This window comes from Ranitomeya variabilis, chromosome 5, assembly GCF_051348905.1.
Source record: "Ranitomeya variabilis isolate aRanVar5 chromosome 5, aRanVar5.hap1, whole genome shotgun sequence".
NCBI classification, from domain to species: Eukaryota; Metazoa; Chordata; class Amphibia; order Anura; family Dendrobatidae; genus Ranitomeya; species Ranitomeya variabilis.
The window spans coordinates 666,802,391-666,935,050 of NC_135236.1; the positions used below are offsets into that span (position 1 = coordinate 666,802,391).

At 43.2% G+C, this 132,660-nt stretch overlaps 2 protein-coding genes across 2 annotated transcripts; one reads left to right on the forward strand and one right to left on the reverse strand.

The window, feature by feature from the left end:
* Nucleotides 1–8,230: 8,230 nt before the first annotated feature.
* On the forward strand, nt 8,231–30,531 carry LOC143776866 (cystine/glutamate transporter-like). Its single transcript, XM_077266674.1, has 12 exons — nt 8,231–8,721; nt 22,464–22,590; nt 22,735–22,850; nt 25,452–25,577; nt 26,418–26,517; nt 26,705–26,749; nt 26,837–26,960; nt 27,345–27,448; nt 27,645–27,741; nt 29,054–29,203; nt 29,296–29,473; nt 29,834–30,531. Exons 1-12 carry the CDS (start codon nt 8,499–8,501, stop codon nt 29,896–29,898), a joined length of 1,455 nt encoding a protein of 484 aa, XP_077122789.1. The 5' UTR covers nt 8,231–8,498; the 3' UTR covers nt 29,899–30,531.
* Nucleotides 30,532–40,260: 9,729 nt separating this feature from the next.
* Nucleotides 40,261–83,629, reverse strand: KDM7A (lysine demethylase 7A). Its single transcript, XM_077261310.1, has 20 exons — nt 83,458–83,629; nt 66,171–66,256; nt 54,956–55,073; nt 54,552–54,712; nt 52,577–52,718; nt 52,276–52,462; nt 50,659–50,821; nt 50,185–50,272; nt 49,818–49,924; nt 49,641–49,732; nt 48,316–48,405; nt 45,481–45,687; nt 45,183–45,298; nt 43,899–44,059; nt 43,663–43,760; nt 43,112–43,251; nt 42,235–42,431; nt 41,949–42,031; nt 41,567–41,855; nt 40,261–40,875 (listed from the first exon to the last, which is right to left on the reverse strand). Exons 1-20 carry the CDS (start codon nt 83,556–83,558, stop codon nt 40,781–40,783), a joined length of 2,721 nt encoding a protein of 906 aa, XP_077117425.1. The 5' UTR covers nt 83,559–83,629; the 3' UTR covers nt 40,261–40,780.
* Nucleotides 83,630–132,660: the final 49,031 nt, after the last annotated feature.

Here is a 132,660-nt window from a genome sequence, read left to right on the forward strand (position 1 = left end):
TGGAACAAGCTCTGCCTTAGGGCTGTCCCACACGTCCAGATAATTCCGGTACCGGAATAAATCGGTACCGGAGTTATCCGTGTCCGTGTGCCTGGGAACTCACGTAGGCCATACGTGCGGCACACGTGTGCCGCCCGTATGGCGAGTGGGTACCACACGGAGCGTGTGGTACCCACTCTGCATCATGCTGAAGCCGCGATTCATATGTTCCCTGTAGCAGCGTTTGCTGCAGAGAAAATATGAATAATAGTGTTTAAAATAAAGATCTATGTGTCCGCCGCCCCCCCCCCTTCTAGTGTATGCGGTCACGTGGGCCCGATCATTTACAGTCATGAATATGTGGCTCCACCTCCCATAGGGGCGGAGCCGACTATTCATGATTGTAAATGATCGGCCCCACGTGACCGCATACAGTAAGCCGCGGCTAGACCAGGAAGGAGCGACAGCCGACGGGGGACCCGGGTAAGTATTTTCTGACCAGCGGGGGGGCGCACAGGGGGTGGGGGGGCGGCGGACACATAGATCTTTATTTTAAACATTATTATTCATATTTTCTCTGCAGCAAATGCTACTGCAGAGAGGATATGAATCGCGGCTTCAGCACCATGTGGGGGGGACAGCGCTTACTGTAGCGCTGTCTCCTGCACGCACACGGACCCCAGACGGAGAATGTCCGTGTGAGGTCCGTGTTTTACACGGACCCATTGACTCTATTGGGTCCGTGTAATACGTGCGCTTCCACGAACACTGACATGTCTCCGTGTTTGGCAGACGGAGACACGGTCCGCAAAAAATCAATGACATCTGAACAGATGCATTGATTTTTATGGGTCTACGTGTGTCAGTGTCTCCGGTACGTGAGGAAACTGTCACCTCACGTACCGGAGCCACTGACGTGTGAAACCGGCCTTATTCCACCTATGCTCCCCTGTTATCCGGATGAGTCCAGTGATTGCCACCTCTTGTTCACCCAGAGCGAAATGAAACCAAAAGTGAATGAGGCCTAAATTGCACTCTTTACCAAGTCTTCACTCCTGATTAAAGATTGACCTAAATGATTTCCTCCGAAAGTAAGAGTTGGCTCTTTTATGGTTTTTGCAGTGTAAACCAATGTCCTGGTTAGCTGGTGGAAATGCCTTCAATTTAGATATACATTGAGTAGGGGTGAGTAATGTTTGTAGTTGTGGAGGCCACTTGCTGGCATTGGGAGTCATGGGTTAGGCAATGCTTCCTGGGGTAAAAAGATATGGAAATTACCGTAGCTCTCCATCAGGAAAAATACTTCAGTCTCTAGTGTCATCTACTTCCTGCAACATGAGACCCTTTTCCATGGGGGGGGGGGGGAAAGCTACATTTTCTTACCTTTTCACAGAGAGCATTGCCTAGCCTATAAAATGCCTTAGAACAGTGTGCGGTGAAGCAGTACCTATGGTTTGAGATATGGGTCTTTTTATGTTTTGCTAATGTTTTGGTCTTTATAAAGAGGGTGGAGCTTACAGGGTATTAAGGCAGATAAGACCCACCCCCAAAGAACCCAGTGAGCCACATCCCCTTACTATAGAAAACAAATATAAAGGCCTATATCCCTGGCACCATATGGCGGATTTAATATAAAATATATATATCCCCTTCACGACATGCAAGTCCGGTCTCTCCCTTTGATTTGGGCTCCGGCGCGGAACCCACATCTTTCCCAACGCATGTCTGCTGATTTGAAAAGCTGACGTGTGCCCTTAACAGCCGCGGATGGAATCACGATCCACCTGGGGCTGTTAACCTGTTATCGCTGTTATTCTCTTAACAGCGGCATTTAATATGATCGCGCCAGAAGCGGGGGTCACAAACCCCGGCCATCGGCGCTGTGTCACATGACTATGGTTTGGCATGACAACCTGGTGTCTGCAGCAGACCCCTGTGGTTGTCCTTTCCAGATTGCTAGGCGTGCCGTCCATCGGGTCCTGCTCCCTCCTTTTATATACAGTGATCGCATAACTTCTCTGGACGGAGGAAGAATTGATAAATCTCTTCAATCGCACGTAAGTACATTTTTATTTTAAACATCCCTTTAACTAGGCCCCAAACTGATTCTATTAGCTATTCCCACTTATGACCACATGGTGGTGCTGTTTAGCCTCCCCCTCAAAAAATAAGGTAAAAACTAAAGTTTTCTGAAGAATAGAGCTTTATGGTCTTATAGCCAGTGACAAAACACTACAGCATGGCTGCTTTTTGTTTCAGTTCCTACTTGCTGTCAGTGAATGGAAACATTCTTAAAATGACCGAATTTTGTTTATGTAGCTGCTGGTGTTATCACTGTATTGGCCTTGTTAAAGGAATCATATGGCTTTTAATAAACACTCAGATAAGAGGAGAAACTCGATTTTTGCACAGTATCCCCTTACAACTGCTACTTGGATTGTCTGAAGTAATTTTAGATGAGAGCGTTCTATAAAATATAATAGAACAGCGCCACCCTTGTCCACAGGATGTGTGTGGTATTGCAACTCAGACCAATTCACTTCAATAGAGTTAAAGTTAGGTATCGGATGCAACCTGTGGACAGGGGTGGCGCTGTTTTAATCCTGGACATAACTAATGCGATATTATAGCAGTGCTGGCCTTCAGCCTGCTGTCCCCTACATGCCGGGGTTCATAGTTGAGGGGTCCGGCTGCATCACTGGTTACACTCCCCCGTCCAGCTGTGGTAATAGCGGCCTCTGTGTTGCTGCCTTTGTACATGGATTATTCTCTCCTTTATGCACCTGATAAAACATTCCACAGGCCGGAGGATGAGAACCCTCCTCCATCCCCCCCCAGCTGCCCATGGCCGAAAGGTATGGGGGCAGAAGGTGGGCCTCCTGAGGGGTACAGTAAGACTTCAAAAGCAGCAACTGCAGATTTCCTTCCTCTCAATTCCATTGACTTGCCAAAAATTTTAACTCATTCCCATAAGACATTGGTCTCTAACCGTAGCATTCAGCTTTTCGTGGAAGGAGCCACGTTTGTGTCACCATGTAGCTGTATGGGCCCACTTTTTTCACACCATGTATCTGTGCGGGGGCCACATTGTTCTCGCCATGTAGCTGTACGGGGACCACATTTTCAGTCCATATGTACCGCCAAAATAGTTTTTATTTAAAATAAATAAATAAATTGAAATACGTTCAATTTTTACACATCAGAATTACATTTACGTTTTTCTAGCAAAGCCATATATTTTTTTTTAAATATTTTTTTACATTTTCATATATACAGTACAGGTACACTAAATACATGATGAAAATGTATATTTTTCCATACAATTTATTAAGTATGTCAATCCAGCTTGAGGTAAATGTATTATGCGATCGTTTATTCAAATTGTACAATTTTTTTTTTATTTTAGGCATTATATAAAAAATAAAATTTATTTCCATCCCTGGTTTTAGTATCAAGAATGTCATTTTGGCCTGAGGTACGGTTTATGTTGTGGTTGGTTACTAATATCGTTTATGGCGTTTTGTTTTTTTTTTTTTTTTACGCTTTTGCAGATATAATAATGAAAATGCTTTTCATCTTTTCCCCCTACATTTTAATGAGTATGTCATTCCCGGCTTGAGGAGAAGGTTTGTTTTGTGCTTAGTTTTCAAATCCGTCTCCAGTAACAAACATCCCCTTGTTTTGTTGAAGGGGGCAGTTGTACCCCAGGGAGATTATAATTGGCAGAATACAGAACCCGCTATGTGGACGCCGGGCCGCGCGTCGCTCCTTCCAGATGGTTGGAGTAAGATACACAAACATGAAGTGATCGGGAAACAGTGACATGAAGCTGTGGTCACACGGAGCCTCCATGGCCCCCCACTGTTCACAGGAGCGCAATTAATCTGTGCATCCAGAACAGATTTTAGGAATCATCTAATATCCTAAGATCTGACATCGCTCGATGACAACCAATATGGCCGCCACTAGTGTTTTGAGATTGTGTCTCGGCTATCTCAGTCCTGGTCTACAGTAATTAGTAATGGTTGAATGTGACACGCCTAGAAACCAAACTGAATAGAACACTAAAATACTTGTAGATGGTATCTTGATTGCAGGATCTGACTACACAATGTTTGATTGTAGTCTGTTACCATGGAGACACATAGACATATATAGGAGCTATTGATTCAAAATGGTTCAAATTTTTTTTTAGCAAAATCAATGAAATGGTTCCAAATTTCTACACACCTAATTTGCACCTCTCGGTTCTTTTTAGTATATATGTTATATTCGTTCGAGAAAGAAATGGCCAACAATTTTACTGCATGTCATAGCAGTCTAATTAGGAAAAAAATAAATGGGGTTTCCTACACAGGAAATAAGAAAATATTGCTAAGATATGCCAAGACTTACTGATCGGTTAACGTCTTGTAAGGTGTGGCCCCAAAGCTCGAGAAATGGAGTGCTGTAAATGGCTGTGGCCACTGAAGAAGAATCGGAGAGCAGTGCCACTGAAAAAGGAGGAGTTGCTGAAGAACCAAAAGGAACTAATCCCTTGATATGTTGCGCGTAGAGGCGCCATGTTGGGTCCCCTGGAAGTGACAGTGAACCTCTCATTCTTAGAGTTATAGGAGACTATTAGATAATGGAGGCCTAGCGGGTGAGAGGAGGTTCCCTACCTAATACCAGGGAGATAGCTTGCAGAGGTGAGATGGCTCCTAATTGTTATTGACCTACAGAGGTGAGATGTCTCGTAATGATTGATGACTCACAGATGTGAGAGAGCCTGTATAGAGTTAGACTGGAGAGGTGAGTTGGCCCACGTAGTGGAGAGGGCCAACTGTAAGGAGAGATGGCCGACGGGAGAGATGGCCTGCAAGGAGAGGAGGTCCACAGAAGAGTGATGGCCTGTAAGGAGAGATGGCCTGCAGAGGTGAGAGAGCCTGTAGAGAAAGATGACCCACAGAGGTGAGGTGGCTTATAGAGAGATGACCCGCATAGTGTTCATAGCCAACATGGGTGAGATGGCCCTGTAGAGAGTATGGTGCATCTGAGTATGAGGCCGATTTCTGATGTCATGGAGAGCTGTGGTCTGGAGGAGCTAAGAAGATTTACTTCCACCAGGTTTAGGCTGACCGCTATCTCAGCAGAATTCCCCAAACTCAGTAGTGCCCGCTTGGCTGGGCACTCCTATGTTATCTATGAAAAAACCTCTAAGGCTGCGTTCACATTAGCGTTCTGCGCCGCAGCGTCGCCGCATGCATCATGCGCCCCTATATTTAACATGGGGGCGCATGGACATGCGTTGTTGCGTTGTGTGACACATGCGTCTTTTTGGGCGCACACGTCAGGGCGCAGAGGACGCAGCAAGTTGCATTTTTTTTGCGTCCAAAATCATGCAAAAACAAAGGACGCATGTGTCACAAAACAATGCGTTTTGCGTTGCGTCGCCGACGCAACACACAACAACGCAAATGTGAACGTAGCCTTACTGACTCGTTGGTCAGCAGCTTCACTCAGGGAAAACAATGCTATCGGCAGTCCAAAATTGGACATGCGTGATTGACATCACTCCTGACCATTATTTGGCCGGCACATTCGACTGAATAAATTTAATGTGTATGACCAACTTTAGATGCTCCCTGGTCACACATGGCGTAATCCCTGGGGTATTGGACCCTGGAGGCAGAGATGCAAGTGAGACCCCAAACCTGAGACACCAGAGGTCTACATGGGACAGTTGTCCACCTGACATCATTTCCTCACCATCCCATAGTTTCTTTACAGTTTGACTGCCTGTTCCCACCACATCCACAGAAAGGAGATGTTGTTGCGCTTGTTGCGCCTACGTACAGGAGCTAATGAGATATTTGTCTCTTCATTCTCCATGTTTCTCCACGACATGGTTCCCAGTGGTCACCCCTCAATGATAATGTTATTACATATCCCAATGTTAGGTCATAGCATTAAATTATAGAAGTCACATGGCTGCATCACCCTATGGTCCTAATGTTTCACAGGTATAGTGCTATAGCCACAACGGGACCACTAGGCCCCTTGGAAAAGCGGGTGGTGGCCTTTTTAATGATCACCATTTTATATGAATTTTTTTTTAATGTTTCTTTAGAGAGAAGTATCTATGCGGCTGGCTGCTGGGGTCTGTATGTCTGTATTGAGAGGGGTCTGGTCTGGGGTTTCTATTTATTTGAGGAGTGTAGTTTAGGGTCTTTATTAAAGGGGTATTCCCATCTCCAAGATCCTATCCCAATATGTAGTAGGTGTAATAATATTAGCAAATACCTCAAATTAGAAATGTAGTACCGGTATATATAGTTCTTCTTATTAGCGATGTCGCTTACCCCATGTGCAGGGCATTACAGTAGCCTAGCATAGGTTCTTGGACAAGGGAATACCATGATACCATATTTAGAGCGTTTTTGTTAGTTAAAGGGGTCTGGTTTGAGGAATGTATATATTTAGAGGTCTAATTTAGTTAAAAAGGTCTGGTATGAGGTCTGTAGAGGGTCTCTGATATTTGAGGGAATCTGGTCTGGGGGCTGTATATCTAAGAGGTCTCTGTTAGTTGAATAGGTCTGTCTATATTTAGGGGGACTATGTTAGTTGAGGGGTCTGGTTTAGGATCTATATGTATTTAGGGGGCTTCTGTTACTTAAAGGGGTCTGGTTTGGTGTTTGTAAGAATTTAGGGGGTCACTGATATTTGAGAGAGTGATCTAGGTACTGTAAGGCCGGTTTCACACGTCAGTGGCTCCGGTACGTGAGGTGACAGTTTCCTCACGTACCGGAGACACTGACACACGTAGACCCATAAAAATCAATGCATCTGTTCAGATGTCATTGATTTTTTGCGGACCGTGTCTCCGTGTGCCAAACACGGAGACATGTCAGTGTTCGTGGGAGCGCACGTATTACACGGACCCAATAGAGTCAATGGGTCCGTGTAAAACACGGACCTCACACGGACATTCTGCGCCTGGGGTCCGTGTGCGTGCAGGAGACAGCGCTACAGTAAGCGCTGTCCCCCCCACATGGTGCTGAAGCTGCGATTCATATGTTCCCTGCAGCAGCGTTTGCTGCAGAGAAAATATGAATAATAGTGTTTAAAATAAAGATCTATGTGTCCGCCGCCCTCCCACCCCCTGTGCGCCCCCCCGCTGGTCAGAAAATACTTACCCGGGTCCCCCGTCGGCTGTCGCTCCTTCCTGGTCTGGCCGCGGCTTAATGTATGCGGTCACGTGGGGCCGATCATTTACAATCATGAAGTCGGCTCCGCCCCTATGGGAGGTGGAGCCACATATTCATGACTGTAAATGATCGGGCCCACGTGACCGCATACACTAGAAGCCGCGGCCAGAGCAGGAAGGAGCGACAGCCGACGGGGGACCCGGGTAAGTATTTTCTGACCAGCGGGGGGGCGCACAGGGGGTGGGAGGGCGGCGGACACATAGATCATTATTTTAAACACTATTATTCATATTTTCTCTGCAGCAAACGCTGCTGCAGGGAACATATGAATCGCGGCTTCAGCATGATGCAGAGTGGGTACCACACGCTCCGTGTGGTACCCACTCGCCATACGGGCGGCACACGTGTGCCGCACGTATGGCCTCCGTGAGTTCCCAGGCACACGGACACGGATAACTCCGGTACCGATTTATTCCGGTACCGGAATTATCTGGACGTGTGGGACAGCCCTAAGTTAAATGGGTTTGGTCTTCCTATATTTAGGAGATATCTGCTAGTTGAAGAGGTCGGTCTATATTTGGGGGTCTATGTTAGTTGAGGGGTCTGGTTTAGAGTCTGTATTTAGAGGGCTTCTGTTAGTTAAAGGGGACTGGTCTCCGGTATGGAAGTATTTAGGGGTCTCTGTTAGCTGAGGGGTCTGGTTTAGGGTCTGTATATACTTAGATGGCTTCTGTTAGTTAAAGGGGACTGGTCTGGGGTCTGGAAGTATTTAGGGGGTCTCTGATAGTTGCGGGAATCTAGTCTGGGGCTGTAAGGGTTTAGTCTGGAGGCTGTATATATTTAGGAGGTTTCTGTTAGTTGTGGGGTCTCGTCTGGGTTCTGTATTTGCTTGGTAGGCCTTGTCTGTATAAGATTGGGGACCTAATATGGGGTCTTACAAAATTTGGGGGTGTAATTCAAAAGGTCACTTGCATTTTTTTGTGATGGGGGCAAAGAGTATATTTTTTTAAAGGTAAGAGGAACATTTTTGTGCAGCGTGCACCACTTTTTATGACACTTTTCAGATTCTCCTTCATCTCCTTTCCTAAAAGTTGGGATCAGACTGAGCTGTGGGACTTGCTCTCCACCCCATGTGAGTGCAGATGTAAGGGGGAATGGCGATGTGCTCATGAATGACCAGACCCAGCACTGAGACTTCCTGCAGTACGGGGGCTGTGACCAGGGGTCCAGGATACAGAGACGCAGCCTTGTTTTTAATCCAAGATTATTACACTGAGCCTTCACATCCTAAAACCTGAGGAGCTGAACAGAGACCTCTGACCGTACACAGGGATGGGGGTATCTCAGGAGACTTCTGGTGATGGGGACGAGAAGACCGGGGATGGGGCCGTGTACCTGAGGAAGAAGATTACCCTGCTTCGTGCTATCTCCTTGACTATTGGGACGATCATTGGAAGTGGCATCTTTATATCTCCTAAGGGGGTCCTAAAAAACTCTGGCAATATAGGATTGTCCCTCCTGATCTGGGTGGCCTGTGGTATTCTCTCCATGTGTGGTAAGTATGTACAACGCCGCTTAGTCCCCCATGTTATGTGTTTCAGAAAACAGGGACCCTCCTTACGAGACACAGATACAGCTTGGGCCTCCTGGCCTCAGGGAAAATCTGCATGAAGAGTCTTCTTCCCTCATACTTTGTGGTGCATTGACCTTTAAGACACCTCAGGTACCTGGGGCCTAAGTGAAATTCCCAAATTCTGCCCCACAGTTACACCTTGAACCTTTTTCTGCTATGGTTACATAGCTCAATGTGCTCCATGCTGAATTGTGTACTCTGAGCACTATATGAATCTGCATTTAGTTACTTTACTTTGTAAATGTATTACTTTACTGATCCTGCATTACATCCTGTATTATACTCCAGAGCTGCACTCACTATTCTGCTGGTGCAGTCACTGTGTACATACATTACTGATCCGGAGTTACATCCTGTATTATACTCCAGAGCTGCGCTTACTATTCTGCTGGTGCAGTCACTGTGTACATACATTACATTACTGATCCTGAGTTACATCCTGTATTATACCCCAGAGCTGCACTCACTATTCTGCTGGTGCAGTCACTGTGTACATTCATTACATTACTGATCCTGAGTTACCTCCTGTATTATACTCCAGAGATGCACTCACTATTCTGCTGGTGCAGTCACTGTGTACATACATTACATTACTGATCCTGAGTTACATCCTGTATTATACTCCAGAGCTGCACTCACTATTCTGCTGGTGCAGTCACTGTGTACATACATTACATTACTGATCCTGAGTTACATCCTGTATTATACCCCAGAGATGCACTCACTATTCTGCTGGTGCAGTCACTGTGTACATACATTACATTACTGATCCGGAGTTACATCCTGTATTACACCCCAGAGCTGCACTCACTATTCTGCTGGTGCAGTCACTGTGTACATACATTACATTACTGATCCGGAGTTACCTCCAGTATTATACTCCAGAGCTACACTCACTATTCTGCTGGTGCAGTCACTGTGTACATAAATTACATTACTGATCCTGAGTTACATCCTGTAATATACCCCAGAGCTGCACTTACTATTCTGCTGGTGCAGTCACTGTGTACATACATTACATTACTGATCCTGAGTTACATCCTGTATTATACTCCAGAGCAGCACTCACTATTCTGCTGGTGCAGTCACTGTGTACATACATTACATTACTGATCATGTACTGATCCTGAGTTACCTCCTATATTATACCCCAGAGCTGCACTCACTATTCTGCCGGTGCAGTCACTGTGTACATACATTACATTACTGATCCTGAGTTACATCCTGTATTATACTCCAGAGCTGCACTCACTATTCTGCTGGTGCAGTCACTGTGTACATACATTACTGATTCTGAGTTACATCCTGTATTATACTCCAGAGCTGCACTCACTATTCTGCTGGTGCAGTCACTGTGTACATACATTACATTACTGATCCAGAGTTACATCCTGTATTATACTCCAGAGCTGCACTTACTATTCTGCTGGTGCAGTCACTGTGTAAATACATTACATTTCTGATCCTGAGTTACATTCTGTAATATACTCGAGACCTGCACTCACTATTCTGCTGGTGCAGTCACTGTGTACATTCATTACATTACTGATCCGGAGTTATATCCTGTATTATACTCCAGAGCTGCACTTACTATTCTGCTGGTGCAGTCACTGTGTACATACATTACATTACTGATCCTGAGTTACATCCTGTATTATACTCCAGAGCAGCACTCACTATTCTGCTGGTGCAGTCACTGTGTACATACATTACATTACTGATCATGTACTGATCCTGAGTTGCCTCCTATATTATACCCCAGAGCTGCACTCGCTATTCTGCCGGTGCAGTCACTGTGTACATACATTACATTACTGATCCTGAGTTACATCCTGTATTATACTCCAGAGCTGCACTCACTATTCTGCTGGTGCAGTCATTGTGTACATACATTACATTACTGATCCTGAGTTACCTCCTGTATTATACTCCAGAGCTGCACTCACTATTCTGCTGGTGCAGTCACTGTGTACATACATTACATTACTGATCCTGAGTTACATCCTATATTACCGTATACTCCAGAGCTGCACTCACTGTTCTGCTGGTGCAGTCACTGTGTACATGCATTCCCCTTCATTAAAGTGAACCTGTCACCAGGTTTGGCTGATAAGAGACACGGCCATCGCCTTTCAGGCCTGATATACAGCATTCTATAATGCTGTTTATAAGCCCCAAACCCGACCTGTAAGAGAAGAAAAATGACATTTACTCGTATTATACTCACCTGCGGGACAGTCTGGTCTGAGAGGTGTCGCTTTTCTTGGTCCGGTGCCTCCCTTCTTGCGATGCCGCCCTCCTGCTTGCTTCGTGTGGATGACGCGTCTCCTCGGCACAGCGCTCCTGCGCAGGCGCACTTCTCTGTCCTGTTGAGGGCAGAGCAAAGTACTGCAGTGCGCATGCGCCGAGAAAGGTCAAAGAGCCCCAGCACCTGCGCACTGCAGTACTTTGCTCTGCCCTCAACAGGACAGAGAAGTGCGCAGGAGCGCTGTGCCGAGGAGACTGTGTGGATGACGAAGGGCCGCGTCATGCACCTGAAGCAAGCAGGAGGACGGAGATCGTAAGAAGATGGGAGGCGCCAGACCAAGACCAGCGATGCCCATCGGACCGGACTGCCCCGCAAGTGAGTATAATAAAAGTTATATTTCTTCTCTTGCAGGTCGGGTTGGGGGCAAATATACAGCATTATAGAATGGTGTATATCAGGCCTGAAAGGTGATGATCGTATCTCTTATCGGCCAAACATGGTGACAGGTTCCCTTTAAGGCTGGATTCTGCAACGCCAGTCTTAATAAATCAGCACCAAGGAGTCTAGATTTCAGATGGATTTTATGCTGAAAGAGTTTGTTAGTGAAATATTTTTGGCAGGAGAGGAAGTGCAGCTGTCTGACCCACAAGTGAAAAACAAGATTTCAGCAGAGAGCTCCAGGAGGCAGAGAAAACACGACCATTTATCAACATCGCCAGTAAAAATTCTCTGTATATAAAATACTGCGAAAAACTTTTAGGCAGGTGCAAAAGTAATGCAGCAACGTAAGAAACTTCCAGAACTAGAAGTATTAACATTTTATTTTTTTATCAAGAATCAACATGCAAAGTGACCCCCCCCCCCTTTGCTTTCATCACTCCTTCCGTACCTCCGAATGTTTGAAGAAGGCAAAGAGAGACAAAGGTTGCGGTGCGAGCAGAACACGGCGGCAATTTTTAGACCACGCCCCTGACCACACCCATTTCACAACTAGTCACACCCATATCCACACCCCAACCACACCCATTTAGCACTGCTGATCATACTGTTTCAAAAACAATAATTATAAACAGAAAAAAATATGGCCACACAATGCTGCATACAGTATAATGACCCCACATGATGCTCCATACTGTATAATGGCCACACAGTGCTCCATACTGTATAATGGCCACACATGATGATGCATACAGTATAATGGCCACACATAGTGCTCCATACTGTAAAATGGCCACACAGTGCTCCATACTGTATAATGGCCACACATGATGCATACAGTATAATGGCCACACAGTGCTCCATACTGTATAATGGCCCCATATGGTGCTCCATACTGTATAATGACCACACATTGCTGCAGAAAGTATAATGGTCACACATGATGCTCCATACTGTATAATGGGCGCACATGATGCTGCATACTGTATAATGGCCTCACATGATGCTCCATACTGTATAATAGCCCCACATGATGCTGCGTACAGTATAATGGCCCCACATGATGCTGTGTATAGTATAATGGCTACACATCATGCTCCATACTGTATAATGGCCACAAATAATGCTCCATACTGTATAATGGCCACACACTGCTCCATACTGTATAATGGCCACACAGTTCTCTATACTGTATAATGGCCACACAGTGCTCTATATTGTATAATGGCCCTGCATGATGATGCATACCGTATAATGACCTCGCATGATGCTTTGTACAGTATAATGGGCCCTCATGATGCAGCATACTGTATAATGGCCTCACATGATGATCCATACTGTGTAATGGCCCCACATGATGCGTACAATATAATGGCCACACATCATACTCCATACTCTATAATGGCCACACATGATTCTCCATACTGTCTAATGGCCACACAGTGCTCCAAACTGTGTAATGGCTACACAGTGCTCCAAACTATAATGGCCACACAGTGCTCTATATTGTATAATGGGCCTGCATGATGATGCATACTGTATAATGGCCTCGCATGATGCTTTGTACAGTATAATGGCCCCACATGATGCTGCATACAATATAATGGCCCCACAGGATGCTGCATACAGTATAATGGCCACACATGATGCTCCATACTGTATGATGGCCACACAGTGCTTCGTACTATATAATAGTCACACAGAGCTCCATACTGTATAATGGCCACACAGTGCTCCATACTGTATAATGGCCCTGCATGATGATGCATACTGTATAATGCCTCACATGATGCTCCATACTGTAAAATGGCCCCGCATGATGCTACATACAGTATAATGGCCCCACATGGTGCGTACAGTATAATGGCCACACTTCAAGCTCCATACTGTATAATGGCTACACAGTGCTCCATACTGTATAATGGCCCCACTTGATGCTGCGTACAGTATAATGGCCCACATGATGCTCCATACTGTATAATGGCCCCACATGATGCTGTGTATAGTATAATGGCCCCACATGATGCTGCGTACAGTATAATGGCCCCACATAATACTACGCACAGTATAATGGCCCCACATGATGCTCCATACTGTATAATGGCCACACAATGCTCAATACTGTATAATGGCACACAGTGCTCCATACTGTATAATGGCCCTGCATGATGATGCATACTGTATAATGCCTCACATGATGCTCCATACTGTAAAATGGCCCCACATGATGCTACATACAGTATAATGGCCCCACATGGTGCGTACAGTATAATGGCCACACATGATGCTCCATATTGTATAATGGCCACACAGTGCTCTATACAGTATAATAGCCACACAGTGCTCCATACTGTATAATGGCCCCACATGATGCTGTGTATAGTATAATGGCCCCACATGATGCTGCGTACAGTATAATGGCCCCACATAATACTACGCACAGTATAATGGCCACACATGATGCTCTATACTGTATAATGGCTGCACATGCTGCATACTGTATAATGGCCTCACTTGATGCTCCGTACCATATAATGGCCCCACATGATGCTCCATACTGTATAATGGCCACACAATGCTCAATACTGTATAATGGCCACACAGTGCTCCATACTGTATAATGGCCCCATATGATGCTGCGTCCAGTATAATGGCCCCACATGATGCTCCATACTGTATAATGTCCCCACATGATGCTCCATACAGTATAATGGCCACACAGTGCTCCATACTGTATAATGGCCCCACATGATGCTGCGTACTGTATAGTGGCCCCATGTGATGCTGCGTAAAGTATGGCCACACATGATGCTATGTACTGTATAATGGCCCAACATGATGCTCCATACAGCATAATGGCCCCACATGATGCTGCCTACTGTATAATGGCCTCACATGATGTTCCGCAGAGTATAATGGCCCCACATGATGCTGCGTACACTATAATGGTCCCACATGATGCTCCATACTGTATAATGCCCCCACATGACGCTGCATACTGTATAATGGCCACACAGTGCTCCATACTGTATAATGGCCACACATGATGCTGTATACTGTATAATGGCCACACATGATGCTACATACAGTATAATGGCCCCACATGATGTTCCATACTGTATAATGGCCCCACATGATGCGGCATACAGTATAATGGCCCCACATGATGCTGCCTACTGTATAATGGCCTCATGATGTTCCGCAGAGTATAATGGCCCCACATGATGCTGTGTACTGTATAATGGCCCAACATGATGCTCCATACAGCATAATGGCCCCACATGATGCTGCCTACTGTATAATGGCCTCACATGATGTTCCGCAGAGTATAATGGCCCCACATGATGCTGCGTACACTATAATGGTCCCACATGATGCTCCATACTGTATAATGCCCCCACATGACGCTGCATACTGTATAATGGCCACACAGTGCTCCATACTGTATAATGGCCACACCTAATGCTGCATTCAGTATAATGGCCACACAGTGCTCCATACTGTATAATGGCCACACATGATGCTGTATACTGTATAATGGCAACACAGTGCTCCATACTGTATAATGGCCTCACATGATCCTGCGTACACTATAATGGCCCCACTTGATGCTCCATACTGTATAATGCCCCCACATGATGCTGCACACTGTATAATGGCCACACATAATGCTACATACAGTATAATGGCCACACAGTGCTCCATACTGTATAATGGCCACACATGATGCTGTATACTGTATAATGGCCACACATGATGCTACATACAGTATAATGGCCACACATGATGCTGCATACAGTATAATGGCCGCACGTGATGCTCCACACTGTATAATGGCCCCCCATGATGATGCATACTGTATAATGGCCTCACATGATGCTGCTTACAGTATAATGGCCCCACATGATGTTCCATACTGTATAATGGCCCCACATGATACTGCATACAGTATAATGGCCCCACATAATTCTGTGTACAGTATAATGGCCCCACATGATGCTGCATACAGTATAATGGCCACACATGATGCTCCATACTGTATAATGGCCCCACATGATGCTGCATACTGTATAATGGCCTCACATTATGCTCCTTACTGTATAATGGCCCCCCATAATGATGCATACAGTATAATGGCCACACATGATGCTCCATATTGTATAATGGCCACACAGTGCTCTATACAGTATAATATCCACAGTGCTCCATACTGTATAATGAGGACACAGTGCTCCATACTGTATAATGTCCCCACATGATGCTCCATACAGTATAATGGACACAGTGCTCCATACTGTATAATGGCCCCACATGATGCTGCGTACTGTATAGTGGCCCCATGTGATGCTGCGTAAAGTATAATGGCCCCACATGATGCTGCGTACAGTATGATGGCCCCACATAATACTACGCACAGTATAATGGCCCCACATGATGCTGCATACAGTATAATGACCACACATAATGCTCTATACTGTTTAATGGCTACACATGCTGCATACTGTATAATGGCCTCACTTGATGCTCCGTACCGTATAATGGCCCCACATGATGCTCCATACTGTATAATAGCCACACAGTGCTCAATACTGTATAATGGCCACACTGTGCTCCATACTGTATAATGGCCCCATATGATGCTGCGTACAGTATAATGGCCCCACATGATGCTCGTTACTGTATAATGTCCCCACATGATGCTCCATACAGTATAATGTCTACACAGTGCTCCATACTGTATAATGGCCCCACATGATGCTGCGTACTGTATAGTGGCCCCATGTGATGCTGCGTAAAGTATAATGGCCACACATGATGCTACGTACTGTATAATGGCCGCACATGATGCTCCACACTGTATAATGACCCCGCATGATGATGCATACTGTATAATGGCCTCACATGATGCTGCGTACAGTATAATGGCCCCACATGATGTTTCATACTGTATAATCGCCCCACATGATGCTGCATACAGTATAATGGCCCCACATAATTCTGTGTACAGTATAATGGCCCCACATGATGCTGCATACAGTATAATGGCCACACATGATTCTCCATACTGTATAATGGCCCCACATGATGCTGCATACTGTATAATGGCCTCACATTATGCTCCATACTGTATAATGGCCCCCCATAATTATGCGTACAGTATAATGGCCACACATGATGCTCCATATTGTATAATGGCCACACAGTGCTCTATACAGTATAATAGCCACACAGTGCTCGATACTGTATAATGAGGACACAGTGCTCCATACTGTATAATGGCCCCACATGATGATCCATACTGTACAATGACCACACAATGCTACATACATTATAACCGCCCCACATGATGCTGCGTACTGTATAATAGCCCCAGATGATGCTGCATACAGTATAATGGCCCCACATGATGCTGTATACAGTATAATGGCCCCACATGATGCTGCGTACAGTATAATGGCCCCACATGATGCTGAATAAAGTATAATGGCCCCACATGATGCTTCATACTGTATAATGGTCCCACTTGATGCTGCATACTGTATAATGGCAAATAGTTGAAAAAGGAGTACCAGGCGATAATTTTACTAAAAAACAGTATAAATCTTTATTAAATATCAAAAAGAATAAATAAACCATATTAAATAAAGTAACCCATACTCCACGGAGGTACAGACAGGAAGAGAGGTAGCCACATCAGCAGTGCAAGGTATCAGGCATTATAGTCATGATGCAAAAACAAGACCACGGAAAAAGTATGCCCCCATATTAATTAAATAAACACACATCATACAGGATAATACCTAAAAAGTGCAAGGGGACAAGCTTACTCAGGTCTGTGAGATATAGAGGTGGTCACCCCAAGGACGGATGTCGTTTCGCTGGCACAAACGCAGGTTTCTCAAGGGGATGGGTATACTGTATAATGGCCACACAGGGCTCCATACTGTATAATGGCCCCACATAATGCTGCGTACAGTATAGTGGCCCCACATAATGCTGCGTACAGTATAGTGGCCCCACGTGATGCTCCATACTGTATTATGGCCCCACATGATGCTGCGTACAGTATAATGGCCTCACATGATCCTCCGTAGAGTATAATGGCCCCACATGATGCTGTGTACAATATAATGACCCCACATGATGCTCCATACTGTATAATGGCCCCACTTGATGCTGCATACTGTATAATGGCCACACAGTGCTCCATACTGTATAATGGCCACACATGATGCTCCATACTGTATAATGACCACACAGTGCTCCATACTGTATAATGGCCCCACATGATGTTCCATACTGTATAATGGCCCCACATGATGCTGCATACAGTATAATCGCCCCACATGATGCTGCGTACAGTATAATTACCCCACATGATGCTGCGTACAGTACAATGGCACCATATGATGCTGCGTACAGTATAATGGCCCCACATGATGCTGCGTACAATTTAATGACACCACATGATGCTACGTACAGTATAATGACCCCACATGATGCTGCGTACAGTACAATGGCCCCATATGATGCTGCGTACAGTATAATGGCCCCACTTGATGCTGTGTACAGTATAATGGCCCCACATGATGCTGCATAATGTATAATGGCCCCCGATGATGCTGCGTACAGTATAATGGCCCCACATGATGCTGCGTGCAATATAATTACCCCACATGATGCTGGGTACAGTATAATGGCCCCACATGATGCTGCATACAGTATAATGGCACCACATGATGCTGTGTACAGTATAATGGCCCCACATGATGCTGCGTACAGTATAATGGCCCCACATGATGCTGCATACTGTATAATGGCCACACATAGTTACCCCACCCTCATCATTGCCCTCACACCCCCATAATTGACACACACCTCATTCCAGGAGACCACCAGAATGTCCTCTCTCCCTCTCTGAACCACCGGAAGATACAGAAAGGGCATGGCCTAATATAAGGGGGCGTGCCAGCTGCTTCTCCTGCTGTGCAGGAGAAGTAGAGTCCCATGCAGGACTGCGGGGCACAGCCTCAAAATCGGGACAGTCCTGCAGTATGAGGGACGGTTGGGAGCTATATTTCTTGTCACTTGTGCACAGTTTTTGAAGGAACTTGGCAGGACGTTGTTCCAACCATCTTGGAGAGCTGACCCCAGATCTTCTCTGGATGTCATTTGTGTGAATCCTTTTGCCTCTTAATGTGATCCCAGACAGACTGGATGACGCTGATATCAGGTCTCTTCGGGGGCCGGATTATCACTTCCAGGACTCCTTGTTCTTAATGACATTGGTTGGATGTTTGGGGGTAATTGTTCTGCTGCAGAATAAATTCGAAGCTGATCAGACGCCTCACTGATGGTGTTGCATATTGGATAAGTGTCTGCCTGTATTTCTCAGCATTGAGGACCCCAATAATCCTGACCAAATCCCCACTCCATTTGCTAATATGCAGCCTCAAACTTGCAGGACCCATCCAGCCCTTCGGAGAACAAACTGCCTTTTGTTGCAGCCGAATATTTCACATTGTGACTCCTCAGTGCAGAGCACCTGCTGCCATTTTTCTGCAACCCAGTTCCTATGTTTGTTTGTTTTTTTCTAGATTTAAGTTGCTTGGTCTAATTTATATGTAGAAGGTATAATGTTTAGCCACAATTCTTCCATGAAGATTACTTCTGTCCCGATTTCTCCACAGTAGATGAGTTAACTACATCCACTGGTTGCTGCCAGTTCTGAGTTGATGGCACTGCTGGACATCTTCTGATTGATTTTCAAGAGAAATAAATATGACGTGTCTTTCGAGTCTCCTTGGCGGACCACTGCATCTATGGTTCTCGATGTTGCTCATTTCTTCTACAAAGAGCCTGAACAGCACATCAAGAAACAATAGTCCACTGTGACATTTTTGCATGGGAGACATCTTGTTGATGCAGTGTAACTACCTTGTGTCTTGTTGCTGTGCTCAGTCTTGACACAGTGTATGACCTCTGACATGAAACTGTCTGTCACAACCTCACCCTTGTAGCAGAGTTTGGCTGTTCTTAATTAACAGATTTAAAGACTGTTTTAACCTATGTATGATAATGATGATCATTATCACCTGGTTTGTAGATGCTTACTTTGCAGCTTTTTTTTCATAGCTGCCCAAAACTTTTTGAAGATTTAGCCCTAGTGCATTAAAGTTCAGGTTACTGAGTATTAGTCTCTTCCGATTGACTTCTGTGCATACAGTGAGCGAAATAAGTATTGAACACGTCACAATTTTCTAAGTAAATCATTTCTAAAGGTGCTATAGACATGAAATACTGGCCGGATGTCGGTAACAGCCCATCCAATCTACAAGAAATCAAACTATGGATGTCCATAAATGATGTATAATAATGAGAAATGACACAGGGAAGAAGTATTGAACATGCTTACTGAAATGTATTACTTCGTACAAAAGCCTTTGCCTTTGATGAAACTTCAAGTCACTTCCTGTATGGAGAAACTAGTTGCAGGCATTGATCAAGTGTGATATTGGCCCATTCTTCCACACAAACACTCTTCACATCCTGAAGATCCCATGGGCACTTTCTATGAACTCTGAGCTTTAGTTCCTTCCATAAATTTTCTTTCTTTGGATGCAGATCCGGTGATCAGAAATCAATTGAGAGTTTCCTTGACTGTGTGTTTTGACTCATTGTCTTGGTATCATCCTGGTAGATGGCAGCAGATTTTTATCAAGAATGTCTCAGTACATTTGTCCATTTCTTCCTTCAAACATATGAAGTTTGCCAGCCCCACACCAAGATGTTCCCACCTCCAGACTTCAATGTAGGTATGGTGTTTTATGGTGATATGCAGTGCCTTTTGACCTCCAAACATTGTGTGTATTACGGCATCCAAAGAGTTCAATTTTGGTCTCATCTGACCAGTCTATATTCTCCCAGTATTTCACAGGCTTGTCTAAATGTTGTTGAGAAAACTTTAAACTCTCTCGAGCATGCTTTTTGCTCAGCAATAGTCTCGCGTGGTGAGCGTGCATACAGGCCATTGAGGGTGAGTGTATTACTGATTGTTTTCTTTGAAACAATTGCACCTGCTGGTTCCAGGTTTTTCTGTAGCTCTCCAGAGGTGGTCGGTGGCTCTTGGACAACTTTTCTGATAATTCTTTTCACTGCTATGTCTGAAATCTTGTGGAGAGCACATGGTCATGTCCGGATTATGGTGAAATGATGGTCTTTCCACTTCTGGATTATGGCCCTAGCAATGCTCACTGGAACCTTCAGTAGTCTAGAAATTCTTCTGCAACCAATGCCATCAGTATGTTTTGCAACAATAATGTTACAAAGGTCTTGAGACAGCTCACTAGTTTACCGATCATGAGATGTCTCTTGTCTGACACCTGGGTAATGAGATGCTTTTTTTTAGCAGGGAATCAGTTAAACCAGTAGATTTTTTTTTTTTTACTTAGTATCAGGATTGCTTTCTAATTACTGATATATTTCAGCTGGTGTCAGAACTTTCCATGGCTTTTTGCATCTCTCTTTCTTGTATACCTGTGTTATTTCTCATTAATACACATGATGTATAGACATCTATAGATGATTTATTTTCCTGTGTGGATTAGATGGTTTGTTACCGACATCTGGTGAGAATTTTATGTCAATAGCATGTATAGAAATATTATTACTTAGAAAATAGAATAGTGAGAGCAGCTCTGGGGTATAATACGGGATGTAACTCATGATCCGTACAGGGTCAGTAATGTATTGTATGTACACAGCAACTGCATCAGCAGAATAGTGAGTGCAGCTCTGGAGTATAACACAGGATGTAACTCAGGATCAGTAATGTAATGTATGTACACAGTAACTGCACCAGCAGAATAGTGAGTGCAGCTCTGGGGTATAATACAGGATGTAACTCAGGATCAGTAATGTAATGTATGTACACAGTGACTGCACCAGCAGAATGGTGAGTGCAGCTCTGGGGTATAATACAGGATGTAACACAGGATCAGTAATGTGTTATGATCCGGTGACCTTGGAGCCGCATGAGAGACTTTCTCAGGAGTAGGTGGAAATCTGTACTGACCGCAACCCTAAACTGACACCGCAACTAGAAGTAGCCGTGGGGTGTACCTAACACGTCCTAGACACCTCGACACAGCCAGAGGACTAAATACCCCTATAGGTGGAAATGGGAATTCTATCTTGCCTCAGAGCAGAACCCCAAAGGATAGGCAGCTCCCCACAAATATTGACTGTGAGTATAAGAGGAAAGACACACGCAGGCAGAAAAACAGAATTTAGCAAAAGAGGCACTTCTAGCTAAATAGAAAAGGATAGGACAGAATTCTAAGCGGTCAGTATTAAAATCCTAAAAATATCCACAGCAGAAAATACAAATATACTACATCTAACTAAAGACATAGCAAGTATATCTGCAACTCATGAGAATCCAGCATGACTGAAAAATCCAAACAAAGTCTAAGCTGGACAAAAACACAATGAATTGCACTGAATTGCAAAGCACACTGCATGTGTGCTGCAGAGACAAAAAAAACCTGACACTTATCTTAGCTGAATTGGCAGCAGAGCATGAGGAACCAGAGAGAGAGATATGCAATCCCTCCAAGAACAATGGACAACTGGCCAGGAGTAATGGATCCTGCACACCTAAATACCTAGTAAAGCTGCAATCAGCAGAAACACCTGCCCAGGATTACAACCCCAAGACAACTGCACTACCACTAACAACCACCGGAGGGAGCCCAAGAGCAGAATTCACAACAGTAATGTAATGTATGTACACAGTGACTGCACCAGCAGAATAGTGAGTGCAGCTCTGGAGTATAATACAGGATGTAACTCAGGGTCAGTGCAGGCTAAATAAAGTAAATGTAATGAAATGGGAGTTCTAAGGAGGAGCTCCCCTTTAAGGACCATATAAAATAACTTTTCTGCCTTCTCATTGATCTCTCCACTTCTGTTTTAGGGGCATTGTCCTATGCAGACCTGGGAACATCAATCAAAAAATCTGGAGGCCACTACACCTATTTACTGGAGACTCTCGGCCCTGTTCCAGCCTTCCTGAGACTTTGGGCTGAATTTGTGATGATCCGGTGATGTTCTCTTTGTTTTGCAAGTTATTTTTATATTATTGTGTCACTTTATCACCATTCCAAGATCTCTGCTTTCATTTAATGAATTGAAATATTCTTGTACAAACAGCAGAATCAATGAATCACCTGTGCGCTTACTTTCAGGCCTGCAAATATCGCTGTGGTGTGTTTAGCATTCGGTCGATACCTAATAGAACCTCTGTATGTACCGTGCAATGCCCCAACCATCACTGTCAAACTAGTCAGTGCCATTGGTATTGGTAAGTCGTGTGTGCATTCTCCCTCCCAGCCATATTATAGTAGTTATATTCTTGTACATAGGGGCAGTATTATAGTAGTTATATTCTTGTACATAGGGGCAGTATTATAGTAGTTATATTCTTGTACATAGGGGCAGTATTATAGTAGTTATATTCTTGTACATAGGAGGCAGTATTATAGTAGTTATATTCTTGTACATAGGGGCAGTATTATAGTAGTTATATTCTTGTACATAGGGGCAGTACTATAGTAGTTATATTCTTGTAAATAGGGGCATTATTATAGTAGTTATATTCTTGTACATAGGGGCAGTATTATAGTAGTTATATTCTTGTACATAGGGGCAGTATTATAGTAGTTATATTCTTGTACATAGGGGCAGTATTATAGTAGTTATATTCTTGTACATAGGAGGCAGTATTATAGTAGTTATATTCTTGTACATAGGGGCAGTATTATAGTAGTTATATTCTTGTACATAGGGGCAGTACTATAGTAGTTATATTCTTGTAAATAGGGGCATTATTATACTAGTTATATTCTTGTACATAGGGGCAGTGTTATATTAGTTATATTCTTGTACATAGGAGCAGTATTATAGAAGTTATACTCTTGTACATAGGAGCAGTATTATAGTAGTTATATTATTGTACATAGGGGTAGTATTATAATAGTTATATTCTTGTACATAGGGGCAGTATTATAGTAGTTATATTCTTGTACATAGGGGGCAGTATTATAGTAGTTATATTCTTGTACATAGTGGCAGTATTATAGTAGTTATATTCTTGTACATACGGGCAGTATTATAGTATATTCTTGTACATAGGGGGCAGTATTATAGTAGTTATATTCTTGTACATAGGAGCAGTATTATAGTAGTTATATTCATGTATATAGGAGCAGTATTATAGTATTTATATTCGTATACATAGGAGGCAGTATTATAGTAGTTATATTCTTGTACATAGGGGTAGTATTATAGTAGTTATATTCTTGTACATAGGGGCAGTATTATAGTAGTTATATTCTTGTACATAGGAGCAGTATTATAGTGGTTATATTCTTGTACATAGGGGCAGTATTATAGCGGTTATATTCTTGTACATAGGGGCAGTATTATAGCGGTTATATTCTTGTACATAGGGGCAGTATTATAGTAGTTATATTCTTGTACATAGGGGCAGTATTATAGTAGTTATATTCTTGTACATAGGGGCAGTATTATAGTAGTTATATTCTTGTACATAGGGGCAGTATAATAGTAGTTATATTCCTGTACATAGAGGCAGTATTATAGTAGTTATATTCATGTACATAGGAGCAGTATTACAGTAGCTATATTCTTGTAAATAGGGGCATTATTATACTAGTTATATTCCTGTACATAGGGGCAGTGTTATATTAGTTATATTCTTGTACATAGGAGCAGTATTATAGAAGTTATACTCTTGTACATAGGAGCAGTATTATAGTAGTTATATTATTGTACATAGGGGTAGTATTATAATAGTTATATTCTTGTACATAGGAGCAGTATTATACTAGTTATATTCTTGTACATAGGGGCAGTATAATAGTAGTTATATTCCTGTACATAGGGGCAGTGTTATATTAGTTATATTCTTGTACGTAGGAGCAGTATTATAGCAGTTATATTCTTGTACGTAGGGGCAGTATTATAGTAGTTATATTCTTGTACGTAGGGGCAGTATTATAGTAGTTATATTCTTGTACGTAGGGGCAGTATTATAGTAGTTATATTCTTGTACGTAGGAGCAGTATTATAGTAGTAATATTCTTGTACATAGGGGCAGTATTATAGTAGTTATATTCTTGTAAATAGGGGCATTATTATACTAGTTATATTCTTGTACATAGGGGCAGTATAATAGTAGTTATATTCCTGTACATAGGGGCAGTGTTATATTAGTTATATTCTTGTACATAGGAGCAGTATTATAGAAGTTATACTCTTGTACATAGGAGCAGTATTATAGTAGTTATATTATTGTACATAGGGGTAGTATTATAATAGTTATATTCTTGTACATAGGGGCAGTATTATAGTAGTTATATTCTTGTACATAGGAGCAGTATTATAGTAGTTATATTCTTGTACATACGGGCAGTATTATAGTATATTCTTGTACATAGGGGGCAGTATTATAGTAGTTATATTCTTGTACATAGGGGCAGTACTATAGTAGTTATATTCTTGTACATACGGGCAGTATTATAGTATATTCTTGTACATAGGGGGCAGTATTATAGTAGTTATATTCTTGTACATAGGAGCAGTATTATAGTAGTTATATTCATGTATATAGGAGCAGTATTATAGTAGTTATATTCGTATACATAGGAGGCAGTATTATAGTAGTTATATTCTTGTACATAGGAGCAGTATTATAGTAGTTATATTCTTGTACATAGGGGGCAGTATTATAGTAGTTATATTCTTGTATATAGGGGCAGTATTATAGTAGTTATATTCTTGTACATAGGGGCAGTATTATAGCAGTTGTATTGTTGTACATATTATGCAGTATTGTATTAGTTTATATTCTTGTATGCACATGACTTTTCCTTCCTTGCAGCATTCCTTGTTGCTTTAAATTGTTGGAGTGTTAGTTGGTCGGCAAACCTCCAGACCGCCTTTACAGTTCTGAAGTTATTGGCTATTGCACTGATTATCATACCTGGGATGGTGGCTTTAGCAGGAGGTAAGACATGTCTGAGTACATTATATATACCGTATATAAAATCAAACTTTGCCTGAACTTTTACATAATCCTAATTGAAATCTCCTTTGACATTTTAAATTACTCTTATTTTTCCGCCCTGGATTATTGGAAGTATATGTGCATTGTCATTGTGCTACGGGCGAGGGGTAAATATAGATATACGAGCAGTATATTGTGGTATTATTTCAGCACTGTATATTGTATTACATGAGCGCTGCCTGATGGTATTATTTAGGCAGTGTATGTTGATATTATATGCGCATTGTGTGGTGGCATTTACGTTTTTTCCCCCAATACTATACAGTATGTCTGTATTATATGAGCATGGTGAGGTGGTAGTACTGTATATTGGTAATATATGAGCACTGTGTTGTGATATTTGAGCACTGTATACTGATTTTAACATTGTATGTTAGTATTATATGAGCACAGACAGGAGATATTATTGTATTTGGGTATTACGTAAGCACTGTGTGGTGGTATTATTTAACCACTATGGTTTTTATTACAAGTATTGTATGTTTGTATTATACGAGCATGGTATGGTGGTATTAATTTAGCACTTTGTTAGCAGTTATATGAGCAGTTTATGGTGGTATTTTTTCATTACTTTACTGTATATTGGTAATATATGAGCAGTATGTTATGGTATTGAGTATTGTACGGTTGTATTATTTCAGTATTGTATGTTGGTATTTGAGCAGTTTGGTCGGAGTATAATTTTGGTGGAATTTTATAGAATTGTTATTTGACTACTTCAGTATGTATGTACTATGCTACAGTTATAGTTTTCAAGACTGATGGAACCTTACGTTTCAGGAAAGACCGAAAACTTCCATGATGCATTTGATACAAGTTCATTGGCTCTGGATAAAATTCCCCTAGCGTTTTATTCGGGAATGTTCGCCTTTGGAGGCTGGTAAGTGATTCTGTTCCGATGGATTAGATATAAATTGTAGCCATTGGTGGCCGCCTTGTTTATGACTCCTCTTAGACCCGGTTTCCTTTGTATTTTTTTTTTACATGCTCTAAGGGGGTGAATACTTTTGCAAGGCGTTCTTTCTATATATTTTTGGTTTTTACATATTTTATTCCATTATTTCCAGGTTTTATATTACCTTTGTTACTGAAGAAGTTATTAATCCAGAAAGGTAAAAACGTAAAAAAAAAAAAATCCTGAGATTGTTTTTTTGTTATATATAAAAATCTAATTTGTCAGTTTTTTATTTTCCCCCCAGGAACATCCCGATCACTGTGATCGTCTCACTTATTGTTGTCACAATCTGCTACCTCCTCACCAATGTCTCCTATTACACCATCCTGACCACCAGCGAAGTTCTGACCTCGGAGGCTGTGGCCATGGTTAGCGACTTCTCTTTCAATCGGGTTTGTAACGTTAGAGTCGGCCATACTGGGAGGGTAGCCGATCCATTTTATAATAATTTATAATTATGCTCAGTTTTTCTGATGCAGGGCTTCAAATCCCCTCCCGATTTTGACAGAATGAATATTCTGGCTGTTTGCAGCCACCACTAGAGGGAGCTCATTGCATATAGAGTTTAATAGTAAATCTGTATACAGTGAGCTCCCCCTAGTGGTGGCTGCAAGCAACTAGAGTTTTTATAATTTCGTTTGGTTGCTCTTTGAAGCAAATCATGGAATTTGTATCTCTAATAATAGTGTGGACATCCAAAAAGCATCATCCCGTGTCAGTAGTATATAACACTCATTTTCTTCTCCTTTAAGAGTTTCGCTGAACATACTCTGCATCAAATCTCTCCCGTCATCTCCTTACTGGTGGCCATGTCGTGCTTTGGGGCCTTGAATGGTGGAATTTTTGCCTCCTCTAGGTACATAATCTAAAGTCTATGGTCTTCAATTTTTTAAGCCATTCTGAGCCATTCGTGACCCCCCTAATCAATCATGACACATGTTCCCCCATTGAGAATGGACCATGAGCTCAGCTCCATTCACTTCTATGGGTGTCACCTCCTCCACCATGACGAGCGGTAGAAATGTTATTGAACGCTGGTTTCTCATAATTAGGATGCTTTTCGCGGCTTCCAGAGAAGGGCATTGGCCTAATTTGTTTTCGATGATCCACATCAGAAGACACACACCTCTTCCGGCCTTGTTACTAATGGTAAGATTTTCACATTGTCATCCATCTGGCCATAACCAGGAGGTAGCAATTCCACATGGTCCTTGTCCTAAGTGACATAGCTACAAGCTAAGGTAGCAGTCACATCTGAGTCTTGGTTGCTAAGGGCCGTTGCTATGAGGGTGCAGAGGTAACAGTCGCACCAAGACATTGAATCATAAATGTTGTAGCTTTAAAGGATTCAAAGGTAGCATACGGCCTTTGAGCCTAAGGGTCTTTATTATAGGTGTGTAGAGGCAGCTTTCACTCAGTCTTGGTTCCTGGGAGGCATAGTTAAATGGTGTACAAAGGTAGCCGACCCACTCGGGCCTTAGATCCTTAGTGGTGAAGATTTAAAGGGTGGCGAGGTAGACCGTGGCCTTGGTTCCTGAGGGGCGTTGCTACAGGGACACAAAGGTAGCAGCCACACCCAGGTCTTGGTTCCTGAGGGCCGTTGCTATAGTGACACAAAGGTAGCAGCCACACCAAGGCCTTGGTTCCTGAGGGGCGTTGCTACAGGGACACAAAGGTAGCAGCCACACCAAGGCCTTGGTTCCTCAGGGGCGTTGCTACAGGGACACAAAGGTAGCAGCCACACCCAGGTCTTGGTTCCTGAGGGCCGTTGCTATAGTGACACAAAGGTAGCAGCCACACCAAGGCCTTGGTTCCTGAGGGGCGTTGCTACAGGGACACAAAGGTAGCAGCCACACCAAGGCCTTGGTTCCTCAGGGGCGTTGCTACAGGGACACAAAGGTAGCAGCCACACCCAGGTCTTGGTTCCTGAGGGCCGTTGCTATAGTGAAGCACCAGTAGCAGCCACACCCAGGCCTTGGTTTCCGAGGAGCGCTGCTATAGTGATGTAGCAGCCACACCTAAGGCTTGGTTCCTGAGGGGCGTTGCTGCAGGGACCAATAGGTAGCAGCCACACCCAGGCCTTGGTTCCTGAGGGGTGTTGCTACAGGGACCAATAGGTAGCAGCCACACCCAGGCCTTGGTTCCTGAGGGGTGTTGCTACAGGGACCAATAGGTAGCAGCCACACCCAGGCCTTGGTTCCTGAGGGGCGTGGCTACAGTTACGCAGCAGTGGCAGCAACACCCAAGACTTGGTTCCTGATGGTCGTTGATAGAGGGACGCATAGGTAGCAACCAAACCCAAACCTTGGTTCCTGAGGGGCATTGTTACAGCGTTCGTTGCAGTCATACCCAAGAGTTGGTGCTGAAAAGGTCCATATCCACATGTGTATTTGGGCGCAGTCTTCTAGTTCTACGTCCTGACCATAGACATCTTCTGGCATTACATCGCTCTTTTCTGCAGATGCCGCTGGTTTTCTTAATGATCGGTATTGGGGATCTCTACGGACTCCTGAACTTCTACAGTTTTTCTCGCTGGCTTTTTATGGGATTAGTCACCACCGGTCTAATTATTCATCGCCAGCGACATCCTCATCTCCCCCGACCCTTTAAGGTTTGTTGCTTTCCACCACTTTACAGCCTTATTTCCACTTTTAACGAATAGGCCTTCACCATTTCTGTCTTTTTTTTTTTTTTTTTTTCAAGGTCCCGCTGATTATTCCCATAGTGTTCAGCGCCATGTGTCTCTTCATTGTGGGCTTGTCGCTCTACTCCGACCCAGTGAACACCGGCATTGGCTGCCTCATCACATTAAGCGGTTTGCCAGTGTATTACTTAACCATCCACAAGCAGCAATTGCCGCCGAGGTTGCGGGAAACCATCAGTAAGTTGAATATGGTTACCATCTTGGATAAATAGATCCATATTGTCCACTTTTTGGGAAAGAAAATGGGTGGGACCAGGACTGATATCAGGTTAATGCAGATAACTTGGGAAAACTATTCATTAGTGTTCATATACTACTGCCATATGGTGCACAGAATATTGCAACCCTGATACCCGAATAGTAGCATTAAATGGCACAAAAAAAAAAAGTAACAAAATACCCCGGGCTTCCCATCATTAAATATTACATTGATAAGATGGTTAATGGTTTTTCTTAGGAAACAGCAGAATTTTGAATGAAGCTCGAGTTGTCCATGTCTCTAAATTAATTTTAAATATTTTAATTAATCCTTTTCAGATCTCCTGACGTTGAAACTGCAAGTATTAATGGAAGTTATTCCTCAAGAAGTAAAAACTTACTAAGATATGAAGATCTGCTACCATCACACGTCGATCCTCCACCTTCAACTATGTACATAATGAAGTGACAGAGTATAAGCTAGTTTCATTTGTAAGGCCATTAAGGCTACTGCACCAACATAGGTCCTTGGTTGTAGCCAGAAGGTACCAAGGAGGCAATCACACCAACAATGGTTCTTGAGGGGGTGAAGAAGGGCCCTTGTAGTACATGGCATCGGACATAAAGACAAGCACTAAACCTATAGTAAAAGCCAGCAGAATGCATTCAAGCTTGCCATAAACTTTACATAACGATCAATCTAGTGATGGGAATTCCCTTCGACTTTACCATATTCACTTACGTTCCTCTCAGTCGAGCATGCATGTGATCTGAATCCGGAGCAAGTTGATAGCGAAAGGATCGGCCACGTTAAAATCCAACATGGCAACTATTCCTTTCCCTGAGTAAAGCCAGAAGCAGTGTACGTGTAATTACCATTTCATTCACAAGTAACCTAAGGCTACTTGGGTGCAACTTGTACAAAATAATAACTATTTTGATGACATTCAACCAAGAACAGGAGATACATTGTCAAGATTATTAGATCAGGGGTCGATTTAGGTAAACTCTGTTACATAAAGAAAAAGGTTGATCGCTTATGTGTTGTTTTTTTTTTGTACACTGCTCCTGTTATAAGTAACTTAAGGCCACATGGGTGAAACTTACATAAAGAGGTCTTTATCATTCTCAAACAAAATCCAACCATGAATAGACAAAATGGCCAAGATTATTAGCGCCGATGTCACTGCTCTGAGAATACAGAGCGGTGGCTGTAACCGCACTCCCGTCTGACAGACACTGGCTCTGCTTTAGGGACGGTTGTCAGTTAGGGCTGGGGGGATGCGGTTACAGCCGCCGCTCTGCAATCTCAGAGCGGTGACTGACCAAGTGTCAGCGTCACCCCTGTGACAAACCTGAATGCTGCCATGGTGAATAAAGTTAATTTTCTCCCTGCAGCGTTCGCCGAAGTGCGGGCCGGGCAGGATAAGCCGGATTACTCACCGGTAATGCTCTTTTAATGAGTCCACGACAGCACCCCACATGAGAGAGAGGGATCCGCCCCATAGGAACAGGAAACCTACAGAATAAAAGGAGGCGGTCCCCTCTCCTCCTCAGTTTAGTTTACAGAGTACAAAAAGGGAACCGCAAAAGCTTTAGTATTAATTCTTATTCAGCAACATAAATATCTTAAACTCTATACAACCATTATTTGTGAATTTAAAAGGAAGAGCTGTGCATAACTTAGGGAGGGTAGTAAATGGGTGCTGTCGTGGACTCATTAAAAGAGCATTACCGGTGAGTAATCCGGCTTTTTACCCTTCGCCACGACAGCACCCCACATGAGAGATTTTCAGAGATTCATTACTTGGGTGGGATTACTGTATTTAAGAACAGCTCTACCAAAGGTCAGATCAGAAGATGTAGATAGATCAAGTCTATAATGGTTGTAAAAGGTAGAAGGTGTAGACCAAGTTGCGGCCTTACATATTAAATGGATCGGTACATCTGCTTGTTCCGCCCAGGAGGAAGCCATGGCTCGTGTTGAGTGCGCTTTAATACCCACTGGAGGAATCTCGCCTTTTGATGTATAGGCCAAGCAGATAGCACCTCTGATCCATCGAGATATGGTAGCTCTCGTGACCCCATGTCCTTTCTTGTGGCCCTGAAAGGAGATAAACAGAGCCCTACTCTCCCTCCATGTCGGACACCTTTCTATATAAGTCAGGATGGCTCTTCTGACATCTAAGGTGTGGAATTTATGCTGTTCTGGAGTTACAGGTGAATCAAAAAAGGAAGGGAGAAATATCTCTTGGGACCTGTGGTAGGTGGATGCTACCTTAGGGAGGTATGAGGGGTCTGGTTTTAGGACTATCCGATCATGGAATATCAGTAAGAAGGGTGGGTCTGATAGGGCCTGGATGTCGCTAACCCGTCTAGCTGAGGTTAGGGCTACCAAGAGGGCTACTTTATATGTCAGGACTTTTAAAGGTATTGAATCTAGTGGCTCAAATGGGGAGCTGGTTAAAGCCTCTAGCACTAGATTTAAATCCCACGGAGGTAGACGGGGAATATGGACCGGTTTACTACGTTCACAAGATTTTATGAATCTGGAGATCCACCTATTAGCTGCTATATTGCATCCATATAGGGCTCCTAATGCCGATACCTGAACTCTTAAGGTATTTACAGATAACCCCAACTCTCGGCCTTTTTGCAAGAACTCTAGAATAGGTGTGACTGGAACTTGCTTAGTGAACGGTACCGTGTAAAAGTCTAAGAATTTATTCCATACCCTACTATATATCAGGGTGGTAGATCTTTTCCTGCTCAATAAGAGGGTGTTTACTAGTTCTGGTGAGAACCCTCTTGATCTTAGTAGTTGCCTCTCAAATTCCATGCCGTCAAGTGAAGACCTTTCACTTGCGGGTGGAAAAAGGGGCCTTGGGACAGCAGCTTCTTGTCTGATGGGAGAATCCATGGATCGCATAGGCACATGGTCTGGAGACAAGAGAACCATGGTCTTTTCGGCCAGAATGGTGCAATGAGGATCACTCTTGCTTGTTCCCTCCTGATTTTTCTGATCACTAGAGGAATCAGAGACATCGGAGGAAAGGCGTATGCCAGCTGGAACCTCCAAGGATGGTGGAGAGAGTCCAACATATCTGGGTGATCCATGGCGTTCAGGGAAGCGAACCTTCTTACTTGCCGGTTGTCTCTTGTGGCAAATAGGTCGATTTGTGGTATCCCCCATGATTCTGTTATCATACTGAATATGGATCTGTTTAAGGTCCATTCCCCTTGACGTAACTCGTTTCGGCTGAGGTAGTCTGCCCTGATGTTCTCTACACCTCTGATGTGCAGGGCTGTTAGGGATGTTAGATGAGTCTCTGCCAGCTGGAAGATGTCTGCAGCTATGGTCATTAGACTTCCTGACCTTGTACCACCCTGACGGTTCACATATGCCACTGTGGTGGAATTGTCCGAGTAAATTCTTACATTTGCTCCTTGAATCTGCGGAAGAAAGTGATTTAAGGCATATTCTACCGCTTTTAACTCCTTCCAATTGGAGGAACATGACAATTCTGCCTGGTCCCAAGTATCTTGGGCCAGACTGTCTTTCATATGTGCTCCCCACCCAATAGGGCTGGCGTCGGTGGTAATTATTTTAGACGGGTCTATTATCCATGGCACACCCTCTGAGAGGTGGTCCATGTCTAGCCACCAGGATAGTGATTCTAAGACATCTTTGGAAAGAGTTATTCTGCTTTCTAGATGTCCGTTTTTTCCCTGAGCCGACAATACCTCATACTGTAATTGACGAGTATGAAATTGTGCCCATGGTACAGCAGGGATACATGATGATAATGACCCCAGTAAGGACATACCCTTCCTTAGTGTCATGTAGGGGTTGCGTATTGCGTCTGATACCCTTGATTGTATAGTCAGTTTCTTTGCCTGGGGGAGGAAGCATCTCTGACTTACGGAGTCTAGCTGGATTCCTAGAAATGTCTGGACGGTTTCTGGATTCAGCCGGGATTTTTCGAAGTTGATGATCCAACCTAACTCCTGTAGGGACGAGATCGTATTAGATAGACGAGTTTTACACTGAAGCATAGAGTTTCCCACCACTAGAAAGTCATCTAGGTAGGGTATTATCAAGGTATCTCGTTGACGTAGATGAGCCATCACTTCTAATATCACCTTAGTGAAGATGCGGGGAGCCATAGAAAGCCCAAATGGCATTGCAACATACTGAAAGTGACGAACCTGTCCTTCCAGGGTGACTGCTACCCTTAGATACTTTTGATGTTCGGCATGTATGGGAAGATGATAATAGGCATCCTTTAAGTCTATTCCGGCCATGACACACCTAGGAAACAAGAGTTTTATGGTTGAACTAATGGATTCCATTTTGAAGGTATGATTACACAGGAAAGCGTTTAATCTCTTGAGAGATATGATGGTTCTAAATGAACCATCAGGCTTATTGATCAAGAATAAAGGGGAATAGAACCCCTTCCCTTCTTGATCCTGGGGAACTTCTATCAGGACTTTTTTAGACAGTAGAGATAGGATCTCTGATTCCAGAGCCCTTTGTTGGTCTTGACCTTTTGGAGATGTTACTATAAAGGAATCCCAAGGGATTCGATCAAATTCCAATTTTAGACCGTATTGTACAATGTCCAGAATCCACTGGCTGGATGTTATTTGTTCCCATCTGGGGAGGAAGAATTTTAATCGGCCGCCCACTTCCTGGTTAGCGGTATTTGCGTTTCGGGTTATGGGACCCGCTAAAAAAGGCACCTTTTTGCTTCGGGTCCTTCGACTCCCATCGCTCCCTTTGTTCGAACGGCTTGTTCCTGGTTAAGGGACGTCTTCTGAAGGCTCTCCTGTAGGATGGAAGATACTGGTTAGGGAAGCCTTTTTTCCTTTCTCCTGCTTTACTCAGGAGTTCATCCAGCGCTTTTCCGAAAAGGAACTCATCCTGGCAGGGGATCGCACAAAGTTTTGCTTTGGCCTGTGCGTCCCCTTTCCAGTTCTTTAGCCAGAGTGCTGGCCGGGCTGTGTTCACTAGGCCGGCTGACCTGGCTGCTAGGCGTAGCGAATCCACAGAGGCATCAGCCAGGAATGCTACTGCTTCTTTGATTAGAGGGAATTTCGGCAGGATTGACTCTCTCGAAGTTCTACCTCTAATCTGTTCCTCCATCCACACTAGTAGTGACCTCGCAGTGCAGGTACTAGATATGGCGGGCCTGAACGCGCCCGTGTTGGCTTCCCACGACCTTTTTAGTAAAGCTTCTGCTTTACGGTCCAGGGGGTCTGTCAGGACCCCTGAATCCTCCACCGGTAAGACCGACTGTTTGGTTGTGGAGGCTACAGCGGCATCAACCTTCGGCACCTTTGACCAGGAATTCAGCTCCTCGTTGCTGAAGGGATAGCGTCTTTTAGAGGATGATGGTAGAAAACCTCTATTTTGCTTATCCCACTCTTTCTTTACTATTTCTTTAATAGTTTTTATGACGGGGAAGGACCTACGTTTCCTCTGTCCTAACCCCGCGAACATGATGTCCTGAGCCGATTTACTTTCTTTCTCATCTGAGCACCCCATCGTGTTTCTGACAGATTTTATTGAATTGTCCACACTGCTGTTGGGAAGACAAAGTCCCCCTTCAGTCTCGGATGAGCTCGGCTGAGATTCCGCTTCGCCTGAGGATATACGTACATCCTCTGACTGTGAACTGACTGGAGATTTGGACCTACTAGGCTGACGGGTACTGGTGCTACCTGTCTGCGCCAACCCCTGCATTTCTTCCCGGATTATAGCTCTCACATCTGATGGAGTCATTATGTTTTCCTGCCGTAAGGTTTGCATGATACACTCCGAACACAGTTTTTTAACGTAATCATCTGGGAGGGGCTGCGTACATAAAGCACATTCCTTGTGCTTGGACTTGTGTGTCCTTTTCTTAGTCTAGAGGAAGGATACAGGAGGAACATATATCAGCATATAGGAAGAGACTCTTTCAAAAACTCACCCAGTGAAGCTGACAGGTACCGGTTCTGGAGGCAGATTTCGCTTGGTGGTAGAACCTTTCTCTGGAGGTCGACCACCACTCTTTGTGCTGCTCCTAGCGCTCCTCTCCTTGCTGGGAGAACGCTGTTGCACTGCGGGCAAGTGCGCATCGTCGGCCGGTGAAGCCATCTTACACACACCGGCCCGACGCTAGCGCTGCATTTTTAAATCTGCCGCCCATTCTCCTGCCTCCCCGGACCCAACCCGGAAGTGCTCCAGCGACTTCCGGGTTAGACGCGCCGCTCTCAGTAACCATGCGGCGGCCAGGGATATTGAGCCGGCCGCAGCAGCGCGCGCGCGTCCTCACGGTGCCGGGCGGACCCACGGTGACTGGACCCGGACCGTGGATGCTTGGCCAGACGAGGGGGGAGGCTGCAAGCAGGGGCTCCCCCGCCGCTGCTTCTGGAACCGCAGCCCCTGCCGTTCCCTCAGATACCGACGCAGGCGGGTGCATGGCCCAGGGATCCTCTTCATCTGTAGGTAAGCTGGGTCCCTGTAGGAACAGGAAACCTAAACTGAGGAGGAGAGGGGACCGCCTCCTTTTATTCTGTAGGTTTCCTGTTCCTATGGGGCGGATCCCTCTCTCTCATGTGGGGTGCTGTCGTGGCGAAGGGTAAAAGTAACGCTGTTAACAAGCAGGTTAAGGGTTCATTTCTGGTGACAGGTTCCCTTTAAGGCCACATAAGTGATATTTAACCAAAAGACAATTCATTCATGGTTGGATATTCCTCAAGAAGGTTAGAGAAAAATAGCCAAGACTAGTAGAGCAGAAATTCACTTAGGTAAACTCTGTTACGTAAAGACAAAAGTTGATAGCTTGTGCATTTTTTCGTACACTGCTTCTGTCACAAGTAACTTAAGGCCACAAGGGTGAAACTTTGCCAAAGACTAACCTTCTTGATGAATAGCCAACCAAGTATAGAGACAAATGGTGAAGATTATTAGTAAAGGGGTCCATAAAATACGTAAAGACAAAAGAATGATTGCTTTTTTTGTGGAATCAATTAAGTCAGCCACTTTTTTGTCAAAGCATAGTTTGTAGAGGAAATAACGACGACACACAAAGGGGATGATTCAGAATTTTTTTTTCTCCCCTCAAACAAGCCCTTATTATTTACAAATCTGATATTTACACATTCAAAGATAAAAGGAGCACACAAATCTGGTGAAAGTAGGAAAAAAAAAACAAACAAGAAGAAAAACAACTATTACCTACATATAAATTAATTTAAAAAAAACACGATAATTCATCGAAATTCATAAAATACAGAAAATGCATAATCAACAAGGATATAATGTGAGCAACAAAAAATATATATCTAAACAAAGAAAAACACACCTATAACCTGTGTGCTTCTCGAGCCACCGTAAAAAAAACAAACCAAAACATACAAAAGGAGATCTCTATAAATTCTATATTATATACACTAATTCCTGCCTGCAGGTGAACAGGATAGGTATAAAACACACAACTTTAAATACTTGTCTTTAAAGCTAGATTCATAAAGACCCTTCTCTATGTCTACAGCACAAAGATCATCAGGTTCAACGTACACTGCGGGAAAATACTGAAGTGCGCTCCCGGGGAAATACTGAAGTGCGCTCCCAAAAAAAAAAAAGGTGGGGGGACAAAATATATTACATTTCTAAAATGTATAATTTTTTTCCGTTAAGAACGGTGGTTGGTTACTTAATTTTGCAACTTTTTTCATTATAAAAAAAGATAGAAATATTTCTTATTTATTTTACTCACATATTAATGGGTTGAGTTTTGAATAGATTTTCTTAAATTTAAAATTAAGACAGAAAACATGTAGGAAAAAAAAAGTGAAAAATTGAAAAAATTTATACGACTGTTGGGGTTCTTTGTATATATCCTGTTCACCTACATTTCACAAAGCATTGCAAGTAGCAAAAACACAGTCAGCTGGTCAAGAAACCCAACCCCATCTACTTATCAAAAGGTGACAGTTTAATGGTTAGTCGTTAGCGAGTCCCTTTGTTTTGTGTTTTTCATTTTTATTTTTTTTTTTTAATTTTTCCAAAAATGTGAAAAATTGAAAAAAAAAATTTTAAATTCTCTCCTGCTTACAAATACAGAAACTCAGGACATGGTATGCTGATTTGTGGCTCATAAATAGCAATGTATACGTAGGCATTTGTAGACACTTTTACAATGCTGCATAGGTAAGTAACTGAGGTGCTTTGTCGTAGCCGTGAAGCTCAATAGAAAGTCACATGAAGGGCAAAAAGGAGTATAAATCACGTTCTCGGATAAAAAGGTTCATCTCGGTCGCCGCTAGAATCCGTTTTTGTAGGCAGAAATCACATTTGGTATATTCTGTATAAAATTCAGAATCCCATCATTGATCATTGTAAAAAACAAAACAAAACATAAGAAAACCGAAAATACACTACAAGTTCCATAAAGTCCTCCAACTGTTAGTTACTGTGTGATCAGATGCATTCAGTGCAAATAACTCCTGCAAACAAGAGCACAAATCCTGGCGGTTTAGCAGTTTCCCAAAATAAACAAAAAACAACAAAAAAAAAAATAATATTTAAAAAAAAAAAAAAAAAAAAAAAAAATTTCTTTTAAGTTTAACAAAAAAAAAAGAAAAGTAAAACTTTATATTTAAAACAAAAATCAAGTATAAACGTTAAAAAATGTTTATTATTTAGCAGTTTTATTAAAAAATTTAAAATATGTAAAATTGTTTATTTTGATACTATTTTAATTTACTATTTAAGTGCTTTCGGTTTACACTTTTTTGTTTTAACCTGCAATCATTTTTAATTTATGGGAAAAAAAAACCAAAAAACTCAATTCATATGAAGTCTTGCTTGCCCACACCCTTTGACACTACGGTATATATCTCTGAGAATAGATTTCTTTGGTTTAGATTTTTTTGTGTTTTTTTTTTATTATTATTATTATGGTGGGGGATCCAAGAAAGTTCATAAAAGAAAATGTTTAGTAAAAAATTGCCAATTAAAATCTATGCAGGTTATGTTCATTTTTGAAGAAAAATCAATTTATTTTTTTAGATTTTTTTTATTTTTTTAGGCTTTTATAAAAGATGGGAAAATTGTTCTGAAGATTTTTTTTTCGAGCGTTCACTATTGTAATATGGAGAAAGTTCATATGAAAAAAAAAAAAAAAATTTATATAAAAAAATAAAATAAATTAAAAATAAAATTACTAATATGGGGGGGGGGCAGTAGAAATGTTTAAAATGGGGATTCGGTGAGAAAAGTGTAAACACGAGCCACGAAAGCTCTCAATGGCTTTTTAACTTGCTGGTAATCATTAATGAAGTGAATGGCGGCATTAAAAATTTTAGTTTTTGTTTTTTTTTCTTAAATCACAAATTACTATCCATTGTCAAAACACAGTGAAACAAATACATAACACAAACATAAAATAAAAGAAAAAATAAACTAAAAAAAAAGGAAAAAAAAATAAAAGGAAAAAAAAAAAAACCCCGTTAAATATTTAATTTTATATTACAAGAAAAATACAAAAGTTTACGCCTTTATATACAAGTGAATCTAAACTGGCATTTGCGGAGACTGGCACAGAAAAAAATAAAAAAATAAAAAAGGGGGGGGGGCACAAGTTGATGCAAACATATACAGAAACAAAGGAAACACAATAGAGAAACAAAACATATACAACGTGTGAAACCGGCTCAGTGAGTAAAAGTCTTTTTTTTTTCTTCTTCCTTATGAGCCAATGGTGGAACATTTAATGCCAAGTAAGGGTGGGGGAGGGGTTGTGGAAGATTGGTGAAGGGGGGGGGGGGGGGGGCTGACAACCTGAAATCAGGTACCTGGCACCTTTCTGCCAAAACTTCCAAAATTCATTTACCCTGAGATCCACGCAGTTTTTTATTGAAAGGCTGCTTGTCTGATGCAACGTCTAGATCGATAAAGCTTTTATATTAAAAAAAAACAAACAAACAAAAAAAAACCCTAAACAAAAAAAAAAAAACAACCAAAAAACCTAAACAAAAACAAGACTCCAAATAATGCAGTTTTTAGTTTAGCAGTTAGTGTAAAGCATTTCCTTAAAGCTGCAATATAAAAGGAGGCATTTTTGCAAGGGTGCACCCAAAAAAAATAAAAAAAAAAAAAAAATATATATATATATATATATATATATATATATATATATATATATATATATATATATATATATATATATATATTCCTGCAAATAATAATTAAAATTGTAGAACAGAAACAAAGAAATCTCTTTTTAGCACCAAACTGAACACCCTACAAATACGAGGGAAAAACTTGGCTAAAATGACTTGTACAGAAAAAAAACAACAAAAAAAACAGCAAAATTAGCTTAGCCCTTATATCTCCCAGGAAGATCATAGAGGTAAATAAAAAATAAAAAAAAACTCCCACCTATTAATAAAATACAGTGTTGACTTTTCGCTTGGCCATGACACTGCCAATAGCTTACAAGTTACAACAAAAAAGTAAAAAAAAAATAAAAAATAATAATATATATATAAAAAAAAGCAAAAAAATAAAATAAAATGATTAAAAACAGCAAATAAAATAACAATTCACGTTAATATACAAAGAGGGAAAAAAAAACTGCATCAAATCCCTGTTTAAGACTACATCCTGAATATCAAGTAAAAAGAAAGCAAAAATTGTGGCCCTACCTTTCACCACACCAAAAAAAACCCACAAAATTATATTTAAAAAAAAAATAAAAATTTTCACATTTAAAAACCTAAAAGTAAATTAATACGACCCTCAGAATTGATCTGAAATAAATAATTAAAATGATCAAAAGAAAAAAAAAAAAAAAAAGTATTCTCTGGAAGAAAAAAAAAAAGTAAAAAAATAAAATCAAAAAGTTTCAATAAATTATTGAAGAACACCGAGCACCCGCCCCGTTCCGTTCCCAGCTGCACAAAGTAGAAATACAGAGAAAGAAAAATCAGAAGAAAATTCGATTCGGATTCCAAAAGTTGGAAAAAGGATCCGTCCCGACGACCACGGAAGGATCCTTGGGTTGCGACAATTCTTCTCCTCCGGTTATTGCTGAGTGGCTGTGGCACAGTGTAAGCAAAAAAAAATAAAATATATAAAATAAAAAAAAGGAAACAAACTATTTTTGTTCGTCAGGCAGTGTTTGGTGTGGGACTTGTAGTTCCACCCTTGGTAGAGGACGGGCAGAAGGCTCCAGGCCTACGCTCTCCTCAATACTGTTGTATGGATGAAAAATAGCCAGAAAGCGGTCGTCAAACGAAGAAGCGCGCGTGACCGTGTCGATTGAGCTTCAGGATTTTGCCCAGGCGTTGCTTAGCGGTTGCCATGCCCTTCTTTGGCCGTTTACCTGCAAAAAAAACAAAAAACATAAAACATGAAAAAAGGTCAAATATCACCATCCATTGCCTTTAGCTCACTACACACAAACAATTGAAGCAAATCTGCAGCTGTGAGCAAGTGGAATTGATGAGGGGGCAGCAGTTTCCTGAAGTTAGGATAACCCAAAAAGCAATTTTAAAGGGGTATTCCCATCTTATTAAAAGGAGTAATTATGTCTTTCTAAACTTGACAAGGGGACGTCGGCCTTAAGGAGAATAAAAAAAAAAAAAAGCCATGACAGTCACGCCTGGAATCTGTTCTAGCGTTGCAGCTCCAACAGGCTCTGCTGAATAGGAAGTGACTCTAAGTCACCTGACCATGCAGCCAATCAGTGGCTTCAGTGGTCACGTGACTGGACTGGCGGCCATGACATCATCCTTTGCAGGCTGGCGGAGAAAAGGGAGGCGACTCCTTAAAGTAGGTGTTCTTAAATTTTTTTTTTTTTGCCTCCCTCTTACTCCAGGCTCCATCCTCCCCATCAGGAATAAAAAACACACAGGAGAACCCCTTTAAGGGATGGAATATTTTTGGGATGTGATAGTGGGGGTCGGACCTCTATAACCACCATCGATCCACTTGCTCATCCTTTCATTCTCAGGATCGTTGGGGGTTCCAATGACCAATGAGAATACCCCTGTAAGGACCCCCGATCCCCGTACCTTTAGTGGCCTGGTTGCTAATAGGGGGTGGGTTTGAGGCAGGTCTCTTGGTCGGGTGCAGGGGCACAGTTGGCGAGGTGTCTCCGTAGATCCGGTCTGGACTCAGGCTTCCTTCGCTGAAGTCGCAGTCCCCGGGGCTCAGGCTGCCCTCCTGCTCATATTTCTCATCATGGTGGTATCTTGGCGAGTCCCAGCCTTCACTTTCAGAATAGTGTTTGATCTTGTGAGCATGTCCGCCGGAGTCCGAAGAATGTTCGCGCCTCTGAGATTTTACCGCTTTGCAGAAGTCCTGCATCAAAGACGAAGGAGAGAGACGTAAAAAAAGATGTGCCGCCAAACCGTGACCAAGTCACCGCGACTCTCACGCCGTCGTGTTACTTACCGGAGGGTCCGACCTGCACGACGAATCCATCTGACTCATCCAATCCGTAGTGGTCAGCCCTGCGTCCACACTGTCACGGTGACCTAAGACGAAAAAGTCACTCATCAAACCTCACTCAGATCCATGTAGTATGGAAAGGATCTGCCCTCTCCTGGTCCAAAAACTGCCGTCCCCACCCTTTAATTTTTGTTTACCCCCAATATTTCCAAAGGGTAGGGGGGAATTTAGGTTCCTAAAAAGAAACCCATCACTTTGGCTACGTGGCCACCGTCTTGACATTTCTTACCGTTGTTCAGTAATTTCAGCTCTTTACAGTCCGCCTTCTCCTGAGAGAACTTGATGTGCAACTGAGGGTAGACAATCCCCATTTTGCAGCTCGCACTCCTCGCCTCTGCCGGAGACCGAGAGGGGTAGTGCAAAGAAGCCATTGTTAGCATGCCCTCCACTGCGTCCTCCACAGTGCTGGCCGAGCTCAGAAATTCACTGAAAAAAAATAAATTAAATAAATTAAAAAAAACAACAAAACAACAACCACCAACCCAGCCAATCAACCCAACAACAAAACCCCACTGCCCAACAACAATCCCACCCTCCCTCCAACAACAAAACCCAATCCCACCCTCCCACCAACAAAACCCACCCCTAAGAACAAAACCCACCCCCACAAAAAAACTCAACCCCCTCGCCAACAACACCCAACCCCCTCGCCAACAACACCCAACCCTCGCCAATACCCAACTCCCTCGCCAATACCCAACCCCCTCGCCAATACCCAACTCCCTCGCCAACAAAACCCAACTCCCTCGCCAACAAAACCCAACTCCCTCGCCAACAAAACCCAACCCCCCCTCGCCAACAAAACCTACCACCTAACCAAACGAAAAACCATTAAGCATTTAGACTATGTAGCTGATCACGGTAAGATGATGGAGTTGTCTAATTTAAAGTCGATCAGTGAGGGTCCAGCTTCACTACAGCTGCGAGCGCCAGGAGGGCCAAAACCAGACATGCACGTCCCCTGCCAGCCAAACACTGGTCTACGGACCACCCCGCCCAAATGGACTTGTTCAGCAGTGGGACTAGTGTTCTTGGGAATCACATGACTGGCCACGAAATTTGCCTGGGGGATCACCAACAGAGAAACGCCCCTTTAAGACTCTTACCGTTCTTTCCGTGGTATTTCAATAGCAGACCAGCACTGATCTTCATCTCCGGTGGTCTCGGGGTCCTCCTCCTTAAAATCTGCAGTGTCCTCCTGCGTCTCCTCGTCACCTGAGCTGTCCGAGTCCTCCGAGACGCTTTTCTGCGAAAAAAAAGCGACATGGCCGAACATTAATTGTGATGATGGTAGCAGGACGCATCCACCAGGTGGCGCTGCGAGGGCGGCAGATAAAGCGCGATGCAGACTACAGCCCTGGAGCTGAGAGATTCCCAGAACGGCCGAGAACATTTCCCGTAATGGCAGCAACAAGGGACATCGGCGCAGAAAGGAAATGGAGATCATGAAGCCTAATGACCTTCATCACTTAAGAAAAAAAAATATTGATCGGCTGAGGATCCTTTTTCTACACATAAGCCGATAGAGAGCGCGCACGTGGCGCTGAATTATGCATCACCGGCGCAATCCACTGCGGTGGCGGAAATGGGGCGGAGGGAGGGGGTGATGGTCCTTCTCTAAAAGTATCACAGGGAAGAAAACCTCAGAATCACCCACCTGATTAGTGCAATCGGCTTCAGATCCCTCGGAATCAGAAATATCGGAGTATTCGGGGGCCCCGTACCGGAGCTCCGACTTCACACTTTCAAAAAACACTGAAACAAAAAAAAAAAAAAAAAAAAAAAAAAAAAGGGAAAGAGTTCAGTGACTGCTGTATGTGTGATCCCCAGTGCGGGGGGAGGGGAAATAACGCCTCATCCCGGCCCATAGATCATCTGTACACGCACACGTACTGTTCAGTGGTTTCTGATGATCGGCTTTATCGTCTGCCTCTGAGCTGGAGCACGGCTTCTCCGGTTTTATGTCTTTCGTCTTTTTCGATCGCGCTCGATCGTCTTCGTCCTCGCTATCCGCAGTGTAAAGACTCCGGTCAGTGAACGGCTGCCGCTCATCTCTGCGCAGGAAACGTACAAGGATGAAGCCATTATGTATACAAGTCAGATAAACACGGAAGTCCTGTATTATACCCCAGAGCTGCACTCACTATGTATACACAAAACATTACAGATCCTGAGTTACATCCTGTATTATACCCCAGAGCTGCACTCACTATTCTGCTGGTGCAGTCACTGTGTACATACATTACATTACTGATCCTGAGTTACATCCTGTATTATACCCCAGAGCTGCACTCACTATTCTGCTGGTGCAGTCACTGTGTACATACATTACTGATCCTGAGTTACATCCTGTATTATACCCCAGAGCTGCACTCACTATTCTGCTGGTGCAGTCACTGTGTACATACATTACTGATCCTGAGTTACATCCTGTATTATACCCCAGAGCTGCACTCACTATTCTGCTGGTGCAGTCACTGTGTACATACATTACATTACTGATCCTGAGTTACATCCTGTATTATACTCCAGAGCCGCACTCACTATTCTGCTGGTGCAGTCACTGTGTACATACATTACATTACTGATCCTGAGTTACATCCTGTATTATACCCCAGAGCTGCACTCACTATTCTGCTGGTGCAGTCACTGTGTACATACATTACATTACTGATCCTGAGTTACATCCTGTATCATACCCCAGAGCAGCACTCACTATTCTGCTGGTGCAGTCACTGTGTACATACATTACATTACTGATCCTGAGTTACATCCTGTATTATACCCCAGAGCTGCACTCACTATTCTGCTGGTGCAGTCACTGTGTACATACATTACATTACTGATCCTGAGTTACATCCTGTATTATACCCCAGAGCTGCACTCACTATTCTGCTGGTGCAGTCACTGTGTGCATACATTACATTACTGATCCTGAGTTACCTCCTGTATTATACCCCAGAGCTGCACTCACTATTCTGCTGGTGCAGTCACTGTGTACATACATTACATTACTGATCCTGAGTTACATCCTGTATTATACCTCAGAGCTGCACTCACTATTCTGCTGGTGCAGTCGCTGTGTACATACATTACATTACTGATCCTGAGTTACCTCCTGTATTATACCCCAGAGCTGCACTCACTATTCTGCTGGTGCAGTCACTGAGTACACACCTTACTATCCTTCCATTGGACAGCAGCAGGCAGACATCATGGTCTTCCATTTTCTTGTCCGGCACGGTTGATGTAGGCTGTAGGGACTTCATATTCAATTTATAAGTGCCCATATCCTAAGAATAAACCATATGTTAATTAAAAGTCTTTACAGAATTAGAATAATTGACTTGTTTCCTCCCAAACAATAGCGCCACTTGTATCCACAGGTTGTGTGTGGTACTGCAGCCTTGTCTCACTCACCACAATGGAGCCAAGCTGCAATGTCAGACACGACCTCTGGACCACGGACACTCACCTCTTGCCATGGAGTCACCTCCAGCCTTTTCAGCACCTCCTTGGTGTGGTGCTCCAGGATATCGAGGTTGGAGGGGGCTTTGCTCGCGTGGTCCCGCAGCCGCCTGGCTTTCCGCTTGGAATGATGAGAGGCGTTCTCGTGCGAGGATCGGGAGAGTGGACACAGCCCATGGATTCCCTGAGATTTGACTGGCTTGCTCCCCTCCTCCTGCAATCAAGTGCATGAATTTTACGTACTTTTATCAATTTTCCAGAGCTGCGCTCACAATTCTGCAAACTTCGGACCTGAAATCACTAAATTTCTCTTGTGATTTGCATTCTGAAAAGTGTTGTATACCTTGACTGATCCAAAAACCAGTGCAGGAAAAAAACTGATCACTGCCCTGCACTATATAGTAGCTGCATTGGTTTCCCTTCCTTTTACATAGTACTCTAGAGCTGCATTCACAATACTGCCGACTTCAGAGCTGGAATCTCCCAGCATTCTTTGCATATTCAGCGTCTCTTGTGGTTTCTTTTGAGAACAATCATTCGATGTAGCATAAACTGCCCACCTTCCTCCATCATCAGCTCTCAGGAACGTGGCCCACTACAAGCTGACTGTTTCCAATAATGTATCCTTTGTGTTCAATGAGACATTCCCTTTAAATAGCCTTAAACGGAGAGCAATACAAGATTCCAAAAAGATGTACGTTTAGTGTGACGGTAATATGTGACCCCCTTCCCCACCCGACACCGAGGATCGGGGGCAGATGGGAATCTGTTTACAGACCATTATGGCCTTTATCCAAACTATTTCCCAATAATAAATGTTTGTCAGGCACAAAAATAAAAAGTCACCGCGCTCCACAGAGCGGCTCGGTGAGGTAATGAGAGCGATTTCACAATAGGAGCCCGCAGGGAGTCGGCGATCCCCGCATGATCTCTGGATGAGGCAATAACGGCTAATTGAATTTACAGGTCCCAAGATAGAAATCCAACATAGGAAACAGTCAGCATAGTGCTGCCGAGGTACAACATACAAAAATAAGGAAACGATGGAAATAGGAATTCATAAAAAAAAAAAGAATTAACAGATACTCCATCAGTGAACTCGTTCTAAACCTTATTTCTCTGAATTCCTCTGTAACGTGAACTTTGATGAGGTCATAAATCAGCACAGAGGAGCTTGAAAAACAAAAAGGTTGATGTTTGTAATCATTTTACTCCTCTGATGAGGTCATAAATCAGCTTAAAAAGGTTAGTTACAAACCTCGCTTTATTTTTGTTTGTTTTTTTAAAGCCCCTCCGTGCTAATTTATAACCTCATCAAAGTTCATGTCAGCTTTGATGTGGTCACAAATGAGCACAGAGGGGCTCAGAATCAAGAGATAATCCATCAGTGAACTCGTTCTTATCCATATTTCTCTGAATCTCTCATTTATGTTGCATCAATTCTAACATGGAACTTTGATGAGGTCATAAATCAGCACAGAGGAGCTTGAAAAATAAAAAACGGTTGATGTTTGTAACCATCTTGCTCCTTTGATGAGGTCATAAATCAGCTTTAAAAGGTTAGTTACAAAGCTCAACTGTATCTCTTTTTTTTAAGCCCCTTCTTGCTAATTTATGACCTCAAAGTTTATGTCAGCTCTGATGTGGTTATAAATGAGCACAGAAGGGTTCAGAAAAAGCTGAATAAGACCGAGTTAACTGAGGGATTAGTTTTCTTATTCTGAAACTTTCGGTGCTCATTTATAACCATATCAAAGCTCACATGAACCTTGATGAGGTCATAAATCAGCATGGAGGAGCTGGAAAAACAAAAAAAAAAGTTGATGTTTGTAACCATCTTGCTCCTCTGATGAGGTCATAAATCAGCTTAAAAAAGTTTGTTACAAACCTCAACTGTATTTATATTCTTAAGCCCCTCCTTGCTAATGTATGACATCATCAAAGTTCACGCCAGTGGGATGTGGTTATAAGTGAACAGAGGGGTTCAGAAAAAGATGAATACGAACGAGATCACTGAGGGATTAGTTTTCTTATTCTAAACCCGTCGGTGCTCATTTATAACCACTTCAAAAATGACATGAACTTTGATGAGGTCATAAATCAGCACGGAGGAGTTTGAAAAACAAAAAAAGGTTGATGTTTGTAGCCATCTTGCTCCTCTGATGAGGTCATAAATCAGCTTAAAAAGGCTAGTTACAAACGTCAACTGTATCTTTTAAAAAAAAATTTTTTAAGCCCCTCCGTGCTAATTTATGACCTCATCAAAGTTCTTATCAGTATGATGTGGTTATAAATGAGCACAGAGGGGTTCAGAAAAAGACAACTAAGAATGAGTTCACTGAGGGATTCGTTTTGTTATTCTGAAGCCTTCGGAGCTCATTTATAACCTCATCCAAGCTGACATGAACTTTGATGAGGTCATAAATCAGCACTGAGGAGCTTAAAAAAACATATATATAAAAATTTGTATCTGTTTTAGCTTATTTTTTTTAAGCTCCTCTTTCCTGATTTATGACCTCAAAGTTCATGTCAACATTTCAAGTGATTATAAATGAGCACAGAGGGGTTCATAAAAAGGTGAATACGAATGAATGGAGAAAAATAAATAAATAAAAAGACAGAAACATTTGCAATTTCCCATCAAAATGAGCTCACTAACAGAAGCTCAGTTAACTCAGCGAGGAAAAAGTAAGTAACAAAAATAAAAAAAAAATCTTCAATAAATGTATTTTTTTAATCCTTTCTGGATTATGGGATATTTCAGATGGGGGCTTCACCAAGGTGTAGTGCTCTACCCCCACCTTCCAGGCTATTCTCCCTAGTCGCAGCGTCGCACACTCACCTCCACAGAGCGAATCACTTTCGACAGCTCTTTAACGAGATTCCCGGGTCTGATGTTTTCTGGGATTTCAAAAGCATGTTCTGCTACAGACTGGAGAGAAGGCAAGTGTCAGGAGAGGGTCCCGTTACTGTACGCCCACCCGGCAAGACCCCCACTAGACATCCTACAAGATAATAGTGTAGGGACATCTTTTAGGTCCCTGCCTATCGCAGCTCTTTAATATCATTGATCTTGTATGGATCCCCCACCCAATTTCCAGGGACCGGGTGCAACCACGGCAGCTGGACCCCCCAACAGTGTAGAGTCTCCCACACCAGTCCTGCATTACACAGCCAAACCTATTCAGTTTAAAAGGGCACACTGCAATACGCAAGTTTCTATAGTAGAGTCATCTGGTCACAAGTTGTACAGGAGGAGGAGGTGAGCTGTGACATCCCCTATTGTGAATGATGGATCCTGTGTTATCTACTGTATATAGAGGTGTTATCAGTCATTATACAGGAGGAGGAGGTGAGCTGTGACATCACCTATTGTGAATGGTGGATCCTGTGTTATCTACTGTATATAGAGGAGTTATCAGTCATTGTACAGGAGGGGGAGGAGGTGAGCTGTGACATCCCCTATTGTGAATGATGGATCCTGTGTTATCTACTGTATATAGAGGTGTTATCAGTCATTGTACAGGAGGAGGAGGTGAGCTGTGATATCACCTATTGTGAATGGTGGATCCTGTGTTATCTACTGTATATAGAGGTTTTATCAGTCATTATACAGGAGGAGGTGAGCTGTGACATCACCTATTGTGAATGTTGGATCCTGTGTTATCTACTGTATATAGAGGTGTTATCAGTCATTGTACAGGAGGAGGAGGTGAGCTGTGACATCACCTATTGTGAATGTTGGATCCTGTGTTATCTACTGTATATAGAGGTGTTATCAGTCATTGTACAGGAGGAGGAGGTGAGCTGTGATATCACCTATTGTGAATGGTGGATCATGTGTCATCTACTGTATATAGAGGTTTTATCAGTCATTGTACAGAGGAGGAGGTGAGCTGTGACATCACTTATTGTGTATGGTGGATCATGTGTCATCTACAGTATATAGAGTCAGTCATTGTAATCCTGTCTGTGATGATAGTGAGACAACCAAAAAGCTTTCTTTACAGGACAGGACTTGTGAGTCTAGCATTAAGCCTTTTTTTTTTTTTTTTTTTTTTAAATATAGAGAAATGGGAAAAACCCTGATTTAGACAATAGGTAATTTATTGATGACACACGCCCTTTAATAACCCTAATAGACATGTGTCCATGTTAGTGACTCACTTCTTTCTTCATCCAGCTCTTCAGTGCGGTAATTAACGCTTTCACACCTTGCTTTAAATAGTTTGGAGGATGGAAGCCATCTTCTCTGAGCTCTGCGAGAGGCAACGCGAGAGAGTGGTTAGACAATCATCTGAGAAGATTTGTAGCCTTCGGGCATCGCTTAACGGCGACTTTTACCTTTCAAAGTTTCAAGTAGGTTTTTGGCCACAAACCAACAAATTGCCTCAAAAAAAGGGAACTTGAAGAGATCTGGGGTCTTCAATCTTTTTTCCATCTCGTAACACCTAATAAAAAAGAAAAATATTTTCATTCTTGGTCACACATTTCATTTTTTGTAAGTGGATTAAAAAGACAAAACAAACCCAAAAAACATCTGGACTGCAATCACCACTAGGGGGAGCTCACTGCATACAGCCTATACACAAATCAATCAGAAAATAGTTTGCAGTGAGCTCCCTCTAGTGGTGGCTACAGGAAGCCAGAATTTTATCACTTATCTCTTAAAGAAAAATGTAAAAAATATATATATATTTTTTTTTTTTACCTGAGCTGCATGCCAATGTTTAGGTTGTGCAGAAAGTTCCCACCAAAGGCCATGCAATCCTGAGACGTGAGGACAGCGTGAATCCAGCCTGTAAGCAAATAATATAGTCAAAAATCATGAAAATAGTTGTTTTTTGGGGGTGGCACAAAACAACCATTAAGAGGTTTGGAAAAAAAAAACATGGTGGCTTTCTTGACAAAACAGCGCCACACCTGACCACAGGTTGTGAGTGGCACTGCGGCTGAGCTCCATTGAAGTGAACGGGACTGAGCTGCAATACCAGTGTCTACCTGTAGATGAAGGAGGGACCTTTTTTTTTTTTTTTTTTTTTTAAATTAAAAAAAAAAACAAAACCAAACAAACAAAAAAACAAACATGTTATTCTAATCCGAGCCACCCCCTTTTAATAATACACAACTTCTATTTTGAGGCTGTTCTGCCCAATTTTGGGTTGGTTGGGTTCTTCCCACTTACCGGTTGGGAGAAAGAGCGTGTGCCCCTGTTTCAGCACGCACTTGTAACAGTTATCCACCTTGTCCCCAAAAAACTCCTCGCTTTGGGTAACTGAAGAGCTCCATGATTCGTACAGGGCCAGGTTCTCATCCGTGGGCTTTATCAAGTAGAAAATCTTCTCCCCCTGGAAGTGAAAAAGGGCGATTATATTTGAGATCAGCCCCAAATTCTAGGACCTAACGAAATCATAAGAACGGGGTGTTGAAGAGATCAGTGCTTGCGCATTACCGCTCCATTCATTGTCTATTGGACTGCCATAGTAGTAAAGATGCACTGCACTACTATTGGGAGCACAGGAGATATCGGGGCACTGCACTACTATTGGGAGCACAGGAGATATCAGGGCACTGTACTACTATTGGAGCACCGGAGATATCGGGCACTGTACTACTATTGGAGCACCGGAGATATCGGGGCACTGTACTACTATTGGAGCATCGGAGATATCGGGGCACTGTATTACTATTGGGAGTACTGGAAATATCGGGCACTGTACTACTATTGGAGCACACCGGAGATATCGGGGCACTGCACTACTATTGGGAGCACCGGAGATATCGGGGCACTGTACTACTATTGGGAGCACCGGAGATATCGGGGCACTGTACTACTATTGGGAGCACCGGAGATATCGGGGCACTGTACTACTATTGGGAGCACCGGAGATATCGGGGCACTGTACTACTATTGGGAGTACCGGAGATATCGGGGCACTGTACTACTATTGGGAGCCCCGGAGATATCGGGGCACTGTACTACTATTGGGAGCCCCGGAGATATCGGGGCACTGTACTACTATTGGAGTACCGGAGATATCGGGGCACTGTACTACTATTGGGAGTACCGGAGATATCGGGGCACTGTACTACTATTGGAGTACCGGAGATATCGGGGCACTGTACTACTATTGGGAGTACCGGAGATATCGGGGCACTGTACTACTATTGGGAGCACCGGAGATATCGGGGCACTGTACTACTATTGGGAGTACCGGAGATATCGGGGCACTGTACTACTATTGGGAGCCCCGGAGATATCGGGGCACTGTACTACTATTGGAGCACCGGAGATATCGGGCACTGTACTACTATTGGAGTACCGGAGATATCGGGGCACTGTACTACTATTGGGAGTACCGGAGATATCGGGGCACTGTACTACTATTGGGAGCCCCGGAGATATCGGGGCACTGCACTACTATTGGAGCACCGGAGATATCGGGCACTGTACTACTATTGGAGCACCGGAGATATCGGGCACTGTACTACTATTGGAGCACCGGCGATATCGGGGCACTGCACTACTATTGGAGCACCGGAGATAGTGGAGCATTGTATTAAGCCATCTCCATCAGTCCCATAGACAAAAAAAAAGCGAGCAGGGAATTCCAGCTCCCTCTTTTCAGGGTTGGTGACGTGATGGCCGCGCATGCGCGACATGTATCCATTCATTGTCTATTGGACTATCAGAGATATTGAAGTATTTATCTCCAGTCAGTCCCATAGACTACAAACGAGGCCATGTTGCGCATGCACTGCCATCGCTCCATTCACACAGGGCACTACGTACAGCGCTTACCCATAAGACGTGATACCAGACGGAAGTGCCACCAAAGTCTATGTGGAAATCGGTGTAGCTGTCCTCCACTCCCATCAGGCAATACTTTTGAACAAAGGGCTTTGTGAAGACGGAGTCGTCCGGCCAGTAATTCTCTACCCAAGACAATTTTTTACCGATATCTGGTACTTTAACCAACTCGGACATCCTAAAATGGCAAATAAAAAAAAAATAGCCTCAGACATGTATTACAGCATCGAGGAGGACGAGGGTCAGAGGGGGGAGTGATGTACATAGGTCTACGGTTCCATCAAGAACTTACTTGGTGTCGGAGAATTCCAGGCTGATGACGTTTAATACTTTGGGTCGGTCGGCGTTCATGAAGTATTTTACAAAATTTCGGAGCTTCATCTTGCTGTCGGCTTGCCTCGCCACATCGATGACATCTATGATTTTGTCCCCACCTGCCAAAAAGGATTGCAGCAAATTAAAGGGGCGGCATATAGTATTTCAGTAAGTTGGTGTTAAGACAGGCTGGCTACATATTAGGTTTTGGTGGCAGCGGCTAACGAATGTTTATGGTGACCACCTGATGGCATTTATTAGTATAACATAGGATTGGGCATGTTGGGTTTTAATATGCCTGATCTTTTTAGAAAAAGATATACTGCTATATGAACGGTCTACTATATACAAGATCGATCTGAATTGGTGGTGGTGGCTTATGACTATGGTGGTCTTCCCCCAACAATTCCCTGATGGCGGCTGGAAGTAGCATTGGACATACTGTATTTCAACATGCCTGATCTTTTGCTCCCAGAGGAAATGGGTGACATTTAAGGTTTTTTTAGGACATGAATGGCAGAAAGTGTCTCTGTGATCCAATTCCTTCAGCTCCAGACGCATTTGCAAAGACGTGACCGAAAACAGATTTATTCCACTCGTCAAAGTGAATCCAGCAGCGAATCGTCGTGACCAAAGAGACCCCTTTTTAATTTCGCCAGGTCTCCAGGGATGGGAAAGCCTTACTCTACCTATGTCTGTCGAATCCGTGCACATCTCCGACAGAGCACATTAACATGCGCGTTTGCTTCACCCATGGGCATTGTGCCATCTGCTGTCCTAGTGGCACGGAGTGCCAGGAAGCGTTCCGGAGTATCGGATAATTGCGCCCGTAAAGTACAAACAAACAAGTAAGAGGCAGAATCCCTGTTCCAGACGTAAGAAGCGAGCCAAAAATGGAAATGGGAAAGCGGCCAAAGATAGATTAAAAAGCCTGGCATCCTGGACCTTGCCGAAAACGGGGGAACGAAGGAAGAACATATTGCGGGTTAATCCTATAGAAATCCCACAACGGCGCTGAACGAGCGCAGAGAGACGATCTTCACATAATGTATGGCTCAGACGCCGTCATCTAATTAGATCACATCCGCGGCTCACATCTGTGCAGCGGCACCGCCATGGGCACGGCGCATAGCCAGGGGCAATTACTGACATTATTATTTTTATGGGTGTGCGGTCATGAAATAAAAAAACAAAAAAGGAACAAGACATTTTGACAGGAACCTGTACACAATGGCCTAAATCTGAGACTGAAGGCAAAGTAATTACCCCAATATTTCTATCATTTCCTCAAGATAAGCGGCGGCAGAGACACCAGAGCAACTGCTCGTCATATTAAGGTTTTTGCCCCACTATAAGGGAAGGGGGTCACGACAATATTGTGGGTGACTGGCTCAATCCAGCCACTTATTACATGGCGTAATATTCACCTGAATGAGCGCTCTGTAATACCATTTTTGCCCTTAAGAGGCCACTGTAGGGAATGTGATCAAGGATCGATTCAGATTACTGATTATTTCGAATAAGCTGAGCATGGTGGAAGTCAAAATGACACTTCATTGAGGCTGCCAAGACCTTGGCACCACTTCTCCCTGAGGCTGCCAAGACCTTGGCGCCACCTTTCCCTGAGGCTGCCAAGACCTTGGTGCCACCTTTCCCTTAGGCTGCCAAGACCTTGGCGCCACTATTCCCTGAGGCTGCTAAGGCCTTAGCGCTACTTTTCCGTGAGGCTGTCAAGAATTGGTGCCACTTTTCAGTAAGGCTGCCAAGACCTTGGCACCACTTTTTCATGAAGCTTCCAAGACATTGGTGCCACTCGATACCCCTGACTAATGGTGCTCCCGGTGACTAGCCAAAATACTGGACTACATCGAGTATAACCAGGGCTTAACTTCATGTCCGCTAAGCATAGCAACCATCTTCATGGGGATCATAGAAGGTACCTGGATCCTTACCAACATATCGCTCTACGTCCATAACCGAAAAGGTGGGAGGTGGAAGCCTGAGGCCCAGGCCCTCTATCTGTGGCACGATGATTGGACTGTTGAATCCATGCTTCTCCAAGTACCGCTGTGTCAGGTGGCTGCCGTTCATCCGTAAAATGATATCATCGGCGCTGCAAAATGAGTAAGTGATGTCAATGTGTATATTTGCTATTCAAGGGGTCGCCCTATTTTTAGGGGTCATGGACGCCAACGTAAGGAACCCACTAAGGATTGCTCTCTAATTACGGGGGTCATTGTTCTTTTTGGCGATAACAGCTGATTTCAATGGTTCCTTGAACCAAAGCTTCACCCGTGTGTTTTTCGAGGGTGTGGTGTTCTTCATGTGTACCACCACTTGACGTCACCTCACATACCTTGGGAAGGACCGGGCTCGAAGTTGCTGAACAAAGGTCCTCGTTCCTGCTTGCACTGGCTTGCTGCCATCGTCCGCCTCGGTGTAGTCATGTCTATGCCAGTTCCTCCTCTTCTTCACTAGAGGAAGACAAGGATAACAATTAGTGGACACAATGGTAAAACATGGAAGGGGGCCGAGACATTTTACTACAACGGATAAGTCTTCAAGAGATTCAATGGACAGTGAAACATCAGGATAAATAGTCATTCTCATCCTTGACACTCATCCACGATAGTTCCCCCCGAACTCCCGATCCCTTTAAGGGAACCAGATACGTTGAACATGGTGTACGATCTGCAGGCGGCAGGTTATAGAGCAGAAGATGATGAGTAGATTGATATATAGAGATTTAATAATACTAATTGAAATCCCTACTCTTTCTACGCTTTAGAGTCAAGTAGGTGGGCTTAGTCACCAATTCCTAAAAATGACCACCCACTTGACTCCAAAGGATACAAACTCCAATTAAAAAAATACAAGCTCTACTGAATCCTTTCCTACTTTTTTTTTTTTTCAATCTGCTCATCTTCTCCTGTTCTATAAAATACTGATCAAGAATTCCATTACATACACAAGCTGCCAGATTCCCTTTAATGAAGACTTGTTAATTGCCATAAATCCATTTTATTTTTTTTAACGTGGTGTAAATGCCTCTGTTCTCCTGAATCAGACGTGGTTTTTCTTTTGTTCTTGCGCCTCTCCGTTCCTGAGATACAACCCTTTCTTCCTGTCAATCTAGTCTTTTTAGCCAACTGGTCGTGTACATCAACTCTTGTGGGCGTGGTCATGTATAGAACACCCACTTGGCTAACAAGAATAGTTTTTTTATACAGAGAAGAGTAGGCCATATCTCAGGAACGGCGAGGCGTAGGAAGACAAGAAAGACAACGCCGGATACAGGAGAACGGCGTCATTTACACCGGGTAAAAACCAAAATAAGCTAAAAAATACAGAAAAACTGCTTATGAGAAGAGGAGATGATTCACTTTTTTACAATGGGTGCGTGTCGTGCTTCAGTCCAAGGATGACCACGTAAATTCAATAGGGTTAAAACCCAGACTCCTAAGAGCTTCAGAATGAAGACAAAACATGGTCGCTTTTTTTCCCCTCGCCTAAAAACAAAGACACCCGTTCATGGGTTTCCCTCTTTCATTGCAGCTCGTTTACAAAGGACGAGTCAAGGCTCTTCAAAAGGGTTTTGAACCAAGTGGATAAACAAAGATGGCGAGTGTTGGTCGGTATACCAGCGTTATAGAATCATTCAACAGGATGTGTCAAGTGATTACGATCATTATGGAAATTACGCAGATGCTCATGTAACAGCTACCACTTGGCCAACCCCCAAAAGTGATAATTACTGTGGAGTCGTCAGAGCAAGAAGAAGAACAATATGCTTTCAAAACGGTGCCAAAAAGTAAAATAAAAAAGTTGAGCCTAAAACATTAAAAAAAAAATTAAGTCCCAAGGACATTCGCGATTTCAAAATTAGACACCAGAGGTTCTCCATCGACAAGGTTTCAGAGAAGTCAGGTGGCACCATGGGTGGGTGGCATCTTCACATGGCTCATATACAGGTAGGCACCAGGTGTGTATGGCGACACACCTCCGGCCACGGAAACTCCAGGTAGAAATCTGCTTTGGGTAACTGACCCATCAAGTCAAGAGTCTTCTCACACCAAACCTCAACAGGACTTGGACACAACCTAAATTTATCACCTTCAAACTCTGGTACTAGGGAACATTTTTGGGATCGTTAAAAGGTTTGCGACCAAAACATAGGTCACGTTGGACTCTCATATGAGTTAATCCCACAGAGAAGGTCAAAGAGGACCATCCATGGAGAACCTGGTCTTTACTCAAAGACTAGGAAGATATCACAGAGTAGGTCAAAGAGGCCCATCTAAGAAGAGTGGTCTTTCCTCAAAGACCAGATCATATATTTTTGAATATTTGGGATCCCCCGACCTCTCACATCGACCGGTGACACACACAAGCCGTTGGTGATCATTTCGATGGCTCTGAAGACTAATATTTCCACAACAAAAAAAAGTCCTCAGATTACTAGATAAGAAAAAACTTGGAGGACTTCATATTATTGGTTGACTCATTGAGGTTCTCCAAGACTTTTCCCAAAGATAAATTGCCCCCTTGCTACTCAAGAAAAGGATTCCAACATAGGTCTCGGGAAAAAAATAAACTGCCAAATTCCAGGCAGGCAGAAATTTTTGGATTCATAGCTACTTTTTGAAAGGTTCAATTTATTTCTTAAATCTGCCATAAAAAATGTCCAGATCTCATAAATTGTATTTTTATAGTCCACCCATGGGGTGTGGCTTACAGGGTAATTATGCATAGCAATCTAAAGACACGCCCCTGAGGATCCTGCGAGCAAGCCCTCACCTCGGTAAAGACCACATAATTAGCACTACATTAAAAAGTCATTTCTTAGGGACTGTAGTGAATTAAAAAAAAAATACAATACTCAGGGGAGAAAGGAAAAAAATAAAAAGAACAAAAAAATGGCCACTTGACGTGGAGAGGCTGTCAAAGAAGCATCTAAAGTTATATATATAAAAAAAAAGATAATGTATACTACCCTCCTGGACCGATGCCACTGCTCTGCTTCTAGCTGTGTCTCCCGCCAGACTCCAACAATTTCACCTGACCGCTGCAGCCAATCCTTGACCACTGAATGGCTGCAGCCTTCACAAGTACAGAAGTAAACAGAAGAAAAAGTGTTTCTTGCACTTGGAAAGAGAAAAGTTGTATACTAATTATACATTGGACTCAATAGTATATGAGTATACAGTAAACTCATAAGCTCCCCCTGGTGGTGGCAGCAGGCAGACAGAATTTAGTCATTCTGCTATATAGGATTTGGTCCTGTGTGAAAGAACAGACTATCCAACCGCTAAGAAAACTCACATGTCCTTCTATGGACCGACCACATGTCTCCTGACCCGAACTGGGAGAGAATGAGAGTGTTGAGTTATGGTTAAGAGACCCGTGACCGGTCCGTACCTTCACATGTGCATACAGCCTTATTTCAGGTATGACTGCAGCCTTGGAGAGGCATAAATATTAGGGATGGGTGAAACTGGACTGAGTGCGCCGCAGAGACAGAAAGCGCGCCGTCGCAGATTTTTTTTCTTTTTTTTTTTTTATCAGTTTGGGAATCCATTATTTTCAATGGGGCTCAGGTTCCGGTGAAGTTAACTGAACTTTTAATAAAGTTTTGGTCAGGTACCAGAACCCATCCCTAGTAAATCTATATATACCACTCTATAGTACAAAAAAAAAAAAAAAGGCAAAAAAACAGTAGTTCTATCAAAGTCCCCTGCCATGTAATTTGCCAATTAAAAGAAAAAAAAAAACAACACACAAAGAAAATCCAACCTTCATGTTCCCTTCTGCTAGCAGTTTGTTGGCACCGAGCCTACAGCGAGCGTTTAAACACGCTGGCGCCGAGGAGTTAAATGAAGGTAATTTAATCCCGTGTCACTCTGCACCGCAGCTCCCAGAACAAGAGATTTTTAAGTTAAAACAGTTCATTCGAAGAAGCAAATTCAGGTCAAGGTACATTAGAGGTCAAGTGCCCGGGGGCCTGGCTGCCTTCTTTCTAAACTCTCAAAGAGTCCAGATAAGGTGGGCAAGTTTCAAGATCATCATTATCACACCCTTCGGGTACAAAAAAAAATAAATTATTAAATAACAAAAAAGTAATACAATAAAATAAAAATATATACCGTATACACAGAGTGAAATAAGTATTGAACAAGTCACAAATGTTCCAAGTAAATATATTCCTAAAGGTGCTATTGACCTGAAAGTCTCACTAGATGTCGGGAACAACCCATCCAATCCACACAAGCAAAGAAATCATCCACTCATGTCCATAAAATGGTGTGTACTAATAAGAAATGACAAAGGGGAAAAAGGTTTTGAGCACATGAATAAAGAGAGGTGCAAAAACCCATGGAAAGTCCAGACACCAGAAAGCCAATCCTGACTCTTAGTGATAAATAATATCAGCTGGTGGCCTATAAAAAGGAGTCTCATTACCAAGGTGACATACAAAAAAAAAATCTCTCATGATAGGGGAAAACCAGTGAGATGTCTCAAGACCTTCACAACCTTATTGTTGAAAAAAACATAATGATGGCATTGGTTACAGAAGAATTTCTAAACTACTGGACGTTGCAGTGAGCATTGTTGGGACCATAATCCGTTGGGGGAAATAACATGTCACCAGAAACAGACCACAACCAGGTGATCTCCCAAGATTTGAGACAGAGGAGTGAAAACAATTATCAGAAGAGTTGTCCAAAAGCCAAGGACCACCTGTGGCGAGCTACATAAAAACCTTGAATCAGCAGCAAGTACAATTGTTTCAAAGAAAACAATCAGTAATGCACTCGCCCTCCACAGCCTGTATGCACGCTCACCATGCAAGACTCCATTGCCGAACAAAAAGCATGCTAAAGAGTGTTTACAGTTTGCTCAACAACATTTAGATAAGCCTGTGAAATACTGGAAGAATATAGGTCTGGTCAGGAGAGACAAAATTGAACTCTTTGGATGCCATAATACTCACCATGTTTGGAGGCCAAAAGGCACTGTATATCATCATAAAAACACCATACCTACAGTGAAGTCTGGAGGTGGGAACATCTAGGTGTGGGGCGGATTTTCAGCATATGACACTAGCAAACTTCATGTGATTGAAGGAAGAATGTACTAAGTCATTTTTGATAAAAATTTGCTGCCATCTACCAGGATGATGAAGACAAAACGAGGAGGACATTTAAGCAAGACAATGATCCCAAACACACAGACAAGGAAATGATCAACTGGTTTCTGAGAAAGAAAATAAAGCTGCGACAACAGGCCAACTGTGGCCCGCAGGGTGAGTATATTTGACCCACTCCCTCCATGTGTCATGTCTCCGTGCAGCGGGCACAATTATGTCATTACAATGCGCCCACTATGCCAAGCAGTGCAGAGAATCAGAACATGACTGGAGAAACTGGAGCAGCGGGGGAACGAGGAAAGGGGAGTATTTATTTTTTTTAAATAACTCATACTGTCACACTGTATGGGGCACTGTGTGGGGTCCATTATACAGTATGGGGCGCTGTGTGGGGTCCATTATACTGTATGGGGCGCTGTGTGGGGTCCATTATACTGTATGGTGCACTGTCGGGTCCATTATACTGCATGGGGCGCTGTGTCGAGTCTATTATACTGTATGGGGCACTGTCAGGTCCATTATACTGTATGGGGCACTGTCGGGTCCATTATACTGTATGGGGCACTGTGTCGAGTCTATTATACTGTATGGGGCACTGTGTCAGGTCCATTATACTGTATGGGGCACTGTGTCGGGTCCATTATACTGTATGGGGCACTGTGTCAGGTCCATTATACTGTATGGGGCACTGTGTCGGGTCCATTATACTGTATGGGGCACTGTGTCGGGTCCATTATACTGAATGGCACACTGTTGGGTCAATTATACTGTATGGCGCACTATGTGGGGACATTATACTGTGGTATGAAGCACTATGTGGGGACATTGTACTGTATGGAGCACTATGCAGAGGCCATTATACTGTATGGAGCATTATATGGGTCTCATACTGTATGGTGCAGTACGTGGGGCCATTACACTGTATGGAGCATTATATGGGGCTCATTACACTGTATGGAGCACTATGTTGCGCCATTATACAGGATGGAGCACTATGTGGGATTACAGTTGAGGAATCATACTGTGGTCGGCATACTTTGTCAGGGTGATTGAGGGGGGGTGGTACAGTATCCATGTGGAGGGTTATTCGTGGGACAACCCCTTTAAGTTTGTTTCCATATGAAAAGGTTCATCGTTAAATTTAATTATAAAAGGAAAAACTCCAATTCTAGACATTTCTATATAAATATCAAGATTAACCCGTGACTGTCTAAGCCTTTAATTTTGGCACTGTGTGCATTTGAGTTTGACATTCCTGCTATCAATGAAAGAACCCCCCACACTATAAAAAAAAAAAAAAAAGTACAAACAAAAACCTCAAAAGTAAATCTATAGAAATAAAGTCGGCAAGTCTAAAAAATTGTACTTTGAAAGAAAAAAATATGGCTGGCATTGTGTGCTAAAAAGCCCAGGGTCTGACTGCCGGGTGTTTGGAGGTCACGGCATTTAATGAAATTCACGCTCTCCGCAATAACAATCCACTTACTGCAAGGACAGAGAAGGGGACAATGTACAAGGTGAAACGCTCCCATCAACATTCAGAGCAGGTGAAAGTCGAAAGGTGAATGATTTATGGAAAAAAAAATATATATATATAATATTATTATTATTATTATTATTATTATATTTTTTTTTTTTTTCAGCCTCAATTCACAGCACAGAAGAGGAAAAAGAAATACAAAACACAAAAACACATAAAAACACTCCTTTTCCTAGAACCGAGCCTCGCTCTACAGATAATCCAAGGCTACGCGAATACCTCCGGAGCGCAGATATGTGACCTGTTTACATAGGACTGCAGCGATATAGCGGAAGCAGCTGTCTACACATCTCAGACGCCCCGGCACGGACCGGTTGGAGCACAGATGTGACAAAAAGGGAAAGAAAAAAAAACAGAAAAACAAAACACATTTTAGATCAATGTTTATATAGAGTTGTGGAATTATGTATCTACACTGATCACATACTGAGACTCGGCCTGTACAGCATCCCAGAGCAGCAATCAGAATTCTGCCGGTTGTTAGAAGCTCGTTCAAGCACACTGGAGGATCTGGCAGGTTCCACTTCTGCAGAATTTTTTTTTTTTTTTTCACAGCTATTTTTTTCTGTCCAAGCAACAAACACCTTTGTGGGACTTGTTAAAAGTCAATAAGGTCAAACAGGTGACGCAGGCGACCATAGTGTACTGGGGCTGATAAATCACACAGATGGACAAAGCGTAGACTGCAAGACGCAGAGACTGCAGTCCAGCAAATGAATACCACTACTTTTTTAGATTTGCAGAATCGCGAATGCTGCTCTGGACTAAGATATAGATTAAGTAATGTAATTTATGTACATAGTGACTGCACCAGCAGAATAGTGAGTGCAGCTCTGGAGTATAATACAGGATGTAACTCAGGATCAGTAATGTATGTATGTACACAGTGACTGCACCAGCAGAATAGTGAGTGCAGCTCTGGGGTATAATACAGGATGTAACTCAGGATCAGTAATGTAATGTATGTACACAGTGACTGCACCAGCAGAATAGTGAGTGCAGCTCTGGGGTATAATACAGAATGTAACTCAGGATCAATGCAGGATAAGTTATATAAATGCATCTGCAAATGCGCTTATCAAATAGAAAATTAGACCTCATGAGGCAGTTGTACTTACTTAGAAAATCTATGGAACAATGGCTGCATAATCCTGACGTTATGATGACAATTTTATGAACCTGGCTATTGATTGAAATCACTCCAGAGCTGTATTCCGTCCCTGCCCACCCAGACTGAGCAGTGTGAGATTTCAGTAGCAGGGGAGGAGGGACACTCAGGAGCTGTCCATCAGGCTAGGTTGGCAGAAATCGAGCACACATTTTCATAAAGGATTACACAACCATTCTAACGTGGATTTTTCATAGTAAGTACACCAGTCACATTAGGTCTAAGATTCATCAAATGAATGCAGTTTATTATATACACACACACACACACACACACACTGTGAACTTTCATTGTGATCCTGCCTCTGCTGATCATGTGCCTGCTGAAAACTACCTGAAAGGACAGGAAGTTGGAGTCTAAAAATCCATGTGGCTAATATGAAAATTGCAAGATCACCAATTTTTTGTACTTTTTGGTTTTGTTTTTTTTTTTTTAGAGGGATCGTGAAGAAAAAAAAAATGGCAACATTTGTTTTTTTCAAAGGTAATTTTCTTTAAATGAAGAAAAATGCCTGCTGTTACCTGACAATCTTGTATCTGGGACAGTCAACACTGCAGGCAAATTACAGGAATGTTCCTGTACGACAGGCAGAGACAGGCACCTACACCGCATCTCTGCCTAGTGCTGACTCAGAGGATTTTTGTACATTTTTTCAGCATTTTTTTAATTATTTTAAAGGGGTATTCCAGGCTCCAGAAAAAAAAAAAAAAAAAAAAAAAGTATCCCCTTATCCACTGACTAGGCGATCATTATTAGTTCGGCGATGGCTGACCATGAGCATGGCCACTTCATTGCTCATGGGACTGCTGGACATAGCAAAATGGCTGTACTCGGCCACCTCTGGACATCCCAAAAGCACGAGACCACCTCCCCAATCCCGCCTACTCCTGGGGTCCAAGAGAGGGACGATCGCCCACCCTGGGGCCCAAGAGAAGGTTGAGCGCCGACCCCCTGGGCCCAAAAGAAGGTTGAGGGCTGACCACCCCCTGGGCCCAAAAGAAGGTTGAGCGACGGCCCACTGGGCCCAAGAGAAGGTTGAGCGACGGCCCCCTGGGCCCAAGAGAAGGTTGAGCGACGGCCCCCTGGGCCCAAGAGAAGGTTCAGCGCCGGCCCCCTGGGCCCAAGAGAAGGTTCAGCGCCGGCCCCCTGGGCCCAAGAGAAGGTTCAGCGCCGGCCCCCTGGGCCCAAGAGAAGGTTCAGCGCCGGCCCCCTGGGCCCAAGAGAAGGTTCAGCGACGGCCCCCTGGGCCCAAGAGAAGCTCGAGCGACGGCCCCCTGGGCCCAAGAGAAGCTCGAGCGATGGCCCCCTGGGCCCAAGAGAAGGTCGAGCGCCGGCCCCCTGGGCCCAAGAGAGGGACGAGCGCCCGCTAAGTTACGAGCTTCCATTCAACTCCGCCTCGTCACTATTTTGCCACCAAGGGAGCAGGAGGACAGAAGTTCCCGAATGGTCGGGAGTTTTTGAGCAAAGCCAAATTCTCTGAATCGTAATGCGGCAGATCACTTATTTCCCCTCAGTCCATCTTGGAAACGTCTTTTTCTCACGGACCGATTTCCTAACATGATAATTCCAGACAGGACGCGAGGCTCGCTGCACTCAGGGCACATTACTGGAGGTCATTAAGAAGAGCCGCAGCCGACATGTCACCGAATCAATGATCCAGTTATCTCTCCATTACAGCGAATCCCGGGCTCGGAGCAGAGAGCTTAACCTCCCGCGATAATCAATTTTACTTTAAAAAAAAAAAATTCTGATGATGGAAAGCAGACTGTCTGGCTCTGCCGCCGATACACACATTAGATGACCCGGGCCATTACCATCTTGGATTACGGTGTGATTTCAATAGAATTTTTTTTTTTCCCGGAGGATATTTTTTTATCAGTGAGCACCAGTCTTAGAATCCATTTACCACGGAAGACGGCTTATAGCAGGGATCGCGCCCACGACAGAGCACGCGGGTGAGACGGTAAATACCAGAGATGCCTGCGAGCCGAGCGCCCGCATTGTCCTCACTTGCCTTTATCTGCCACAAGGCAAACACACAACGACGACTCCGCCGACAGCTCAAAATAATTACTGTCATCACGCAAGGAGAAAACAAGCAGCCGACACATCGTAAGAAAAGAAGCCGAATATACACACTACCCGCATGGTAATAATAGATTATAATAAGCTGCCGGCCATTGTATGACATTAGGATTGCATATTAATAATAAAAATAATAAAAAAATAGCAAAAATATAAAAAATATATTAAAGTGCAAACGAGCTGTCCAGAAGGGAAAATATGTTGTCAACCGAATTGTAAGAAGAAAAAACAGCTACTCAATGCCAGGTGGAAGCAGCAACAGCCCAGTATTTCCATATTCCTGAAGGACAAAACCACTCTATTTTCTATCAATATGACCCCCCTAACTATTCTGCTACATATGCGGACAGATCTGCAAGAAGTTGAAACAATCCAGTAGGTTCAGATGCTTAAAGAACAAGTCTGACCAGTTACGGTACTTAGTGAAATGCCGACCTAAGTCGTACTGTTAGGCATGTAGACAGATCTGCTACTCAATACCAGGAGGAAGCTGCAACAGCTCAACCTTTCCAGGCCTCCTCTGAACCTCTTCATATAGAAATGCCCCCTCAGCTACATAGGAGGACCGATCCGCTACTCAATACCAAGTGGAAGCTAGAAGAGCACAGCTTTTTCCGACCCCCTTAGCCGTTTTCCATACAAACATACCCCCTAATCATACAGCTGCAAATGTTAGACAGATCTGCTACTCAATACCAAGTGGGAGCTGCAACAGCCCAGTATCTCCATACTCCTAAATGACAAATCCTCCCATTTTTCTACTATTGGCCTCCTAATCTAACTGCTGCTGGTGTAGACAGATCTGCTACTCAATGTCAGGTGGAAGCTGCATCAGCTCACCTTTTACTCAGTCCTTTAAAGGCCACGTTGACCAGTTTTCTATAGGAATGTCACCCGAATCATACAGATACATATGTAGACAGATCTGCTACGTCGTACCAGGTGGAAGCTATGACAGCCCATCTTTTATCGAGCCTTTACCAGTTTTCTATAGAAACATACCCCTAATCATACAGACCTGCTGCTCAGTACCAGGTAGATGCTGCAACAGTCCAACTTCTTCCAGGTCCTGATGGGCAAATCTGTTGTGTTTTGTACTAAAATATCTGTTACATGTATAGACTGATCTGCTACTCAGTACCAGGTGGAAGCTGCAAAAGCCCAACTTTTTCCAGCACCAGAAGAACAAATCTGCCAAATTTTGTACTAAGATATCTGTCTAACTATACTGCTACATATGTAGATTGATCTGCTACTCAGTACCAGGTGGAAGCTGCAAAAGCCCAACTTTTTCTAAGGAAGGAGAAAACTAAGTCAAATAATCATGCAGGCAGGCCCAGAGCAATAAGGAGATTATCTAGACTTCCGCAACCACAAATCAAGGACTTTTGTTCATCCCTATTGAAAAAAAAAAAAAAAAAATTATCAGCTAAGGGTTTATAGGAGGCCGACCTGCACCTACAAGACTGAGCGAAGGAGGCTGACTCAGACACGCGTGGTCTACAGCCTGAAATCATGGACGCGCCTGCGGCAGCCTGCTCCTGTACTCTCCAGGAAATGTCTCATAGAAAGCTACATGTGTCATTGCAGACCGGGGGCCCCCGAGAGGCCAAATAGCTGCGTCTACTTACACTGGGAGGGCCCGTGAAGCACTTCACAGTTCGGACAGTGATAGAGGTCGATATCTGCCGCCTGATGCTCTTCAACTTTTACACAGCTGTAGGAGAGAAAGAAGAAAATAAGGAAAGTTTTAGTAAAGCATAAATTGTAAATAACACATTGACGAAGCATCATCGCTAGGTTTACCCTTATATTGACATGCTATTTGCCTCCACTAGGGCGTGATCTGTATACGGCTGTCTATAGATAAGCCCCCCCTAGTGGTGGCATTGGGTAGACAAAATTTCTAGAAGTGTAGTTTACAGTTTTCATCAAGATATACAATAGAAATTTTAAAGGGGATAGGTGAGCAATTGTTGCTTGTTGGAGCTCCCGCACCAAATCGGGAGAAGGGGGCACTTTTATTCCTGCGCAAGGTTCGACTGACGCCCCATTTATTCTTTATGAGGCAGTCAAGTGAAGCACTCAGCATTTTTTTTTCCCAGCAGCCTCATATAGAACAAATAGGTATAAAAGTGTCCCGTTGGGAAATAAAAACTTCTCTTTCTGCCGATCAGCAACAGGTGATTGTTTTCACCAGACAACGCCTTTAACAACATTGGATCAAACCCTTATGAAAGTCCACGTCCCCCTTTTTTCAAAATGGATGTGTTACCCTCCAGCACAATTACCAAGGATAACCAAATGTAAACTTCCCCTTTAACAATAGGCAACATGGAAACACGGCTGCATGCAGTCCAAACTAAATGGCAAGTTTCCTGTAGCATTTCTAGATCTGAAATATGTTGGGAGTTTCACTGTAGAGAATCCCTTTAAGAGATTTCCCTTTAAAAAAAGACCTGAAACCAGGTCAAAAGTGTTTCAGATTTTGGCAATGTTCAATTCCTGCTGCTCGGCTGAATATTTTGCTTTTTTCATTTTTAAAATCCGCCATACGGTTCCAGAGATATTGGCCTTTTTTATTTTAGTTCTGAATCCAGAAGATACGCCCCCGAGGAATCGCGTGAGCTACGCCTTCTTGGCAAAGAGCATAAAAATTGGCCCTAAATAAAAAGGCTTATATCTCTTGAACCGTATGGCGGATTTGAAAAAAGAAAAAAGTGGAATACTCAGGGGAGCAGCGGGAATAAAATAAGACCAAAATAATAGCTATATTTTGACATGGGCAGGTCCTCTTTAAAGGGAATTCCACTTTCAGGCAACTTTCTAATACAGGAATGTGGAAGGCGCTGTGGGAAACCAAGAGAAGAAGCTTCGGTCTACAGAATAGTGATCTGCAGGGGCAGTGCCTACAAATTGATGGTGATATAGATCACTTTTGGAATAATCTAGTCATGACATTCATTTGTATAAGTAAAAACATAGAAAAAACATAGCTAGGTGGACGGCCCTCTCGCTCCTTCTTGCAGCACATAACGTGCAGCAGCAGCTGTTACCAGAGTGCTGCATAAAATTGTTTGGCGACAGACCTGCCAACACTCGGATGAAAAAGTCACAACTAATCTGGAGTGAGAAGCAGATGCCAGGAGTCAGAAGACTCAAAAGGGAAAAAAAAGGGATCTTTTTCTTGAACTCCTGCCCGCGGTGGTTCTTTAACATCTCATGTCACAGTCTAAAACTTTTTACACCAATTCAGAGTTGCAATCCTCCTCTAGTCACACCCGAAGCTGCATAAAACATTTCCACAGCTTGCCCTATGAGTACTATGGACTGTAAATGTCCCTTCAGGTGCATATCCTGCCCAATAACCTCCATGTGTCAGCCTTCACTGTTCTTCTGGCATTCTATTCATGAAACAGAATTCTCAGGATGAACAGTCCTATAAATTGCTATCATATGGGGTAAAGGGGTGTGGGCAAGTAGCAAAGATACGTTTTGACCATAACGAATTAAGTCAGCAATAAATTGCTATTTTACCCTCAAACAGCAGAATTTGAATAAAAAATATAATAATAATAATAATAATAATAATAATAATTCTACTTCTCCAAAAGTAGAATTTGAAGACTAAAAAAATAATTAAAAAATATAATAAATTATTATTATTATTATTATTATTATTATACATTTTTATAGTGAAATTTATAATAATAAAAATACAAATAAAAACAATAATAATAACAATAATAATAACAAATCGTAATGCAGCATAAAATGACTTTATAAGGCATTTATTCCCCTATTAAAAAGAAAGCTACAAAATTGTGAAGATGCAGCCAAAGGGAATCTGCTGCCTCAGTGATCTCCTACCATAGAGGGATGTAAAGGAGAGAAACGCGGCTTTGATCTTAATTACAGGAAACAGGCTGCACAACGTAATTAGGGCAATTCCCTTCAAAATGCACAAAAAAAAAAAAACAACCCACAAACAACTGCAGACAGAAAATTGTATCAGTGACGGCTCCCGGCTGTGCAGACTGCAGGAGGCAGAGCAATTAGTAGATCACTGCAGTAAAATGCATGTTCAGAGCAATACCAGAACATGATCTGATGATGATCGCTCAGGATTGAGCCTTTTGCAACATGCTGGAAAGCAAGAAACACCCCTTTAAAAATTCTGGCTGCAATCAGTGTTCTCCTGTGAGGGATAAAAAGGTCCTTGGGATGTTGGCAAAATCGTACATAAATACAAAATACAGAGGGTTGATATTCCATGTTTGTAGGTCTGTGTATTCCTAATGTGATCACGGACTTATTAAACACCATTTAAAGGAGATTTATTCGATTTATTTTTTCAAATTTAAACTGAATCCCTCCCGATAGCTGCCTCTCCACTGATTCCGGAACAGTTTTTCTTTTTCTTCTATGCCCTTCTGCTCCAAAGTTATGCCCCTGAGCATTAATTGTGAAAATTTTCACTTTCAACTACATGGGCGTGTACCAGAGGACTTCTCTGTGGGCGTTTGCCATTTTTCCTCTGATGCTGGCCAATCAAAAAACGGCCACTCCTACACTGAAGTTCTACGGTGTACGCCCAGTTGGCGGAACGGAAAATTTGCACTATTATTTCAGAGGGGCATAACTTTTTAACGGAAGGTCGCAGAAGAAAAAGAAAAACGGTTCCGGAATCAGTAGAGCGGCGGAAATTGGAGGAGGTACATAAGGAAATGGACCCAACGCTGAGGGCTTTTTATTTTTTAACGTATCTGCCAAAAATGAAAAAAAATAAATAAACAGGCGGAGCTTACTTTTGCTGCCAACTTTGTTGAAAAACCCCACGTGGCCAAATTAGTTTGTCATAACCAACAGCATAATTGGAATGGAGGGGAAACAAAAGACAAAAAACAGTTCCGGAATCAGTGGAAAAAGAGGCAATCGGAGGGGGAACTTCGTTTAAATTAACAAAAAAAAAAAAAGTACAGTATATATACAGACAAAGGTCTTATTAGACATGGACAGTAGATAACCCCCACTCAAAGAAAAAAAAAGTAAAAAGAAAAAGTAAAGCGTTATCTCTGGCACTTTCCCATATGGTCAAAAAGACTTTGATGCTTATCTTCTTAGAAGGTGCCATTGCGGTCCACACCCTATTTGTGTAGTGTTTGGAGAGGTGAAAATAAACGCAAGATAAAAGACAAAAAAAAAAAAATTATATAATATAAATTAAAAAAAAAAAAGAATTATATATATATATATATATATATATATATATATATATATATATATATATATATATATATATATATATATATATATATATATATATATATATATATATATATATAAACCCTACGGCATCTTAAGGGTTTATTTGGATAAGCTATTGTTCCCTGTTATCAGACTAATCATAAGTAGAAAACAGAATTGTCCTGCTGAGGAATTGATCTAGTCTGGACTATATGGCAGCCTTTAAGTTATGTAATGATTACGGTATATAAGGCCAGGTGCTGGCGTACGTCACGGACTGTATACGGCCCACAATGTGTGATCGGACCGGGGGTCCTCATACATGTCCGACTCAGGAGACTTGCAGAAAGCACGGCCATTGCCTGTTTGTGGATAAGCCTCATGAGAATAGTGGAGACCCCCCTTGGGTGCGGTCACCATCATGGCTGACCGATTATGAAAACGCCTTGACCACAATCGCCATCATCACATTTGACAATTTCTTTGGTCAGGCAGGCCGCATTATACTGAGCAATGGCCGGTGGTCTCCTGTAGTCGCACTATGATCTACGTATAAACTGTAAAAAATAAAATAAATGGCTCTGTTTATATATGAATGTCAGGGCTCCTAGCAACCAATCGCAGAGCAGCTTTCATTTTCCCAGAGCAGTTGAAGAAATGGAATCTGAGCTCTGGTTGGTTGCCATAGGCAACACGGCCTAGTTAGTATAATGGTTGTTAGCACAGGCCGAATTTTCACAATAGGCCCCAGAATAGTGCCGTGAGGTGATCCGAACAGGCCATTATTCACCCCCGAAGTGGTTACTGATGTAACCGACACATCCTGCACTCGTCAGCCATATTTAATCACCTTTATGATCTTTTAAAGTCTCCCAGGTCAACTCTATGTGAAAACGCGATGTGTCAGTCCCCAACAAAGTACCCATCCATACCACCGGGCAGTCGTGGTAAAAAGTGCAAGGTTGACCAGCTTCAATAGGAGCTGCTCATTGGCTTAATGGAAACTATTGTTCCCTGTTATCAGCCAGAGCGACGCTGACCCAATTTAATACGGCCTATTCATCGGCCTAATGCAAAGTATTATTCTCTGTTATCAGCCAGGGCGAAGCTGACCCGTTTTAATAAGGCCAGTTCATCGGCTTAATGCAAACTATTGCTCACTGTTATCAGCCAGATCATATGATAGCTACACGCGTCCTCATCTGGTGCCATATTCTCAAAATTGGCGTGATTAGACCAACTGTGAGGCAATCCGGATAAGAAAGCAATAAACCGCCAAAGGATTAGGTGCATTGAAGGATAGATCACCGCCATATTGGGGGGGGGGGGGGGAACAAAACCTGCGAAACGCTATCACTTTGTCAGGGGATAATATGGTGAAGAATCGTAATTTATTATTTTTTTTTGAAGAATATGTTGATAAAACGCCGTATTTTGAGGCATGAAAGACGAGCCCCAGTGTGTCTCGCGCTTCAGTTACATCCTTAACAAATTGAGAAAGCGCGTCACCTATAGGAGGACAGGTCTCCCTAATTTATGAGCGGCTAACGATATACAGGCATGAGGCGCGCATTAAAGTTTCACGGGGTTGCGTTACACGGTTATGATACATGGCGGCGGCTCTTGAAAAGCAAATGGCACCGACCTCTGCTAATAATTTATGAGCGGCCATATGGCAGCGTATCGCGTGAACCTTGTGGTTGCGCAGTACAGTAAACGACGCCCACAGGGAATGGGAAAAATGTGGGTGTCTTAAAGGTGAAGGCAAAAAAAAAAAAAGTGGCGGGGGATGGGCACACGACACGTTGACTTAAATTGCTCTTTAAAGCTTCGCCTTTGATCACTTTCCACTTTAAGTGACTGTCTCAAGAGCAGCACCAGTCGATCACAACCCAAGCCGGGCCTACATTGCGCCAGGTGTAATCAAGTGGCAGAAAAGCACATCCTAACGAGAAGTCGCATGGTAGAGGCCCCTTTAAACCCTCCTAACGAGTTCCAAAAATAAAGTCTTTTTGACAAATGAAGACTTCTTGAATGCTCACAAGATCGATAACAAATCGTTTACCAGCGGTAGTCAAACATTTAAGTTAAGGGTGGTCGGTCTCCTAGGCAACAAGTTATAAACAAAAGGAAAAAAAAAAAAGTGTTGATATCTCGAAAACGAATGAGAATTTTAACAAGCATTAAATTGAAAAAGTGCTTGTTTTTACAAGCTCTATCTGGGAAAATGAAAGTAACCCTTTAAAAAGGGATTGGAAGTAGTAATCTAATCATATATGATTACATAAGAAAAAAAACAAAAACAAAAAAAAAAAAAACTAGGACCATGAAGTTGACACTCAAATTATTTTTTTCTTGTTTTGTGTGTTAAAGGGCAGCAATGATAAATATTTCACAACAAACCCGGCCAGCTCCAGCGTTGTGCTTGTAGAATGGTGAAGCAGAGACAATGGCGTCCGCGGCGGCCCCCTCGGGCGTCCTCTGTATATCACTTTAATGTCACATTCTCTATGAGGAACCTTCAGGGGCCGCAGCAAAACAAGACTCCGATACCAAGACTACAAGTCTCCCGTTGCCACGCCATATGCATCTTTTCCTGGAAGCCCTTTTATTGCTGCGCTCCTGTTATTCCTCCTGGAAATATACCAAATTTACAAGAAGAGTAAAAGGGGAAATTTAAAAGAAGCGGATATTGGACAGGTCTTTCAATGAAAGTCTAAAATATGGAGAAATAATTAGCGAGGGGTTAAAAATCTCTCCTATAAATCAGCCGAAGGAAAAAAAACAAAAAACCTGCTGATGTCAATGTTCTCAGCAAAGGCTGATCTACGATCCTTGGTTCAGCTGTGGTCCAAGCAGATGGGAAGGAAGGTGCAATTTTCCCAGAGATCGATGACCGCGCGCTGACAGTCGGATTTATCAGGCCATTCATAAGCACTTTACCGACAATTAATGCACTGCCGGTAATATGGATATATCAATCCACGGGGGCTCAATGGGCCGAACTCAAAGCATCAATGACCCCTGAAGTCATTTAGTAATTTGCAGCCTCTTTCCATAAAGAAAAATAAAAAAAAAATGATATAGATAAATATATATAGCTATGGAGTGCTAAACAAAAACTATCACACGCGAGCCAAGTTCACATAAGGACACAAGGGGAAAAAAAAAATAAAAATTTGAGGAGGGCCTACAACACTCCACGCTACCGCGTACTGCATGCCAGGTGTAGGGTTTTATACAATCCCTATATATTCAGGGGGTGAAAAAAAATAAAAAAATATTGGAGCCAGGACCTGGCCTCAGCCGAATGTGCCGTGTTCTCCCTGAGGTGCTACGCAGGAACAAAGAATGGAGGATTATATTACAATGGAGCCGAACAGGCTGCTAGGGCGCGCGTCGGTGCAGAGGTGTTAAAAGCCGCAAAGTCTCCCGTCGTTAGAGTCAAAGTGAAATCAAACGAGAAAGTAAGGCAGGTTTCAAGTAAGATTCGATATAGAAAAATCGACCTACACAGCAAGCTAAAAGTAAAAAAAATTAAAGTAAAGAAGGAGATAAAAATAGAAAATTTTGGCAAATTTGAAACCATTTTAGAACTGTAATAAACATTTAATTTTTTTACGGGATTTTCAACATGGGGTGACTAGATTGAATTCTAGAACAAAAGTTAATTGCTCGGAGGTGAGATACTCGAGAGGCCAAAACATGGCAATCAGGAGGGGATACAGTCCTCGAACCTGGGACCGGTGCCAATACAACATACCTTGACGAAAAAAAACAAACCCTGGCAATCAGACCCTAAAGCCTCGATTCGCCAAGTACGTAGTGTTCTGTCCCCGTCAGGCTCACTTCCACTTCTAGACAATGGTTTCCACAAGGGACCGTGAAGTGGAACAATCTAATCTGTTCAGAGCTCTGAAGCCAAACAGCTCGTCAGGACGGCTGGAAACAGTCAGAGACCGTTTCTAGAGCACAATTTCCATGTGCACCTGCTACCTATATACAGAAGCCGCCATTCTGAGAACTGTCAGGACTAGGAGGCTACTCATTCTATGAGGAACCTTTGCGAAAACATTACCTAAGAGCTCCGGGTCATCATCGACTCATTCCGCTCATACCTCTTCCATCACCAACCAAGGTCAAGAGACAAGCTTTTCAGGGTCAGACATCAAATGACTGACTCCTGTAGAAGGGTGCCGGTCTTAAGATGCAGTCCACGCCATCGAAAAAGCCAGAAAAATTTGGACTGGCACACAAGAAAAGCAGAGAATCTTCCAGTGGGCCTGACAGAAGACTGGCCAGATGCCTAAGATTAGAGTTCTGTAGTTCTTTAGCTGTTGATAAACTACAGCTCCCAGCATACCAAGTTTGAGTCCACTGGCTTAGCTAGATGTAGGCCAAAGGCAAATTTTTCCAACCACGTCCTATACATAAACTTGACCACCAAGCAGTGTTTTGACGGAAGGGCTGTGGAGTTGGAGACCATTTTGATGGAGTGGGTGTCATGGAAATTGAGGCGTTGGAGGTTTGGCTTACCGGCTCCACAGCCCATTTTGGTGGAGTCAGTGTCATGGAAATTGAGGAGTCGGAGTTTTGGATTACTGACTCCACAGCCCTGGTTGACGGGAAATAAGATTGACCGATATCAATGCTTCCTAATTATCGCCCCATCTGAACAACCTGACAATCTCTCGACGCACAAGTAAAATGTTCCTTCATGGACCTAAATGATTTTCAATCTTAGCTAAAAAAAAAAATAATAAAAAAAAATCGTTCTCGGCAGCACGTGTGTTGCCAAGAACAACAATAGTCGTGTTGACAATCGCTCAGTGTGTATGGAATCAAGTTTGGCCAGTCAAAAAAGGCTACTGAGAAACTGATAATCGCCTTCCTTGTAAACAATCGACGATGGTTTAACGGCCACATGATAACCTAGTCCAAGTCCCAGGTGAGAATAAAGGATCAGACACGCCGAGATCCAACATGTCCACTTACTCTCCTGACATCTGCCATAAGAACAGTAAAGGAGGCCAAACATCTTATAGAGTTGTCATCTGAATACTCAATCGCACGACAACGCTTTCTCCCAACCCAATGGTCCCGATTCATTGGGGAGGGGGTACAAAGGCTTTGCCAGACACGTTGGAAAGGGGCTCATCTCCCAGGAGGACAAAAAAAGGGAACAGATTTTTAATTTCGCTCTCCTCTACCTGAAATCATGAGTCGTAGAAGCGTCAGGAGGCCTCAAAACACACTTGTTGGTTGACCGGTCTTGACCAAAATTGTCAGATTCAGGTTAGATGACTGGACAGTTTGACACTCTGTCCGATTCAGGGAAAAAAGATTGGGCATGTCAGATTTCAACATGCTTCATCTTTTATTTTTTTCCCTCTCACAAGAGATAACTTGTTTGGCATTGGCTTGTTTCTCTCTCCCCGATGAACAGATGTCAGGATGGACAGTTTGCTTTCAACTGGATGCCCATTTGGCTAAGGAGTATGGGCAACTATACGCACATCCGTCACGGTATACGAGATCTCGGCTTATGGTCCAAGCCTTCAATTCCAAGCCAATTTGTTTTTGAAAAATTAAATTTTTCTCCAACATATATTACTCATTGCTCCTGAAGTGGCCACAACTGGTCAGTAATTGACTGCACGTCGCTGGAAGCCGGGAACTCTTCTAGACGCCAGATGGGCTCGGGAATCATTACGGCTCCTCATTACTCGCCCCGTGTATCGAAACGTTCCAAATGATTCTGCACTTCATTCCCGACACCAATCAACAGAAATTAGACACTCGCTTAGGCAAATGACGATTAAGGAAAAAAAAAAAAATTAAAGAAATCAACTAACGAGAAAAGCTCATCACGAATCTGCAGAAGAGAAAAAAAACAAAAACATAAAAATACGAGGCAGCAGGTGAGACATTATGTAAGAGCACAACCGCGGCGAGATGCCGTTTTCCGAGAGCGCTAAATATTTACACAGCAATTGATTCCAAGTGTCGCTTACACCGACAATCAATGCAGGTGCACACATGGGAACCGCCGCACATGAGCCCCGCTGATTAGCACCGCGACCGGCGGGATCTATCCTACGGCACTAATCCGCATACAGGTAAATATCAAGTTCTCCCTCATTAGGGGGCGACGGAAGAAAAATCCCTGTTCAATTTGTAAAAAACACTTCCCAAGAATCTGAATGGAATAAATCAATCGGAACATCCCAGAGCTGCATTCACAACTTTGTGTGTCGCCATTGGAAATAGTAAACACACCAGCAGAATAGTGAGTGCAGCTCTGGGGTATAATACAGGATGTAACTCAGGATCAGTAATGTATGTACACAGTGACTGCACCAGCAGAATAGTGAGTGCAGCTCTGGGGTATAATACAGGATGTAACTCAGGATCAGTAATGTAATGTATGTACACAGTGACTGCACCAGCAGAATAGTGAGTGCAGCTCTGGGGTATAATACAGGATGTAACTCAGGATCAGTAATGTAATGTATGTACACAGTGACTGCACCAGCAGAATAGTGAGTGCAGCTCTGGGGTATAATACAGGGTGTAACTCAGGATCAGTAATGTAATGTACACAGTGACTGCACCAGCAGAATAGTGAGTGCAGCTCTGGGGTATAATACAGGATGTAACTCAGGATCAGTAATGTAATGTATGTACACAGTGACTGCACCAGCAGAATAGTGAGTGCAGCTCTGGGGTATAATACAGGGTGTAACTCAGGATCAGTAATGTAATGTACACAGTGACTGCACCAGCAGAATAGTGAGTGCAGCTCTGGGATATAATACAGGATGTAACTCAGGATCAGTAATGTAATGTATGTACACAGTGACTGCACCAGCAGAATAGTGAGTGCAGCTCTGGGGTATAATACAGGATGTAACTCAGGATCAGTAATGTGTGTACACAGTGACTACACCAGCAGAATAGTGAGTGCAGCTCTGGGGTATAATACAGGATGTAACTCAGGATCAGTAATGTAATGTATGTACACAGTGACTGCACCAGCAGAATAGTGAGTGCAGCTCTGGGGTATAATACAGGATGTAACTCAGGATCAGTAATGTAACGTATGTACACAGTGATTGTACCAGCAGAATAGTGAGTGCAGCTCTGGAGTATAATACAGGAGGTAACTCAGGATCAGTAATGTAATGTATGTACACAGTGACTGCACCAGCAGAATAGTGAATGCAGCTCTGGGGTATAATACAGGATGTAACTCAGGATCAGTAATGTAATGTATGTACACAGTGACTGCACCAGCAGAATAGTGAGTGCAGCTCTGGGATATAATACAGGATGTAACTCAGGATCAGTAATGTAATGTATGTACACAGTGACTGCACCAGCAGAATAGTGAGTGCAGCTCTGGGGTATAATACAGGATGTAACTCAGGATCAGTAATGTGTGTACACAGTGACTGCACCAGCAGAATAGTGAGTGCAGCTCTGGAGTATAATACAGGATGTATCTCAGGATCAGTAATGTAATGTATGTACACAGTGACTGCACCAGCAGAATAGTGAGTGCAGCTCTGGAGTATAATACAGGAGGTAACTCAGGATCAGTAATGTAATGTATGTACACAGTGACTGCACCAGCAGAATAGTGAGTGCAGCTCTGGGGTATAATACAGGATGTATCTCAGGATCAGTAATGTAATGTATGTACACAGTGACTGCACCAGCAGAATAGTGAGTGCAGCTCTGGGGTATAATACAGGAGGTAACTCAGGATCAGTAATGTAATGTATGTACACAGTGACTGCACCAGCAGAAAAGTGAGTGCAGCTCTAGAGTATAATGCAAAATGTATTGGTCGTTACCGAAGAGGGGGCTGACTTAAGTATTGAAAACACGGGAAATTCACTCCCACGTCGCGTTACAGAACCCGGGACCCACACGGATATATGAAGACGAGGGCCAATTTGTACATAAAACTGTACAGTTCAGTGTAATATGAGGAACAAGTGATTTTTTAAGCAGAGGACCTTTTTTAATGTAATCTTTAAAAGAGACTTTTTGTGCATCTTAATTGCAACGTTTTAAATGGCTGAAACTTATCGCAGCCAAAAGGACGATCCGCACCGACAGCAGCGGCTCGGCGGACAATAGAAAGCTTCTGTAATTCTACGGATGCATTGATGATGGATTATCCCCTTCTGCAACATCAAAGGAAATCCTTTATCTTTTCAACACACAAAACGACGATTACAATACCTCCACGGATACCCGGGGCTACCAGTCGGGCTCAAAAACAGGCGCACATGGAGGGAGGAGGGTGGCGGTATCACGATAAAGTAGATGCTTCTCTTCTGTCTGTTTCCCATATCTTGGCTACAACAATATATAATATCTTTCGTATTCTGGAAAAAGGGGAGAGGCTCCTGCTGCAGCCAGCTGTCTTATAGACACTAAACAGTTAGGGAGAGGAGAGTCGTGGCTTGTCTCCACATGCCCCGTGCCAGTCTCCTCGCGCCGCTCCACACGTCCCATACCAGTGTCCTCGCGCCGCTCCACACGTCCCGTATGAGTCTCCTCGCGCCGCTCCATACGTCCCGTGCCAGTCTCCTCGCGCCACTCCACACGTCCCATGCCAGTCTCCTCGCGCCACTCCACACGTCCCATGCCAGTCTCCTTGCGCCACTGCTCTTCACATTATCTTCTGGCAGGGAGCGTCACAATATCTCTGGAGCCAATCAAGAAGCCACCAACCGGCTACAGGAGTAATGTTCTGTCTGAGCCGGTAGAGGATACTAGGAGACAGTTTTTTCCAGCTCAGACAGCGCGGCGCTGGAGCAGCCGGTGGCCACTGATTGGTTGACTTTTCATGTGAAGCCCCTCAGAAGAGGAAGTGAGGAGACTGGCAGGGCACTTGGGCAGTTTCCTGTAGACTCCCAGCTGATCGCAGGGGGATTAAGCTGCCGGATCTGTAGTGATCAACTGATCATTAGTGGGTCCTTATTTCAGGACAGCTGGGACAACAGTCTTTAATGTACCAGATAATTAGTTCTGCAATGAGGAAAAAAAAAAATAAAATACGGAGAATGAAGCACATTGCAAAACACTGAATTGTAGATATTACGGGCCTGGGGAAATCCAATCTAGAGCAGACATCCATCATCAGTGTCCCTGGCACTGCCCGCACGCACCATAAAGCATTATCATCAAAATCCACTTTTCAGTCCTAAATCAGAGGCGCGGCCTCAGCCGGTGCCAGCGAGCGGAGTCAAGATCACATCTGAAAGGCTGAGAAACTTCCTGTCACACCAGAGCAGTTCTGCTGTCAAAGCCCCGGAGCGCTCGCCGTTCAGTGCGCCGGCGGCCTCAATCATAGGCGAATACATTAAAACGTCTACAGAACGGGAAGCAGAGGCGAAGGATGACAGCTGGAGTAGCGGAGAAGACCGATGACGTAGCCATGACTGATACTACAAGCAGCACAAAAGCGGGACACGCCACTAACTTGAGGCCGCCCTTCCCTGGGAAGAGGACATAGCCCCCTGACCAAGGCCGTCCCCCAAGCAACTGGCCATTGTCTGGGCCCCTGGGCGCAGACAGCCCGCCGCCAAGAGGTGCACCGGCCCCAGGGCACAGACAACCCGCCGCCAAGAGGCATGTCAGCCCCTGGGTGCAAACAGCCCGCCGCCAAGAGGCGTGCCAGCCCCAAGGCACAAACAGCCCACCGCCAAGAGGCACGCCAGTCCCCGGGGCGCAGACAGCCCACCGCCAAGAGGCGTGCCGGCCCCAAGGCGCAAACATCCCGCCGCCAAGAGGGGCACCGGCCCCAGGGCGCAGACAGCCCGCCAAGAAGCACGCCGGCCCTAGGGTGCAAACAGTGCACCGCCAAGAGGCACGCCGGCCCGAGTGCGCAAACAGCCCGCTGCCAAGAGGCATGCCGGCCCCAAGGCACAGACAGCCCACTGCCAAGAGGCGCGCCGGCCCCCGGGCGCAAACAGCCCGCCGCCAAGAGGCACACCGGCCCCAGGGCGCAGACAGCCCGCTGCCAAGTGGCGCGCCGGACCCAGCCTGCCGCGTGACAAGAGTCTACTTAGGATAGGCACCCGACCAGTCGACGAAAGACGCACTGGCTCCTTCATAAGACTCCCATCCACACTCCACAGATCACATGCCGGCCCCTGTCAAAACATATACAACATGTCACAAAAACAAAATATGTCACCTATCCAGAGAAGTAAAATTAAAAAAAAAAAAAAAAAAGTACCACCAATCACAAGAACGGGGGTTTGCAATTCCCTGTGTAAGTGGAGTTGTAGTGAGCATGTGCGACCACTGCTCTGGTCACTGGTGGTGGTCGCACATGCTCACTACCACTCTATTCACACAGGCGATCAGTCATCATCTATTCAAGTTGATAGAAGACAAAATATTGTTAACAGGACAACCATTTCACCTGATTGTGCCACTACAAAGTCCCACCAACATGGTGGTTTCCTCATCGATCAGTTTATTTATTCCCCTGAGGTAGCTATAAAAATGCAAAAAGGAGAATAAATCCGGTCCCTTTATTGAAAAACGTCACGTTCTTCTCACGGTCAGAAAGCAAAACGGCACAATAGGACACAGACTGCAACCAAACATCACGAAAGCATCATTGTCACACCGGGCTGCGATTCATCAATGCGGCCACTGGGGGCAGAGTGCACTCTTGTTTTGTTTAAATGGGAGGATTTAAATGTCCTCACAGCCATGCTGTCAATCAGCGGCGGCTCCCCTTACAATCACAACCTCCCTCCTCCCCCGGCGGCGTCTGAGCAAATACCCCCGGCCTGGTGCCTGAAAACAAAGCTGAAACCAGAGCAGAGCAAAACAAGCCACACAATAAAGAAAAAATAAAGAAAGAAACAACTGGCTGCTGCAATAACCTGGGTAAAAACCTGTATGGCGGACTGTATGGGGACACCGGGGATGAGCAGGGACTACTTTCCTTTGTTCAAATGACCACAAAACCTTCTATATTTATAAATACAGTGTAGATCGCACATGGGACCCGACCACATGGCTGATCCGCACTCCCAACGATCACGGATCCAGATCCGTAAAGTTCCCAGCTGTCATTTCCGCGCCCGCATGATTCCACCACCACCGGTTATTACGTGACAGCCAAACAAAAGACACCGGCAGATAATAAGAGCACTTGTAATGTGGGCGATTATGAGCCATTGTCTGTGGGAGGGTGATGATCAAGACGCCCGATATCACACTGCATCATCACAACACGCCACAGAAAAAGGTCACAAAGCACATGTTATAGCGGCAGCAGTCACACTGGAACCCACGCCGGCTCTCTGCACTTCACACACAACTTCTAGTCGGGTCGTTAACGACAGACTCAGAAGTACAAACCCTACACCCCCCTCTATAGACAATACAGAATGCCTAGGTTATAGCAGCTGGGCTATAAAGTCACCACTTTGGGAGGGGGGGGCACTTATTTTCTAGGTACACAAACGTTCCATAACTAATTTATATATCATGAAGGGGCGGGTATAATCTATGCAACAACTACAACTGGACAGGACACTATGGAGACTAGACTGCTATAACATAGGCATGGAGGGGCTAGTATAATCAATGTATAACAGCTACAACTGGACAGGACACTATGGAGACTAGACTGCTATAACATAGGCATGGAGGGGCTGGTATAATCTATGTATAACAACTACAACTGGACATGACACTATGGAGACTAGACTGCTATAACATAAGCATGGAGGCGCTGGTATAATCTATGTATAACTACAACTGGACAGGACACCAAGGAGACTGTTACAACATAAGCATAGAGGCGCTGGTATAATCTGAGAAATGTATTTTGGAGAGCTGATATAACATAGGCATGTCTCCTATCCTGGAGGGGCTGCTAAAGCCCATGCGTAACCGATAAACTAGGCTGCTAGAACTTAAGCATGATTCTACTTTATATTACAACTTGGTGGGAGGATGATAAGCAAAAGTTGTTATTTGGAGGATAGGGGCAGCTGCTATAACATAGGCACGTCACCAGGCTTAGTGACTGGTATGACCTATGCACGATCAATAGCCTAGAGAAGTTGTTACTTTCAGGGGAGAAAAGGGGGCGGCTGCTATAACACAGGCATAGCCATACTTTACAGAGTAACTTGTAGTGTCCATAACTCGGTGGCTGGTATAACTTATGTATGAAGCTGCTATAACATGGGCATAACCACATTTTATAAAGTAACTTATGATTTTTATTTTAATCCTGTGGTGGGGGCACTGCTATAGTGTAGGCATGACGCCGCTAGCCAATGGAAGCTGCTATAACGTAGGCATGGCGCTAGCCAATGGAAGCTGCTATAACGTAGGCATGGCGCTAGCCAATGGAAGCTGCTATAACGTAGGCATGGCGCTAGCCAATGGAAGCTGCTATAACGTAGGCATGGCGCTAGCCAATGGAAGCTGCTATAACGTAGGCATGGCGCTAGCCAATGGAAGCAGCTATAACGTAGGCATGGCGCTAGCCAATGGAAGCAGCTATAACGTAGGCATGGCGCTAGCCAATGGAAGCTGCTATAACGTAGGCATGGCACTAGCCAATGGAAGCAGCTATAACGTAGGCATGGCGCTAGCCAATGGAAGCTGCTATAACGTAGGCATAGCGCTAGCCAATGGAAGCTGCTATAACGTAGACATGGCGCTAGCCAGTGGAAGCTGCTATAACGTAGACATGGCGCTAGCCAGTGGAAGCTGCTATAACGTAGGCATGGCGCTAGCCAATGGAAGCAGCTATAACGTAGGCATGGCGCTAGCCAGTGGAAGCAGCTATAACGTAAGCATGTGCCTAGTCTTTGGAAGCTGCTATAACACAAGTAAGCCACTAGTCTTCGGAAGTTGATATAACACAGGTGTGCAACTGCTCTTTAGAAGCTGCTATAACATAGGTATGCCACTGGTCTTTAGATGATGTATATCAAAGGCATGCCACAGCTCTTTAAAAGCTGTACAACATAGGTAAGCCACTGGTCTTTAGAAGTTGGATAACATAGGCATGCCACTGCTCTTTAAAAGCTGCTATAACATAGGTAAGCCACTAGTCTTTGGAAGCTGCTATAACCCATGCAAGACTAACAACAACCTGGCAATGTCCTTACTTTTTTTTTTCTTGGGGGGGCTATAACATAGGCATAGCTACATTTTGAAACTGGGGGTGACTCACCTGCATGTTAGCTTTTTTTAGGGGTCTGCTATAACCTAGGCATAGTCATGATTAAGGAAGCGAACTGTGAGAACTTGTGAGGGGGGTGACCTGCGCTCGTCTCTACTTTTTTGGGCGCCCATATACCAGGTACGTCACTACTTTTGGGGGGCACCATTGTGACCGGAGACATGACGACACTTTTGGGGGCTCGCACTGTTTTGGGGGGCACTTTGGGCATTAGGTTGGTACTTTGGGGGGTGACATGGCCTTTAGGGTCAGGGTGCCCCCAGATCTAGGACTCCCGGGTGAAGTTGGTGCCCACGTTTGGTGGGGTGCAGCCTGGGCCCTGACTTCATCACCTCGGAGACCACCTTATTGTTACTATCCTGCCTGTCCCAGCCGTCCCCCCACAGCCCCGGCAGCCCCCCAGTGCCGCCCCAGCGCCCACTCACCTGCTGTGGAACCAGTCCTTGCAGATGTCGCACTCGATCATGAACCGGCTCACATCGTACGGCTGCCGGCAGACACAGTAGACGGGAGCCGCTCCGGCCATCTTTAAAATCCACTCTCCAGCCCAGACATCACACACACAGCACGGAGCGGGGGAGGACGCCACTGCGCATGTGCCACCTGCCTCCCCCTCCCCTCTCCGCACATACACACACTCTGCCCTAGTTCCTGCATTCTCATTGGACGAGGAAGTCGTACACTGGGGGGCGTGGTCACTCGCCAGCCTCAAAGCAATGACCGAGAAGGAATCATTGACGAACGGTGACGAAACATTCCGGAAATTGCCGAGTGTAATGACATCTTCATTTAAAGGGATACAACAGAAATTATGAATGAACATGGAGTGAAGTGACCCTGTCCTCTCTGATTAGGGGGAAAAGGGGCAAAAAAATGAATAACAATAATAATGCTCGGTAGGGGGCCATAGTAAAGCCTAAATGCTCCCATAATAATGAAAAATATAACACTCCCTATAACAGAGAAAACTAAAGAGCCCCCATAATAAGGAAAACTATAGTGCCCCCTATAACAGAGAAAACTATAGAGCCCCCATAATAAGGAAAACGATAGAGCCTTAATAATAAGGAAAACTATAGAGCTCCCATAATAAGGAAAACTATAGAGCCCCCATAATAAGGAAAACTATAGAGCCCCCATAATAAGGAATACTATAGAGCCCCCATAATAAGGAATACTATAGAGCCCCCATAATAAGGAAAACTATAGAGCCCCCATAATAAGGAATACTATAGAGCCCCCATAATAAGGAATACTATAGAGCCCCCATAATAAGGAAAACTATAGACCCCCAATAATAAGGAAAACTATAGTGCCCCCATAATAAGGAATACTATAGAGCCCCCATAATAAGGAGAACTATAGTGCCCCCATAATAAGGAAAACTATAGAGCCCCCATAATAAGGAATACTATAGAGCCCCCATAATAAGGAAAACTATAGAGCCCCCATAATAAGGAAAACTATAGTGCCCCCATAATAAGGAGAACTATAGAGCTCCCATAATAAGGAAAACGATAGAGCCTTAATAATAAGGAAAACTATAGAGCCCCCATAATAAGGAAAACTATAGAGCCCCCATAATAAGGAAAACTATAGAGCTCCCATAATAAGGAAAACTATAGAGCCGCCTTAATAGGGAATACTATAGAGCCCCCATAATAAGGAATACTATAGAGCCCCCATAATAAGGAAAACTATAGACCCCCAATAATAAGGAAAACTATAGTGCCCCCATAATAAGGAGAACTATAGAGCCCCCATAATAAGGAAAACTATAGAGCCCCCATAATAGGGAAAACTATAGAGCCCCCATAATAAGGAAAACTATAGAGCTCCCATAATAAGGAAAACTATAGCTCCCATAATAAGGAAAACTATAGAGCCCCCATAATAAGGAATACTATAGAGCCGCCTTAATAGGGAAAACTATAGAGCCCCCATAATAAGGAAAACTATAGAGCCCCCATAATAAGGAAAACTATAGACCCCCAATAATAAGGAAAACTATAGTGCCCCCATAATAAGGAGAACTATAGAGCCCCCATAATAAGGAAAACTATAGAGCCCCCATAATAGGGAAAACTATAGAGCCCCCATAATAAGGAAAACTATAGAGCCCCCATAATAAGGAAAAATATAGAGCCCCTATAATAGGGAAAACTATAGAGCCCCCATAATAAGGAAAACTATGGTGCCTCCTGTAGTGCTGCGGTAGCACGCTTATGCAGTGAGGAGGCAGTGACCCAACAAAGTTTCAACACAAAGTCTCTTTAATGCGTTTACTTCAGAGCATTACTGTCCAGTTCACATACGTATGTATCATTAAAGTCCAATTTATAGCACTACATAGAATCCGGTATCCTCCGGATCACTGCCAGGAACCATATCCTCTGGATTACAGTCACTAAACACGCCAGTCCACCTCTGACCTGTTGCAGTGGGCAACTGCAGCACCGTGTTAATGTCTCTTTTCTCACAGCTTTCCACAGTACATGATATCCTTCAGTTTACAGTCACTAAACACGCCAATCCTCCTCAGACCAGTTACTGTGCACGGTGTGGGTGCCAGGCGTCTCAGCTCCCCTGACTGCTTGGCTCCACTTGCCTGTATTGACTCACACAGGAGCTCTGAAGAGCCGACTGCTCTGCCCTCTAGCATACACCAGACTGATACTGACTCTATCCCTGACACACCCAAACCCTTTACTGCAGGGATTTTAACTGGGATCTGTGGTCTTCAGCCACATAGAAAACCCGGGCCTGGAATGAAACGCACTGTACCACTACCATCCTGCAGTCTGCTTCAAAATACAAAAACTCCAGAGCAGGTTTTCCCAACTCTGCCCTGGACACTAACATGCCAAATACTAACACATATTTTTAGTCTGCATTGCAATCACAGCTACGCCTGTGACTGCAATGCACTCTCATGGCTTCTATACACCTCCTTGCACATCTTGGGGAGAACATACAGTGACCCCTACCTGTGACACCGGTCACTGCCTCACATATCCCCCTCCTCTGTTTAAACTTGTGGGGTTGAACACTTGTCACCCCACATGGGCGTGTGATACGGCATCCGCATGGCCCTGTGACATCCCCACCTTGGCATAGGTGGTCTTCCTTTATTGGATATTCTCCTTTATTGGATGCTGCCCTTCCCGTGGTTGTTCCTTCCCGGAGAAAGGCCTGGCTATTCATTGCTTGCGTTGAGAAACACGTGATGGTGTCTCTGCAGCTTACTTTACATGCGTTTGCATATTTCCCATAAGGGATGGGGGCAGTGTTCTGGATCACTGCGTTGAGAAACACGTGATGGTGTCTCCGCAGTGTTGGATGTTTTGGTCTCCCTGAGGTCATTCATCTGTTCCTTCATAGCCTTTCACCAGGCACTGCTCCTAATAGCCAGTTTCCTACTCCACACTGATGAGGGGCAAAAACCCAGAAACAGCTGTTTGTGGATGGATACTATGCTTGGCATAGGTGGTCTTCCTTTATTGGATATTCTCCTTTATTGGATGCTGCCCTTCCCGTGGTTGTTCCTTCCCGGAGAAAGGCCTGGCTATTCATTGCTTGCATTGAGAAACACGTGATGGTGTCTCCGCAGCTTACTTTACATGCGTTTGCATATTTCCCATAAGGGATGGGGGCAGTGTTCTGGATCACTGTGTTGAGAAACACGTGATGGTGTCTCCGCAGTGTTGGATGTTTTGGTCTCCCCGAGGTCATTCATCTGTTCCTTCATAGCCTTTCACCAGGCACTGCTCCTAATAGCCAGTTTCCTACTCCACACTGATGAGGGGCAAAAACCCAGAAACAGCTGTTTGTGGATGGATACCATGCTTGGCATAGGTGGTCTTCCTTTATTGGATATTCTCCTTTATTGGATGCTGCCCTTCCCGTGGTTGTTCCTTCCCGGAGAAAGGCCTGGCTATTCATTGCTTGCGTTGAGAAACACGTGATGGTGTCTCCGCAGCTTACTTTACATGCGTTTGCATATTTCCCATAAGGGATGGGGGCAGTGTTCTGGATCACTGCGTTGAGAAACACGTGATGGTGTCTCCGCAGTGTTGGATGTTTTGGTCTCCCCGAGGTCATTCATCTGTTCCTTCATAGCCTTTCACCAGGCACTGCTCCTAATAGCCAGTTTCCTACTCTACACTGATGAGGGGCAAAAACCCCGAAACAGCTGTTTGTGGATGGATACCATGCTTGGCATAGGTGGTCTTCCTTTATTGGATATTCTCCTTTATTGGATGCTGCCCTTCCCATGGTTGTTCCTTCCCGGAGAAAGGCCTGGCTATTCATTGCTTGCGTTGAGAAACACGTGATGGTGTCTCCGCAGCTTACTTTACATGCATTTGCATATTTCCCATAAGGGATGGGGGCAGTGTTCTGGATCACTGCGTTGAGAAACACGTGATGGTGTCTTCGCAGTGTTGGATGTTTTGGTCTCCCCGAGGTCATTCATCTGTTCCTTCACATCCCCACCTGACACTGCTCTGAGCAACCAAAGTCCAACCATTGGTTGATGCAAGCATCCCTCCCCTTTGTGTTTCTTCTCCATACTTTGTTACGGGATCACCCACCACCCCAATCTCCGTTGCAGACGACACACCCACTATCCTGATTAACCGTAGATTTGGGCCAGTTTTGGGTGGTCTCAACCTTGTTTATATTGGGTTCACTAACCCTGCAGCTCATCCTATAACCTAAGTACCTGCCTTCGGGCCCTTGGTACCGTTTCCTTCATACACTTACCAATGCCTCGGTGACTATGTCACGCGGAAACACCGCGGTCCGCCTGGCAACTCTGGGCATACATCCATACAACGTCGCACCCAAACCCGAGCCTCCCATCGCTGCTGTCTAGCAAGAGCTCTATTTATTTTACCCTGACCCCAGGCCACATCCTTGGCCATTGCCAGAGGGTTCCTTGTGCGCACATCCTTAGTTGCCTCTGCGACCACAGACTCCCGGTTCCTCCCGGATTTCTTTCTATTTGTGCGTCTCTTATAACTGCATCTCTAAGTGGGAGTCTGGAACTGAGCTGTCCCGAACTTACCAGGGGACATTTCCAGCTCGGGGTTCAGTGGGGTCTCAACGACCTCTCCTGCCACAACATCTAGGGGAACCTATTGGGATTACACTCTGTCCCTAGGTTGGGGACCCCTAAGGCAGGTATCTCTGACTCGGGATGTTCGGGTTCTTCGCCTGGAACAACATTTACCCTGTGAGGGTTGTCTCTGGTCTCCCACAGGGACCAGAACAGGGGCAAGTCTCTTTCCAGTACAGCCCGATATGGAAGGGTCTTCACCACATGTTTATTGTCCCCACACGTTGTGGAAAAATTAACCTCCGCAGTCGGGTACTCCCGGATTTCCTCATGGATACCCATCATCTCCACTTTCCGTCCTTTGGGGTTGTCCCTGGCAAAAAGGGACCCAGGGACCAAAGTCACTACGTTCCCGAGTCCAGGAGAGCCTCCGATTGGCACCCATTCACGAGTACTTGGTACAGCTGGGCATCACTGTCGGCTGTGCTCGTAGTGGCGTTACAGACTGGCTGGGCATACATAGACACCAGGCAAGCATACCTGCAGTATTTCAGGGGGCAGTTGACAGCCACATGTCCGGGCCCTTGACACCGCCAACACTTAATAACTGCAGCATGACTAGACTTAGGGCCGCTTTAGGGGCCAACACAAAGTACTGATTGGCTGTATACCGCTCAATCCATTTTACCAGGAAAACTATAGAGCCCCCATAATAAGGAAAACTATAGAGCCCTCATAATAAGGAAGACTATAGAGCCCCCATAATAAGGAAAACTATAGAGCCCCCATAATAGGGAAAACTTTAGAGCCCCCATAATAGGGAAAACTTTAGAGCCCCCATAATAAGGAAAACTATAGAGCCCCCATAATAAGGAAAACTATAGAGCCCCCATAATAGGGAAAACTTTAGAGCCCCCATAATAAGGAAAACTATAGAGCCCCCATAATAAGGAAAACTATAGAGCCCCCATAATAAGGAAAACTATAGAGCTCCTTATAACAGTGAAAGTAGTAGTGCCCTCTTAACAGTACAACTCACACCTCCCCATAACAGTGATTGCCACCGTGCTTCCTTTTTACATAAGGATATGAATTGTTTGTGAATGCAGCCATTCTGTAGGAGACACACGGAGCCTTAAAGACGCAGACACTTTGCATTCCCTGGAAATAAGAATTAGCAGAATCCATGACTGATTCTTGTCCTTTACGCCTTCTTTCTAGGAATAGGCAGAGTATGTGTTTCCAGCCATCCGTTTAGTCGGGGCTCTCGTTTCTCAGGATCGGTGGTAGTGGTGGGGGGGTTTCAGCAGTGGGACCCTCCAGTGATAGGGAATAGAATAACTTCAAAAGTCCTAAAAAGTGGCCCCATTAAAGGGTCAGCCTGGAAGTTCCCTCTAGAAGTGATTGCCCAATGTGCAGTGCCAGACAGAGCGTGCAGGTGTCGGGGTAATAGATGTCAGAGGGACCCAAGAAAGTATAAGTCAGGGCCCCATAAAACTGTGTACACCAGAGAGTCCCACCAGAAGAGTGTGCCCCAAAAAATTCAATCAGAGTCCCCCATAAGCAGTGCCAGGCAGAGTCCCCCATAAGCAGTGCCAGGCAGCCAGGCAGAGTCCCCCATAAGCAGTGCCAGACAGAGTCCCCCATAAGCAGTGCCAGACAGAGTCCCCCATAAGCAGTGCCAGGCAGAGTCCCCCATAAGCAGTGCCAGGCAGAGTCCCCCATAAGCAGTGCCAGACAGAGTCCCCCATAAGCAGTGCCAGAGTCCCCCATAAGCAGTGCCAGACAGAGTCCCCCATAAGCAGTGCCAGACAGAGTCCCCCATAAGCAGTGCCAGGCAGAGTCCCCCATAAGCAGTGCCAGACAGAATCCCCCGTAAGCAGTGCCAGGCAGAGTCCCCCATAAGCAGTGCCAGACAGAGTCCCCCATAAGCAGTGCCAGACAGAGTCCCCCATAAGCAGTGCCAGACAGAGTCCCCCATAAGCATTGCCAGACAGAGTCCCCCATAAGCAGTGCCAGACAGAGTCCCCCATAAGCAGTGCCAGACAGAATCCCCCGTAAGCAGTGCCAGGCAGAGTCCCCCATAAGCAGTGCCAGGCAGAGTCCCCCATAAGCAGTGCCAGGCAGAGTCCCCCATAAGCAGTGCCAGAGTCCCCCATAAGCAGTGCCAGAGTCCCCCATAAGCAGTGCCAGAGTCACCCATAAGCAGTGCCAGACAGAGTCCCCCATAAGCAGTGCTGAAAAAGAGACCCCCATAAGAAGTGCCAGAAAGACAGTGCCCCCCACTAAGCAGTGATAGACAGAATATGCGCCCATAAGCAGTGCCATAAATAAAAAGTTAAAAAAACAGTGTGCCCCCATTAAAGGGACAGCCCAAAAATTCCCCTAGAAAGTCAGTACAAGATTGCACCCATGAAAGCGTCAGCCACTGTCCCCCCATAAAACTTTATTACCTAGAGAGTGCCCCCATATACAGTGTAGGGCAGAGAGTGTGCCAATAAATGCAACCGGTGAACTGGTGGAACAGCTAATAAGCGACTATCATAATCTAGTCAGGTGACCTCCCTTGACCAATCAGTAAAGATCATAAGATGCTTAAAGGGGCTATGCGGTAAAAACAAGATGGCGGGAATCCGATGGCCAAGAACGGCACTGATAGTCAGGATGGGGCACTTTGATCCCAGTTAGTATGGATGCTCGACTGCTGCTCCATTCATTCTCTATGGGGCTGCCGAGCGCTGCACTCAGATCCACACACAATGAATGGAGCAGCGGTCGGAGTCCAAAGTACCCCTTTAATGTATAACACCTAATTCTCAGGGGTCCGGTCACATGATCGGTACGTTACCAGTGTGGCTACACGTGGTCAGAAAACTCACAGCTCAGGAAGGTCCCTGATGGCGGCTGCACGTTCTCACCCACTGTCCTCACTAGATTCCCATTAACCTAATTGTACTGTAAGCAGCTTGGGGCAGAGATAATTCTCCTCCTGTGCGTCCGCTGCCGCTCCATGCCGTGTTACACCGCCGCCACCACTATTATATAAGGGCATTGTATCAGCACTTACCTAATATCTCCACTCATCTAATCACTAGTAGTCGAACTGATTCAGTGCCCAAAAGCATTATAGTAGTTATATTCTTGTACATAGGAGCAGTATTATAGTAGTTATATTCTTGTACATAGGAGCAGTATTATAGTAGTTATATTCTTGTACATAGGAGCAGTATTATAGTAGTTATATTCTTGTACATAGGGGCAGTATTATAGTAGTTATATTCTTGTACATAGGGGCAGTATTATAGTAGTTATATTCTTGTATATAGGGGACAGTATTATAGTAGTTATATTCTTGTACATAGGAGCAGTATTATAGTAGTTATATTATTGTATATAGGAGCAGTATTATAGTAGTTATATTCCTGTACATAGGAGCAGTATTATAGTAGTTATATTCTTGTACATAGGGGGCAGTATTATAGTAGTTATATTCCTGTACATGGGAGTAGTATTATAGCAGTTATATTCTTGTACATAGGGGCAGTATTATAGTAGTTATATTCTTGTACATAGGGGACAGTATTATAGTAGTTATATTCCTGTACATAGGAGCAGTATTATAGTAGTTATATACTTGTACATAGGGGGCAGTATTATAGTAGTTATATTCTTGTACATAGGGGGCAGTATTATATTAGTTATATTCTTGTACATAGGGGCAGTATTATAGTAGTTATATTCTTGTACATAGGGGCAGTATTATAGTAGTTATATTCTTGTACATAGGAGCAGTATTATAGTAGTTATATTCTTGTACATAGGGGCAGTATTATAGTAGTTATATTCTTGTACATAGGGGCAGTATTATAGTAGTTATATACTTGTACATAGGGGCAGTATTATAGTAGTTATATTCTTGTACATAGGAGGCAGTATTATAGTAGTTATATACTTGTACATAGGGGCAGTATTATAGTAGTTATATTCTTGTACATAGGGGGCAGTATTATAGTAGTTATATTCTTGTACATAGGAGCAGTATTATAGTAGTTATATTCTTGTATATAGGGGCAGAATGATAATAGTTATATTCTTGTACCTAAGGGCAGTATTATAGTAGTTATATTCTTGTACATAGTGGCAGTATAGTAGTAGTTATATTATTATACATAGGGGCAGTATTATAGTAGTTATATTCTTGTACATAGGGGGCAGTATTATAGTAGTTATATTCTTGTACATAGGGGGCAGTATTATATTAGTTATATTCTTGTACATAGGAGCAGTATTATAGTAGTTATATTCTTGTACATAGTGGCAGTATAGTAGTTATATTATTGTACATAGGGGCAGTATTATAGTAGTTATATACTTGTACATAGGGGCAGTATTATAGTAGTTATATTCTTGTACATAGGGGCAGTATTATAGTAGTTATATACTTGTACATAGGGGCAGTATTATAGTAGTTATATTCTTGTACATAGGAGGCAGTATTATAGTAGTTATATACTTGTACATAGGGGCAGTATTATAGTAGTTATATTCTTGTACATAGGGGCAGTATTATAGTAGTTATATTCTTGTACATAGGGGCAGTATTATAGTAGTTATATACTTGTACATAGGGGCAGTATTATAGTAGTTATATTCTTGTACATAGGAGGCAGTATTATAGTAGTTATATACTTGTACATAGGGGCAGTATTATAGTAGTTATATTCTTGTACATAGGAGCAGTATTATAGTAGTTATATTCTTGTACATAGGAGCAGTATTATAGTAGTTATATTCTTGTACATAGGAGCAGTATTATAGTAGTTATATTCTTGTACATAGGAGCAGTATTATAGTAGTTATATTCTTGTACATAGGAGCAGTATTATAGTAGTTATATTCTTGTACATAGGGGGCAGTATTATAGTAGTTATATTCCTGTACATGGGAGTAGTATTATAGCAGTTATATTCTTGTACATAGGGGCAGTATTATAGTAGTTATATTCTTGTACATAGGGGACAGTATTATAGTAGTTATATTCCTGTACATAGGAGCAGTATTATAGTAGTTATATACTTGTACATAGGGGGCAGTATTATAGTAGTTATATTCTTGTACATAGGGGGCAGTATTATATTAGTTATATTCTTGTACATAGGGGCAGTATTATAGTAGTTATATTCTTGTACATAGGGGCAGTATTATAGTAGTTATATTCTTGTACATAGGAGCAGTATTATAGTAGTTATATTCTTGTACATAGGGGCAGTATTATAGTAGTTATATTCTTGTACATAGGGGCAGTATTATAGTAGTTATATACTTGTACATAGGGGCAGTATTATAGTAGTTATATTCTTGTACATAGGAGGCAGTATTATAGTAGTTATATACTTGTACATAGGGGCAGTATTATAGTAGTTATATTCTTGTACATAGGGGGCAGTATTATAGTAGTTATATTCTTGTACATAGGAGCAGTATTATAGTAGTTATATTCTTGTATATAGGGGCAGAATGATAATAGTTATATTCTTGTACCTAAGGGCAGTATTATAGTAGTTATATTCTTGTACATAGTGGCAGTATAGTAGTAGTTATATTATTGTACATAGGGGCAGTATTATAGTAGTTATATTCTTGTACATAGGGGGCAGTATTATAGTAGTTATATTCTTGTACATAGGGGGCAGTATTATATTAGTTATATTCTTGTACATAGGAGCAGTATTATAGTAGTTATATTCTTGTACATAGTGGCAGTATAGTAGTTATATTATTGTACATAGGGGCAGTATTATAGTAGTTATATACTTGTACATAGGGGCAGTATTATAGTAGTTATATTCTTGTACATAGGGGCAGTATTATAGTAGTTATATACTTGTACATAGGGGCAGTATTATAGTAGTTATATTCTTGTACATAGGAGGCAGTATTATAGTAGTTATATACTTGTACATAGGGGCAGTATTATAGTAGTTATATACTTGTACATAGGGGCAGTATTATAGTAGTTATATTCTTGTACATAGGAGGCAGTATTATAGTAGTTATATACTTGTACATAGGGGCAGTATTATAGTAGTTATATTCTTGTACATAGGGGGCAGTATTATAGTAGTTATATTCTTGTACATAGGAGCAGTATTATAGTAGTTATATTCTTGTATATAGGGGCAGAATGATAATAGTTATATTCTTGTACCTAAGGGCAGTATTATAGTAGTTATATTCTTGTACATAGTGGCAGTATAGTAGTAGTTATATACTTGTACATAGGGGCAGTATTATAGTAGTTATATACTTGTACATAGGGGGCAGTATTATAGTAGTTATATTCTTGTACATAGGGGGCAGTATTATATTAGTTATATTCTTGTACATAGGGGCAGTATTATAGTAGTTATATTCTTGTACATAGGGGCAGTATTATAGTAGTTATATTCTTGTACATAGGAGCAGTATTATAGTAGTTATATTCTTGTACATAGGGGCAGTATTATAGTAGTTATATTCTTGTACATAGGGGCAGTATTATAGTAGTTATATACTTGTACATAGGGGCAGTATTATAGTAGTTATATTCTTGTACATAGGAGGCAGTATTATAGTAGTTATATACTTGTACATAGGGGCAGTATTATAGTAGTTATATTCTTGTACATAGGGGGCAGTATTATAGTAGTTATATTCTTGTACATAGGAGCAGTATTATAGTAGTTATATTCTTGTATATAGGGGCAGAATGATAATAGTTATATTCTTGTACCTAAGGGCAGTATTATAGTAGTTATATTCTTGTACATAGTGGCAGTATAGTAGTAGTTATATTATTGTACATAGGGGCAGTATTATAGTAGTTATATTCTTGTACATAGGGGGCAGTATTATAGTAGTTATATTCTTGTACATAGGGGGCAGTATTATATTAGTTATATTCTTGTACATAGGAGCAGTATTATAGTAGTTATATTCTTGTACATAGTGGCAGTATAGTAGTAGTTATATTATTGTACATAGGGGCAGTATTATAGTAGTTATATTCTTGTACATAGGGGACAGTATTATAGTAGTTATATTCCTGTACATAGGAGCAGTATTATAGTAGTTATATACTTGTACATAGGGGGCAGTATTATGGTAGTTATATTCTTGTACATAGGGGGCAGTATTATATTAGTTATATTCTTGTACATAGGGGCAGTATTATAGTAGTTATATTCTTGTACATAGGGGCAGTATTATAGTAGTTATATTCTTGTACATAGGAGGCAGTATTATAGTAGTTATATACTTGTACATAGGGGCAGTATTATAGTAGTTATATTCTTGTACATAGTGGCAGTATAGTAGTAGTTATATTATTGTACATAGGGGCAGTATTATAGTAGTTATATTCTTGTACATAGGGGGCAGTATTATAGTAGTTATATTCTTGTACATAGGGGGCAGTATTATATTAGTTATATTCTTGTACATAGGAGCAGTATTATAGTAGTTATATTCTTGTACATAGTGGCAGTATAGTAGTAGTTATACTATTGTACATAGGGGCAGTATTATAGTAGTTATATTCTTGTACATAGGGGCAGTATTATATTAGTTATATTCCTGTATATAGGGGGCAGTATTATAGTAGTTATATTCTTGTACATAGGAGCAGTATTATAGTAGTTATATTCCTGTAAATAGTGGCAGTATTATAGTACTTATATTCTTGTACATAGGAGCAGTATTATAGTAGTTATATTCTTGTACATAGGGAGCAGTATTATAGTAGTTATATTCCTGTACATGGGAGTAGTATTATAGCAGTTATATTCTTGTACATAGGGGCAGTATTATAGTAGTTATATTCTTGTACATAGGGGGCAGTATTATAGTAGTTATATTCCTGTACATAGGAGCAGTATTATAGTAGTTATATACTTGTACATAGGGGGCAGTATTATAGTAGTTATATTCTTGTACATAGGGGGCAGTATTATATTAGTTATATTCTTGTACATAGGGGCAGTATTATAGTAGTTATATTCTTGTACATAGGGGCAGTATTATAGTAGTTATATTCTTGTACATAGGAGGCAGTATTATAGTAGTTATATACTTGTACATAGGGGCAGTATTATAGTAGTTATATTCTTGTACATAGGGGGCAGTATTATAGTAGTTATATTCTTGTACATAGGAGCAGTATTATAGTAGTTATATTCTTGTATATAGGGGCAGAATGATAATAGTTATATTCTTGTACCTAAGGGCAGTATTATAGTAGTTATATTCTTGTACATAGTGGCAGTATAGTAGTAGTTATATTATTGTACATAGGGGCAGTATTATAGTAGTTATATTCTTGTACATAGGGGGCAGTATTATAGTAGTTATATTCTTGTACATAGGGGGCAGTATTATATTAGTTATATTCTTGTACATAGGAGCAGTATTATAGTAGTTATATTCTTGTACATAGTGGCAGTATAGTAGTAGTTATATTATTGTACATAGGGGCAGTATTATAGTAGTTATATTCTTGTACATAGGGGCAGTATTATAGTAGTTATATTCCTGTATATAGGGGGCAGTATTATAGTAGTTATATTCTTGTACATAGGAGCAGTATTATAGTAGTTATATTCCTGTACATAGTGGCAGTATTATAGTACTTATATTCTTGTACATAGGAGCAGTATTATAGTAGTTATATTCTTGTACATAAGGGCAGTATTATAGTAGTTATATTCTTGTACATAGGGGCAGTATTATAGTAGTTATATTCTTGTACATAGGGGCAGTATGATAATAGTTATATTTTTGTACATAGGAGCCGTATTATAGTAGTTATATTCTTGTACATAGGAGCAGTATTATAGTAGTTATATTCTTGTACATAGGGGCAGTATTATAGTAGTTATATTCTTGTACATAGGAGCAGTATTATAGTAGTTATATTCTTGTATATAGGAGCAGTATTATAGTAGTTATATTCTTGTACATAGGGGCAGTATTATAGTAGTTATATACATGTACATAGGGGCAGTATTATAGTAGTTATATACTTGTACATAAGGGCAGTATTATAGTAGTTATATACTTGTACATAGGGGCAGTATTATAGTAGTTCTATTCTTGTACATAGGGGGCAGTATTATAGTAGTTATATTCTTGTACATAGGAAGCAGTATTATAGTAGTTATATACTTGTACATAGGAGGCAGTATTATAGTAGTTATATACTTGTACATAGGGGCAGTATTATAGTAGTTATATTCTTGTATATAGAGGCAGTATTATAGTAGTTATATTCTTGTATATAGGAGCAGTATTATAGTAGTTATAGTCTTGTACATAGGAGCAGTATTATAGTAGTTATATTCTTGTACATAGGAGCAGTATTATAGTAGTTATATTCCTGTACATAGGGGCAGTATTATAGTAACTATATTCTTGTACATAGGGGGCAGTATTATAGTAGTTATATTTTTGTACATAGGGGCAGTATTATAATAGTTATATTCTTGTACATGGGGCAGTATTATAGTAGTTATATACTTGTACATAGGGGCAGTATTATAGTAGTTATATTCTTGTACATAGGAAGCAGTATTATAGTAGTTCTGTTCTTGTGCATAGGGGCAGTATTATAGTAGTTATATACTTGTACATAGGAGCAGTATTATAGTAGATATATTCTTGTACATAGGGGGCAGTATTATAGTAGTTATATTCTTGTACATAGGGGCAGTATTATAGTAGTTATATTCTTGTACATAGGGAGCAGTATTATAGTAGTTATATTCTTGTACATAGGGGCAGTATTATAGTAGTTATATTCTTGTACATAGGGGCAGTATTATAGTAGTTATATTCTTGTACATAGGGAGCAGTATTATAGTAGTTATATTCTTGTACATAGGAGCAGTATTATAGTAGTTATATTCTTGTATATAGGGGCAGAATGATAATAGTTATATTCTTGTACCTAAGGGCAGTATTATAGTAGTTATATTCTTGTACATAGTGGCAGTATAGTAGTAGTTATATTATTGTACATAGGGGCAGTATTATAGTAGTTATATTCTTGTACATAGGGGGCAGTATTATAGTAGTTATATTCTTGTACATAGGGGGCAGTATTATATTAGTTATATTCTTGTACATAGGAGCAGTATTATAGTAGTTATATTCTTGTACATAGTGGCAGTATAGTAGTAGTTATATTATTGTACATAGGGGCAGTATTATAGTAGTTATATTCTTGTACATAGGGGCAGTATTATAGTAGTTATATTCCTGTATATAGGGGGCAGTATTATAGTAGTTATATTCTTGTACATAGGAGCAGTATTATAGTAGTTATATTCCTGTACATAGTGGCAGTATTATAGTACTTATATTCTTGTACATAGGAGCAGTATTATAGTAGTTATATTCTTGTACATAAGGGCAGTATTATAGTAGTTATATTCTTGTACATAGGGGCAGTATTATAGTAGTTATATTCTTGTACATAGGGGCAGTATGATAATAGTTATATTTTTGTACATAGGAGCCGTATTATAGTAGTTATATTCTTGTACATAGGAGCAGTATTATAGTAGTTATATTCTTGTACATAGGGGCAGTATTATAGTAGTTATATTCTTGTACATAGGAGCAGTATTATAGTAGTTATATTCTTGTATATAGGAGCAGTATTATAGTAGTTATATTCTTGTACATAGGGGCAGTATTATAGTAGTTATATACATGTACATAGGGGCAGTATTATAGTAGTTATATACTTGTACATAGGGGCAGTATTATAGTAGTTATACACTTGTACATAGGGGCAGTATTATAGTAGTTCTATTCTTGTACATAGGGGGCAGTATTATAGTAGTTATATTCTTGTACATAGGAAGCAGTATTATAGTAGTTATATACTTGTACATAGGAGGCAGTATTATAGTAGTTATATACTTGTACATAGGGGCAGTATTATAGTAGTTATATTCTTGTATATAGAGGCAGTATTATAGTAGTTATATTCTTGTATATAGGAGCAGTATTATAGTAGTTATAGTCTTGTACATAGGAGCAGTATTATAGTAGTTATATTCTTGTACATAGGAGCAGTATTATAGTAGTTATATTCCTGTACATAGGGGCAGTATTATAGTAACTATATTCTTGTACATAGGGGGCAGTATTATAGTAGTTATATTTTTGTACATAGGGGCAGTATTATAATAGTTATATTCTTGTACATGGGGCAGTATTATAGTAGTTATATACTTGTACATAGGGGCAGTATTATAGTAGTTATATTCTTGTACATAGGAAGCAGTATTATAGTAGTTCTGTTCTTGTGCATAGGGGCAGTATTATAGTAGTTATATACTTGTACATAGGAGCAGTATTATAGTAGATATATTCTTGTACATAGGGGGCAGTATTATAGTAACTATATTCTTGTACATAGGGGGCAGTATTATAGTAGTTATATTTTTGTACATAGGGGCAGTATTATAATAGTTATATTCTTGTACATGGGGCAGTATTATAGTAGTTATATACTTGTACATAGGGGCAGTATTATAGTAGTTATATTCTTGTACATAGGAAGCAGTATTATAGTAGTTCTGTTCTTGTGCATAGGGGCAGTATTATAGTAGTTATATACTTGTACATAGGAGCAGTATTATAGTAGATATATTCTTGTACATAGGGGGCAGTATTATAGTAGTTATATTCTTGTACATAGGGGCAGTATTATAGTAGTTATATTCTTGTACATAGGGAGCAGTATTATAGTAGTTATATTCTTGTACATAGGGGCAGTATTATAGTAGTTATATTCTTGTACATAGGGGCAGTATTATAGTAGTTATATTCTTGTACATAGGGAGCAGTATTATAGTAGTTATATTCTTGTACATAGGAGCAGTATTATAGTAGTTATATTCTTGTATATAGGGGCAGAATGATAATAGTTATATTCTTGTACCTAAGGGCAGTATTATAGTAGTTATATTCTTGTACATAGTGGCAGTATAGTAGTAGTTATATTATTGTACATAGGGGCAGTATTATAGTAGTTATATTCTTGTACATAGGGGGCAGTATTATAGTAGTTATATTCTTGTACATAGGGGGCAGTATTATATTAGTTATATTCTTGTACATAGGAGCAGTATTATAGTAGTTATATTCTTGTACATAGTGGCAGTATAGTAGTAGTTATATTATTGTACATAGGGGCAGTATTATAGTAGTTATATTCTTGTACATAGGGGCAGTATTATAGTAGTTATATTCCTGTATATAGGGGGCAGTATTATAGTAGTTATATTCTTGTACATAGGAGCAGTATTATAGTAGTTATATTCCTGTACATAGTGGCAGTATTATAGTACTTATATTCTTGTACATAGGAGCAGTATTATAGTAGTTATATTCTTGTACATAAGGGCAGTATTATAGTAGTTATATTCTTGTACATAGGGGCAGTATTATAGTAGTTATATTCTTGTACATAGGGGCAGTATGATAATAGTTATATTTTTGTACATAGGAGCCGTATTATAGTAGTTATATTCTTGTACATAGGAGCAGTATTATAGTAGTTATATTCTTGTACATAGGGGCAGTATTATAGTAGTTATATTCTTGTACATAGGAGCAGTATTATAGTAGTTATATTCTTGTATATAGGAGCAGTATTATAGTAGTTATATTCTTGTACATAGGGGCAGTATTATAGTAGTTATATACATGTACATAGGGGCAGTATTATAGTAGTTATATACTTGTACATAGGGGCAGTATTATAGTAGTTATACACTTGTACATAGGGGCAGTATTATAGTAGTTCTATTCTTGTACATAGGGGGCAGTATTATAGTAGTTATATTCTTGTACATAGGAAGCAGTATTATAGTAGTTATATACTTGTACATAGGAGGCAGTATTATAGTAGTTATATACTTGTACATAGGGGCAGTATTATAGTAGTTATATTCTTGTATATAGAGGCAGTATTATAGTAGTTATATTCTTGTATATAGGAGCAGTATTATAGTAGTTATAGTCTTGTACATAGGAGCAGTATTATAGTAGTTATATTCTTGTACATAGGAGCAGTATTATAGTAGTTATATTCCTGTACATAGGGGCAGTATTATAGTAACTATATTCTTGTACATAGGGGGCAGTATTATAGTAGTTATATTTTTGTACATAGGGGCAGTATTATAATAGTTATATTCTTGTACATGGGGCAGTATTATAGTAGTTATATACTTGTACATAGGGGCAGTATTATAGTAGTTATATTCTTGTACATAGGAAGCAGTATTATAGTAGTTCTGTTCTTGTGCATAGGGGCAGTATTATAGTAGTTATATACTTGTACATAGGAGCAGTATTATAGTAGATATATTCTTGTACATAGGGGGCAGTATTATAGTAGTTATATTCTTGTACATAGGGGCAGTATTATAGTAGTTATATTCTTGTACATAGGGAGCAGTATTATAGTAGTTATATTCTTGTACATAGGGGCAGTATTATAGTAGTTATATTCTTGTACATAGGGGCAGTATTATAGTAGTTATATTCTTGTACATAGGGAGCAGTATTATAGTAGTTATATTCTTGTACATAGGGGCAGTATTATAGTAGTTATATACTTGTACATAGGGGCAGTATTATAGTAGTTATATTCTTGTATATAGGGAGCAGTATTATAGTAGTTATATTCCTGTACATAGGGGCAGTATTATAGTAACTATATTCTTGTACATAGGGGGCAGTATTATAGTAGTTATATTCTTGTATATAGGGGCAGTATTATAGTAGTTATATTCTTGTACATAGGGAGCAGTATTATAGTAGATATATTCTTGTACATAGGAGCAGTATTATAGTAGTTATATTCTTGCACATAGGAGCAGTATTATAGTAGTTATATTCTTGTACATAGGAGCAGTATTATAGTAGTTATATTCTTGTACATAGGGGGCAGTATTATAGTAGTTATATTCTTGTACATAGGGGCAGTATTATAGTAGTTATATTCTTGTACATAGGAGCAGTATTATAGCAGTTATATTCTTGTACATAGGGGGAAGTATTATAGTAGTTATATTCTTGTACATAGGGGCAGTATTATAGTAGTTATAGTCTTGTACATGGGGGCCGTATTATAGTAGTTATATTCATGTACATAGGGAGCAGTATTATAGTAATTATATTCTTGTACATCGGAGCGCTACTATAGTAGTTATATTCTTGTACATAGGGGCAGTATTATAGTAGTTATATTCTTGTACATAGGAGCAGTATTATAGTAGTTATATTCTTGTACATAGGGGGCAGTATTATAGTAGTTATATTCTTGTACATAGGGGCAGTATTATAGTAGTTATATTCTTGTACATAGGGGCAGTATTATAGCAGTTATATTCTTGTACATAGGGGCAGTATTATAGTAGTTATATTCTTGTACATAGGGGCAGTATTATAGTAGTTATATTCTTGTACATAGGAGCAGTATTATAGTAGTTATATTCTTGTACATAGGAGCAGTATTATACAACTAATACAGCTCAGAAATTACATAACTAGACACAATTACAGCTTTCGACTGTGGGAGAAGCTGGATGACCGCATATGACTCATAATTTTTGTATTTATGAAGGAAATGTTCTTACATGGGTAGCGTTCGGGTTGATGCAGAGGCGCTGAGTGATCGTCTGCTTCATCTGTGTCATAAGCGGCTCTTCTTCCAGCTGGTTCACTGCCAGATTGACAACACATTGAGTTCTGTAAGTGTGAAGTTTATGATAACATCTTATTTTAATTATATTTTTTTTCAGTTTAATCATTACCATCGTTTGATTCCTGACAGGGTCACAGACCAGCCCTATAAGCAACATCTACCCAAAGATGTAAGAAATCTTATTTTATACTACCCGATCCTTGTGCCAAAATTAAAACCACTGACCTCTTGGGAGAAGAGTTTTCTTCTGCCCCTAAGATAACACTTCCTGGTCTTGATCCCTGGCAGCATTATTGATAAAGGGGGTTTACAACGACCAATCAAAATTGAGAGTAATTTCTTTTAATTCAGGTAAGAAAATGCACTGCATACAATCGCTACCAAATTCAGAGAAGGACACAGGCCAGGAAGTGTTGTCATGGGGAGGGGGTCTGCTACTAAGAACCACATTTTACACGACCATTGATTTTATTTTTTGTGGCAGTTGTGTAATACCTCATTTTCCCTCCGGGAGTGCTGCAGAGAAATCAAACACTTGCTGCCAGGATTCATTGATGGGATTGATACCATTTTCTATTCTTCTCGATGTTAACCTGATCCTGAATGAATCCTTTGAGAAGAGTCATGCCTGCCTGTAAAGGCTGCAAGCTGTCGCCTCCTAGGCATTGAATAGAAATGACTGAGTCACTTTACCGCCCACACAAGACTTTCAAAAAATAAGAGAAAAAAAAAAAGGAACAATTTTGTGATTCAGGATTCCCCGTCCCCCAGAACACAGACGTCTTTCGGCAGTCATCAGCCTGTTCTTCTGCCTCCTACACAAACCCCCTGTGCTCTGTTACACAATGTGTCAGAAGGGAACAGACTGTGAATGAAGTCATCCAGACGAGTTCCTGAGCAGATCGCACTTTGCTTCCTCTCTTCTTCCATTTCAGCAGTTTATTCCCGGAGGAATCACTCAGGCCTGGTGTATCTAGATCTCAGCACGCTGTGCCCAAAACATCATTGTCATTCATAATCAACATCACCCACGGCAGGAAACGCAGCAGCACCTACTAGGTGTGTCCGAAAGAAAATGCCGCCTAAGTCCCTGTAATGGGAGGAATGTTTGTAGATGGGTGATGTCACTCCTGTAGATGGGTGATGTCACTCCTGTAGATGGGTGATGTCACTGCTGTAGATGGATGATGTCACTCCTGTACATGGGTGATGTCACTCCTATAGATGGGTGATGTCACTCCTGTAGATGGGTGATGTCACTCCTGTACATGGGTGATGTCACTCCTGTACATGGGTGATGTCACTCCTATAGATGGGTGATGTCACTCCTGTAGATGGGTGATGTCACTCCTGTAGATGGGTGATGTCACTCCTGTAGATGGGTGATGTCACTCCTGTAGATGGGTGATGTCCTTCCTGTAGATGGGTGATGTCACTCCTGTAGATGGGTGATGTCACTCCTGTAGATGGATGATGTCACTCCTGTAGATGGGTGATGTCACTCCTGTAGATGGGTGATGTCACTCCTGTAGATGGGTGATGTCACTCCTCTAGAGTTGTGATGTCACTCCTGTAGATGGGTGATGTCACTCCTGTAGATGGATGATGTCACTCCTGTAGATGGGTGATGTCACTGCTGTAGATGGGTGATGTCCTTCCTGTAGATGGGTGATGTCCTTCCTGTAGATGGGTGATGTCACTCCTGTAGATGGGTGATGTCACTCCTGTAGATGGGTGATGTCCTTCCTGTAGAGTGGTGATGACCTTCCTGTAGGTGGGTGATGTCACTCCTGTAGATGGGTGATGTCACTCCTGTAGATGGGTGATGTCACTCCTGTAGATGGGTGATGTCATTGCTGTAGATGGGTGATGTCATTGCTGTAGATGGGTGATGTCCTTCCTGTAGATGGGTGATGTCCTTCCTGTAGATGGGTGATGTCACTCCTGTAGATGGGTGATGTCACTCCTGTAGATGGGTGATGTCCTTCCTGTAGAGTGGTGATGACCTTCCTGTAGATGGGTGATGTCACTCCTGTAGATGGGTGATGTCATTGCTGTAGATGGGTGATGTCACTGCTGTAGATGGGTGATGTCCTTCCTGTAGAGTTGTGATGTCACTCCTGTAGATGGGTGATGTCCTTCCTGTAGATGGGTGATGTCCTTCCTGTAGATGGGTGATGTCACTCCTGTAGATGGGTGATGTCACTCCTGTAGATGGGTGATGTCCTTCCTGTAGAGTGGTGATGACCTTCCTGTAGATGGGTGATGTCACTCCTGTAGATGGGTGATGTCACTCCTGTAGATGGGTGATGTCCTTCCTGTAGAGTGGTGATGACCTTCCTGTAGATGGGTGATGTCACTCCTGTAGATGGGTGATGTCACTCCTGTAGATGGGTGATGTCACTGCTGTAGATGGGTGATGTCCTTCCTGTAGAGTGGTGATGTCCTTCCTGTAGATGGGTGATGTCCTTCCTGTAGATGGGTGATGTCACTCCTGTAGATGGGTGATGTCACTCCTGTAGATGGGTGATGTCACTCCTGTAGATGGGTGATGTCCTTCCTGTAGAGTGGTGATGTCCTTCCTGTAGATGGGTGATGTCACTCCTATAGATGGGTGATGTCCTTTCTGTAGATGGGTGATGTCACTGCTGTAGATGGGTGATGTCCTTCCTGTAGAGTTGTGATGTCACTCCTGTAGATGGGTGATGTCCTTCCTGTAGATGGGTGATGTCCTTCCTGTAGAGTGGTGATGTCCTTCCTGTAGATGGGTGATGTCACTCCTGTAGCGTGGTGATGTCCTTCCTGTAGATGGGTGATGTCACTCCTGTAGATGGGTGATGTCACTCCTGTAGAGTGGTGATGTCCTTCTTGTAGATGGGTGATGTCACTCCTGTAGATGGGTGATGTCACTCCTGTAGATTGGTGATGTCCTTCCTGTAGATGGGTGATGTCCTTCCTGTAGATGGGTGATGTCACTCCTGTAGATGGGTGATGTCACTCCTGTACATGGGTGATGTCCTTCCTGTAGATGGATGATGTCACTGCTGTAGATGGGTGATGTCACTCCTGTAGATGGGTGATGTCCTTCCTGTAGAGTGGTGATGTCATTCCTGTAGATGGGTGATGTCACTCCTGTAGATGGGTGATGTCCTTCCTGTAGATGGGTGATGTCCTTCCTGTAGATGGGTGATGTCACTCCTGTAGATGGGTGATGTCACTCCTGTAGATGGGTGATGTCACTCCTGTAGATGGGTGATGTCCTTCCTGTAGAGTGGTGATGTCCTTCCTGTAGATGGGTGATGTCACTCCTGTAGATGGGTGATGTCACTCCTGTAGATGGGTGATGTCCTTCCTGTAGATGGGTGATGTCACTGCTGTAGATGGGTGATGTCACTCCTGTAGATGGGTGATGTCACTGCTGTAGATGGGTGATGTCACTCCTGTAGATGGGTGATGTCACTCCTGTAGATGGGTGATGTCACTCCTGTAGATGGGTGATGTCACTCCTATAGATGGGTGATGTCCTTCCTGTAGATGGGTGATGTCACTCCTGTAGATGGGTGATGTCCTTCCTGTAGATGGGTGATGTCACTCCTGTAGATGGGTGATGTCACTCCTGTAGATGGGTGATGTCACTCCTGTAGATGGGTGATGTCCTTCCTGTAGAGTGGTGATGTCCTTCCTGTAGATGGGTGATGTCACTCCTATAGATGGGTGATGTCCTTCCTGTAGATGGGTGATGTCACTGCTGTAGATGGGTGATGTCCTTCCTGTAGAGTTGTGATGTCACTCCTGTAGATGGGTGATGTCCTTCCTGTAGATGGGTGATGTCCTTCCTGTAGAGTGGTGATGTCCTTCCTGTAGATGGGTGATGTCACTCCTGTAGCGTGGTGATGTCCTTCCTGTAGATGGGTGATGTCACTCCTGTAGATGGGTGATGTCACTCCTGTAGCGTGGTGATGTCCTTCCTGTAGATGGGTGATGCCACTCCTGTAGATGGGTGATGTCACTCCTGTAGATTGGTGATGTCCTTCCTGTAGATGGGTGACGTCACTCCTGTAGATGGGTGATGTCCTTCCTGTAGATGGGTGATGTCCTTCCTGTAGATGGGTGACGTCACTCCTGTAGATGGGTGATGTCACTCCTGTACATGGGTGATGTCCTTCCTGTAGATGGATGATGTCACTGCTGTAGATGGGTGATGTCACTCCTGTAGATGGGTGATGTCCTTCCTGTAGAGTGGTGATGTCATTCCTGTAGATGGGTGATGTCCTTCCTGTAGATGGGTGATGTCCTTCCTGTAGATGGGTGATGTCCTTCCTGTAGATGGGTGATGTCACTCCTGTAGATGGGTGATGTCACTCCTGTAGATGGGTGATGTCACTCCTGTAGATGGGTGATGTCCTTCCTGTAGATGGGTGATGTCACTGCTGTAAATGGGTGATGTCACTCCTGTAGATGGGTGATGTCACTGCTGTAGATGGGTGATGTCACTCCTGTAGATGGGTGATGTCACTCCTGTAGATGGGTGATGTCACTCCTGTAGATGGGTGATGTCACTCCTATAGATGGGTGATGTCCTTCCTGTAGATGGGTGATGTCACTCCTGTAGAGTGGTGATGTCCTTCCTGTAGATGGGTGATGTCACTCCTGTAGATGGGTGATGTCACTCCTGTACATGGGTGATGTCACTCCTGTACATGGGTGATGTCCTTCCTGTAGATGGATGATGTCACTGCTGTAGATGGGTGATGTCACTCCTGTAGATGGGTGATGTCCTTCCTGTAGATGGGTGATGTCACTCCTGTAGATGGGTGATGTCACTCCTGTTCATGGGTGATGTCACTCCTGTACATGGGTGATGTCCTTCCTGTAGATGGATGATGTCACTGCTGTAGATGGGTGATGTCACTCCTGTAGATGGGTGATGTCCTTCCTGTAGATGGGTGATGTCACTCCTGTAGATGGGTGATGTCCTTCCTGTAGATGGGTGATGTCCTTCCTGTAGATGGGTGATGTCACTCCTGTAGATGGGTGATGTCACTCCTGTAGATGGGTGATGTCACTCCTGTAGATGGGTGATGTCCTTCCTGTAGATGGGTGATGTTACTGCTGTAGATGGGTGATGTCACTCCTGTAGATGGGTGATGTCACTGCTGTAGATGGGTGATGTCACTCCTGTAGATGGGTGATGTCACTCCTGTAGATGGGTAATGTCACTCCTGTAGATGGGTGATGTCACTCCTATAGATGGGTGATGTCCTTCCTGTAGATGGGTGATGTCACCCCTAAGAGTGGTGATGTCCTTCCTGTAGATGGGTGATGTCACTGCTGTAGATGGGTGATGTCACTCCTGTAGATGGGTGATGTCACTCCTGTAGATGGGTGATGTCACTCCTATAGATGGGTGATGTCCTTCCTGTAGATGGGTGATGTCACTGCTGTAGAGTGGTGATGTCACTCCTGTAGATGGGTGATGTCCTTCCTGTAGAGTTGTGATGTCACTCCTGTAGATGGGTGATGTCACTCCTGTAGATGGGTGATGTCCTTCCTGTAGATGGGTGATGTCCTTCCTGTAGAGTGGTGATGTCCTTCCTGTAGATGGGTGATGTCACTCCTGTAGCGTGGTGATGTCACTCCTGTAGATGGGTGATGTCCTTCCTGTAGCGTGGTGATGTCACTCCTGTAGATGGGTGATGTCCTTCCTGTAGATGGGTGATGTCCTTCCTGTAGAGTGGTGATGTCCTTCCTGTAGATGGGTGATGTCACTCCTGTAGCGTGGTGATGTCACTCCTGTAGATGGGTGATGTCCTTCCTGTAGCGTGGTGATGTCACTCCTGTAGATGGGTGATGTCCTTCCTGTAGATGGGTGATGTCACTCCTGTAGATGGGTGATGTCACTCCTGTAGATTGGTGATGTCACTCCTGTAGATGGGTGATGTCACTCCTGTAGATTGGTGATGTCCTTCCTGTAGATGGGTGATGTCACTCCTGTAGATGGGTGATGTCACTCCTGTAGATTGGTGATGTCACTCCTGTAGATGGGTGATGTCCTTCCTGTAGATGGGTGATGTCACTCCTGTACATGGGTGATGTCCTTCCTGTAGATGGGTGATGTCCTTCCTGTAGATGGGTGATGTCCCTCCTGTAGAGTGGTGATGTCCTTCCTGTAGATGGGTGATGTCACTCCTGTAGATTGGTGATGTCCTTCCTGTAGATGGGTGATGTCCTTCCTGTAGATGGGTGATGTCACTCCTGTAGATTGGTGATGTCCTTCCTGTAGATGGGTGATGTCACTCCTGTAGATGGGTGATGTCCTTCCTGTAGAGTGGTGATGTCCTTCCTGTAGATGGGTGATGTCACTCCTGTAGATTGGTGATGTCCTTCCTGTAGATGGGTGATGTCCTTCCTGTAGATGGGTGATGTCACTCCTGTAGATGGGTGATGTCCTTCCTGTAGAGTGGTGATGTCCTTCCTGTAGATGGGTGATGTCACTCCTGTAGATTGGTGATGTCCTTCCTGTAGATGGGTGATGTCCTTCCTGTAGATGGGTGATGTCACTCCTGTAGATTGGTGATGTCCTTCCTGTAGATGGGTGATGTCACTCCTGTAGATGGGTGATGTCCTTCCTGTAGAGTGGTGATGTCCTTCCTGTAGATGGGTGATGTCACTCCTGTAGATTGGTGATGTCACTCCTGTAGATGGGTGATGTCACTCCTGTAGATGGGTGATGTCCTTCCTGTAGATGGGTGATGTCACTCCTGTACATGGGTGATGTCCTTCCTGTAGATGGGTGATGTCACTCCTGTAGATGGGTGATGTCACTCCTGTAGAGTGGTGATGTCCTTCCTGTAGATGGGTGATGTCACTCCTGTAGATGGGTGATGTCACTCCTGTAGATGGGTGATGTCCTTCCTGTAGATGGGTGATGTCACTCCTGTACATGGGTGATGTCCTTCCTGTAGATGGATGATGTCACTCCTGTAGATGGGTGATGTCACTCCTGTAGAGTGGTGATGTCCTTCCTGTAGAGTGGTGATGTCACTCCTGTAGATGGGTGATGTCCTTCCTGTAGAGTGGTGATGTCACTCCTGTAGATGGGTGATGTCCTTCCTGTAGAGTGGTGATGTCACTCCTGTAGAGTGGTGATGTCCTTCCTGTAGAGTGGTGATGTCACTCCTGTAGAAGGATTATGATGTCACTCGTGCACAACATAACTAATAATTTCGGAAGTAATGATGTCATCGTGTTAGTATTTATGGATGACATCACCCCTGCGCAATGTAACAATATTTGGAAAGTAGTGATGTCATACTCGAAAGAGGAATGATGTCATATATTTAGGAAATAACCGGTAATGATGTCACTAAGCGCCATATAGAGGGGAAACCCTCAAAATACCCCAATATTCCATCTCATCATCAGCTTCTACGCAGGGGGTGTTGAGTTTTGCTTCTCAGCTGAACGTTTTCATGAAGGCCATTCATCTGTCATAGCGCGGCGCGGAGGAAAGTCCTTCCTATCTGCCCAGCAACTCCACATCAAAGTCCATGTTTTTTTTCCCTATTTGCTTCCTACACACAATATGGCGTTTGTTTACTTTAGTCGAAGTTCACCGCGTCCCCGGCCGAATCCGTTTCTCGCGCACTATTTGCTTTTCTCTCCATTTTTTATTTTGCAGCCCAGCCTTCCCAGAATGCCGAGCACTTTTTTTTTTCTTTTCTTACTAATTGCTCATTCATTTTCGACCGCACGTGTAATCGAGAAACTATTAATCTAAGAAATCTTTACTGGAATTCCTAATGACATCAGTCTAGAAAATGCTAAGGTCGGCACATGTTGCTTCCTTCCTAGAAGACATTAGTGGCGGTATTAATTACTAGAAGGAAGATAATTGATGCGTTCTCTATCATTTAAAGGGGCCTCATGCCTGTATGTAAGTATATCTTTAAGAGGTTAATAATTAGGGTCCTACTGGGGGTCAGAGGACAACATGTTATTACCACTATTCAACTTTAAGTAAACCTCCATTTTTTTTATTATCATGTCAATTTTAGGTAGAAAATTCTATCCGGATTAATTTCTTAATATATCTTTATAGCATCCGGAGCTCCGTTTTTCTACAACAGAGCTTCAAATCCTCTGCATGGACAGATTTAAAATGACCTTACTGACTACCTGTAGCCACCACTAGAGGGAGCTCAAGTGCTCACCGCATACAGTCCTATTTTTTTTCAATGTATGCAGTGAGCTCTTCAGCTCCCTCTAGTGGTGGCTTTAGGTAATCAGGATTTTAGCATTTATTTCACTGCTTATGCAGAGGATTTATAGCTCTGAATCAGTAAAATAAAGCTCAAGTTTGCATTAAGATATATAAGTATTAAATATTTTGTAATTTTATCACATTTTCTGCTTTCTGGACAATTTTTTTAAAAATCTTGAACCAATGCATTAAAGAAACAGCCAAGGATATAGGATATTTAAGAAAGAATTGATTAGTGTGGGGTCCAACTATTAGAATTCCTACTTCACTAAGTATGGAGTCCCACATTTTGAGGTTTTAATTTAGAAACAGTGCCCCCTACCTGACCTTGGAGGTATTGTCTAGGATAAAAACATATAAAATGGCTGTTTTGTTTTAGAAAAAATGCACCATACCTGACCATGGTTGGGTCTGGCTGCAATACCACATGCAACCTGCTGACAGGAGTGGCACTGTTTTAAGATATTTTTCTAATCATGGATAAAATTAAACGAAAATTTTCCAAAAATGTATCGATGGAAAAGCGGCTGATTGTACATTTAATACCGAGGTTCCTGACAATGTGAGCTCTCAAAGAAATCTGATGAGTCCCAGAGGGTGTCATTTTTCATTCTCTCGAGTGAATTGTTCTTTTTTGAATTTCCATGTAAAAATTCTCCCCGGATCATCGGTGGAGGTGTGGATGGTTTTGTGTTCTGCAAATCTCTACAGACCCCCGCTTCCCTTTCACAGCTCCTCGCTGAGCACATTCCCTGTCAGGGGGTCTCGGTGCTCATATCTCAGGGCGGAGGGGAGACGGGCGAAGGCTTACACGCCGTGATGGGAAACGCTTCGGAATCCTAAAGGGCGCATTAAAAATGTATTGTCTGCAGCGGAGCGGAGGCTGCACATTAACATACGTGTCAGAGATTCTGCTAGAACCACATCTGATGTGAGGGGAGAAAACACAAACCCAATTACAGGATGACATTTCTACATAAATCTCTGCAGGAGCTGGAAACAATGGTGATAGGGCGCCGAGACGTAATCCGGTCACATCTACCTGTCTGTCTGCAAGGAGTCTAACAATAGATCACTGCGATTCCTCTATATTATTCTGTGCGACATAAACTGGGGCACGGAAAAGGAGAAAAAATCTAGTATCTGTCTATTATCTATCTATCATCTATCTATCATCTATTATCCATCTATTATCTATCTATTATCTATCTATCTATTGTCTATTATCTATCTATTATATATCCTCTATCTATAATCTAATCTATGTATTATCTATTATATACTGTATCTATTATCTATCTATTATCTATCTATTATCTATATATCTATTATCTATCTATTATCTATCTATCATCTATTATCTATCTATATATTTTCTATCTATTATCTATCTGTCTATTATCTATCTATTTATTATCTATTATCCATCTATCTATTATCTATCTAGCTATCTATTATCTATCTATTATCTCTCTATAATTTATCTATTATCTATCTATCATCTATCTATTAATTATCTGTCTATTAAAGAGTATGAACCCTCACAGCCCCCACCCAGTACCCCTATAGACTGGATGAGCGCCCTATGTACAGTAAGAGCCCCCACACAGTCCCTTATAGACAGTATGAGCCCCAACATAGACCCCTATATACAGTATAGGTCCACACACAGCAAATTATATACAGTACGAGCCCTCAGACAGCCCACTATGTACAGTATGAGAACTCAAACAGTCCCTATGAACAGTATGAGCCGCCACACTGTACCCCCTTTACACAGTATGATTCCTCACATAGCCCCTCTACATACAGTGTGAGCCTTCACAGCCCCTATATGCAGTATAAGCCTTCACACAGTCCCCCTATACTCAGGAAGAGCCCCTATATACAGTGTGAGCCCCCACACAGTCCTCTATACCAAGTATGTGCCCACACAGCCCCCTAAATACAGTATGAGCCCCCACCGTCGCCTAAATTCCAATATGAGCCTCTACACAGTCTGCCTATTCGTATTCAGACCCTTTGCTCAGTTTTGAGTAGAAGCCCCTTTTGAGCTAGTACAGCCATGAGTCTTCTTGGGAATGATGCAACAAGTTTTTCACCCCTGGATTTGGGGATCCTCGGCCATTCTTCCTTGCAGATCCTCTCCAGTTCCGTCAGGTTGGATGGTGAACATTGGTGGACAGCCATTTTCAGGTCTCTCCAGAGATGCTCAGTTGGGTTTAGGTCAGGGCTCTGGCTGGGCCGGTCAGGAATAGTCGCAGAGTGGTTCTGAAGCCGCTCCTTTGTTATTTTAGCTGTGTTCTTAGGGTCATTGTTTTGTTGGAAGGTGAACCTTCGGCCAGGTCTGAGGTCCAGAGCACTCTGGAAGGTTTTCATCCAGGACATCTCTGTACTTGGCCGCATTCATGTTTCCATCAATGACAACCAGTCGTCCTGTCCCTGCAGCTGAAAAATACCCCCATAGCATGATGTTGCCACCACCATGTTTCACTGTGTGGATTGTATTGGGCAGGTGATGAGCGGTGCCTGGTTTTCTCCACACATACCGCTTAGAATTATCACCAAATAGGTCTATCTTCGTCTCATCAGACCAGAGAATCTGCTTTATCATAGTCTGAGAGTCCTTCATGTGTTTTTAGCAAACTCTATGCGGGCTTTCATATGTCTTGCACCGCGAAGAGGCTTCTGTTGGGCCACTCTGCCATAAAGTCCTGACTGGTGGAGGGTTGCAGTGATAGTTGACTTTGTGGAACTTTCTCCCATCTCCCTACTGCATCTCTGGAGCTCAGCCACAGTGATCTCGGGGTTCTTCTTTACCTCTCTCACCAAAGCTCTTCTCCCACGATTGCTCAGTTTGGCTGGATAGCCAGGTCTAGGAAGACTTCTGGTGGTCCCAAACTTCTTCCATTTAAGGATTTTGGAGGCCACTGTGCTCTTAGGAACCTTGAGTACTGCAGAAATTCTGTTGTAACCTTGGCCAGATCTATGCCTTGCCACAATTCTGTCTCTGAGCTCCTTGGCCAGTTCCTTTGGCCTCTTGATTCTCATGTGGTCTGACATGCACTGTGAGCTGTGAGGTCTTATATAGACAGGTGTGCGCCTTTCCAAATCAAGTCCTATCAGTTTAATTACACACAGCTGGACTCCAATGAAGGAGTAGAACCATCTCGAGGAGGATCACAAGGAAATGGACAGTATGTGACTTAGGGTACCGTCTCACTATACGATTTACCAACGATCACGACCTGCGATACGACCTGGCCGTGATCGTTGGTAAGTCGTTGTGTGGTCGCTGGGGAGCTGTCACACAGACCGCTCTCCAGCGACCAACGATGCCGAGGTTCGCTGGTAACCAGGGTAAACATCGGGATACTAAGCGCAGGGCCGCGCTTAGTAACCCGATGTTTACCCTGGTTACCAGCGTAAAAGTAAAAAAAAACAAACCGTACATACTCACCATCTGATGTCCGTCAGGTCCCTTGCCGTCTGCTTCCCGCTCTGACTGAGTGCAGCCGTACAGTGAGAGCAGAGCGCAGCAGTGACGTCACCGCTGTGATCTGCTCTCACTTTCCGGCCGGCAGTCAGTCAGAGCAGGAAGCAGACGGCAAGGGACCTGACGGACATCAGATGGTGAGTATGTACGTTTTTTTTTTTTTTACTTTTACGCTGGTAACCAGGGTAAACATCGGGTTACTAAGCGCGGCCCTGCGCTTAGTAACCCGATGTTTACCCTGGTTACAAGCGAACGCATCGCTGGATCGCTGTCACACACAACGATCCAGCGATGACAGCGGGAGATCCAGCGACGAAAGAAAGTTTCAAACGATCTGCTACGACGTACGATTCTCAGCAGGGTGTCTGATCGCAGTAGCGTGTCAGACACTGCGAGATCGTAACGATATCGCTAGAAAGTCACGAATCGTGCCGTCGTAGCGATAAAAATGCCACTGTGTGACGGTACCCTTACATATGAGTGTCTGAGCAAAGGGTCTGAAGACTTATAACCATGTGATATTTCAGTTTTTCTTTTTTGATAAATTTGCAAAAATTTCTACATTTCTGTTTTTTTTCAGTCAAGATGGGGTGCAGAGTGTATATTAGTGAGAAAAAAAAATGAATTTTTTGAATTTATCAAATGGCTGCAATGACACAGAGTGAAAAATGTAAAGGGTTCTGAATACTTTCTGTACCCACTGTAACTATTGCAATTTACTAGATCAGGCAGCTGAAAACACTCATTTCAGTGGCGGCGACAGGATCGCTCAAGATCAATGATTACCGATTATTATTTTGCATGACACCTGATCAGCGAAATATAGGGGCTGCGGTATTGGATGGAGTTGGATAAGGAGATGCCGCAGAAGGCTGTACATTTCGATCACCCATCGATCACACAATGTTTGATATCTTAAGGATCAGTCATCAATGCAAATTCCTGGGAAACTTCCCACATTAGAGGCAAGTTGACTTACGAGCTGGAGATATACCAAAACTTTAAGAAACACCGATATAGGTGACGTCAGGATCTCAAGAGGCCGTGACCACACAAGGTTCTCTGATATGGAAACTATTTTTTTTTTTCTCGTGAGTTTAACGGTTGGACAAGAAAAACTGGCCAGGCCTGTATCGCCACCCACTCCCACACTGAGTGAAAATCTATAGGGGGTGAACATAAATCGCCATTCTATATGTTGGACTTAAAGGTGTAGCTGAATAAATAATAATAATCTGTGTATTCTTTCCAGCAGTGTCGCTTAGCAACAGCGGAATCTTCACACTCAGTGACCACCCTGCAGTTCTTCCTTTGCGTTCCTTAGGTCAGTACAGAAGATACCCGGCCGCAGCTGGAGAAAATCCACACAGACGTATATCTATAGTGAGGGGCCGATCCAGGACCCCAGCCCCGTACAACAGGAGCGGTGAAGCCTAGGAAGGGTTAATCAAAAGTGACACAAGTCAGACATTACATCTATTATCTATCTATCATCTATCTATTATCTATTTATTATCTATCTATTATCTCTATATTATCTATCATCTATCTATTTATTATTTATCTATTATCTATCTCCACATTATGTAGACCGGGGGGTGGCTCACGTGACGGAGCTATAAATGCCATCTGTCACCCATTGTATAGATGCCGCTCCGCCCGTTACACATTTCTCGGCGTCTCCTGCACGTTCTGCTGCACATTTGGGATTCATCAGATATTCGTTTCCTGAATGTCTGATAGTTCGGCACTTATCGAGGCCTGTGGACGGCGACATAAAAGAAGTGTTATGTCAATAAGATAGTCCCAGACAAATCTATGTATATAATAATAATGTGTAAAGGAGTTATCCATTCTATCTATCCATTAATACCGGATTATAGGAATTATCCATTAATAGCGGAGTAAAGGAATTTTCCCTTCTTCCCATATACCGTTGCCTTATTAGAGCCACTTCTCGGTCTCGCTAGTCATCTCTCCGCCGCCATTTTGCCCCTCCGACCCCTTATTTTGGCATTTAGGGTATAACACGTGACTTTTCCCCCTTTTTGTCCCATGTCATCACCAGAAGGTGACTATTTCTCCATTCCTCTGACACTTGTCCCTTTTCTTCCCTGGGTGACTACAACAAACTGCAGAACGTGAGACCCCCGTAATCGCCTCATAAATGAGAGAAGCCCGCACACTCCACACAAATGGCGCACATTAATAAAGAAGGACATGTCAGCCGCGCGGACCCCGTGGCAACACCGACCATTCTCAAAACAGGGGTGTCGTCACGAACTTGATATAAAATGAAACATTTTAATGAAGACTTAATTACAGTATGAAGGTCCAGGCGTCACCAGTGTGATTGAACACCAGTTTGGTTATCAGGGTGAACACATTAGTGTAAAATTATTACGAAAAGAAGATAAAATGCTTCTGCCTCCCCCTCTTTAACAGAATGGTTTGCTCCGTCCTCTCTCCCGCCTCACACACTGGAGGGCAGACGCCGCTGCCAGCCGGGGGACGTGCCGAACGTGAGCAACGCTCTGATTGGCTGGAGGCTTCCTGTCGTCATGGAGACGGGGACGCCAGGGCAGGGGGGGACGTAAGGACACTGAGAAGCAGAGAGAGCGAGCGCACAAGGCGGGGAGAGATCGAGGGAGGAGGCAAAATGGGGGAAGTGTGTGAGAAAATGGAAACAATCCATCATAGAGGGAGACTTCATAAATAAAAGACAAGGCAGGGAATAGGAAATTATCCTTGGATGGAACGCGCACTGTGAGAGGGTTTTATAATGTGACACCATATTGGGGAATATAACGATAATTTTATTATTTATTTTTTTTATTAAGTTTTTTTTCACTACATTTACCTTTTTTTTTTGACAGATCGAACTTTTCCAGAAGAGGAGAAGTCAAATATTTTTCTATTTACTTTTTTTTACAGCAGAAAAGGGGTTAATACAAACTTTTATTTATTGTAATAGTTTTAAAAACTTTTTTGTTTTTTTGTTACTTTAGCTTTTAGTTCCCCTAGGGGACTTGAATCTGCGATTGCCTGTTTCATATACTGCACAATCTATGAAGCCCCCCCCCCCCAACTTGTAGCGTCTCATCGCCACCTCACGATCACATGACTTATGTTATCGCTGTCGGGGCTCCGATTGTTGCTCTTACCTGAAGGTGTTGTTTGTAGAATACAGCCGGCACCCGGCCCTTGTGGAGTCCGATTACACAGCCGGCACCTGCCCCGTGTGGAGTCCGATTACACAGCCGGCACCTGGCCCATGTGGAGTCCGATTACACAGCCTGCACCTGCCCCGTGTGGAGTCCGATTACACAGCCGGCACCTGCCCCGTGTGGAGTCCGATTACGCAGCCGGCACCTGCCCCTTCTGGAGTCCGATTACACAGCCGGCACCTGCCCCGTGTGGAGTCCGATTACACAGCCGGCACCTGCCCCGTGTGGAGTCCGATTACACAGCCGGCACCTGCCTCGTGTGGAGTCCGATTACACAGCCAGCACCTGCCGCGTGTGTAGTCCGATTACACAGCCGGCACCTGCCTCGTGTGGAGTCCAATTACACAGCCGGCACCTGGCCCGTGTTGAGTCCGATTACACAGCCGGCACCTGCCCCGTGTTGAGTACGATTACACAGCCGGCACCTGCCCCGTGTGGAGTCCGATTACACAGCCGGCACCTGCCCCGTGTGGAGTCCGATTACACAGCCGGCACCTGCCCCGTGTGGAGTCCGATTACACAGCCGGCACCTGGCCCATGTGGAGTCCGATTACACAGCCTGCACCTGCCCCGTGTGGAGTCCGATTACACAGCCGGCACCTGCCCCGTGTGGAGTCCGATTACGCAGCCGGCACCTGCCCCGTGTGGAGTCCGATTACGCAGCCGGCACCTGCCCCTTCTGGAGTCCGATTACACAGCCGGCACCTGCCCCGTGTGGAGTCCGATTACACAGCCGGCACCTGCCCCGTGTGGAGTCCGATTACACAGCCGGCACCTGCCTCGTGTGGAGTCCGATTACACAGCCAGCACCTGCCGCGTGTGTAGTCCGATTACACAGCCGGCACCTGCCTCGTGTGGAGTCCAATTACACAGCCGGCACCTGGCCCGTGTTGAGTCCGATTACACAGCCGGCACCTGCCCCGTGTGGAGTCCGATTACACAGCCGGCACCTGCCCCGTGTGGAGTCCGATTACACAGCCGGCACCTGCCCCGTGTGGAGTCCGATTACACAGCAGGCACCTGCCCCGTGTGGAGTTCAATTTTGCTCATATACATCATGAGTCTGGTAGGTTGACGCTTATTCCAAGAGCCTACTGGAGATTTCCCGAAGGAGTTGCCAAATATCCATGAGGAATATCACTATTCCTAGTCTGTATTCTGCATTTTTCACCAATTTTCTCCTCTGCAGGCTCCATCTCTAATTTTCAGTTGTCTCTGAGCTGGTGGGTGGAAACTAATTAGTGTCATGTCTCCCATACACAGCACACACAGACATGAGGGATTTCTGCTCTCCTGTCTCGATGTAGCACATGTTCAGAGGCAACATTAAAGATATCTGTACTGAGCAGTGTAGCTATGACTCCAGCTCTGGGCGTGAGATAAAACACTTGCTAGAAAACAGCAGCACCATGGAAGGAAGTGGAGAATGGTGGATATTTTTCTTCTAATGAGCAGTGTAGATGTGAATCCAGCTGTTTAGTGAGATAAAACACTTACTAGAAAGCAGCTGCTCTTTCACTCTGCTCCTCCCTCCTCTTTCCCTAGAGACTTCAGTAGGCATCCGCTATCTCAGATTTTGTTGGATTTTAACCAGTTTTCAGAGTGAGTGGTGAGTTATGAGCCACTTCTCTTCATACTCCCTAGCTCCAGAAAGAGCAGGAGGGAGGAGCAGAGTGAAAGAGATGCTGCTTTCTAGTGTTTTACCCCACTAAAGTGCTGGATTCACATCTACACCGCTTATTATAAGAAAAATATCCACCATTCCCAACTTATGAACCACTTCTGTGGAGAAAGCTGCATATTTCTCTTTTAAGACATATTACAATGTTTGATTTATGGAAAAATAAACAGATAACGCCTTTAAAATTACGTTATTTGATACATTTAAATAAAATACTACTAACACTCCTATTATTACTACTACTAGTATTACTATTGATACCATTATGCCTTTACAATATTATACGCGGTATACTATTCATTTCTTAATCCGCTGTATTTTTCTCTCTGTGTTCATGGAGAAGGACGGTCGTGTAAACTGAGATTCCTGCCCTTAGGGTATAATCACACAGTCTGCTTGTGACTGAGAGAAAGAAAACCATTGTTCCCCTAATGGGCTGAGAGGCTCCCATCGGAAACGTGCTCGCTTTGTCAGTTATAAGCATCCTGTGTGTATGTTTACTCCATATATCCCAGGGTTCACAAGACAACTATTAAAGGGGAATCTACTCTTTAATATATTAGAAAATTGCTTAAGTAGCAATTCCCTCATATACATCTATAGTTAGAATTGTCTCCTTTACCAGCAGTTATAATCCTATTAATATAACAAAAATATGAGGAAATTTAGATTTCCTGCCAATAATGACAGACTATATCCTGACCTGTCTGCACGATCATCAGAGAAAAACTCGTCTATGGTCAAGCACCTGAAATTGGGATTGAGACGTCCCCTTTAAGCACGAGTTTGTGTTTTAAAGGGGACCAGTCACTCCCCATTAATATGTAATATTGTTATCTACTGTAAATGCCGCTGTTCTCCTGAATCTGGCGATGTTTTTCTTTTCTTCCTAGGCCTCTCCGTTCCTGAGATATGGTCCCTTCTTCCCTGTATGTAAATCTAGTTTCTTTCATTAGACAAATGGGCGTGAGCCTCAAGAAGACGCCCACTTGGTAACAAGCCTAGATTTAGATACAGAAAAGAGAAGGCCGTATCTCAGGAACGGAGAGGCGCAGGAACACGAGAAAAACAACGCCGGATTCAGGAGAACGGCGGCATTTACACCAGGTAAACAAATTAAATATTTACCGACACGCCCACATATCGCAGCTGGGGGCGTCATCTAAATATCCAAACAATAAAAATAACTAAAATAGAAAATCTGATCCCTGTACATTTACTGCGACCTCAGCGACAGACCCTTTATTGTAAACCAAGGCTAGACACAGAAAAAGGCTCCGACACCTGGAGACTAAACATAGACGCACTGATATGTATACAAAAGATAGGACGAGACCCCCACAAGTAGCCTAACAGCCCCCCACCACAGACACACACACACACACACCTTTTAGAAATAATGTAGAGGACACAATGAGATGCAAAAACAAAACAACATAAAGGCTACGACAGCAATAAAAATAAGTAAAAAGTTGTTAAAAATAATTTGAGGATGTTTGTAAGTCAATTTTTGATTTAGAAAAACCTACATGACGTCAGCAGGCGGCACGATGACGTCTCTGCATTGCGCTGTCTGTGTGCTGGGCATTCAGAAAAAGAGGATCCCATCAAACAGCCCCCTATATCTCAGCCTCCTGTAGACCCTTTTAATTAACCAATAGTTAAATCTATTTAATAAGGGACCTAGGAAAGGGGACTGGTCTCCCCATCTGAGCATTTTGTTTTAATGAAGTGTCCCATCTGGGCAGGCCCCATGTTAACCCTATAAAGGCATATGGACGTCCAGTTGTGTAGTGTGGGTTGCAGAGGACAAGGCATATATTGCGCCCCCTAATCCAGTAATAATGCCCTCCGAGTGTCCCCTTACAATAATTACGCTCACTTAGTGCCTCTTAAAACAAATAATTAATCTTGAGTGCCCCATAAATCAAATAATGCCCTCTCAGGGCCCCTTAAATCAAATAATGCCCTCTCAGGGCCCCTTAAATCAAATATTACTCTCTCAATGCCCCTTAAATCAAATAATGCCCCCGTAGGGCCCCTTAAAACAACTCAAAAATGAAATATTGACCTCTCAGTGCCCCTAAAATCAAATAATGCCATCTCAGGGCCCCATAAATCAAATATTGCCCCCTCAGGGCCCCGTAAATCAAATAATGCCCCCAGGGCCTTTTAAATAAAATAATGCCCCCCTCAGAGACCCTTAAATCAAATAATTCCCCCTCAGGGCCCCATAAATCAAATAATGCTCCTCTCAGAGCCCCTTAAATGAAATAATGCCCCCTCAGGGCCCCATAAATCAAATATTGCCCCCAGGGCCTTTTAAATAAAATAATGCCCCCTCACAGACCCTTAAATCAAATAATTCCCCCTCAGGGTCCCATAAATCAAATATTGCCCCCTCAGGGCCCCATAAATCAAATAATGCTCCCCTCAGAGCCCCTTAAATCAAATAATTCCCCCTCAGGGTCCCATAAATCAAATATTGCCCCCTCAGGGCCCCATAAATAAAATAATGCCCCCCTCAGAGACCCTTAAATCAAATAATTCCCCCTCAGGGCCCCATAAATCAAATAATGCCCCCAGGGCTTTTTAAGTAAAATAATGCCCCCCTCAGGGCCCCATAAATCAAATAATGCCCCCAGGGCTTTTTAAGTAAAATAATGCCCCCCTCAGGGTCCCATAAATCAAATAATGCCCCCCTCAGAGCACCTTAAATCAAATAATGCCCCTCAGGGCCCCATAAATCAAATAATGCCTCCTCAGGGCCTTTTGAATCAAATTATGCCCCCCTCAGAGACCCTTAAATCAAATAATGCCCCCTTCAAAAGTAATGCCACCTTTGTGCCACCTCCTGCGAAAAAAATAAAGTGTACATCGAAGCAAATGAGTCTTCCTCGTCTTTGCACACAAAGTTGGTCGGCTCAGGCCCAGGCACAGGCGGCGCGGTGTAGTGAAGTCCTTGCGCCGCCTGCCCCAGAAAACTGATATCTGTAGGCCGTAGACCTATAAAAAGATGGACCTTGGTGGGGTGAGGAGCCAATGGCTAACGGGTCTACCACGGCATCCAACATGTCGACATCAATAAGTGTCTCACCCATGGATCCGTGGCATCTGGCCCAACGTTCAGGGCAAGTCCATTACCCCTGATATTTGGCAGCAGCGATGCTACTAACCAAGGGTCACTGATGGTTTCATAGAATCTGAGGCCGATGGCGGACCCAGCATATGATTGTGAACAGTGATGCAGATGTGAAGCTAGACACTAAGTCGGTAAAGGAGTTCTCTGCTTAGAGCCATCCCTACTTAGAAGAATCGTGTGAAGATAAGCCTTTCACAAACTGTACTTCTGCTGCTACTTCCATCGATCAGCGGCGATCTGTGAGGAAACCTGGCAGTAAGTGTTCAGTTTTTCTGCAGCACCACCGCAGGGGAAGTTAGGTATTACACATGTCCATTCAAATCAATAGACTGTGTGTAACGCAGGTCCTCCAGAGAGGGAGACGCTCTTTGTTGAGCCGTGGAGGTGGAACAAACGCTTATCGTCCTCGCTACCTACTGAACATGAACTATTCATTCCCGTTGGGTCAGAGCCAACAAAAATTATAAATATATTATTCCTACCTGGCCGATGCCAAAAGTACAAGGAAGGGTGCGTCTCGGCTTTCAGATATGTAGAATGTGTGTCAACACGGGGTGAAGTTATATAATCTGTTTACATGTCAGGATCGGCCTCATATCTGGAGGAATCGGCGCGGCCCGATTTGACTTGAGGTAAAAGATACTGGGAAAGTCGGCTATATAACACCGATACCCGAGAGGGAAAAAGGCATCAGAAAAAGGAAAAATTATAATAAAAAAATAAACGGAAAATCACAATAGATCTGAGTGACTTGGCTCGATCCATGAAGTCTGAAGAGCAGTTGTTCCTTATTGTTCTCCCGGCGGACAGATCGGCCCTACTGGGTTACTCCTGGTGATTATACCGAGCCGCCATTCTAGGTTTTGTGACATTTCTCTACTAAGTTCAATCAGGACTAAGGTGATATGAAAAACGCTCAAAAAATCACAGATTGTGGTCGATGTTACCAGAGATCAAGTGGCTGAAAATGACAGAAGGGTGTGAAGACTGGAATATTGGCGCAGAAAAAAAATAATGAAAGGATACATAATATATCATAGATAATAGATAGAGATATGTAAGGATGATGTATTGGTGTTTTATAGGTTCCATTTGGCCGAGGGCGACCATCATTAAAGGGGGAATGTAAGGAGCCTTGAAAAACAAGTTTTATTGTTATGTGTTATGTGATGTAATGTGAACTGTAATATGTCATGTCAATTGTGCTATGCATTAATGTCAGTAATATGTATAGTTTGACTATATGGAAAGTTAGAGGTGACGTTTGGGACTAGCCCAGAGTCAGAGGGGCTGAGTTACAGGGAAAGTGACAGTTTCCCATCAGAGAGTCAGAGAGGATCTAGAGGGCATAGCGAGTGGGCCAAAAGATCCAAGGTTAGCAGTGACACATTCTGGGATGACTCTAAGTGAGAGGAGAGCAAAGAAAAGGGAAAGCAAGATCCGGATCATAAGTGTCTGAGATACAAAGTGACCTTCGAGAAACAGGTCCTAGGAGAGGACGCCTAACCACAAGACCCCAAACATATATTACTGGAAGGTAATGGGCCTAGAGTAGGACTGAATATGGGCCGGGGGATGAGCAGAGTGTTCCGGACAGGAGTCCGAGGATGCCAGCATTATCCAAAAGAAGACGCGGGACCACAGAGCAAATAAATGACTCTTGTTAATCAGGACTGTGGTGTTAAAGCTGGGTTGTGGTTAAGTAGCAATGTCTCTAGAGGGCATTATGACTACGACGGGGGGGAAACGGTATGGAACATGCTTTGCGTCTTAAAGGAAAAGTTCATAAGACTGTGTACCCACTATCCCCTGTATCTAACCCTTATCAAGTTGCCCTGATTACAATCTGCCGCCTTGTCCCCCGCCGGCACAACATGGAGCCATCCTGCCGGCAAGGGAAGGGTTAAGCTCCGGAGGCCCAGCGTTCGATAAGCCGCCATGGCCGGTGACAGGACGGATCCGGAGAACATTATTACCGCAGCAGTTTTGCAGCTGTCTAACAAGCGTGGCGGCCGCGATCACCTGCCTGCCACACAGAGCGGGGGCGACCAGTGACGAGCTCGGGCACCGCTCCAAGCCGGGGGGATTGGCACCGACACCGGCGGATACATTACCGCTCCGCTTTATCCTGCAGATAATTATTGCTGACTGTACAGACAACGGCGTCTCGTTTAGACATGGAAGTGACAATCGGGGGCCCCCAAGACTCGTCTACATTAAAGATGTCATCTCACCCAGGAGACCGCGCCGCGGCATTGTCTCATTAATCATAGATCTGACGGGCGCTGGAGGAGGCCCCCGGTGAGACGCCGCTCCTGCCAGTCTCCGAAATAAGCCGCTCTAGTGCTAGATGCCTGCACCGAACGCGGGCGACCACCTAATCTTTCATGTTCTGGGCTAATTACTGGTGTAAACGAGACAAGGAAATTCGGCTTCAACCCTCGTTATCTCTTCCAACAGGAACATTTTTTTTTTACTTCTCGTCAAGGAGGAGTTGGCAGAATATTGGGGTCTGGGGAGGAACTAAAGTGTCATAGGGGGCTCCAAAAATACCTGTATGGGTCATATGAGAAAACCAATGCTAAGGCCCACGATACTGCGGGGCCTGTGAGGATAGATAGATAGATAGATAGATAATAGATAATCGGTAGATAATAGATAGATAATAGATAATGGATAGATAGATAATAGATAATGGATAGATAATAGATAATGGATAGATGATAGATAGATAAAAGATAGATAATAGATAGATGATAGATAATAGACAGATAGATAATAGATAGATACAGTATCACTGGGCTTGATTGTCAGCAAACTCTCCTGACCTTAACCCCATAGAGAATCTATGGAGTATTGTCAAGAGGAAGATGAGACACCAGACCCAACAATGCAGACGAGCTGAAGGCTGCTATCAAAGCAACCTGGGCTTCTATAGCCCCTCAGCAGTACCACAGGCTGATCGCCTCCATGCCACACCGCATTGATGCAGTAATTGATGCAAAAGAAGCCCTGACCAAGTATTGAGTGCATTTACTGAACATACATTTCAGGAGGACAACATTTCTGATTTTACAATCATTTTTCAAGCTGGTGTTATAAAGTATTCTAATTTACTGAGATAATGACTTTTGGGTTTTCATTGGCTGTAAGCCATAATCATCAACATTAACAGAAATAAACACTTGGAATACATCACTCTATTCCGTAGTAAATTCATTTTTCACAGTTTTTTTTATTCTGGGCCGCGGGTGGTGACAGGAGTCTGTTTTCCTGGGCGGCAGTCGTTTTGCAGTCTGTTAGGAGCGGCGGACCCTTTCCCCTACATCACCCCCCTATCTTTTCCCCTTGGGGACCCCCTTTTGTGTGATCACTTACAGGTGTGGCCGCAGCTGTCAGGGTTTTTCACAGGCCAGACACCTGCAAGGAGGAGACCGGGAGGGCTGGAATGTGGCCCTATGGCCCCCGTCTGGGTCACGGCGGGGCACAGGTGGGGGGTGGGTTGCCCAGGTGGCCCACTGCTGCTGGGGGAGATTTTCACAGGGTCACATTACAGAGAACACAAGATACAGGTGTCAGACATGGGCCGACGTGACCCCGCAACCTCGCCAAGTGGATCCTTCTTCAGTTTCCCCCAACCCAAGAGGGGGTCCGATGATTCATTACGGCTTGTTAAAGGGATACCAAACACCCCAAATCTATCCCCTCGCTATTAACTGGACAGGTGAATGCGATCTATTGTTCTCTGTTATCAGCCAAAATCCAGTAGGAGGTCAATGTGGAAAGTTAAAAAAAAATAAAAATCACTGCCCCCATGATAACTCCTACTGGACAATCCATGGCAGATGAGGAAAGATCAAAGATTAAAGGATAACAACTAGTTCGGGAAAGGGAGGTCATTTTTTGCTCGGGAAAGGGAGGTCATTTTTTGCTCGGGAAAGGGAGGTCATTTTTTGCGTCTTTAGATGAATGTATTTTAGGCTAAAAAGTATTTTTCTAATTGGTTGTTCGTACACATTTTGCACCGTTTGGCTTTTACAAGCTCTTACAGGCTGCGGAATGAGTAAACTGAGGCTCCTACAGCGAGCTCCTTCAAGAAGGGAGAGTGTACGTTTTTTTCTAATCTTTTACTGAGCTCCTCTCTGAGTTCAGCACCTCTTAGATCTGGTCTGTAAAAATAAATTCGCACTGGAGTGAAGAAAAATAAATATGTAAGATATTAAAAATAACTCCCCGTCAGATGGGACTGAGCTCACTGATAGAATCTTAGTTAACTCTTTCTGCAGCCAGCAGTGTACAAGGAAAATGAAAAGGTCCATAAAATCCAAACGGTGCAAAATTTTTTATAAAACCCAATTGCAAAAATGATCTTTAGCCTAAGATACATGCATTTAAGTAAAAAACAAACAAAGCAAAAAAACACGCATGTCACTGAAGTCGCCACTTTTGGCTATAGGCCGTGTGCGGTATTGCAGCTCAGCTTTATTATAATTAATAGGAAAATATAATATTGAGGAAAATTCTACTTGGCCAATTTTTGGATTTCATCAGTGCCAAATAGGGAGAGTCTAGCGCCCCCTCTGGCGACTCAACCTATCAGGGCACTTCCATGTTTCCTGAAGCACTTCCACCAGCCCTAAGGATACAGTGACACACACACAGGGGACGGAAGCCATCCATCACCGGCCTGAAAGCCTCCTTGTTACCCTGTCTGGACTCAGGGGGGTCACAGGGATTTATTTTCGGATGCCCCCAGTGCAGGTCAGGAGGGGGGGATCCGTCCTCACACTTAGGATCTTGTTTTCTGTGTTTGGGCTGCGGCTCCCTCCTTACAAATCAGTCTGGACTCCTAATTACTGGCAGAGAAGGAACCGGTATTACCGGCTAGGTGACTGCCGTGACCTCCGCAGGACCCTGTGGTTCCATAGAACACAGCCTGTGACTGGCCCCATCCGCAGGACCCTGTGGTCCCATAGCACACAGCCTGTGACGGGCCCCTTCGCAGGACCCTGTGGTCCCATAGAACACAGCCTGTGACGGGTCCCCTCCGCAGGACCCTGTGGTCCCATAGAACACAGCCTGTGACGGGTCCCCTCCGCAGGACCCTGTGGTCCCATAGAACACAGCCTGTGACGGGTCCCCTCCGCAGGACCCTGTGGTCCCATAGCACACAGCCTGTGACGGGTCCCCTCCGCAGGACCCTGTGGTCCCATAGCACACAGCCTGTGACGGGTCCCCTCCGCAGGATCCTGTGGTCCCATAGCACACAGCCTGTGACGGGTCCCCTCCGCAGGACCCTGTGGTCCCATAGCACACAGCCTGTGACGCGTCCCCTCCGCAGGACCCTGTGGTCCCATAGAACACAGCCTGTGACGGGCCCCCTCCGCAGGACCCTGTGGTCCCATAGCACACAGCCTGTGACGTGTCCCCTCCGCAGGACCCTGTGGTCCTATAGCACACAGCCTGTGATGTGTCCCCTCAGCAGGATCCTGTGGTCGCATAGAACACAGCCTGTAACGGGCCCCCTCCGCAGGACCCTGTGGTGTGTCCCCTCAGCAGGACCCTGTGGTCCCATAGAACACAGCATGGGATGGGTCCCCTCAGCAGGACCCTGTGGTCACATAGCACACAGCCTGTGACGGGTCCCCTCCGCAGGACCCTGTGGTCCCATAGCACACAGCCTGTGACGCGTCCCCTCCGCAGGACCCTGTGGTCCCATAGCACACAGCCTGTGACGTGTCCCCTCCGCAGGACCCTGTGGTCCTATAGCACACAGCCTGTGATGTGTCCCCTCAGCAGGATCCTGTGGTCGCATAGAACACAGCCTGTGACAGGCCCCCTCCGCAGAACCCTGTGGTCCCATAGAACACAGCCTGTGACAGGCCCCCCTCCGCAGGACCCTGTGGTCCCATAGCACACAGCCTGTGCAGGCCCCCTCCATTATCATGGGTGTACACCGACACTGCTATATCATACGGTGTAGGGCACACACTACAGGCAAGGGGAATGATGGGGTCTATATGCCAATTTATCCTAACTTTTCCAGGAGGAGTAACAGAGGAATAGCACAGACAATTTAAGAACCAACTTAGAATTGTTGCTTTCTTTTGTAACTCCTCCAGGAAAAGTAGTTCATTCACAACTAGGTGTTAGTATTGCTCTTTTTAGTGGGCCGTAGACACGGACAGATAGCATCGTTAACATTGGGAACAATAGAGCCCCCTTGTCAATTCCGCCATACATTATCCAGAGGAACAACACAAAGTAAACACTTTTCATTCTCATTAATTTACCCATTTTGGTACATTGTTGGGTTAGTTATTACTTTGCTCTGTGCATTACCTCTGTAGTTCCTCCTGGAAATGCATAAATACATCGGAAACCGGCATTTGCCGTCCTACATAGACGCCAATTGAACAAAAGAAAAATGTGTTGAAAAGGAAAATGGCGGCACCCAGTTATCAATATCTTTATACATTTCCAGGAGGGATAACTGAGGAACATCACAATGCAAAATTCTAAGCAAAAGATTCTCCAGAATGAATATTAATAAAGGTTACTCAGTAAGAGCTTTGTTTCGTGTATTTATTTGCACGTATTGCACCGACCCACACCTCGCGATTCTTTTAGGGGTTAAATTTGGCATTATTGATGGTGCCCCCTGGAGGCCAATTTCATTTATGGCCATATTAAAGGCTTACGAGCTCCGTCAGCTGCAATGTAATACTCCCTCTGGTGGCCACATTGGTGCACTACATGCATACTAGCTCAACAGAAATTATCTCCTGTAATGTAATACTCCCTCTGGTGGCCACACTGCTGAATTACATGCACATTAAAGTCAGTCCTTTGTTCTTCTATGACAATGGTTTTGGGTCCAAATACGATAAACAAGAAATACAAAACCCCAGAAATAGAAATAATACACATTTATATAATTGTCCGTCACGATAAGAAACAAACAGTAGAGAAAATATATATCTATTGAACAGACATGACATTTTCCCAGATTTTCATTTTCTTACTGCAAGCGAAGTAGCCGGATTAAGACAATAATAAAACATGGAGGCCGAACTTAGACAATTATAGGGGTCCTTATACGGACCGATCGCAGGACTTCCAACCTGGGCACATATGAGGCTGTGATTTTTGGATATGGAGGCCCAGGAAATACGCCTAACCTGGACCCGGCCTAATTATTTTGATTTATCATCTGAATATTCAGAGACCGATCATTACGAGGTCACAAATCAGTCTGTTAAAGCCATTAAAAAACAAACAAAAAAAAACAAACCCTCAACCTTTAAATATTTCAACAGCTCCTATACAAATCTGTGTCTCCATGGTAACAGACTACAAACAAAACCCTGCGCAGTCAGATCCTGTGGCACCTTGGTCTAAAATGATGCGGGTCTATCACCTCAAATCTCGAGGGTGGTGACCCCCATCCTGCGCTCACTACCTGGAATGAAGAGGTGGATGCGCATGCACGACTGGCTGCGCATGCGCGACTGGCTGCGCATGCGCGACTCTCACAGTTGACTCCTATGGGAGCCAGAAAAATGGAAGTGAATGGAGGACGGCTGCTTTAACAAGATCGGCGGTGCAAGGCGGAACCCTAGATTCTTAAGATATCCTGTGATTGTGCCATAATTGGGCGAACAGGCAAGAAGTCCTTAAAGGGGTGGTCACTGGAAAGCTAAAAATGACCCTCAGCGTATCTGAATTGTGAGCATGCGCAGAGACTCCTGCGCAGAGATGGAGGAGGAGCCCTCTGCTAATGGGAGGACTGGTGATCCTGAAAAATGACAGGAAGTGTTAACCCATTGTGAATATTTTACAGACAAAAAAAAAAGATTTTTTAAAATATTTATTTTAATAATAAAAAAAAGGATATTTTTCTGACAACAGATTCCCTTTAACGACACTACGACTATTACACACATTTATATATTTTAAGCAAACGATAGAAAAAAAAAAAAGCGTAAAAAAAAAATTGTACAAATGTGTCCGCCCTATAAATCCGGACACGACGGCCGTCCCTTTACTGAGGTATAAAGCACGGCGGAATTATACAATTATATATTATATTATAAGGACGGCAGAAGTCGCACATTAACCCTATCTGGACTAAAGGCTTTTTTTCCCCTAAAAAACAAAAGACCCCCACAAAATATCACCCCTTGTATAACAGTAAACAGTGACGGCCGCCGTCCCTCCAGCTGCAAACTACACACTGGCGGCCATAGACGTAGGTCAGAAAAATGGCCGCCAGCTTTGCTTTTCATGTCTGCAGCTCTACGGGCCCGAAGGAACGATGACCGGCTCCATGGTGCCCAAACACCTCCACTAGGTGGCGTCCGGACAATGGTTCAGCCGCCAGCTATTTCTCCCAAACATGCACGCTCGATTGGGATGAGCGTGCGCGCGGAGGTGGAAATAAGCAAATACTAGACGCCTTTCCTCTCTGAGAATAAAAGGATCGGTGGCGTTAAAATTCTTCTTTCCGAGGATTTCCCTCCCAGAAGGTCGGACAGGCTGAGGCAAGTGTATGCGCACCAAAAATCTCCGATCTACAGAGACAACAAGCGCTCTCTTTACCCTCTTCTGTATGGTACAAAAAAAAAATTTACCAAAATTTGCAAATTGTAAATTCTACGATTCGGGAGGAGGTAGGGGGAGGGAGGCAGGACACCAAGTGTTCATGGAAAACAACCGCTCTTGTTATTTTTCCCCATATAGTACAGACACCAAAAAAGAAAGCGACTCGAAAAAAAAAAAAAAAAAGAAAAAAAAAGAAGGAAAAATTTTACCAAAATTTGCAAATTGCAAATTCTTAAAAGCTACGATTCGGGAGGAGGTAGGGAGAGGGAGGCAGGACACCAAGTGTTCATGGAAAACAACCGCTCTTGTTATTTTTCCCCATATAGTACAGACACCAAAAAAGAAAGCGACTCGAAAAAAAAAAAAAAAAAAGAAAAAAAAAGAAGGAAAAATTTTACTAAAATTTGCAAATTGCAAATTCTTAAAAGCTACGATTCGGGAGGAGGTAGGGAGAGGGAGGCAGGACACCAAGTGTTCATGGAAAACAACCGCTCTTGTTATTTTTCCCCATATAGTACAGACACCAAAAAAGAAAGCGACTCGAAAAAAAAAAAAAAAAAGAAAAAAAAAGAAGGAAAAATTTTACCAAAATTTGCAAATTGCAAATTCTTAAAAGCTACGATTCGGGAGGAGGTAGGGAGAGGGAGGCAGGACACCAAGTGTTCATGGAAAACAACCGCTCTTGTTATTTTTCCCCATATAGTACAGACACCAAAAAAGAAAGCGACTCGAAAAAAAAAAAAAAAAAGAAAAAAAAAGAAGGAAAAATTTTACCAAAATTTGAAAATTGCAAATTCTTAAAAGCTACGATTCGGGAGGAGGTAGGGAGAGGGAGGCAGGACACCAAGTGTTCATGGAAAACAACCGCTCTTGTTATTTTTCCCCATATAGTACAGACACCAAAAAAGAAAGCGACTCGAAAAAAAAAAAAAAAAAAAAGAAAAAAAAAGAAGGAAAAATTTTACCAAAATTTGCAAATTGCAAATTCTTAAAAGCTACGATTCGGGAGGAGGTAGGGAGAGGGAGGCAGGACACCAAGTGTTCATGGAAAACAACAGCTCTTGACATTTTTCCCCATATAGTACAGACACCAAAAAAGAAAGGATTGGAGAAAAAAAAAAAAATTTTACCAAAATTTGCAAGTTGTAGATTGTAAACGCTAGGATTTTTGATGTACAAAGAAAAAAAAAGAAAACGAAATAAAACATGGGGAAAATAGATGGAAAGGTAAAACTTGGCACAACGATGGTTGTTTTCCCTCCGCCATCACATGCAGACCGAGTGCCGTAGGACGAGTCTTTGGGTCACTTATAGGTGGTCCGATCGACCAAACCAATGTCAGAGTCACCTCCTCGTGCCGGAGGTGAAACCATTAAAGCATCAGTGAGACTT

Excerpts from the sequence above, each read along its gene's own strand:
- LOC143776866 (XM_077266674.1), top strand. The coding sequence starts at position 8,499 with ATGGGGGTATCTCAGGAGACTTCTGGTGATGGGGACGAGAAGACCGGG. Across the intron at positions 27,449-27,644 it reads GGAATTTTTGCCTCCTCTAG|GATGCTTTTCGCGGCTTCCA; the intron begins GTACATAATCTA and ends TCTCATAATTAG. Across the intron at positions 27,742-29,053 it reads TTCCGGCCTTGTTACTAATG|ATGCCGCTGGTTTTCTTAAT; the intron begins GTAAGATTTTCA and ends TCTTTTCTGCAG.
- KDM7A (XM_077261310.1), bottom strand. The coding sequence starts at position 83,558 with ATGGCCGGAGCGGCTCCCGTCTACTGTGTCTGCCGGCAGCCGTACGAT. Across the intron at positions 50,822-52,275 it reads TCTGGTATCACGTCTTATGG|GGGGAGAAGATTTTCTACTT; the intron begins GTAAGCGCTGTA and ends TTTCACTTCCAG. Across the intron at positions 45,688-48,315 it reads AAGTGATTCGCTCTGTGGAG|GAGGAGGGGAGCAAGCCAGT; the intron begins GTGAGTGTGCGA and ends ACTTGATTGCAG.